The sequence below is a fragment of the Thermobia domestica genome, chromosome 6 (genome assembly GCF_964235325.1).
Source record: "Thermobia domestica chromosome 6, izTheDome1.hap1.1, whole genome shotgun sequence".
In the NCBI taxonomy this organism is placed as follows: Eukaryota; Metazoa; Arthropoda; class Insecta; order Zygentoma; family Lepismatidae; genus Thermobia; species Thermobia domestica.
This window is the reverse complement of record NC_137459.1, coordinates 263,051,758-263,195,936: the sequence shown is the minus strand read 5'-3', so window position 1 is coordinate 263,195,936 and position 144,179 is coordinate 263,051,758.

Genomic DNA, 144,179 nt, shown 5'->3' with positions numbered 1-144,179 from the left:
TCTTACAATCTGGAAAAGAGTACTGTCGGGATACATATCAAAAATGCTAGAAAAGGATCGATATTAGTATCGAATCCATAGTTTCGTGGTCGCTTAGGTAAACAGTTCTACTTTCAATTCAAGTCCAATTAAGCTCCCATTAGCACCCAGGGTGGTTACGTAGCGACAAAAAATATCGAAATCAACCGATATTAGAGCCGAAGCGTAAGTTTTCAGTGCCGCATTTCCCATTAGTCCAACTAGGCCCGTGCCTAGAGGACAACATATTTGAAGAGCGCAAAGTTTAAAATTTTAATTTTTTTCGTATGAAAAAGTTTTAAAAATCGAGAGCAAATACACTATTTCATGAGCAATCCTCTTTTACTATTCTAATATATTTAATGATAGCGTAAGATATCTGAAAATAATTCAGAACATGTTTCCCATTTATTTTTTGTTACGTAGTTGTAGCTGTAGCATCTAGTGAGTGGTATTTAATTGCACTAAATTCACTAATTAAGCATATTCGAATTAAGTTTTATTTGTAAGTTAGGGATCAAGGGGCGGAGAGATATGTAGTTATTGGGGGTGCCGAGAGCAAAAGTGCGTAGGGACGCCGAGCTTCTAATTGCAGCACTGTTCGCTAAATTAATTGGTAGAAATTTTAATGCCATTTAAGACCAAATTTAGTCCTTGCGGTGGCAGTATCCGTTTGCTGTCCTAGGACGAATGAAAGGGGCTGACATCAAAATTATAAAAATAGACCTACATTAGTGTCGAATCTATAATTTTGGGGGTCTCTTAGATAAAGAGTGGCACTTCCGATGCCATGTAAGTTAAGCCCTCATTAACACAATGAAGGAGTGTGTGAAATTTGTGACATGTAGAAATAATTGAAAATGACCAATGCTAGTATACAACCCATATCTTTCGTGGTCCCCAAATTCATTGGGAGCAGTTCTGATGACCTTTAAGTTCAACTTCCAGTAGGAGTAAGATTCCCCAGCACATCTAATAAGGATAGTCGAAGGGATTAACATATACAATGATTCAAAACGACTGATATTAGTGTAGAGTTCATGGTTTCGTTATCATCGAGATAAATAGCAACACTTCTGAACGAACATGTCAGCCTGATTTTGAATTTACAACGGCAGCATCGAAGGCATTGCTCGCACAGCTCTATGTATTTTATTGTTCCTGTATAAATGAATATTCCAGCGTATTTCTGGAATGTCTGGGACAACCTTTACCAAACTTGGGGGACATATTACTTTCAATCTAAGAAGAAAATATTGTAGTAGTATGAAGTTACGGAAGTTGGGAGGTGAGACATGTAAAAAAAATGTAAAATGACTGATCTTAGTGTTTTATCCATAATTTTCTCGGTCGTTGAGATGGATAGTGATACACCCAATGGAGGTTACACCCAAATTCATCCCCATCTTCACAGGATGATGGCCTGGGAGAGCTAAAAATAAAATCTCAAAAAAATACATATATATTTGTCGAATTCATAGTTTTTGGGGTGAGGAAGCGTTTCTAATAGCTTTGGAAGGTAATTTGTACCCACTTCAAGATGGGCTTTTTAATAATATCAATTTCTCACCTTAAGAAGAAATTACATTACAACTATAATACTAAGCCAACCTTCGCAATCGATGAAAAAATTATGTGGATGCATGTTTCGTCTTTTAAATTAAACAAGACATGTTAAAATCAAAGATGGAGTGGGTCAGCGGGTCGGTTGGTAAGTGGGTGAAATGGGTCAAGATTTGTGAGTGGGTCAGTGGATCGTGGGTCAAAAGGACGTGACCTACTGCGAAACACCACTCACCGTGACTCACACTGGCCCACCGGGTGTCCACCCTTTTAGTTCAAAGATATTTCGTCCAAAGAACATTTCGTCCAGAGACATTTAATCCAAAGACGTTTGGTCCAAAGGACATTTCGTCCAAAAGACAATTGGTCCAAAGGACATTTCGTCCAGGGATGTTTAGTTCAAAGCACATTTCGTCCAAAGAACATTTGGTCCGGTAACGCTTGGGAGTCAAGGGTTTGTTTCTATTAGAAGAGTAAAAGTGATACATATAACATTATGACTCAGTAGCTTCTTATTTCTAAAGGAAATTTGAAATAGATATTTATTCCTTAATTTTCATTTCGACAGAACAAATAATGCTGAGATATTCAGAAAAGCGTAAACGCCTGAAAACAAAATGGCCGAACAACAGAAGTGAGGGAAAGGTTGCAGTGTGAAGTATGTTGCTGTAATAACTGCTAACATGACATCTAAAATTTTCATGTTGTGAATGAAATAGTTCTGAAATAAGTACCGGTAACTAAAATTAATGGAGTTTAAATTTGAGTAAGTTAAATATTAGGTATTCAAACCCTTGTGTTAGAAAAGTGAAAAATTATGTGTCAAGTATATTTGAAGAAATACTGAGAATAGAAAAATACACATGTGTGAAATATATTCTTAGTCCAAAGATAATACTCTTAAACAGTCACATTCTTGGCTGCAACATTGTGAAAAGTGATTGACAAATATAAGATGAAAGTTAGAACATTTCGTGTAGAATATACGTATCTTTTCAGGTTAACCACAAGTCTGGTTCCTATTCGTAGACTATTGATAGTGTGTAACTTCGGCAGACGTTTCTACATAATTACGAGTTGTATGACAAACCAGAATTGTTAACTTGTCTTGCATTTTTATTTCAGTGTTACTCCTTATGCAAATATAGTATATAGTTTTGCTTTCATATTAATTTTCTCGGTACAGCACAGTACATTTAAGATATCCATTGCAAAGTCTCAAACCAAATACAAGATTCACATGACCATGCGGAGGCAATGTTGTCCGCAAATGAAGAGGGAGTATGCTCTTCAAAGGGTTGTTTATCGTTTTGGGAGGTGAATTCCTTAACCAACGAAGCTACAACTGTATTTCTGCGAAGCTAAAACTGTATTTTTGTAAAATTATTAATGAAAGCAAAGAAAGGTGGCCATTTAGTTTTCAGGCGTTTACATCTTTTCTGAATATCTCAGAATATATTTGTTTTATCGAAAAGAAAATTGCGGAATAAATCTCTATTGCAAAATTTCCTTTAGAAATAAGAAGCTACAAAAGTAACACTTCCCAAGTGTTACACTCCAATTTTGATAAAAAAAAAGTTGGCAGGCAGATACTACACATAAAATAAATAAATACTTTTTTTTATTTTCTGCGGAAAAACGGTTTTAGGGGGCAAAAGCCCCCACCCAAAATTTTGAAAGTTGTCGCTCGAAAGGCAAGAAGAAGTTGACCGAAATGAATGAAATCGTGCACAAATATTGTAGACGAAAAATGAGGGAATACGAGTTTCGTGTTTTTCTAGAAAGAATGGTTGGGTGAGGCGCGGACCCCTCCAAACCTTTGCTCATGAAATATCAAAAGTGCTAGTAAAAGTATGTCAGAAGTGCCTAAATTTACATGAATAATTGCAACGAAACTTTGTGTATGGACAATACGCAAAAATAAATGAACACGGGTTTTTTATTTTCTGCGAAAAAAGGGTTATAGGGTGCAAAAACTCCCACCCAAACTTTTGAAAGTTGACGCCGAAAGCCAAGAAGAAGTAGACCGAAGTGAATGAAATTGTGCACAGATATTGTATTTTCCTGAAAACAAAAAACTGTTGAGCAGACCGAGGCGTTGAGTGGCGGAGGTGTGGACCGAAGCGAATGAAATTGTATATATATATTGGATACGTAAAATAAGGTCTTTCGTGTTTCACAAGTGTCTCCATCTGATTTCTTCAAATTTGACAGATCAACGTCACAAACAGTATAGTGTATTTTATAACATTTCAGGAGGCACGTTTAACCCTTACAATGATTTTCCATATAAACAAAAACACGTGTCGATTAATTTCCTGTTTGCTGTTGATGTGCCAAATTTGAAGCAAAGCGGATAGGGACACTTCAGAAACACGAAAGATCTAATTTTACATAGGGTCTCTAAAATGTCTACCCACAATTTCATTTGCTTTGGTCCACTACTTCCTGCGCTATTACGGTAATATTTACTTTTTCTCGGAGGAGGCGGAGGCTCCAACACTGTTTTTCCGCACAAATTAAAACACGTTTCGTTTATTGTTTTGCGAATTGTCCCTATACGAGGTTTCGTTGCAATTCTCCATACTCTTTAAGAACCTCTGACGTATAATTATTTGCACTTTTGACATTTCGTAATCAATAGTTTAAAAGGTCCGTGATAAACGCAACCGCTTTTTTTTAAAGGAAAATACGAAACCCAATTACCTCAATTTACGTTTACAATATATGTGCACAGTTTCATTCAATTCTGTACATTTCTTCTTGCCTTTTAGGTCTCAAATTTCAAAATTTTGGGTGGGGGATTTTGTCCCTTAAAACCGTTTTTCCTCAGAAAATAAACTCGCATTTGTTTATTTTTTGCGTATTGTCCCTACACAATGCGTCGTTCCAATTCTTCATGTCCTTTAAGCACTTCTGACATACTGTTATTAGCACTTTTGATATTTCACGATCAAAGGTTTGTAGAGGTCTGTGTCCCACCCAAACCTTTTTCTTTTTTTCAGAAAAATACGAAACCAGTATTCTCTCATTTTATGTCTACAATATCTGTGCACAATTTCATTCACTTTGGTTCATTTCTTGTGACCTTTCGGGCCTCAAGTTTCAAACTTTTGGATGGGGGCTTTTGCCCCTAAAACCGTTCTTCCTCAGAAAATAAAAAAAAACGTGTTCATTTATTTTTTGCGTATTGTCCCTACTCAAAGTTTCGTTGCAATTCTTCATGTTCTTTACTCACATCGGACATACTGTTAAAAGTACTTTTGATATTTCGTGATCAAAGGTTTGAAGTGGGTCTGTGCCCCATGTAACCATTTTTCCAGGAAAATACGAAACACCTTTCCCTCATTTTACGTCTGCAATATCTGTGCACAATTTCGTTCACTTCGGTCCACTTCTTCTTGCCTTTCTGGCGTCAACTTTCAAAATTTTGAATAGGGGCTTTTTTCCCCCTAAAACCACTTTTCCGCAGAAAAACACGTATTCGTTTATTTTATGTGTAGTATCTACCTGCCTAATTTTTTTCAAAATTGGAGTGTTACACTTGGGAGGTATTACTTGTGAGTCATAATGTTATATGCATCACTTTTACTCTTCTAATAGAAGCAAACCTTTGACCCTCTAGCGTTACCGGACCAAATGTTCTTTGGACGAAATGTGCTTTGAACTAAACATCCCTGGACGAAATGTCCCTTGGACCAATTTTCTTTTGGATGAAATGTCCTTTGGACCAATTGTCTCTTGGAAATTAAGCCAATTTCAAGATTACATTTTACGATAACTTCTGCTTTTGTTAAACCTGATTTCATGAAGCAACTTTTATTTTTGAAAGTGTAAGAACTACTATTGTTGGTATTGACTGAAACTGATGAAGAGAAAGATAATGTAAATGTAAAAGTTGAAAAGAAATCGCTCGCTTCTTTAACACACAGCACAAGTAGTGGTGATAAAACGTTATTTTGTAAAGAAGAAATAAAATATATAATTCTAGCCCAAAATGTCTTTTGGGCATTAACTAGGAAAAAAAAATAAAATTAAAACTATTTTTTCTAAAAACGAAATAAAATATTTAACTTTAGCTCCAGAGGTCTCTTGGACATTATTTGGGATGAAAATAAAATCAAAGTTGAATTTGATGAAGAAAACGTAAGACATTTAATCCAGCTTCAAATGTCTTTTAGGTTAATTGAGAACAAAAATGAAATGTATAAGTTCTTTACCATTGAACAAAAGAAGAAAAGATAAATAAAAGGCAAATATTTGGAAATGAAAGAATCTAGTCACCTTCTGCTTCTATAACGTCACCCAAACGATTAGGTATACTAGCTACAAGAATCGAGAATATAGTTGGATGTTGATGGAAATTATTCCAGAGTTCTATTACATGTGCCTCAAGAATTCTTTTGTTACGGTCTTGTCGACGTTCTTTCCATTCTTGAACCATTAACGCCCAAAGATGTTCTATGGGGTAAGGTCTGGCGATCGAGAGGCCATTCTATACATATTAGCTCTGGATGATCTTCCAACCATGCTTGAGTTTGCCTCGAGGTATGAACACCACTGTTGTCTTGCATAAACACGAATTCCTCTTGTTCTGGAAATTTTTCGTGTAGAGACGGAAGCACTGTATCCTCCAGTACTTGGATATAAGTCGCACTAGTCATTCGTCCAGGAACAGGAACGATCTCGCTCGAACCTTCAGCTGTCATATAGCCCCAAAAATGAGCTGAAATTCGTCTTGAATGTTCGGTGCGAATGACATGTTGTGGAAGACATGTGTCCCGCGTGGCCTGTATATTATCATTCTCCCTTGCACATCAGAGAGGAACACCTTCTTATCAGACCAGATGACGAGATCCCAATAGGCTTGTGGAAGACTCACGTTTTTCTTAGCCCATTCTGAACGCCTTTCCTTGTGGTAATCTGTCAAAATAGTTCTCATAGCTGGTTGTGAGTGATGGAGTCCAGCCGCAGTAAACCGTTGCCTTACTGTCTTGTGTGAACATCCTGTGTTCAACAGCTTTGTCTCTCAACACAGACCGATGACGCAAAGGATGGTAACGTACTTCTTCAACGAGAGCTTCATCTTGGGTCTCTGATGTTGCCCGCGGTCTTCCACTTCTGGGTCTTGACTTAGTTCATTCTCTGTTTCCCTGCTCCCTATGACGATCCAGTCACTTTCTCACGGTTCTAGGATCACACCCAAAATCTTTAGCAATGAGAGACAATTTCTCACCAATAGCAGCACGGCCAATAATCTCGCCTTTTTGAGCGGCAGTTAACTCCAAAGCGCCTTTAGTACTAGGCATGTTTGCTGACACTAGAATCACAAACGAAATACTCCACAGGATGTATGAATATGAAGGCGTGTGTTAAGAATCAGAATAATATTATGTGTTGATTTACTTATTGATGCATGTTCTCTGTGGGTATTATTAATTTTATTTTTGTAAAGAAGCAAGTTACTACCCGCAAATAAAAATATAATTCTAGCTATACTCTTTTTCTATTTTTGACAAAATAATATGACGAGTGTGGATCGTTTTATTTGTTTTTGGGTGTGAGACTGTTGACCAGGGTGAAAACATGATTTTTTTAAAATATTTTTTTGTTGATTTTTTTACTTAAATCGATTTTTTTTATTTAAATCAAAACTTTCTTCTCGTATGATACAAGTCGCGAACTGCAGAAAAGACATTAGGAATTAGTATTAAATGTTAATTATGTCATTTAGGTGGAAGTATTGGGATTTAATTTTGAATTAATCCCCAGTCGTTTACCTATTTCAATCCCAAACAATGTGTCTCAAGCATTAAGGAAAAAACTTACAGCAACGTTTATCAATATGACACTTTTCTTTTCGCGAAAGTTACTGATGTTTGGCAGGGGCATATTTTTTTTAATCGAAACTAGCTACCCGCACGAAATACATATAAAGTCCATAAATTTCGCCTAAAATTAACTAACTCTATGGCGTATGGAACCCGGAGGATCAATTTCACATTCACAAAAGCTTTCCCTGACTTCTATCCTTAGCCAACTGGATCCAATTTCTACTTTGTATTCTTATATCTGCGAAATCCATCTAAAAATTGTCCTCCAATCTGCGCCTAGGTCTTCCTAATGGTCGTTTTCCGATTGGTCTTCCAGTTAAGACTTTGAAAGCGATCCTACTTTTTTCCATCCTGGCTACATGACCTGCCCACCAGAGTCTCCTAGACTTGATGACCCTAACAATGTTTGGTAAACCGTATAAATTATGTAGTTCCTCGTTATGAAGTTTCCGCCATTCCCGTTCCTTTTGGGTCCGAATATTCGCCTGAAGATCTTGTTCTCAAATACTTTCAGTCTATGCTCTTCCCTCATAACAAGCGACCATGTTTTGCAACCATACAGAACAACAGGCATGATTATCGTTTTGCATATTTTAAGCTTCAAATTTCTCGACAGAATTTGCGACGACAAGAGATTTTGAACTTAATAATAACACGAATTCCCTGCTTTTAGTCGACATTTTATTTCTTCGTCAATATCGTTTTCGTCTGTTAATATTGATCTTAGATATTTGAAAGTATTCACTTTATGAAAAGTATTATTCAATATTTTAACGCATCCAAAATTTGCCGTATTAGATCCCAAATAACTTCTATGTATTTAGTACATAAGTTTCGACTGAAGTTTTAAAATCTATTTTTTTTTCGCAGAGGGGATCGAGCTTTCCTAAATACGACCCTATTACCTGAAAATAAACAAATAGACGTGGACACATAAGAACTTTCGTCTTAAATTTTCATGATGATTTCAACGTTGGAATAGTTTTAACGATTTAAAAACCCTGTGTTACAAAGAGAAGAAAGCAGGATTCAGCCGTTACCCTTTCAAAACGGGATTTTCTCTAATCATCCTGTGCATGATACTCGTTTTCATATTGTGCTTACATAATTTGAGTCTCATTGTATTTTATTATTATCTTCCATAATCGAAATAACAGAACAGAAACGGGATTTTACTTATATTCACTTTAAATTAATTTATTTGGGATTTTGATTTAAGCCAACGACTTTTTTTCAAAACATCAAGTGATTTAAATCTTGATTAAAAACGTGATTTAAATCAGACTGATTTAAATCAATCAACCATGCTGTTGACCCAATGAAATTTCCTTCAGTAGTAAGCAACCACTTATTCAGTGAGTCATCACTAAACGCTATAGGCAAAGAAAGGCAAAGCAATATCGCCTGAAGGTCGTTTGAAATACGTGTCTTGTCTTTGGTTTACCTGTGAAGTGAAGGCACTTTGTTTCTTCTACTAAGTTCTGACACATTTTGTCAATGAAATATTGGTCTGTCTGTGAAAACAGAGAGAGGAAAGAAAAAAAAATATGAGCTATCCGCGTCAGTCTATTAGATCTTTAAGCATGTTGGAAAAATAAACCATGTCCTGTATTTAACCAAAATATGGTTAATAAACTAGCGTTATTATCATTAAAGGCCGTATGTGTCCTGGAACCTTGTATTATACCTGGAAAAGTTCGTGTTAGATCCAGAGGAAATGTAACATTTTATGATTATGCAACGATAAATGAAAAAATGGAAGTACACTCTGTCTTAGTGTTCGGTGCGGAAGACCTGGGTTCGATTTCCAGTGTGAGTTTATCTGGTTTGGGACAACACGTTAGGCTGTAGGCCCATGTCTCATATAGTCTCGGTGCTGCAAATTAAGTTAAACTTCTAACCATCCAACCCATCAGTCTTAGAGTTCATAAGATTATGAGAAAGTGATTGGTGTGATGCGTTGCAATTAAAAAAGCCACAATGAGAAACACAATGCTGGATATAAAAGTTGATCTCTCGCTGAAGCATCGTGACTTATAATTAAATTTCAGATTTTTATCTTCTAAAAATTGGGCCTATGGGTTCCTAATATAAGCTTGGCAAAGTAGTTAAATATATTCTAAAACTCATGAAATACAATCAACAATTAATTTAAAATTATTGACTGAGTATAACTGTAAACCCAGGGTTTAAAAAGAAATATGTAAAAATAATTAGACACATATTTGCATTCGTCTGGATTTTCAAAGCACGTTTTCACTGTTCACATCAATTTAAAAATTATCAACCAACTAATTACAATTTCCATTCTCCACACGAGAAGAATAAGCGTACGAAAATGTTATTTGGGAAGTATTTAAGCCCCTTTCCTCCCCCCAGAAAAACAGCGAACGATAAAAGCTATCCCAGTCAATCCACGTGTTAACTACGTATGTTCAAAATTCATTGTAAACAGTAAAATTACTTCCTTGCTTTGACCATTTAATTAGGATCTTGTAGCAATTACCCCCGTTCCCCACCCCATACATTCTACACGACAAATTTTATTGAAAAAAAAACGTGTTATGAACGATTTAAAAAAAAATAGAAAAATTTCCTTCGGCCAGGTTTGAACTCACGCCAAACGCAATTCTTGATACCAGCCTACAACGCTAGCGCGCACGACCACGGAGACCGATAGCAATAAGTGTACGATTTCTGTTATATACTTAGGTATAGGCTACGTAGCAAGATACCGATAACGCCAACCAGAATCGTGTATTTAGTTACTACTTCCGGGAGTACTCTCCCGAGCAAGATCTCAACAACCTAGTCCAAGCTAGAGGTTAACTATGTCAATAAAATTCATTTCAAACGGTTCACCCATTTTTTGTTATGATAGACAACGCATTTTTTCATTTATATACTATGTAGATATACGTTAATAGTATTCTTACTGTCTTTTTTATTTAATTTATTTATTGATATAAAATGATGTATTAACTTTAATATTTAACAGTATCATACAAATTCATCGTGCGTATGACGACGTGTCGTCGTCTGCAGGTATGTTCCGGTCATGCCGGGACACGAGTGTGATTGCTTCCAGATCACGAAATTCGTAACCAATTATCACTGCTTCAAAATACCAGTATAATAATAGGGTATGTTCTAACCCCAACGGGTAGGAACTGACTGTGGTTATTTTTTTTCCTAAAAAAGGATCTCGATTTTCAGTAGAAGCCTATAGTTTCGGATCCCATTTTAAGCTGTAAGTCCATGTCTCATAGCCTCGCAGCTGAATGGGATGCTAAAGTAGAAGCAACTACTACAAGTAATAAGACATTCTACAAAGAGCTCTGCAGACTATTTTCTTCATAATAAATATTTTTTTTCATATCAAACAGAGCAACCATAAATGTATAATTACAAGCATTCTATTAAAATCTTCAGAAGTATTCTGAAACCTAAGAAAACAAAAAACAAACAAACAAACAAAAACGATTTGATGTATGAACTTCTACTAAACATACTAAGTTCTAGCAAGCGAAGTAGGCTATTTTTAGCATTATTCAATTTGATCAGTTGCTACATTTGCTAATAAAAAGTTGACGTTTAATTTTCTCCCTGAAATATACGCAAAGGAGAAAATACTTTTTGATCAAAGATCCGGCTTTAGACTAGTTGATGTATACAAAAAGAGTGAGTTTGTAACGACATATTACAACCATGGGATTCAAACTTGTGTTGCGTTATTCAATGTTTAAAGTTCTTAACATATTTCAGATTCTACCGGGAATCAAATTCAATGTGTATATTTCAAGGTGAAGTGTCCATATCTGTTCAAGAAACTTGTATTTCAGAATCTACTGGCAATATTATCGCTAACTTCTAATACCCTGCATTTCATTCACTTTATTGTATTATAAAACATTGCTTAGTTCCATTATAAAATTGTTCATAATATTTGTCATATTATTTTTGATATTTTTAGGTATATATATATATATATATATATATATATATATATATATATATAGTTTCATTTCATTATATAATGAAATGTAATCCCATAGTGATAATTTGAACAATAATCTCTGTTTTGTTAAGGACTAAAAAATGAAAATTATATATAAAAACGAAAAAACAAAATTAGTGATATTTAGTTCCAGAAATAGTGATGATGGAAGTCAATGTGCTGATCACACACAAAACAGCTGAAATCCATTTCCTTGATCATATTCAATTTATTTTTATCTGTAATCTTATTCATAGTTTTTATTAACAGTCAAATCTAGAGTTTTACCCTTGTAAAATTCTACTTCATTTTTTCGCTTGACAACAAAAAAATAAATAAATACTTGCAGAATACCTGATCAATAATTAAATAAAAAGAAAAAATAGCGACACGCAGATTCGAACACGGGTCGCAGAAATGGGAAGTCTGCACGGATCCAATGAGCTACGGAATAAGGTGTACGAAACATCTACGCTATAAATATATGGCGATAATCGTAAGCTTCACGCTGTGAAAGAACTTTTTTTCCTTTTAAGTTTTACGATATTTCTATAGTGTCTTGGGTGAACTGCAAAGAGATAGATCATGCAGTTATCGATTTGGTTAGGGATTCAACTTTAAAAACTTTTCAAACATTTAATTAAATCGCGATATGGTAGCAAGGAATGTGTAGCGATTACATTCTAATAGTAAAGGGGAAAAGATAGTATCCCACGGAAAACAAATATTTTCTTATGTGACAGAGAATACATCACTTGGTAGCAGGGGCGTAGCCAGGATTTGATTTCAGGAGGACAGCTGGCTAAATGTTCGTTTGGGATGTGTCCAGGGGTTCACCCCGAGAAAGTTTAAATAAAACCGCAATCTTAGGCCTTATATTAACTACTTCTACAAATGTCGGGCGTTCCAAACCTCCTGGCTACGCCACTGCTTGGTAGCATGATCATAATCAGTCTGTTTACTTCCAGTTTCAGCTATAATTTTATTCTTCCAAGCCAAGAAGAATGCCTTCGTTCTACGCATTTGGCGCTCTTAAAAATAAAATTATGGTATAATTAAACGTGTGATTTTGCCATTTGAATGTAAATGTATGTCCCTTACTGATCAAAACAAATCTTGTGGGCGCAATCTGCTTCCTAAGCCCCGTGTGTGTGCTTCTCCCTGTTCCCAATAGAAAAATTAGTTTAGGTATTTTCTGCAAAACTATTCGCGAGATATAGAATTTCATACTCAGTACTTCTGTTTACTTGGTACGGGAATTCATAGAATTGGAAATAATTCGTTTGTATAAGTATAATTATGCAGAACATCGATGAATAAATGTTTTGTGTTGCTAAAAGTGTATGCAAATTTTTAGGAAATTTTCTATATAGGTGGAAAATATTCTTCTCAGGCTGGGACAACAGTAATTAAGTTAGTGCCAAGGAAAGAAAAACTAGAGACGGAGAATTTCTCTAGCTTCCCCTTACAAATAAATCACTGGTCATAACGTACCCTTTTTCCTGACGTATGACTGTCTGTCATCATGTGTGTCTGCGTGGATGAGTGAGCTAAGGCGTGGGTTAATAATCAAGGGGTTGAGGGTTCGAGTCCTGTCGGGGAAAGTTCGTATTTATTTCCATTGTTCGTTCCCCATACCTTAAGATGTTTCTCTCCCTCCCTAATCATCTGATGCTCTCAACTGAGTTCTCCACTTGAATTCAACAATTGATAATGGGATGCTCTCAGGTTGGGGGAGCTTTTACATGTCTACTTACAAAATCAAAATTTGCGACAAAATATGGATGCTATCCGATCATTTTGTCTCCAATTCTGAATTTGCACATGTGAGTGTTTTTCTCCTTCATCATATTTGCATCTCCCGTTCTCCTATGTTGTCAGTTATGACAAAAGATGACTTGGGAGCAAGATTTCAAATAATAAAAGCGCTATTCCAATGGACTCACTCTCGCTAAGCATTTGATTAAAAGTATATGTTATCATACTGTAGGAGGGGAGCATTCGCTCTTCCTACCCCCCCTGAAGTGACAGAGTATTTATTCAGGTTCTGCAAAGTCATTTCAGATCAAACGACTTAAAGAGAGTTCATTCCAACAGCAACAGGATTGGACTTTCATTTTTTGTTTCAATTTGTCGTCTCAAATAGGACAAATATCAAGTAATATGTTTGCCTTAAGAACTACACGTCTAAGATTTATTTCATTTTATAGAAATGATACTGTAGATAGTAGTGGGAATTTCGCCCAAGTGTACGGGAATTTTCAGCTCCTGACGATTATGCCACCCGCCTTCCTTTACAGCTAATTTGGTTGCATACTCCCCAGCAAATGCTTCGGACTCAGTTGGTGGAGCACCTTAGCCGTAAATCTCCATATGGCTGTACCATCCAGAAGTGTCTCCCGCTGTAGATGTCTATGCAATATTAATGACCGCAAAGTTTTCATGAAAGACATTAAATCCTGTGATTTTCTTTTTGTCAGATATGATTCATAATTGTGGATAAAGAAAATGAAATGAAATTTTTGAGTTTTACGTCCCACGTTTATGCCGGTTAGGCTAAAGGAGACGGTGATAATCAGCGATGAATGAAATGGTGGAATGAAGAAAGTGGGAGGAAACGGGAGAACCCCGAGAAAACCCACGCACACGGTGTTGGTCCACCACAAAGTTCACTTGGCGGGAGCGGGGTTTGAATCCGAGACCCCTAGCACCAGAGGTGAACACTCTACCACTGAGCCACCGCGGCCCTGGATAAAGAAAGATAAACTAAATTTTAAATGTAAACAAAATTCGAGGGTGAGCTGATAAGTTCTCGGCCCAGCCCAGGAGGACTTGAGCTGCAGGCATGAAAGTGTGCGGCTATTCATCATAGTCCCCTCGAAGGTCAACACACTTAGCATTTCGATGATGCAACTTCTCCAACCCCTCCAAAAAAAAAAAAAAAAAAAAAAAAAGATTGCTCAAGGTTTGGAAAAAACTGTTCCGCAGCTGTTATCACCTCTTCATCACTGTGAAATTTCTATCCTTTCAGTGCTGGTTTGAGTTTTGGAAACATACAATAATCAGAAGGGCAAGATCTGGTAAGTAAGGTGGATGGTCAATGCACTGAAACCCTAGGTCCCTCAGAAAATCCATTGTTTTGCCAGCATTGTGGACGGGAGCATTGTCCTGCAAGAGCAAGACACCTCGTGTCAAGTTTCCCCGGCGTTTTTCTTTAATAGCGTCCTTTACCTTAGCCAGCAGATTGCAGTAATAGTCTGCAGTTATGGTTTATTCCTTTGGAAGGTAGTCTGAGAGCAAAACACCATCCTTATCCCAGATTATTGAGGCAAATACCTTCCATGCGGACTTTTGTGTTTTGATTTTTTTAGGATTTGGAGATCCTGAGTGGCGCCACTCGCATGATTGCTGTTTGGTTTCTGGATCAAAGTAATGCAACCACGTTTCATCCTGGGTAACAAGCCGATTCAAAAAGTCGTCCTTGGATTTCGCAAAATGCCGTAAAATCACCTGCGATGATCTCACACGTTCGCGTTTCTGATCCGTGTTCAAACATTTCGGAATGCATTTCGCAGAAAGCTTGTGCATGTCCAACTGATCAAGGATTATTGACTAAACACGTTTCTTGGATATTTGCACTTTGTCAGCTATCTCCTGAAGCGAAATCCGTCTGTTGCTCAAAATCAGGTCATGAATCTGGTCCACTTTTTCCGGAGTTGAAACTGACACTGGCCTGCCACACCTGTCACCATCTTCTGTTGAAAATTCACCACGCTTGAAGTTCACACACCATTTCTTCACAGTGGAGTATGAATGGCACTGTCCACCCAATGTGTCTAACATGCAACCATGGTTTTCCTTGGGCGACTTCTGCTGCAGGAAGAAGAACTTCATTACACATCGCAACTCCTCTGTGCTGAATTTGACATCTGGCTCCGCCATGGTTCATTCAATTACCTGCAAAATAAAACCGTTCATGCTAGAATCGTGAAATTTGGTACTTAAACATATAAAAGATAAACATTTCACATGACATCAATTGCATCAGGGTAGTACATTCGGAAGGGAGTCGGGCCGAGAACTTATCAGCTGACCCTCGTAACATGTAGACTTTTAGTATCTCGAATTGTAAAATTTTTGATAAAAGGAGGAAATCTAAATACTGAAATTAAAATGTTTTAATTTGCATGGAATGAAAGTGCTATATTACGCTATTGACAGGCACTCTTTTGATGTCAACTAATTAAAAACAAAACTTAATTTATTTTCTAGAAGTGGATTCAGTGTATTGTTTTAAATTGCATGAAACAGTTATGTTTATAAAGTTATTCACAAAGGACTTGGTAACCTAATGAATTTATTTGAATTGATATGCTAATAAGAGCTTACGGAAGAATCTGCAGTAATGTCGAAATAAAAGCATTTATCGTATAGGGCTTAAAAGCTAATTAGTGATTAGAAATATCAAGTACTCTCGCAAGCAGTCATTTTTCGTGTTAGAGGTACGTCAATAAGACGGAACAGACATTATATTCTGTCCCGAAGAATACGTATTAGCTAGCAACCATAAAGTAGGCTAAGCAAAGCCGGATCCAATGTATCATTCTGATCCTCTAAACAATAGAGAGATCAGAAGTCTATGCGCATAGGTCACGCTAATAACCACAACCTACGGCGATATACATGTACTACTGTTGCAACATAAGGAAAACAATGGAAAATAGACTCATTTGTCTAAGAATTCTTTTAAAAGACGTCTTTGCATTTAATATAAATATTTGAGTATTAATTGCCTTCTATGTATGCGTGCCTATATTTATTGTTTATCTGTATATTTCTGTCTTGGTACATTTTCATATTCGCTATATGTGTGTCTATTTTACGCATAGTTAAATAACAACACTACTCGCATTGATATATGTATGTATGACGTATTCTTATTGTTTATGTTAAGTTTCATATATGGTGTAATAATCTCCCAGTCACAGTTATGAGTATAAATGATTGGAAGTCAGCCATAGGCTTACTTATTTTCATTAGGTCAGTCCATTTTTCTTTCAAAATTTCTCACTAAATCTCCAATCGAAGTCATGACTTATTTCACCTTGTTTCACGTATTCTAGATTACTCCACTAATTTTCTAAATTTAACTCCACCTAAATCGGATGTATCTAAACTCAGATTCCATAAAACTATACCATTCTTAAATTCAAAATTTTTGAAAATGTCATTAATCACAATGTATCAGCTGATCAACGTTAACAATATATTTATCATTCTATATCAAGTGAATAAGTATTGTTCAATGAGAGGTTGTGAATTAACCATTTGTGTATTATACAGTATTATGAAGGCTCATTATGTTAGGATGAAGAATTATAAATTTCACATATGACTGGTCATGGAAAACAATTCCATTACTTTGTTTATGTATGTCAGACTATGTATAATAATTCATTCAAGCTATAGGACAAGAAAGAAAACGAAAATGTAATTTACTTAATTTGATTTTGGTGCTAAGGCCTTATGCCTTATTTCTCATCTTTGTTATCATAAATTACAGATTCAGTGCTAATTTTCGTCATGCTTGATTTTTCTAAAACTTTTTTTTTTCTCATTAAAGCTTTTGTTATATTGTTAAAACAAATTCGTAAGCTTTTTCTTTTATGAACAAATTGTATCCCTAACCTCAAGAATAACATTTGTTTTTCAAGGGTTTGTTAGGCTAAACTAATAAGGCAATGCAGGGAATTTTCCAATTCTATCTACTATGGAGAAAATTGAACTGATTTTCATGACTTTAAATCAAAATTTTAAATTCAAGATATTTGTTTATTTCTTGCAACATTATTATTTTCATTATTATTATTATTATTATTATTATTATTATTATTATTATTATTATTATTATTATTATTATTATTATTATTATTATTATTATTATTATTATTCTCCAACTGTCAATGAAAGTGAAAATCAGTCTAGTTCGTCCCTACAAACCAGAAATTAGAGCAAGATTCTTTTTCAGCAGTGCAGCATGTGAATACACGGATACAGATGCGAATAAAATAAATTTTCGTTTGCTCTCACGGTTTAGGGGGATCTTGGTTTCTTAAAGCCCTGGAATACCGTGAAATCAGTCTCCATTACCATTACCGTGAATCAATCTTCATTATATTTTTAAGCAGAGCATTTTTTGAAGGTCGTCGCTTCGAAACCCAAACAGGTCGCGGTACCCTTCGAAGTCCGATACTTCTATGCCAAACTTATTTTTTGACGTCATATCCAGATCGGAAACAGTGACGTATCGAGTCATGAACCTTTTTAGTTGAAAGAACAGAGACTTCAATGGTGGTGCACATAATATAAATTGTGGCAGCCGGAACAGGAACTCAACACCCACTCCTTTTTCAACCTTTACAAAATTTGGCGCTCCAAACAAACATTCTACATCTCTATTTTAAACTTTTACAAATTTAGCAGCCCAAACAGAAACTTCTATATTTTTAACTTTTACACATCTCTACCGAACCTACCATATATATATATATATATATATATATATATATATATATATATATATATATATATATATATATATATATATATATATATATATATATATATCTGAGACGCTAAACCGATTATTTCTATTTTGTACCGTTTCAACATTTTTAACAATCAATGTTAAAACCTTGGCTCTACGTAGATACATATTGAAACCAGAAGTTGTAGTGAATTTCTACCACTTTGGGTTTTAAAAGAGACTTTAGGACGTTTAATTGATTGCAGAATACAGCTTCTTTCTACCTATTACCGTTTTATCTTTATAGCGATCACAGTTAAAACGAAAAGGGGCATATTTCTGCCACTTACGGTTTTAGTAGACATATTAGAGTAGAGAGGAAATATATCTTTCGAACTCTTAATTGATTACAGAAAACAGCTTCTTGCTATCAGTTACAGTTTTCGCTACATAATGATCAACCTTAAAACCGGAAATCGTTGACTTCTATCTAATATTAGAGGTTCTAATTGAGAAATTAGAATGGCATCCGAAGTTTTAGGACTCGTAATTCATTACAGAAAACCACTTCTCGCTAACTACTAGGTTTTTAATTTATCACGGTAAACACTAAAACTGGAAGTGGTTGACTTCTGCCACTTTCACTTTTATTACGAAGGTTGGATTGGGGATAGAATATATACTTGGGAGCTTAATTGATCTAAGAAAAAAAAAATATCTGTTACTCTATAACGGTCAACGTTAAAACCGAAAGTGTTTGATTTCTACCATTCCTGTTCTCGTAGACAGATTATAGTAGAGATGGAATATATTTTTGGGATGTTTCACTGATTACATAAAACCACACTTTGCTATCTACTTCGGTTTTTGTTCTTGGCAATCAATGTTAAAATTAGGAATATATGGTTGTACCACTTCCGGTTTGAATAGGGTGTTAAGAGAAAATATGGTGCTTATTCTTAGAACCAGTATCGGATCTAGAAATTTCCGGCCCCTCACAAGAAAATTTGAAAGGGCCCCCTCTATATTCAGTACTTTTTAATAGCACATTTTAATGAAATATTCCTAATGTTCTATTTGCTATGGAATAGAGATTAAAATACTTACGTTTTACAAGAAGTCCCTCCTCCTCGACTTCATTTCCGCAAACTCCAGTTTAAGATCTCTCTTTCCAATGGTCGAAGCTCTCTCATGGTTCATTGGTAACATTCCCAAGTCAGTCTCCTGTGTCACTGAATACCTTAAATATCTCTTGATTCTGTTTAAACTTGAGGATGATCTTTCAGCGGAAGCCACGGTCACGGGTAAAGCAAGGGTAGGAATAAAGCAAGAGTAGTCAAAACTTCAATACAATTTGAGGCAATAGTATTAAACTGGACGTATAGTAATACTACCAATTCAAGAACAGTGTTGATCTTTGAAATATGGTGTTTAAGTCCAGTGCGAAGTGAAATTAATTCCAATGGTAGTGACGGGTCAATATTTTGATGGTACTTCTTTTGTAGTTTCTCAGACTTAACTATAATTTCTTCGTCTGAAAGGTTCAAGGGTACTTTCGGGAATCTGATTGAAAATTCACTAAGAATTGTCTGTAACGATATAAAACAATTTTCTATTTCATTATATGCGATATCTAAAAGTCTGTTGTAAACATTAACCCTGAAGCAATCCTTTGTGTCTAAACACCGATGATGATCTACCACTTCATCGAAGTTTTTTTTTCCACTTCGGGTTGCCTTTTTCCTAAGAACACAGAGTTGTTTTTCCACTTCTCAGAAACCGCTATGGCCTCTTGTTTTATTTCATAGTATTCTTCTCTCATTTTCTTCAATTCCTCTCGACTCTCTTCAAGAGTGTGTAAAGCTTTCTCAAGGTCAATTTGTTTAGTTTGGAGAAGCTGTGATACGATGTTCAGTTGTCAAAATGTTTTTTGACAGCACCAGAGTCAGAAACATGCAATCGAAGGAATCCATTACTTCCGCCAATCGCTGTGCTTCTGATACCTCGTTAGCCTTCTTATTCGTCAGTGAAAATTTTCAGGGAGTTTTCATTACATCAGCATACTTCAACCTGATAGCTGCAATGGACTGTTACCGTGAGGTGCATCTGATTGGATTGAGCTTTTCAAAGTGACATCTGATTCTCCTGTCAATGATGACAGAATATACCACCTATTTATACTTTGGCCAAAAAATATATACAAATCCTGGAACGTTGTGCAATCTTATACATCTTTGATATCATCATTAATGACAAGGTTTAGGTTACGCACCGCGTAGTATCAGGTTGTGAAGAAAGTTCTTGTGGTTTTTGTTACTTCTATTTTCAATGATGTATTTTCAACCCAAGTGTCGTTATAATATTGTACCTATATATATAAAATTATAGCGCGTTTTTCGCTCTTTCTATTCGTTGTATTGGTTTTGTATTAAAATACTTTTTTCTACTATTTTCAGGACTTCAAAGATAGCACGGTCAAGAGGCAAATTCTCACGATTTTCTTATTCCAGTTCAAGCTTGGCCGAAAAGCTGCCCAGACAGCTCGTGATATCAACGATGCGTTTGGCCCAGGAACCACTAGCGAACGTAAGGCAGAATGGTGGTTCAAGAAATTCCCTACCAGTAACGAGAGCCTGGAAGATGACGAGCGCAGTGGTCGGCCATCCGCTATTGACAGCGACCAACTGAGAGTCTTAGTCGAATCTAATCCACGCTCAACTGTTTGAGAGCTTGCTGAAGACTTGGGTGTGATACCTATGACAATTTCCAACCACCTGCAAGAGATTGGGAAATCAAAAAACACGATAAATGGGTGTCGTAGGAATTGACATAAAATAATCGAAATCGTCGTTTTGAGGCGTCGTCTTCTCTTCTTCTGCGGAACAAGAACGACCCTTTCTCGACAAGATTGTGACGTGTGATGAGACGTGAATCCTTTACGACAATCGGCGACTTTCGGCGCAGTGATTGGACGTAAGTGAAGCTCCTCATCAATTCCCGAAGCCAAAACTCCACCCACAAAAGATCATGGTGACTGTTTGGTGGTCTGGAGCCGGTCTCATCCATCACAGCTTCCTGAATTTGGGCGAAATGATTACGGCGGAGAAGTACTGAAAATAAATCGATGAAATGCACCAGAAGCTTCGACGTATGTGCCCGGCATTGGTCGACAGAATGGAACCAATCATGCTCCATGACAACGCTCGTCCGCATGTTGCACAACAGACGATGCAAAAGTTGAACGCATTGGGCTACCAAATTCTGCCTCATCCACCATACTCTCCGAACCTCTCGCCCATCGACTGCCACTTTTTCAAGCATCTCGAAAACTTCCTTCGCGAGAAATTCTTCAAAAGCCGAGATGATGCCGAAGCGGCCTTTAACTACTTCGCCGGGTGCAGAACTCCAGAATTTTATGCCACCGGAATTAACACACTTGTTTCTCTTTGGCAAAAGTATAGTGATTGTCATGGTTTTTATTTCGATTAATAAAGGTTTGTTTGAACTGAGATATGCTCTTTTAAAATTGAATGTTGAAAACCGCAAAACTTCCTTTACAACCTGTAGCACGCTCATCAATTTCTTGAAGTCTCTTCTGAACACTTGAATAAGCATCACTCATCACAACACCGATATCCCTGCCTTCTGCATTTTTTCACAGACAATAACAATTTCTCCAAATGACTTAACACTAGAGTCGCAAGTCTGGATGCAGTTGGATTTTTTATATGTAAAAATCCTAAAAAAAACACTTCTTCAATCTCGACCCATCTACCTAGGTAGAAACTTCATTATCTAAGCTATCGTTTACTTCTGTAAAATTTACATAGCGAATAATGAAACACATTTGTACCTTCTTTGATAAATTTTGAATAGTATCAATAATTAATGAGAAAAATGGCACTCTTTTAATTTCTTCAACAAATTAGCTTTAAAGTTTGAAGACAGACAAAGGATGATTTGGATTTGAATATCATGGCTGAGATACTTAATCTGTCCTTAGGGTAGACTGATTATCCGCGCCATTCTAGGATTATATTTAGCTAACATGTTCATAAATAAGGCAATGAGACAAAAAATGCTCTGTTGCAACTCTTGCAAGGGGCACAATGTGCGAGTAAGCTTATTTTTAAACTTCTCGAAAGTACGAGACATATAATGTGTCGTTGTCAGTCCTGGTAGCTCATTACTTGGTTCAAGTAATTAAACTATTGTGAAAAAGTCATTCTTTTTGAAGTGTTTAAAAAAAATATTATCTACACGCAAGGTACAGAGGGATCTTTGAAAGTCCTTGGGCGCCTTAGGATCAGCCACTCCCCCTGAACTGCTGGATCTTGCGGTTTACAGGTCCGGCACTGCTTAGAACGCTAAATCAATTAAAAAAAGAACACCTACTCACTACCTGTTATCGTTTTCGTTCTATGTAGATCAATATTAAAACCGGAAGTTTTAGTGAATTTCAATCACTTCCGGTTTTAGTAGAGTTAAGGGTGGAGATGTAGTGTAGTTTTGTGACGCTTAATCGATTACATAAAAGCGCATTTCTCTATTATCGTTTGTGTTCTATAGCGATCAACGCTAAAGCTGTAAATGGTCAATTTCTACCATGTTAGGATCAAATATCGAATTGGTTTTCTAGCGTTTTATCATATTTCCTTTGACCAAATTTTGTTGCGATTGATCCAGTAATTCTCGAGATTTCTTTTTTGTCTCCCAGACGCACGGACATGGTAAACATATAAATGAATTTTGATAAATCTCACTCCTTAAAAAGCATTAGACCCTTTAAGTGGTTTGATATATTTCTTAATTTTCGATTATTTCTACTTGTCACACTCACTTTATACACCCAACATTGACTTAGATGCCGATGAAAGGTAAATCTGAACTTAATATGAATTGAGAGGGTTTCTATTCACTTCAGCGACTACATGAACTATCAATTAGACACGAATATTGGTGCTTTCCGATTATTTTTATATGCCAGTTATTTACCATCTTAACCTCACACCCCATGTCGTTGGGCGACGAATTTGGAGTTAAAGGACATCGAATAGATCACTATTCATCTGTGATGCCGAAAATGATGATTTAGATGCTAATATCGTTTTCGAAGACTTTTACATATCACATTGTTTTCCCACAACCCCCTCATCCACATACCAATAATGTGATTAACAAATACCTAACTTAGGTCATGGTCCACTGACCTACTAAAATAATCAAAATCGGCCCAGAAATCTAGAAGGAGTTAATGCGACTGGAGGTAAGGCGAAGCTCGGTTGTTGGTGTGGGTATATCCAATATACTACGTGGTTGTGGCAGTTCAGATACACCGTGAACTTGCATAAGAACAGGGTGAACATGGGACCTTAACAGAGAGTCATAAGGGAGTGTATGTATGCTGTACTAGATCAAACTGGGGTCAAACGCCGCTGCAACGGGGCGGAAGATACACCAGGCCTTTGGTGAGGGTGCGGTGACTACGCTTATAGTACAGCGGTGGTTTAACAAGTTTAAGGACGGTGACGAAAAACTCGAAGACGTACCACGTGCCGGAAGACCAACACATGTACAAATGATGTTCTTCAGGCAGCAATTGAGGCGAACAGTGGCCAGATATGTAAGTAACTGCGACTACAATTCACTGTGAGTGGAATAAAGCATTCAGCAGCACCTCCATCAGTTTGGAAAGCACTACAAGTTGGGTGCATGTCCCACATGATTTGACTCCGGGCCGGAAGGCAACGCGAGCAGGCACCTGCGTTTCTTTACTGTCTCGTCTGAGGAAGGAGCCATTTCTGGAGAGGTGTTGACATGTGATGAGATCTGAGTCCTGTACGAAGCTCCACGGCGCCGTCAACATTGGTTAGCATCCCATGAACCGGTTCCAAAACAGCCAAAACCAGCACTGCGCCAGAAGAAGGTCCTCGTGTGTGTTTGGTGGACTGCTCGCGGCAATGTGCATCGGGAACTGCTATCAGCTCGTTGGAGCATCAATACAACTGTGTGCTGTCAGCAGTTGAGCCATGTTCAAGCAAAACGCAAAACTCTGGAGCCAGCAAAGGGGTTCTCCTGTTACAAAACAACGCTAAGTCCCACGTGGGTAGGACGACACGACACCATTCTACGCCTTGGATGGGAAACACTATTGCATCCACCATACTCCCTGGACATTGTACTGTCCGATTATCAACTGTTCCATTTCTTAGTCGATCACTTTGAGGACGCCAATTCAAATCCCTAGTAGAGGTGCAAAATGCACTTGATAGCTTCATCGCTTCACGGCCCACCAAGTTCTAACTTGATGGAATCAGTGGCCTTTCAGAACGTTGGCAGAAGGTCATCGATGCTGATGTAGTGATATCAACCGGCTCGGCTCGAGCCCTGAACCATCGGAGCAGATCGAGCTCAAGCTCTGGCTCGACTCGGCTCGATTCAACTGAGCTATCGACTCCAGTCGGCTCCGTTGCGATGAGCCATCGGCTCGAGCCTGGTCGGTTTCGATGAGCCATCGGTTCGGTTCGGTTCGGCCCAACTGAGCCGAGCACTCAAGCCGGCTCGGTTGATTGATTGATTGATTTTGAGTTTTACGTCCCGTTCAGCAGCGAGGCTATATGAGACGTGGACCTACTGATTAACGTGGAATCCGAACCACATGAGCTCCCGCCGGGAATCGAACCCGGGTCTCCCGCGCCAAAGGCTCATACGCTAACCGCTTAGCCACGGAGGAGTTCCCGGCTCGGTTGAGTGTGCTGTTGTCTCGTCTCGGCTCAGTGATGACTGAGCTGCGAGCCAAGACGCTCGAGCCGTTGACGACACTATTTGTCTATTGAATGTGATCTAATCTCGGAATTTAAATAGCTCAATCTTTCCTTACCGGGGTTACAATAAGAATTCCTAGATGTTAGTAATACCTTTATAAACAGACGAAAAATACAGAGGTTTTATGTCTTAAATGCATAATTTTTGAATTATGTTGTCTGTTTCAGCTATGGGAATAGACGGGGGGTTAGGAGAATGCAAGTTCTTAAACAAGAAGTGATAATCGGAATCGTTTGAAATAACCCAACTGAGGAAAGAATGATGGCTTTCGTATTGCATTCCCTATTATTGTTAAGGTCGCATAACAGCGTCTACGTAATTTTCTAAAGGCGTCCTTTGTGTTTATCTAGAGATTTGTTTTGTTTTATTACTTCCACCTATTTATCAATAACTGAAAAAAAATGTTTCTAAGCGAACTTGTATTTTTTCTTTGTTGTTAATCAGGACAATGTTAAGCCCAACCGGCTCGGCTTGAGCCCCGAGCCACCGGCTCAGCTCGAGCTCCGGCTCGACTCGGTTCGGTTCACCCGAGTCTTCGGCTCGAGCCGGCTCGGTTGCGGTAAGCCATCGGCTCAGTTCAGCTCGGCTAGGTTCGGCTCGGTTTAAGTAAGTCATCGGCTGGAGCGGGCTCGGTTGCGATGAGCCATCGGCTCGGTTCGGCTCTGCCCAATTTTATCTAGGGCTCAAGCCGGCTCGGCTGGGTGAACTGTTGGTTCGACTCACTTTTCTGCTCGGCTCGGTGGTGGCTGAGCCGTGAGCCGAGCCGATTGAACCGTTGACAACACCATGCTGATGGGGACTATTTTTGATCTTCCAGGCACGCCTTAGGTGACATATCGATGTTCGAAGGTGGTGGATGAAAAAGCGACAGAACTTTCTTAGTTACTTTATAGTAGATGAATTTCTCGTTTTTTGCACGGGGAGAAGAGGGTTAAGGAAAGCACTGAAACCCTTTTCCCCTTTGGATAAACATTTCAACGAAAGGTTAATGATAGAAATTCGTAATGTCGACCCATCTTAAACGGCATTGAGAGAGTCATAATGTATCCCAGAGACTTCGAGAACTATGAATTGCACACTAATATCGGTCATTTTTGATTATTTTTACATGTCACTTCTTCCCAACCCACCGTACCCCTCACCGCTTCTCGCTCTCATACCTATAATGATAAAAAACCTGACATACCCCTTGGCCCACTCATGTACCAAAAATCATCAAATTTGGTATACCGGAGGAGTCTTCGCATAATTCCTACCTTTGCAGTTGAAGCCAATCAAATGTCAGGACTCGTTTAATTCACCTCCGTCCTTCCGAAGATTTAAATAAAATTCTATGATAACTTTCGCAGAAACACAATTTTGCCTATTATGGCCCATTTTTCTGAGAATTTCCATTCGTTTCAATTGGTTGCAGTTTAAATGAGCTAATGATAAAGGAGAGTGTTCTCAATTTTGTATAATATATTTTCCTGAATAGTTGTTAACTCGTCCTGAATAGTCCTTTTTTTTCTTTTCAAGATGGCGTCAAGCTCGAAGTCGATGCAAAGTGGTGCTCTTATTGTTTATCTTTTTCTCGTGGTTGTGTGTAGTGTTTATGTGCGTGCTCTACTGTCTTCATGTGGTAACGGTGCTGTGACTTTCCCAAATGAAGCCAATAAAACATGGACTGAAGTGTAGTGGAAGATCATTTAATTTTATTGCTGCTGCCTTCATACCAAGAGGACCGCCATGTGCTCTCTCTGGTACTGCTAACAGTGACGGAGGAACTACCAGTGATTTTGTGACAAGGTATGAGTCAAAAGCAAAAAAACAGTGCCTCATTCTCGTTTGTTTTCTCCTCCTTTGTGGTGATATTCACGTAAACCCTGGCCCACCCTGTCCATATTACACTAATGCTTTCAATATATATTATCAAAATGTTCGTAGCATTAAAAACAAATTACTTGAGTGCTCATTGAACCTAGGTGAGATAAGGGAACTGGATTGTTTCGCAGTGACCGAATCGTGGCTGAATGAATCAGTGAACGACAGTGAAATTAGCTTTTCTAATAATTTCACCATTTATCGTAAAGACCGCATAACTCGTGGAGGTGGAGTGATGATTTGTGTAAATAATAAGTGGAAGAGCAAGAGAAGACTGGATCTGGAACGGGATTGTGAACTTATATGGGTGGAAGTATTTATTCCAAAGCGTCGTTCTGTGTTTATTGGATGCTTCTATAGGCCGCACAAGAACACCCCCCAGCACATCTTAGAAGCTTGCCATGACTCACTGTTACATGCGTTGTCACACGGTGACGTCATCCTATTGGGTGATTTCAACCTTTCCATCACGTGGCAGGACAGCAAGCATGGAGTCGCTAAAGATGGAAACGACAGTTATTTCATGGACAATTTTATTCATGGACTTGGTCTAGGCCAACATAATATGCATAATACCCGCAATAATAGCAATCTTGACTACATTCTTTCTAACTTAGAACCTCGTTGTGTTGTCCCATGCAGAAATCTTTTTCCCTCGGATCACGATTCCTTGGATGTTTCTTTCTATTTCCTCCCCTCCACTACTACAAACCAGCCCCTCAAAAGTAGGTCACAACTTCTATGGAAGAAAGCCCCCTGGGGTGACATCTGCCGGGCTATTGAACTGTTTCCTTGGTGTTTGTTAGAGGTAGGAACTGTTGACGACGCTGTGGACTTATTTACATCCGTTGTTCACTCAGCCATAAAGGACTTTGTGCCGGTGAAAGCATCAAAATCGAACAGGTTTCCGGTCTGGTACGACAATGAACTTCGTGACCTTCTTAAAAACAAAAAGCTTGCCTGGACTCTATGGAAATCACATCCGAGTGACTACACATATAAAAACTTTGCTAGAATTAGAAGTCTTGCCAAGAAGGTACAGCGACGTAAATATTTTGAATACATGGACTCAATTGGTGATTTTACTGTTAGTAACCCTAAAGTCTTTTGGTCTGTAATTAAATCTAGAACAAAATCTCCGGGCATACCGGCAACAATTCAAGATGAAAATACTGAAGCGAGTGATGATCAAAGACCAGACCTCTTCAATAACTACTTCTGCAAAACATTTACTTCCCTTCCCTCTACAACCCATCTCCCCCCTCTCCAACCCATCTGTTCGGACACCTTATCCATTCTCTCTACCACCCCGGGCGAAGTTCTGGCTCTCTTGCTATCGTTATCTCCACATAGATCACTTGGACCTGATAAAATTAGTCCTCTCTTTCTCAACAAAACTGCTTCAGTTATTGCGGTTCCTCTATCTATCTTATTCAATAGATGCTTCAAGGAAGGGTATTATCCCACCAGTTGGAAACTGGCTCACGTGACCCCAATATATAAATCAGGACTGAAAGATCATGTATCCTCCTATAGACCAATATCTCTTCTTTCTGTAATATCAATTATCTGCGAAAAAATAATTAAAGACAGGCTACTTAAATTCACCTCACCTTACATCCATAGTTCTCAGCACGGCTTTCTACCGAAAAGCTCAAGTCTCTCAAACTTAAGTACTCTTCTTTCCTGTGCAGTCAAATGTATGAATAACAATACTCAATTAGATGTTATCTACTTTGATCTCTCGAAGGCCTTTGATTCTGTCAGTCACATTCATCTTCTTCATAAACTCTCCAATAGATTTAATGTACATGGCAAATTTCTCTCTCTAATCACAAGCTACTTGAAGGACCGTAAACAGAGAGTTGTTCTTTCAGGGGCGACTTCTAACCCCCAACCCGTGATCTCAGGGGTGCCTCAGGGGAGTGTACTTGGGCCTCTACTGTTTGTCCTGTATATGGATGATCTCTACACGCACTTATCAGCTCAATCTAGTGGCCTTCTGCTTTTTGCTGACGATTGTAAGTTATACAGAGAAATATCGTGTCTCCATGACACAATTGCTCTACAGGAAGACATAAATTACCTTACAGGCTGGTGTGAAATGTGGCACTTGAAACTCAACAGTAAGAAATGTGACAGCATTACTATTACTTTGAAAAAGTCTCCTGTTCCCTCCACATACCATATCAACGATTCCCCTATCACACATTCTGCTAGTCATAACGATCTTGGTGTCATCTTTGATTCAAAACTCACCTTCTCTGACCACATCTCCTCAATACTAAAGAATTCAATGCGCATGTTGGGACTTCTTTATCGATTCACCGAACTACGCACTGTTTCTTCATTAGCAACTTTTTATAAGACTTTAATAGCGCCCAAGATCGAATACTGCTCTCCCATATGGGCCATGGCAGCACCTACACATCTCTCCAGACTTAATTCTGTTCTCAATTTCTTCATTGCTATAGTCCGATTCCGTGTTCCTGCACTTCGAATATTATCTAAGAAGGAGCTCTTGCGACATCTTAATATTCAGACTCCTGAAGTACGCAGAATTATCTCTGACCTGAAATATCTACATAAAATAGTTAATGGAACCTTAAGATCGGAAATATTACTTCAGGAACTATCCTTACGTGTCCCTTCCCGCATCACTCGGAATACCCACCTATTCCATCTTGCCCGTCCTAGGTTGGCTGTTATACAGAGGTCTCTTTTTTATAGAATACCAAACAGTTATAATCAAGTAACAACTGATGTGGACATTTTTTCGAGCTACCCAGTGTTTGAAAGAGCAATTAAACGAGCTTTGACGGATTAGTTTTACTTTTACACTCTTTTTTTCTATGTTGTTGTTATTGTTGTCTTGTTTTTTTCTTTCTTTTGTTAGCATGTCCCTGTGTAAAATGGCAAAGTTATGCTGTATCTGGGAAATTGTTCAATAAATAAATAAATAAATAAAACACACAGATTCTTTTAGAAAACTAAGTGGGTTTTGTCGAATATTAGAAACTTCTTTGTGTAGTTTGTGTTTGAAATTAGTGAAAAAGGAGGATCGCAATGCACATCATCACTAGTTATGGTACAAACCTTTGCCAAACTATCAATCTAACAGCGTCTATATGCACAAACGTACATCATGCTGCAAGTTTGCCCTTTATTCTTGATGGATTGCAACCCCAAACAATAAGATTATTTTTTGCAAGTAGGAGAAAAGTTCATACCAAGTTCATTAAATTTGGATAAATTTTACGGGAGTTCCTTGGAACAGACGGAAGTACAGTTGAATAGACACACAATGCCAATCGATTCGAGTGGCAGAAGCTTCAGTAATTTCCGTGAGAGTTCAACCATTAAAAGGACTCTTCATGTTCTTATATGTTGAAGGGTATTTATATAAATATTGCGGAACTCTTTAGTAAGTGTATTGGAAATAGTGCCATGTGGGCAGTGGCATAGATAAAGGGGTGTTCCGAGTTTTAACTCCTTTCAATAAGATATTATTGAAATATAAACATGAACTAATTAAGATACACATACGAAAAAGTCTGAAGCGATATGAACTTAGGATCTTGAATCCATAGGTTGAAATTCTGTGAGCGCCACTCTATGTTGACCACATTTTTTTTAATAAGACTATATTCTGTGCAATAGTTTTCTAATTTCTTTTATACTTCCACCCACAATAGAACAGTTGTAAATAACTTTTTTATATAGTCTCTACCCTGTAGTGTTCATATATTTTGTATGTATAAACGGTCCATTCAAAAGAAAATAAAAATAAAAATAAATAAATATAAAAAATAAAAAGAATCACAACAGCAAAGGAAAAACGTGAGGCTTTTGTAAAAATGAAAAAGAAACAGTTGGTAACAGAACATTTACCACGTCAGCACTGCAAAGCGAATTCAAGATCACTGAATGAGATGAAACTAACGAACGAAGGACTATCGATTCTAGATCCCAAGCCCATTCGCGTATTTTTCGTTACAGATAGAGTCGTAGAAGTTATATTGAAAGACGTTCTGAACCTTGTGCGTGACACATTGCTTCACAAGATACCGATAGAAATGATGAGTGAAGATAATTTTGTTCCTGTACACGAACAGACGTGCAGTGACTAAAATCAGGAAAAGAGCTAGTCTTCTTTTTTATCGCTTGTTTTTTTTCAATCTTTTGTCGACAGTAACTTCTTTCTGTGAAAGAAAATCTCCAATTTAACATCACAAGGATTGGTATTGTAGACTAACGAAACCAATGGGAATCTCAAATTCATTGAAGTAATTTCTAAAATGTGATATGGATTGAGACGGTAACATTCATAAATAAAACGCATGCACAATATAAGCTACAAGTTCACGCTTTGCAAACCGGAGAAGAAATGTATGTTCTACGCTGTAGGAATAAACGACGCATCACTTTAAAAAGTGTACATTTTTCCTGCAGCAGTGAATTTAAAATAGTTATTTGTTTAACCTCCACGTTATGTAATTTTTGTATATTTACATAATATAAACATTTTATTAAGTGTAACATATTTGTTTTGTACTTTAAAAATTTTTCTGTTTAGATTCCAGTACTTCTATACTGCATCTCTCCTCGGCAAGTTATTACGAACCGATATTTTTGCTTACCCCTACGCAATATATATATATATATATATATATAATAGCCATATCAGTTAAAATGACGCATTATGGGCTTTCAATTTATATACAAAAATATACAGTAAATGAAAAAAAAGAATATATATTATCAATCAAAGTGAAGTATACGCCATGAATGATCTTAATCGACAATTCAGAAGCGTCTTGAAAATAAATATATAAAAGAATGGAGTATTGTGAACACATTTTTAATTATTTAATTAGCAAAGAAGCTGGTAGATGTAATCAATTACACTCCATTAACAAATAACAATAACAGTTACATGGGCAACCGCAGTGGCTCAGCAATAGAGCGCTCATTTCTTTTGTGTGGCGTCTTTGGCTCAACCCTAGCTCGGTCCAAGTGGAGTTTCTGGTGGACAAACACCGTGTGCGTAGTTTTTCGTGGGATCCTTCCGTTTCCTCTCGCTTTCTTCATTATCATCGAAACCTCGGAGCATAATCATGGAACATTAGGCTAACAAAAAATACAGAAGAGAGAGAGAGAGAGAGAGAGAGAGAGAGAACAAGGAAGTCTAAATAGGGTTATATTTGGAGGAGTAGATTCAGCATTCGCCTAATGGAACTATGGAGAACAATCTATGGAAACGTGCCAGCGGGTTTAAACCCATAACTTTCCGATAGAAAGCTGCTTCTGAATGGTGTAAAACGAACATGAAAAAGGCCGAAATTAAAACCTATGTCATGTGACTCCTAGAACAAAGATAACAAAAATACAAAATTGTGTCTTTTCTCAGTGAACTTTCCAAAAATAGAGATAAATGCTCAACGCATGTTCGCTAAGAAGTTCGAATATTTACTATGAACGATAAGTAAATAGACTAATCTACAATTGTATCTGGATTAGCACTATATGATTCTTCATTTATTTTATTCTTACTATCATAACTTTATCCGCAACGAACTGTACTCTCATTTTTCTCTTTCAGGCGCTTGTCAAGAATTCTTCACACAGTACTAGTACCACTTAAATAATTAGCAGAGTCAAACTTTATGTTTTTGCTCTTGTCTCAGTCGTCGTCCTCGTTATACAGCTTGCACAATATGGGTATTTACAGATGTTTGTGATAGTATAGTAGCGTCCTTCGTTTGTAACACTGAATATTAAATGTGGTATTATAAGTTTTTTATTTAGCATGTAGATTTAAAAGACGTAATAACCTGACATAGTTCCATTTAAAAAAGGAAACTCTACATAAGATTGGAAACACTGTTAATTTTGTGTATTGTAGACTACATAAAACATTGTCCCCTTGTTGATATTTGCATGTTATGAAACTTCATCGATTTTATCAATTAGTTTAGAAGTCAGAATGGCATTCCAGGGTAAATGATTCACCCTGTATCAGAGATGTTAACCCTCGCGAGGGTGGCCCTCTCGAGGGCATCCTCACCCACAAGTTCCCTCGTCCACAGTGACGAGAGGGCGAGGACAAGTTTTGGCCGCGAGGGAGAGGGTGCGCGAGGACGAGGACAAGCTTCGATGGCGAGGGTGAGGGTGCGCGAGGGCGAGGAAAAGCTTCGACGAAGAGGGTGAGGGTGCGCGAGGGCGAGGACAAGTTTCGGCAGCGAGGGCGAGGGTGAGGGTGCGCGAGGACGAGGAAAAGCTTTGACGAAGAGAGCGAGGGTGCGCGAGGGCGAGGACAAGTTTCGGCAGCGAGGGCGAGGGTGCGCGAGGGCGAGGACAAGCTTCGATGGCGAGGGTGAGGGTGCGCGAGGGCGAGGAAAAGCTTCGACGAAGAGGGCGAGGGTGCGCGAGGGCGAGGGTGAACGAGGGTGAGAGCCAAGTGTTACTGCGGGAGCGAGGGTGCACGATGGCTAGAGGCAACTTCCTTCAGGAGAACGAGGGCACGCGAGGGAGGAGGACAAGCTTCCTTAAAATAAATTGTTTTGGAATTTGCTGTTTGACCTCTTTTGGAGAGAGGCAAAATTTAAAATATTATCTGCCATGTCCCCTAGATGAAAAGTTAGTGTCATAGCAAGGTTATACATTAATCGTATTTTTCCTTTCAATTAATTGCAGTAGACAATTTCTCGTGTGTACGCACATAATTATTAAAAATAATACTGCAAATAAGAATAATATTTGATTTTTCCCATGAAAGTTTCCGGGTAGAAATAGCGCTACATTAAGAAGAAAGTGTGCCTCATTGTTGCCCTCCCTGTTTTGGAGACGTTTTAGATAAGAAGTGTGTACTACACTGTCATGTTTAAAGAGTGTTGGTAGACAGACAGACAGTCACTCACGTCATTCAGCAGTAAATGACAAGAGCGCTGATATCTGAACAAACACAATCAATGAGAGAACCATCAGAATGCAGTAGATCAGATGGAGAAAGACTTAATGGAGTGACTTTAGTTCATAGATGGCCATTTTGCTCTGGACTCTCTCGGACTCGGGCTCATTTTTTTCAACTGGGCTCTCGCTCATATATTCCTTTGGGAATCGTGCTCGGGCTCACTTCCCTCAGTTGGACTCGCGCTGACTTGGTTCATTGGCGCTCCGGGCAGCGCTTAATTATTGAACCCGAGAACGGTTGAGCGTGAATGCCGAGCTAGTGAGCGTTGGGCTCGTGAGTTTGGATGCCCATGAAATGGGCTGATTAATAGCATACATCCTCCTCCAATGTCCACCACTGATGAAGTTGTTACAATTAATCGGAATTTTTAACTTTTCATAGTTTTGTGACAGCCCAAACTATTATCTGAATCGATATTTGTTAAAATAATGTCAGTCACTATTGTATCGATTTTCATTGTTTCTGCTTTTATAATCTACGTGGGTAGAGCTATCGTTTAGTTACAAAATAAATAATATGTTTTTTCTTGTCCTTAAATAGAAATATCTGACACGTTAATACTGAAATTTTGTTAAAAGAGCTGCTTTAACAAAATAAATTTAATAAGTTCCACAAGACAGAAATTATTTATGCAGCCGAAATTTGCAACTGTTGACTGATTGCCGTTTAGCGTCCTCTTTCGTCGGCGAGGTTATACGAGAAGTGGACCTATAGGTTTAATGCGGAATTCGATCCACTGTCGTTCAATGTTCTCCCACTCGGAATTGTCACCAGGACCTCTTGCACCAAAGGTTCGCGTGCAAGCCAGTGAGATAGGGTTTGTATGTTGTGTTTTTCAATGATTTTTATTAGGAATAACATACGTTACAGGATGATATACAGATTGTAAATATTATAGTGCACGTATTGAACGATTGTGTGGTAAAAGGAGAAATATAAATTTGGACAAATTAAAACAAAGGCCTGAAAAAACTGTAGGATATATGAAACATATAAAACTTAGGAAAAGCCACTTCAGCAAAACGAGCAGGATTTTGTTGAGGGTAAAAAGTTTAATCATATTATTATTAATTTCGCACAAATTTGCCACACATCATAGCATGGGCGGCGATTAGGGGGGGCAAAGGGGGACAGTTACCCCCGACTCTTTTGAAATGACCCATTAATGTCGCTATATAGTTTCATTTGGAAATATAAAGTTTTTGTATGTATTAAGGTTCATAGAATGAAAATGAGTGTTCTGAAGTATTTTATTTGTTTGCTGACGGAGTTTCAAAATTAAGCTCTTTAGATCTTTCCCTTTGAATTTGTTCAAATTCTTTAGTTACGCTACACACATCAGGGATGGCCAACGTGTAGTGTAACTAAAGCCACTGACGATAAGGAAATAATTCAACAAATAGGTTGAATAATTGATGCTCTGATCCTCACGAAGGATGCCCTCTCGAAGCCTCCTCACCCTCAATTACCCTCGCCCTCAATGATATGAGGGCGAGGGAAAGTTTTGAGCACGAAGGCGAGGGCGAGCGAGGATAATGGACAACTCCTATCGCGAGGGCGAGGGTGCGCGAAGGCGAGGACAAGCTTCGATGGCAAGGGCGAGGGTGTGCGAGGGCGAGGAGAAGCTTCGACAGCGAGGGTGAGGGTGCGCGAGGGCGAGGAAAAGCTTCGATGGCGAGGGTGAGGGTGCGCGAGGGCGAGGAAAAGCTTCGACGAAGAGAGCGAGGGTGCGCGAGGGCGAGGACAAGTTTCGGCAGCAAGGGCAAAGGTGCGCGAGGACGAGGACAAGCTTCGATGGCGAGGGTGAGGGTGCGCGAGGGCGAGGACAAGCTTCGATGGCGAGGGTGAGGGTGCGCGAGGGCGAGGACAAGTTTTGGCCGCGAGGGCGAGGGTGCGCGAGGGCGAGGACAAGCTTCGACGGCAATGCGAGGATGCGCGAGGGGGAGGACAAGTTCCGACAGCGAGGGTGAGGGCGCCCGAGGGCGATGGACAATTCCATTCGCGAGGGCGAGGGTGAACGAGGGCGAGGGCCAACTGCTACTGCGAGGGCGAGGGTAAGTGAGGTCGAAGTAAAATGAACATCTATGCCCTGTATATTTATTTATCTTCTCGCTGGAAGAAAGGACCTACCGATTTTGCTATTATATTTAAAGTTGTTTCCTGAGATATACTTTGGTTTCGTAGAAGAGTCCAAAGTCACAAAGGAACACCACATGAGATTGAGACGCCAGCTCAGAATTGAAGTTAGGTATCAAGTGTTTTGATCTTCAGTTTTTCAACGGACTGGAGCATGGCTGTCACCCGATGAGGATTTCTGCTAGTCTTCCACTGTTATCTTTCACTCTCCTTCAAATAGTGTAAAAGTCTGAGAAACTTAAACCTACAGTCATCGTCAAAAGTCTGAGCACATTATTGATTTTCAGAATTTTCCAAATCAAATACACTATGTTCATTCAAAATCATATTTATTGGGCTCATTTTGAAAACTTTGTTCGTATAAAGATACGAAAGTTCATGGTCTTGTAGACATAGAAACAAGTTTATTGAGGGAAACTGCTTGGAATAAACATAACTAATGAATATACAACTAACTGCATGCTTTATTCGATAATGCATCGTTTGTACGACACATAGTGTGTGTGTATAACTATTGTCAGTGGTTGTCTCTTTTCTTCAACCAACAACTGTGTATGCGCTATTCAATCGTGTCGTAATATGGGAAAAATTGGATGCAAATCTGTGATATTTAATCTTACTGTTTTTATTTGCTTGAACCAGTTGAATCGTATTAAGAACATGCAAATGCTATAAAATGCAGAAGAGAAACTGTTAACTAAGAGTCGAATCAAGTGGTTATTTTCAGAGAAAAGAGTCATTCTCTTAAAAAAAAACCGCTCAGTGATAGTGCGGAGCAGTGGGCCGGACTGTTGCAAAATAGTTACAAAGTGTTGCAAATATTACACAGGAACGTACTGATCGTACAAAAATAACAATTATCTTAAGGACAGGTTCAGTGGAAAAACAAACAAAGAGAATAGACGTTAATTACTTTGGAAGAACCAATATAACTATGCAAGAGCCATTTCCAATTGGTATCAAACAGGACGGTGGCTCAGCACCTTCAGTTCTGTAGTCTTTAGGTAGGATTACGATAAGGAAACTATTGCTTCAAGCAGGAAACATTATAAAAATGCTTCTGGGCCAAATAAATAAATAAATAAATACATAAATAAATAAAACAAAGACTGGAACGATGAACAATGGAAGAGAGCACTATAGACCAGCGAATCTAAATTCCAACTTCTCGCCTTCCAATACTAGAATTTTTTGAGTTGTTGTTCCAAGGAACGCTTTAATCCCGACCGTGTAATACCTTCACCAAGGCATGGAAAAGATTGCGTAACTGTTTAGACATGCTTTGCAGACTACCAAATTCATAACATATTTCGAATTAATAGAATAATGGACAAAATTTGTTTTAAAACATTTAAGTGAGACATTGAACTTCGTTTCTGAAAAATCTAAAATCTCACTAATGTGCGTAGAATTTGACAATGATTGTACTTCTTGATTGTTGTTGTTAACACCTAACTTGGTTGGCTAACGCATTTAGAGTTTTGCGTAGAATCTAAGCGAGCTCCTTGCGTAAGGAGGGAATCGAGCACTTTTTCAATTTTGAAATAGGATTACCTTCTGGGATTTTTGACTTACACTACTCTCCGTTTTTGATGACAAATATAGCTGTGGCGCTCACTTGAATGTTTAGATTCTTAGGTGGTTCTCAATAATACAACACAACCACTTAAAGATGATAATAATAATAATAATAATAATAATAATAATAATAATAATAATAATAATAATAATAATAATAATAATAATAATAATAATAATAATAATAATATAATAAGCTCCAAAGTTCTATTGCCAGAAGCACCGACACGTTTACTATTTACTGTCAACGAAAAGTTTAACTTGTACCTTTTCTATTGAAATTATTTTTATATTAATAGCAAAGGTGCGAGCAAACTTACCAGCGTTTGAGTTCTTTTCAGGTTGAGGAGGAAGTAATTCTGCTCTGTTTCTCCTTCAGAGATGATATATAATACATTCATATATTATCAAATTACTTCCAACACTTAACTGAATTTCCTAGTATATGTATTGTTCATGTTATGGATATTTATGACTACACTGTATATATTGTAGGTTCATCACAAGACCCTCTTGCATGGGCTTTCTGACAATGAAATCATCGTTATTGAAGATAACAATATATTCTGTACCATTTTAGTAGATAGTGACATAATATGCTCTTATCGCTATTACTGTATTTTAAGTTATACTAGGAACAATTACCCGATTCGCTGGGTTAAATTAAGAAAATAATAATATGTTCCGTTAGTCAGTCATTTTTCACTATTACTAATGCGCTCTTCGATATCGCTCATTTTCGATGACTTTTATCTATCCCCCTCCCCTCCTCATGCTGCGGGGCACGGCACCGAAATTATCATTGTTCATCTCAGCGATCTCGAAAACTATGAATTCGACACTAATATAGATTATTTTCGATCATTTTTAAACGTCTCTTCCCTCCCCAAGCCTTTAAGTTACACCATCAAAGTGATATGACAAAAAACATCTCAGGTTTAAACTTCATCTAGGTTGAAAATTTGATTAAGATCGGTCGGACGGTTTAAGCGTGATGAAATCACAAAGACAGTCACTTTTAGTTTTATTTTTTATCTCCCCCTCCTCTATGTTGCACCGTAAAAGTGAAATGTCGAAAACATCCCAGGTCCGAACATTATCTATGTTGAAAGTTTGACCGAGATCGGTCGGGTGATTCAAGGGTTAGTAAGTTTTATTTATTTTTATATATTTCAGCTCCTTCCCTTAAGATCTACCGTCAAAGTGAAATGACAATAAACTTCCCAGGTTCGAATGTCATCTATGTTGAAAACTTGATTGAGATCGATCGGGTGGTTCAAGTTTTATTAACTATTAACTCAGGAATATAGCCACTTTACACACACACACACACACACACACACACACACACACATATATATATATATATATATATATATATATATATATATATATATATATATATATATATATATATTAGTATACTTTCCCCTCCTTCTCCACCCATACATTTCTCCGTCAAAGTGAAGTGATAAGAAACATCCCAGGCCCGAACCTTACCTATGTTGAAACTTTGATCAAGATCGGTGGTTTGGTTCAAGAGTTATTAAAGTTTATTTATTTTTTATGATTCCCCCTCCTCTCCCTTCCATAAGTCTTACCGTCAAATTGAATTGCTAAACAGACTCCTAGGCCAGAACCGCATCTACATCAAAAATTAGATCGAGATTGGTCGGGCAGTTCAAGAGATTAAGAGTCACAAACTTAGTCACTTTCAATTTTATAATGTAGATTATATTAAATTTGTATATTAACATTATTATTTATTAAACCAAAACACAGTATAGTAATAGTGATAAGCATATATCATGTCAGTATTATATCAATGTGGTATATATGACTATCTTCGATAAAGTAGATTTCATTCTTATGAAGACCATGATAGAGGGTCTCGTGATGACCCCTAAATATATCCAGTGTACTCACACCTAACCTTAGATAATAAGTCATATTAAATAAAATAAATTGAAGACAATTACCAAACAGAAAATTTCTGTTTCTTTTAATTTTAGTTGTACATTTTTATTGTTGTAGTCCAGCTCCCATTGAATACACATTTCTTTATATTTTGTGTTTTACAAAGTGTTTTATGGTAGCTCACTATGTGGAAAAGGCAATACTAATCTGTAACCTTCGTAAATTCTTATCGAAATAAAAACATTTTTTGTCAGTGATACAATGCGGAATCTCATCCTTTACCTTTCTTTCTTCGATTTTTTTAAAATGAAAGATGCTTGAATGAGAATTAATATTTTTAATTGACTGTTATAGTTACGTTCTCACATCTTCTATTTAATTCATCAGATGGCAAAGAGCAATTTTAATGAAATTAATCATTGTAATAGAGTGTATGACGTACACACTTGCCTAGTGAAAGAGCAACAAAATCTTGAATTTTGATTTACTGTATTCATTTACAGACAATTTCCCTACACACACGAAGGATAACTTCTTTGAAAAGCTCCTAAAATATAACTTTTTTTATAGTTTTACAAAGATTATTATACATCATGTTACTTTTGTCAAATAATTAAATGCCATCCCATATTATAAAGTTAACCAAGAAAGCTCTGTCACTTTTTCACCCACCACTTTTGAACATCGGTGTGTCACCTAAGACTTACCTGGAAGATTAAAAATACTCCTTATCAGCATTGACGACCTTCTGTCAACGTTCTGGAAGGTCATGGATTCTATCGCGGTAGAACTTTCTAGGTTATGAAGCGAAGAAGCTATCAAGTGCATTTTGCACATCTACTAGAGATTTGAACTGGCGTCCTCTAAGGTTATTATCTAGGGAATGGAACAGGTAACAATCGGACAGTGCAATGCCCGGGGAATATGGCGGATGCAATAGTGTTTCCCATCCAAGATGTAGGATGGTGTCCCAGTCATTCTAGCCACGTGGGGCTTAGCGTTGTCCTGTATCATGATAATCCATTTGCGATTCACCAGTGCTGGCTCCAGAGTTTTGAGGTTTTCTTTGAAAGAGCTAAACTGCTGACAGTTCATAGTTACATTGATGCTCTGACCAGTTGGTAGCTGTTCCCGATGCACGATTCCGCGAGCAGTCCAACAAACACATAGTAGGACCTTCTTCTGGTGCAGTGCTGGTTTCGGCTGTTTTAGAACCGGTTCATGAGATGCTAACTAATGACGATGGCGCCATGGAGCTTTGTACAGGACACATTTCTCATCACACGTCAACACTTTATCCGGAAATGGCGTCTTCCTCAGACGAGACAGCAATGAAACACATATGTCTGCTTGCCTTGCCTTCTGGCCCGGAGTCAAATCATGGGGACCCATTGACCCAACTTGTAGTGCTCCCCAAGTTGTTGGATGTGCTGCCGAATGGTTTCTTCACTCACACTGAGTTGTAGTCCGAGTTCCTCACATGTCTGGCCACTGTTTGCCTCAATTCTGCCTGATGATCTTCATTTTGTACATGTGTTGGTTTTCCGGCACGTGGTGCGTCTTCGAGTGTTACGTCACCATCCTTAAACTTGTTAAACTACCGTTGCACCGCTCACGTAGTTACGGCACCCTCACCAAAGACCTGGCATATCTTCCACCCCGCTTCACGGCGTTTGACCCCAGTTCGAACTCCTACAGCATATATTTCCTTATGACACTCTGTGGAGATCCCATGTTCATCCTATCCTTACGCAAGTTCAAGTAGTAACTGAACTGCCACAACCAGGTACTATTGTTGGATATACCCACGCCAACAACTGACCTTCGGCTTATCTCCATTCGCATTCAACTCACGGTGTGAGAGCCAATTGAACATAGACCTTCACAAAAAGCGACTGAACTTTCGTGGTTACCTCTATAATTAACTATATGTCCGAAAACTTAAAATAATTTAAAATGTTCTCTCATCTGAAAATCTTTGGGATTTTTATTTATTTATTTATTTTTTTTAAATTTTCAGGAAAATCATTACATAAAGTTTCACTTCATGCAATTCAGAGTTCTGAGCTATTTTTACAAGTAAACAATGTGACATTGCTGCAGAAATTAAAAGGACGGAAGGAAACCATAAAACAGATTTTCAATACCTGGAAACATTAATGTTGCTTTCATCTTACAGCTACATATTTCAAAATTACATTAGAATTTTTATATTCTTTTTACATCTTCAGTTTTGATAATCATAATCGGGCTATTTTCGTTTTTTTTTCTAATTAAAATTTGCCCATTGCCATTTTTACCCAACAATATTTATTCTGTGTATTTCTTGCAGCAGTTCTAGCCTTCCACAATAATTGCTTATTTTTAGAAGTTAAATATATGTTCATTCACAACAAAATCTGTTATTGTTACTTCCAGATACTAAATTATTACTAACTAAACCCGCATTCCTTCTATTCAATCACCTATTTCTCACCGTGTGCGTTGTAAATTGTACAATTATTGCTTTTGGTTTATTTTTAGCATTTGATAATCGGTGAACAACACCAATATCCTCCTCCCCATATTTTATTCATAATTTCTGAGCCATGTCAATTACAACTTCCTTTAAATTTTCACCAGTGATTTCATGCTATACCATGCATTTCAATATTTGTATTACGTCCATACTGGTTAAGATTATTTATTTCTACATCATGTACTTTTAATTGCTTTTTCAATTCTACGTTTTCTGTTTTTAGTTTGGCTCTATCTTTATCCCGTTGAATATTACATTTAATCTCTAGTTCAAATTTCTTCAACAATTCATCGTGTTGACTAGACATAAATTGTACACTAGCCGTTAACTGAGCTATCTGGACACAGAATTCCTCAAGCTTCGTTCCGATATCAGAAGCATTGCAGATTTGTCATTCAATTTTGAGGGTGTACTTTTATTAATTAGCATCGACTCAGTTGCCCTCAGTGGTACAGTTTTTTGTAATTAATACCTCCCTCGGACTAAAACCACTATATTCCCTACATACCCATTTTTTTATGATGCCCGTTTGTTTCATATCCTTGTAACATACTATATGAAATAATTTATTGCAATTCCTTTTTGAACACTGTAGTGCGTCATCACAACGACTAACTTTTGAGTCGTATTACAAATAGAACAGGAAGACATTGTGATCGTAATACTGTATTAAATATACCTATGTATATCGGGATTCAAAATGACGTTTCTGCTTATCAAATAATTTTGGCACTGGCACACTGATATTGATAACCAAATAAAATGCATATAACAGTATTTTATGCTATGCTCTGTTCACATGTTTGTTTACAGCTGTAACTGAATGGCTAAATTGATAAATGTTCACTTCTATCACTTGCAAGTGGTACTATCACAAACACTAACTATTCATATTCACATCAATATCTTCAAATAAATTGAAAACATCAGTAGAACTTTTTAAATTATGTTATTTTTAGACAGCACAAATTCAACACATCCACATTGCACCATAGTTGCCAATACTTTTTTGCCAGTATTTTGATGTTTAAAATTAATTTTCTTTTTCTATTTGGCATAATCTATGCTTTCTCGGTGATCATATTTAAAATTGTTGCAGTTTTGTTTTGATCTACTGGAAACAACATGGCCAAATCTACCAGAAGCATATGCATTTTTTATAAAAATAAAATAGATGATATTATGATATAAAACCAACAAAATGGACAGTACATTCATACAAACAATGTAAAAATTTAAGACCTCTTAGGTAATACTTTATTGTGAAAAAAGAAATACCGCATTCGCAAAATTGACCATCTATAGTACTTCTAGGCTTAACTCTAAATTTTGCTGAGAATATTAAACAACGAAACAACGAAAATAGTTTCTTAAAGAAGTATGTTATAATAATGCGAATATTGGGGTGGTAAATTAGCTTTCAATACAAGTCTTAACAAGCTTCTATCCAAACTTACTCTTAAAGTATATGCATTACAATATTGAAGAATCTTGAGCAAGGATTGCTTGCTGCCAGATTCAAACTCAACGCCACATGTTAAACAAGAACTTTGTTCGTCCATTTCTTCTGGCTGTTCTTTAAAATCTAATGTCTATTTTTTTCTCCTCAAGACTGTTTAACACTTGGAGTTAGTTGACGTGAAATCCGAATGTGACATAATCCACAGGAAATCGAACCTACAACTGTTACATTAAACACTAAACTAACCTCAAAGATTAAGGGAGTTCATTCCATTTATTTTCCCTCTCTTTTTCAAGCTTAACTATACTGATATGTTAACTTGAATATAAATGCCTATAGACGATGAACTTCTTTCGACAATTTAGCGTTATGTTTCATATATCCATCATATATCCTTCCTAGAATTTACAAAGCCTTCAAATGGGAGTTGAATAAAGCTGGTGTTGTGACTGGCGTTTAACACCTGTGTTAGATTAACTATTCACTTACTTCTATTCGCAATATCTCGTTGATAAGCGCTACTAGTAAGCGTTCATTGGGTCAATTTAATATGCTGATGCACACCAGAGGAACACTCAAGCCAATCAAACCAATGCTAAAGGAAATATAATTCATAAAAACCATAATTCTTCCTGGTAATAACCAAAATTCAACAATCTATATCTCTGAGCTAAAAATACAAAAGACAACAAAATTAAAGCCAAACTAACCTCATAAGATTTGATTGATTTGTACAGATATTCTTTACCGTTAGTGTGGATACTTAGAACGTCATCTACTCCTAAGGTCGGCGAGATATTGATCTGAGGCAGGACAGCCAGGCTGAGGCAGAGGGAGGCAATAGAGAATACGAAGAGAGAGTCCTGAGTGCATTTACCGTATGCTCCAATCCCAACTTTGGAGAGGCTTTTGTTTAGCACATGCTCGAGTGAGTATGCGTTGAGTTGATTTTGGGTTGAGTTGATATAGCCAATTCCTTTCAGTAGCGGGGGTATGTGAGACGGGACCTACTGATTAACGTGGAATCTGAACCACATGAACTCCCGCCGGAAATAGAACCCGGATCTCCCACGCCAAAGACGCTTACACTAAACCCGTCGCCACGAAGGAGCTCGAGTGAGTATGCGGTTTTTGTTGCATTATTGACATTACTCTATCTCGGTTCCGCTGTTCTATCCTCTGGCCTATCTGTAGGCGGCCTTAAATTCGGATCTGAACCAGTGTAGTACGTTCGACAATCTCCCTCAGGGAATCGGATACAGGACCCTGTGCACCAAAGACACGTGTACTTGCCACTAGGTAAGCGAGGAGCGCACAATCAATATAAAATCAAGCGTTCAGCGTTTCACAAAATTTTACTTTTTCAGTCTCTCACGATTCATTCTGACAGTTTGCCAAAGCGAAATTACACATAGAAACCGGCCCTCTTGTGTAAATTCAGTTGACCCTTCGCTTACGCCTTGTCTTCAAGATAACCAGTATCAAGAAGTCTCTATACTCCCTTAAAATAAAAAAAAATAATAAAAATAAAAGTAATATTCTATATCTTTCGTTCAGTATTTTGAACAGAATAAGGAAGCATTAATTTCTGCTGTATGTGCATAATTTGCAGTAAAATTTGTGATCAACTGCGATGCATATTGACCGAATTTAAGTTTTTTTCGTAATTTAGGTTCCATGGAAACTGAAATTTTGAAAGTCAAATTGTGCCTATATAAACAATCTCAACATTTTTCATATTTCATTCGTTACATTTTATATGAAAATGAACAAAGTAAAGGAAAAAAGATACAAAAGCGAATATTCTACAATATCCATCAGTTCTGCTACAAGATCAATATTCGTTTCAATCTTCAATTCCGAGCTATATCAAAACAATTCAAGTTCAGGTATTTCACAAGCATTGTTATAGTTTTGTCATGTTGAAATGCTATTAGACCCACTAACTATAGAGTGGTTTGCTGCTAATGAATCAAGTTTGAAGTTTGAATAGTTATTTTTTATTATTATTTTTTTGAGATAACTTTTAATCAACTACGAGAGAGGGTATCAAATTATCATACCTTTATATCGATGATGACGAGTTTCAAAAAAATACAAAACAAATTAATTCGATTTACAGTTACATGGAACTGGATAAAATTTCAATGACCAAAGAATAATGAAAGAAACTAGTTGCATTTTTCAACGACAGAAAACGTATACAATAAACAGATGCACACAGCTTGAATGAAATTCCATTTACGTGATGGCGTGCGTCGGCATGGAAATGTGTCTAGTCTGAGCACTGTTCTATTTTATAGTGTTCAATAACCTTTTGAAAATATCTTGAGGAGGTCTCAGTTGTATGACCGCATATAAAATACCAAACTCTACACCAAACAGGTTTATCGAGCCAATCTGTCGCGTAACAGGGTAATGGAAATCCACCAATAAGACATGTCATTCGCAATCCCCCATCGGCTCGTGCAATTTTCCGAGCGACTGAAATTGAAAGAGAGGATTCCGTAGCTCCGGCGGTTTGTTCAAGTGGCTAGGTTACTCAATAAGCCGACTTTATGCTTTCATTCAGCCTGAGAGCTCTCGCATGATGACTGAGCCAATAATTTTAGGCTGTTTCAACAAATACTGATTAATGATTTTATACTGGAACAATATGTTTCTCATATGAACGTAACACATATGAAAAGAAGTAAAAGCATGACTAAACTGAAAATATTTTATACTTTGTACGGCAGTGTCAGTATAATCAATGAATTTCAAAGTTCTACTAAACTTACGGCAAACATTTCTATGCCAGTTATCGCAGTAAACATTTTGTACTCCAACTTTTTCATGCGTCCCTCTTTCTGCGTCTTTTACTTTGGAATAGCGCGAAATGAATGACAAATTTTGTCAAACGTTGAAGAAAAAAGAGACATTTCATTAACAAATTATATATCTTTTATCCAAAGGTTTAAGAAAAAGAAAGAGTAACAGTAAAATTTCCTTCTTTCTCCACTCGTTTGATTAAACTTCGAAAATATGTGCAACTTTTTGAGCTGTTTTATCTTGTCCAACGTAAGGGCATCATATATCAAATTCTATGACTATATCCTAGTGTTCATAAGAAACATATACGAAGGACATGAGGAAATACGATGGTAACGAATATTGAATTTATTGATATTCTCCCATGCCCTCTATATATTTAAAATTTTTAGTTTTAACTTCAGGTCAAATATTTGGGGTAAAATAAAATATTCTTACATCATGGTATTATATATATATATATATATATATATATATATATATATATATATATATATATATATATATATATATAGGGGAGAGTTCCCGATATCGCACCGGGTTCTAAATCGCACTACCCCTAGTTTAAAAAGAACTGTAATACTAACATGCCATCTGGTACATAAATTAAATACCTAAGCATACTCCCGTAACTGCGCACTAAAGTGGCGACGTTCAGTAAGTTATATGATGGTGCAGTTGCAATACAATGAAATTAAAGTTATTCCTTACTAATTTTGGGTGTATTTCACAGTGGAATAGGAATTAAGATAAGAGAATTAGCTTATGTTTCAATAAATAGTAGTAAACAAAATACTTTTAATATTATAGTGACAATCTAAGCTTATTATTATTATTTTTTTTAAATTTGTGATGTATGTAAAAATTCATTTTTTATTTAAATAGCATAGTTTCCCAAATCGCACTACTACCGTGTCCGAAATCGCACCAAGTGCAGTTTTGACCCCCGTGGTGTAATTGTTTTTTCAGGTTTCTTTCTCGGTGCAATTCACACAAGATGGGTACATGCCAATATGAACAATGGTCTCCGTAGTCTCCGGAGTGCTTTGAAAGAGTATAGAGAAAATAAAATGAAATAGAGAGTATGTATTTTATTCCAAAGAAAACATTTTAGCGAAATTACCGTGGTGAGGTTTCATGTGGAACCGAAAAAAATGGAAAATCACCAAAGCTACTAAAATTGGTTCATGAAATCATTATGATGCCCAGTCCAATAACAGGAGGAAATAGGCCTACCAACAGACAAGCACAGAGAACAAACGTTTTCCCGCCAAATCTTTACAAAAAACATCTCGAAGAACGACAAAGACAACCAAGAGTATCCACACGTGTGGAGAGACCTAATCTCTCTGAAAGATGAGCTAGGTCTGTATGTGTTTCAGGAAACCTTAACACCAAAAAGTGTACCCGAGAAGTAGATACATCCAAATCACGATGCTCGAGCTACATATTCACAGTGTTTGAAATGTGGCTATTGAAGAAGATTGGTTTTGCATTCTTTGTCCAAAAATTTAGTCGAAGATATTGTACAGTGTGTTTAGTGTAAAGTTTGGATACATGCGTCTTGTGCGGATGTTTGAGGAGATGAACGTACATTTCAATGTGCACATAAGGTCTAGCTGTCCGTGTTTCCTATAAATACAGATACATTTACGTTTCATAGGACTATGAGCAACATTACTCATGACTTATTGCTTATTGAATCAAAATATGGATATTTTCCCTTTAATGATATATTCTTCCTCGTATTAATAGCATTCAGATAAAAGAATGTGATATATCTTACAAACATTAATTTGTTTTAATTATAGGTTGGATTTCTACTTAATTAGCTTATTTCTAAGGTGTTATTTCTGTGGTCGGTTATTTACATTGCAGAATTTTTTCTCTGTAAATATGTATTATTCCTCATCTTAATAAAACATGAATAAAATAACGTGATATTAAGTGGAAATGATAATTTGTTTTATCCACATACTTTACTGTAAAATTTGTATGTATTCAAATGGCGGTGCGATTTTGGCTTCACATAATGCGAATTGGGAAACCTGTTGCGTAAATCGCACCAATCGCAGAATTCTAAAATATCGTAATTTTTATCATGATAATGATAAGATATCGTTATGAAGTCACTGTGAGAGGATCGGTACAATCCGATCAAAAAATATTTTGAATTTCTTTCAAAGTTTCAAATTAAAACCATTTATGTAAAAGGTGGTGCGATTTTGGAGGTCCAGGTTGGTATCAGGACTAGGATTTTTGTATCAGAGCACCCGTTCCAGTTATTTTTCTCGGCTCGTTGTGCACGTGGACACTTCAAACTAAAATTGAATTACCAAATGGTATTCTACGGTTTGACATCTAAATATGTTATTTGCTGTTGAATTGCTACTATTAGACCACTCGTCCCAGGCATTTTTGTCGGCTTGTAGTGCACGTAGACCCTTCAAGCAAACAGATCTAGTGCAAGAGAGACTGTCACAGCGAAAGAAAGGAATGAAATTGCGTGTTGAACGTAAAGTTAGAAGATTCGAAAATTCTTTTCCTGATATGTATGAAAATGAGCTGAAATGCCATGTGAAATAGTTCGCTGATCGTTGAATGCCATTATCACGGAAAGAATACCTTAAGCTAGTTTGACTTAGCCGAAGAACTGAAAATGAATTACAGGTTCAATAAAGATAAACAGAGTACTGTGAAAGATGTTTACTACGAGTTTATGAAGTGATATCCAGATTTGTTTCTTAGAAATCCTATGTCTACAAGTATATTGAGAACAGCATCTTTCAATAAGGGAAAAGTTGAAAAGTTCTATACAAGCCAGTGCATACTAATGGAGAAATATTCTTTTCCAACATAACGGATATTGAACGCCGATGAGACTGGTGTATCGTGTGTTCATGTTAATCCCAAAGTGGCACGTGAAAAAGGGAAACGAATTGTGAGCAAGTTGACGTTGTGTGAAAGAGACCGGAATATAACATTGATGTTCTGTATGAGTGCTACTGGTCACTTTGTACGGCCCGTCTTCATATTTCCGCATCAGAGAATGAGTGAGAGACAGATGGCTGATGCTCCGCCCGAGAGTATTGCTGTAGCACAAAGTACTAGATGGATAACGTGTGATTCTTTTTTTAACTTGTGAAATTCTGTCATCCTTTCCTCCAAAACTCAGTTCTGTTAATTGTTGATGGACATCACAGCCATAAGAAACTGAAAGTGATTTAATATGCGAGGGATTAAAGTGTTCACTGCTCAGTACTCCTTCACATACCACTCATAAGATTCAACTCATTGACATGTGTTTTATGAAACGGTTTAAAGGCGCACACAATGAACCTTGTTGACTGTGGATGCGCAAGAGTGCTGAAATAAAAATAACCGAATACGATGTAGCGCAACTTGTTTCAGAAGCATACCGATAGAAGTGTCGCAAGGACATTGCTCTAAATTGATTTTGTTTTACCAGAATATATTCACTGAACCCTCAGATATTCACAGACACGGACTATCTATTCGCAAACGTGATTCGTGTTCCAAGATGTTACACTATGCCTACCAGTGAAGACCTACAACCTTCAACTTTGGCAGCGACTGGGAAAAAGAGGCTACTTCCTGTTCGTCGTCTGCAGCGTACCAACGTTTCCCACATATAAATATGACAGAGGAATCAGAATCTTCTGGTCCATCAAGTATTATAGAGGTCTCCATCAGTGAACAGTTGTTATCTAGGGATGCGCTCGAGTCGAGACATGTCTCGAATCTCGACTCGACTCGACTCGAATTCGAGTCGAGACACACTTTGTAAAATTCGAGACGAGTCGAGACAAACGTATTTCTCGACTCGAATTTTCGAGTCGAGACACGAGTCGAGTCTAGACGGCTCTTAAAAATCTCGACTCGACTCGAATGTCTCGAAAATCTTTCTATAATTTTTAATATTATTTTGAAGAAAGTATTCACTCAGAAACAGCCTTGAAACCAATTCCAGCTTTTATTCCTTCAGAAAGGTACAGAACGCATAAAATTAATAGTTAATTTTTAAAGGTGAAGATTTAATTTTCAGCTCAATTCAGTTAATTAGAACTAATAGTTAATGTCGTTGTATTTGGTTGTACTGCAAATATAATGTTAATAATAATAATAATTGATTATCTAGTTTGTATAAAACTATTATCCGTAGTCTAAATCTAGTTTGTATAAAACTATTGTGATAAAGTGAACTTCATAAATTCTCCGAATGAGCAGTTGGTAGTGTATAGTAATTTAGCATAGTTATAATTATTGTGTTTTCGTTCCCATGAACGCAATAGGGTTACGTAACTTCTGGATTATTCGCTTGCCCAACTATTCTGAGGCTTTAGTATGTTGCAGCATATCACGAGCTACGGATAATATACAATGTAACATTTGTTGTAAATCACATATTATGATACGAGACTATTTTACATAGTATATCTTATCTAATATAAATAAAATAAAGAGTTTGTTTGTGTGTTTGTCTGTCTGTCTGTGTGCGACCTGGTGACCAGACGAGTGGACCGAGAGTTCCCAGAATTTGGTCACGGGTACCTTAGTCCAGGCCCCAGATCAAGACGAAGCGTTTTTTTTAATTTCGAACCAGGGGGACGTTTACTGGGACCGACCTGGGGACCAGACAAGTTGACCGAGAGTTACCAAATTTTGGTCACGGATACCTTGGTCCAGGTCCCAGTCTAAGGCGAAGCGTTTTTGTCAAAATTGGAACCAGGGGGTCTCAGAGGGCGTTTAGCGAGACATGTAGTAAAAGTAATCCAAATTGATCGACATTAGTGTCAAATCCATAGTTTTCACCTTCGCTGAGATCAATGGTGACACTTCCATCAGCGATGACTTGCAAATTCAGCTACTACTGCCGTGTGGCCGGGCCGGGTGTCAGCGGATGAGGAATACCGAGACATGTATAAATAGCCCATATTGATTGATACTAGTGTCAAATCCATAGTTTTCGCGGTCACTGAAATGAATGGTGATACCTCCACAGTTGTTGACTTCCAAATACAACCCCCATGCGAAGAATGGGTATATTAAGCTAGTATTACAATAAATGGACTGCTTGGATGCCAAGAACTAGTACAGATAAGTACCATTCACTTCTATGAATAGGTATTTTTTAAAGGGATTTTTGTAAACACTAAGTTATAAAACAATGAACTACATACAGTAGTTATGGTTTTGGTTCCCAACATAAAAGAAATATGGATTGTTCATGAGATATTGAACTTCAACTTTCACTCCTGGAAAATTTCAATTTTGGAGTTAGGCCACTTGGCATCAAAGTGTAAGATAAATACATTCCGCACATTAGTAACATAGTTGTTCAGGGGCCTTCGATTTCCATCCTGTCAAATGAAAGCTGAACGATTGCTTGATACATGCTGACTATATAGGAGAAATAGTGTATTAAGTTTTCGAGCTTTGGTGCGTATCCGTATTTACACTCTGATATAACTTTAAGTTCACACTCAAATCGAGCTAATTGTTTAATGCATTTCGAAAGCTTTTGTTTTTATGCAGCTCATTAAGGAAAATCTATTTCATAATCGTAACATTTATGTACTAAGAAACTATGAACGTAAAGTGGACTCGACCTAGCCCCAAGGCCGCTGTGACTCAGTGGCACAGCTCTCACCCTTGGTGTGTGAGGACTCTGATTCTGTGTGTGTGTGTGAACTCCGCGGCTAGTGTACGCGTCTTTGCCGTAGAAGACTCGGCTTCAATTCCCGGCGCGAGCTCATGTAGTTCGGATTCCACGTTAATCAGTAGGTCTACATTTCATATATCCTCGCTGCTGAAAGAGACGGTAAAGTCAAAATCAACTCAACAATATATATGTGTGTGTGCTTATGTGAATTTCTTCGTGGCTGTATGGTTAACACATACGCCTTGATCGCGGGAGACTCTGGTTCGATTTACGGTGGAAGCTTATGAAGCTGTTACCGGTATCCCACTTTAAACTGTAGATCCATGCCTCATGTAACCATAGATATAATATATATGCCTTTGATACACTTATTTTCCGACTTAGAAGCCATCGAAAATTTCCGGACACAGAGTCCCATAGACCGAAAATGAGAAACATGGGTACAGAGTAAAACAGCCATAGAAATTTAAGCTTTTTAGGCTAACTTAATCCTTACATATAATGCAACTAGCTTGGCCAAGTTATAATGGAGGAAATGCTATCATTGCAACACTCTGAGAATAGAAAATGTTCGTCAGGTATTACTATCCCCCCTCTCCTGCAGAATGAAAACCCTGACTAAAACTCAATATATATATATATATATATATATATATATATATATATATATATATATATATATATATATATATATATATATATATATATATATATATAACTATTTTGTGTAATGTAACAAACAGTGGCGGATAGTATTCATGTTTCCTTGCAGAAGTCCTTACGAGGGTTCGCTTCCATCTTCCTCTCCCCAAGAACTAACACAAAAAAATTGCTATTACTTGCTAATCTTGTACAAAGGACGCAATTAAAGTCCCAGTGTAACACCCCTTCACATTTAGATTTTTCCCCTGGAAGAAAACCAGTTATTATTGTTTCAAACATACGAATAGAATTACAGGATAGGACATGTTTAGAGTGCCTGCACGTGACATCTAACTATATTTCTCATCAAATGTGTCACAGATGAAAATTTCCGTTTGTACTGCTTCTATTTTCTGGTACATATGTTTCATTTATGTTAAGTTGCTAAAATTCGTTAGGAAACAAGTACAGACTGCGCCTGTGTGCCTGACAAAACGTAAATGTACTGGATAATTATTTCTTCACTTTCTTAAAAAAAAGTAACTCATCTCATGTCGGCTAACAAAAGGAGGTAGCGGACCAAATATAGCCGTTGTTTACCTAAGGTCGTTACACAGCAGGGGTTTCATTCAGTCAGAGGGAACAGAGAAAATAATTTAAGGTTTCTACATTTGTTTTGAACTGCAATGTACTTCTTCCTTTTATTTTAAGAACCATTTCCTTCTCATTTGTCTGCATCAGAAAACAAATGAAAAAAAATCACTAGAGTGTGCCTATTTACCCAAAGTACGAACTAGATCACTAGTTCAATAGTAAAATCACTAAATCTAGTACGAAATCATAAATGTGGCATCCCTGGGTTGGAGCGAAAGTAATGGTTGGAGTAAAAACTAGTCCGTATTTCTACTGCGTTCTGTTGTTGAATTCACAGAAATGTTCAAAAATAAATTCAAGAAGTAAAACACGATCCTACAAAAGACTGTTTACTTGCTCACTGGTTTTCTTATTGTGAACTGAAACTCAAGTGCGCAGTCATGTTGAATACTTCTGTCCCTTTCTTCTTTACTACTTGAGGTGGGATGAGGGTCAGAATAGATCTAGTGATATACCGCTAAAGGAAGTGCTTCAGTACATAGTCGGAAGCGGTATGTATTGTTTATACTACTTACAACTTACCCCCCACATAAAATATAAATTCACCCTTTCTCCCTTCCCTTTTTCGAATACAATGAACCGACTCTTTTGCTGAAGAAAGATGCTAAAAGAAAATTGAAACATCTGTGTCTAAACTTTCTTTGAAGCGCAGTCTTTTGTATTTGTAAGATTTTGCGAGTGTTTTCGAGATAGCCAAATCCTTTACCATGGACTCCTGCTGCGAACTAACTGTGAGTAAACACCCGATCTCGCTGTGCTCAATTTCTCTCGCACACGTGAAATGGGTTTGTTGTTTCCAAAACAAATAGGAAGTTACCTTGTGCTTTTGCATTTCTGCACGCACACAGGTACCATTGTTGTTTTAATGATCAGAAGAAATATCAAAACCATCCGATATATATGATTCAAAACAGCTAACAGAGGGAGGCAAAGATAAAAGTAGGCCTATACCAAGTTTTCCGCGTGGTACCATTATGGAGAATAATTATTTGATAAAGTCACGTAGATGCGCTTAAACCTACTCCATCTGTCCTTATAACTTTTCTGGTCTCATCAATTTCTCAGGAGAATACGTACAACATATGTCCAAATTCACGTATGGCAAGATAGCCCCCCCACTTTACAAACTTGAAACAATGACTAGGTCATTCGTTTGTACTACGTTTGTACCGTTTGTACCGAAAATATTTTCGTTTGTACCAATTTCCTTATAGGGTTACTTGAGAGGTCAACTGGGGGGCTATCTTGGCGTATCACAGCACAAAAAATTGGAATACACCATTCGAAAGCAAATCGTTTGTACCGTTTGTACCGTTTGTACCGAAAAAAGTTTTGTTTTACCTTGATAGTTTTCGAGAAACAAGGGATGATATTTGGGGGTTATCTTGGCGCCAAGATAGCCCCCCGTATCACAGCACAAAAATTTGAAATACACCATTCGAAAGCAAATCGTTTATACCGTTTGTACCGAAAAAAGTTTTGTTTGTACTCTGACAGTTTTCAAAAAACAGGGGATGATATTTTGGGCGGGGGGCTATCTTGGCGCCAAGATAGCCCCCCCGTATCACAACACAAAAAATGAAATACACCATTCGAAAGCAAATCGTTTGTACCGTTTGTACCGAAAAAAGTTTTGTTTGTACCCTGATAGTTTTCGAGAAACAGGGGATGATATTTTGGGCGGTGGGCTATCTTGGAGCCGAGATAGCCCCCAATATCACAGCACAAAAAGTTGGAATATACCATTCGAAAGCAAATCGTTTGTACCGTTTGTACCGAAAAAAAATTTTTTGTTTGTACCCTGATAATTTTCAATAATGCACAACCAGAATTCTAAATACACATCAATTCACATGGATAAACATATAATACTTATTAATGGACATGGAAAAGTACACATTAGGGGCCTATCTTACGTACAAAATAGCCCCCAAATCTCATCGCCTGTTTCTCGAAAACTATCAGGGTACATAGAAACTTTTTCTCGGTACAAACGGTAATAACGATTAGTTTTAGAATGGTGCATTTCAAATTTTGTGCTGTGATACCTGGGAGGCTATCTTGGCGCCAAGATAGCCTCCCTCCCCAACATATCATCCCCTGTTTCTCGGAAACTGCCAGGATACAAACAAAACTTTTTTCGGTACAAACGATTTGCTTTCGAATGATATATTCCAATTTTTTGAGCTGTGATACGGGGGGCTATCTTGGCACCAAGATAACCCCCCGCACCAAATATCATCCCCTGTTTCTCGAAAATTATCAGGGTACAAACAAAACTTTTTCGGTACAAAAGGTACAAACGATTTGATTTCGAATGATGTATTCCAATTTTTTGTGCTGTGATACGGGGGACTATCTTGGCGTCAAGATAGCCCCCGCACCAAATATCATCCCCCGTTTCTCGAAAACTATCAGGGTACAAACAAAATTTTTGTCGGTACAAACGTTACAAACGATTTGCTTTCGAATGGTGTATTTCAAATTTTTGTGCTATGATACGGGGTGGCTATCTTGGCGCCAAGATAGCCCCCCGCCCAAACTATCATCCCCTGTTTCTGGAAAACTATCAGGGTACAAACAAAACTTTTTTCGTACAAACGGTACAAACGATTTGCTTTGGAATGGTGTATTCCAATTTTTTGTGCTGTGATACGGGGGGTTACCTTGGCGCCAAGATAGCCCCCCAAATGTCATCCCCTGTTTCTCGAAAACTAACAGGGTACAAACAAAGCTTTTTTCCGGAACAAACGGTACAAACGATTTGCTTTCGAATGGTGTATTTCAAATTTTTGTGCTGTGATACGGGGGGCTATCTTGGCGCCAAGATAGCCCCCAAATATCATCCCTTGTTTCTCGAAAACTATCAAGGTAAAACAAAACTTTTTTCGGTCCAAACGGTACAAATGATTTGCTTTCGAATGGTGTATTTCAAATTTTTGTGCTATGATACGGGGGAACTATCTTGGCGCCAAGATAGCCCCCCGCCCCAAATATCATCCCCTGTTTCTCGAAAACTATCAGGGTACAAACAAAATTTTTTTCGGTACAAACGGTACAAACGATTTGATTTCGAATGATGTATTCCAATTTTTTTGTGCTGTGATACGGGGGGCTATCTTGGCGCCAAGATATCCCCCCGCACCAAATATCATCCCCTGTTTCTCGAAAACTATCAGGGTACAAACAAAACTATTTTCGGTACAAACGGTACAAACGATTTGCTTTCGAATGGTGTATTTCAAATTTTTGTGCTATGATACGGAGGGCTATCTTGGCGTTAAGATAGCCCCCCGCCCCAGATATCATCCCCTGTTTCTCGAAAACTATCAGGGTACAAACAAAACTTTTTTCGGTACAAACGGTACAAACGATTTGCTTTCAAATGGTGTATTCCAATTTTTTTGTGCTGTGATACGGGGGGTTACCTTGGCGCCAAGATAGCCCCCCAAATGTCATCCCCTGTTTCTCGAAAACTATCAGGGTACAAACAAAACTTTTTTCGGTACAAACGGTACAAACGATTTGCTTTCGAATGGTGTATTTCAAATTTTTGTGCTATGATACGGGGGAACTATCTTGGCGCCAAGATAGCCCCCCGCCCCAGATATCATCCCCTGTTTCTCGAAAACTATCAGGGTACAAACAAAACTTTTTTCGGTACAAACGGTACAAACGATTTGCTTTCGAATGGTGTATTCCAATTTTTTTTGTGCTGTGATACGGGGGGTTACCTTGGCGCCAAGATAGCCCCCCAAATGTCATCCCCTGTTTCTCGAAAACTATCAGGGTACAAACAAAACTTTTTTCTGTACAAACGGTACAAACGATTTGCTTTCGAATGGTGTATTTCAAATTTTTGTGCTATGATACGGGGGAACTATCTTGGCGCCAAGATAGCCCCCCGCCCCAAATATCATCCCCTGTTTCTCGAAAACTATCAGGGTACAAACAAAACTTTTTTCGGTACAAACGGTACAAACGATTTGCTTTCGAACGGTGGATTCCAATTTTTCGTGCTGTGATAAGGGGGGCTATCTTGACGCCAAGATAGCCCCCCAAATATCATCCCCTGTTTTTCGAAAACTATCAGGGTACAAACAAAACTTTTTTCGGTACAAACGGTACAAACAATTTGCTTTCGAATGGTGTATTTCAAATTTTTGTGCTGTGATACGGGGGGACTATCTTGGCGCCAAGATAGCCCCCCAAATGTCATCCCCTGTTTCTCGAAAACTATCAGGGTACAAACAAAACTTTTTTCGGTACAAACGGTACAAACGATTTGCTTTCGAATGGTGTATTTCAAATTTTTGTGCTGTGATACGGGGGCTACCTTGGCGCCTAGATAGCCCCCCCAGTCGACCTCTCAAGTAACCCTATAAGGAAAATGGTACAATCGAAAATTTTTTCGGTACAAACGGTACAAACGTAGTACAAACGAATGACCTAGTCATTGTTTCAATTTTCGAAAGTTGGGGGGGGGACTATCTTGCCATACGTCCAAATTCCATATATACTCTTTCTAAACTAATGAGTAAACTCATTAAGAACACCAACTGATATCAATAAACAGGAAAGAAAATACTTTATACTTCTATCATTTGGTACGCATCTCTATGAAGCACAGCTTGTTTCTTTTCGAAATAGTTCCTTCGTGTCACAGCTGTGGTTAGTTTTGTTTTGTGTTAGGATGAAAGAGAGAAATGCAACATTTGCTTCGCGGTGAAGTTATATATATTATTAAGATGAGCGGTGATAAGCGAGGTTTAACAAAGAGTGCCTTTCGGATGCACAATTTAACGGGTAGTTATAGTCCGTGTTGAGAATCGAACCAAAGCTATGTAAGACATGTTATGACAAATCCAAAAGGTGTGTTGTATGGGTGCAGTACCAGTTTTTTACGTTTTTCAAAATGTTCCAAAACCCAAAGAATAATCTTTAATTTCTGATATTTTAGTAGTCACAAATTACAATTTTATAATGTAGTCAATGTTTATAATTACTGGGCAGTTGGGCGTTTAAACTAATAACATCATAATAAAGTCAAAACCATAATTTTGAGTTGAATTGATTCTGGGTTTATCGTCCCGTTCAGCAGCGAGGCTATGTGAGACGTGGACCTACTGATTAACGTGGAATCCGAACCACATGAACTCCCACCGGGAATCAAGCCCAGGTTTCCCACGCCAAAGGCAAGTATGCTAACCGTTAGCCACGAAGGAGCTCCACCATAATTTTAGTGGGCGATAAGAAATATCTCGCCAGTGCTTTTACAATAAATAAAATTTTATAAGTATTAAAGAATAGTGGTAAGAGATTTTATAATAGCTCTTTTATTTATGAGATATGAGTATTTTGAAAAAAAAAACAACTAAAGAATAGGTTGGCGGAACCACAAAAGACTCGTAAAATAAACTTTCTTATAAATACATACGCACCTTATTCACCTTTTATAATTGCCATGCTTACGTTCTCCATAAAAACAGAAATTCTCTTTTAGTGATACTTTACACAAGATCATGAAGTGGGTTCAAATTTAATTAAAGGCAAAATACAATACAATAATCCACAAATATTGCCTCAAGTGAGTTTAAAGATTTCTAAACACTAGTGCGAAACCGGTCTCTGCCGTTGCGATCGATTTACAGGTCTTGAGACGAAAGTAAGAAGGGACTTACGCACACAGTAAGTAAAAACAATTAATATGCCTGTAACTTTCCCCCAAATGGGTGTATCTTAAAACTAAGCTCACCATTATTTTTCTAATTAAATTCTAGCCCGAAATTATGTATCATATTACCCTATTCCCATTTTGAAAACTTGACCTTAATTCAAAATGGCGGATTTCGAGATGGCTGCCATCAAGGTCATATCTACCATACGACTTCCCCCCAGGACTTATATGTATCCACATGGTTTTTCTTCACTTTTCTTCATTAACGCTCCATTTACAAAGGGTAGTAAGGGACTTCTGTAGTAATCTCTAATAACCACATCACAACTCTTAAAAGTTACTAAAAAAAAAAAAATAGAAAACATGCACCATGGCAAAAATTTGTCATCTCAAGTAATGATGCATACATGCCTTCTATCAGCAAAAAAAGTTTCATTGAAATTGGAGCCGGACATTTGAGTGATGTCCCTTGTGAGATGTGATTGAACGTGACGTCAGAACACATCGTCCCCCTTCCCGGAATTTACGGGAATTAGGTGACCTGAGTGAGCACATGTGGTGCCAGCTCTCTCCAGTGACCTATCAAGGATCATTGCGTGTATGCCAAGACGTGTCGCCGTTTTTATCCATGCCAAAAGTCGACATACTGACAATTAGGTAGGTAGTCATGATGGTCTGGCTGATGGGTGCGTATATTTTAACTCGTACATTTTGTCTCGACTCGAATTCGAGTCGACACACGAGTCGAGACAGAAACATATTTTCGAGTCGAGACAACATTTTCTCGAGACGAGTCGAGACAGGCTTAAATCTCGACTCGACTCGACTCGAATGCATCCCTATTGTTATCATTGTCGGAAAATCGCAAAAGACGTTTAGCGTCACGAACCAAAAGAACTGGAGGAAGGGCGATATTGACATCTTCATCATATAAAACGCAAGTTAAAAGAAAAGTGACTCCAGCACACTAACAACCAAAGGAAAGTCACAAGAAACTAATGAACCACCACACCAACAAAGATAAAATAGAACCAGATGAACAGGAAAGCACCACTGAATGCATAATTTGTGGTGAAACGTTCAATGAAGGCTGGGTGTTTTGAGAAACCTGCGATGGCTAGGCTCATGAAACTGTACCCCTATTGAATCAACATATATCCGTTACACATGCGATCACTGTCAGCTTCTTGAGTAGGTGTTATTATTGTTATTTCTAAGTGTAGAATATGATATTTTTCAAATATCTTACGTGTCCTGTGGTATCCATCAATATTCGAAATATGTGAAATGTAGCGATTTGTATTGTCAATTTTTATTTCATTATTTTTGCATTTATGTCAATATCTTCGGTTTGTTTAGAAAGTTCACCTTCCAAACAAGAATTTCAGGCTTATCTTGGAAGAATTTTAGTCTTATTACCAAGAGACAGCTCAATGTGTTAAAATGTCCGGGGCTACTCCTTTTCCGCTAATCATGTGAACTAATATTCGCATGTTTAACTTGCTAGGCTTACATTCGGAAAATGCTTTGGACTCTTCAGTTAAATACTAATTTGTTCCAGATAAAATATTGAGCGTATGAAATTAGCTGAGACAATTCCCGCGTACATCCTTCTTCGTAGGGATGCACTCGAGTCGAGATTTAAACCTGTCTCGACTCGTGTCTTGACTCGAAAATATGTTTGTCTCGACTCGTGTCTGGACTCGACAGTTTCTGTCTCGACTCGATTCGAATTCGAGACGAGATGTCTCGAAATTCAAGTCGAGACAAAATATACGCACATATCAGCCAGACCATTATGACTACTTACATAAGTGTCAGTATGTCCACATTTGGCACGGATAACAACGATGATGCGTCTTGGCATTTACGGAATGATCCCTGGTAGGTTGCTGGAGAGAGTTAGCACCACATGTGTACACACAGGTCACCTAATTCCCGTTAATTACTGGGAAGGGGACGATGCGCCCTGACGTCACTTTCAATCACATCCCAAATGTGTTCGATTGGATTCAGATCCGGCGAGTTGGGGGCCAGCACATCACTTGGAACTCGCCCCTGTGTTCCTCGAACCACTTCACCACACTCCTGGCCTTATGACATGGTGCATTATCTTGTCGAAAAATGCTATTACCGTTGGGAAACATGCTCGCCATGAAGGGGTGTACGTAGTCTGCAAGCAGTGTGCGATAGGCCTCGGCCATCATGATGCCTTGCTCGAGCTCCACTATACACATGCATGCTCACGTGAATGTTCCCCAGATAATAATTAAGCCCCCGCCAGCTTGTTTCCGTCCCGCAGTACAGGTGCCAAAGAGATGTTCCCTTGGAAAATGACGGATTCATACTCTCCCATCGTCATGATGAAGAAGGTATCGGAATTCATCAGACAACACAACGACCTGTCATTGCGCCAAGGTCCAGTGGCGATGTTAACGTGTTCACTTCAGTCGTAGTTGCCGATGTCGTGGTGTTAACATTCGTACATGGATGGGTCGTCGGAGGCCCATCGTTAGGAGTGTTCAGTGCACTGTGTGTTCAGACTAGTGTTGTGAAGGAATGAAAAAGAAAACGGAAATTTTGGGTAAAAAACAGTTTTTTTACGGTTTTTCCCTAGGTAGGAAAAAACTGAAAATTTGGAAAAAGTGAAATTTTCGAATATTTTATTATATTATGCTTTCAAAATGAAAACTATTTTATATTTACTAGTTTAGAGTTGGGATAATTGAGTACTTATGTTTATTGTATTAGAATAGGGAAATTTTATGCACAAATCATTCAAACACGTCAAAGTGAGCACCGTAATAAAACAGATGTGTGGCTACAAAAGAAAGTAAAATATAATCCTAGTTAGCTTAATTAGTATAGACGTATTAAAATTATCGTGGGCAAACATATGAAGTTCCTCCTTGATTGGAGGGAAGTGTTAATAAATTACGGGTCCAGAATCATTTTAATTACTATGTTAAATCAAACATGTATTTTGTAGATATATCTTCCTTGTGCTATGTTAAATTTCCTGAAATTTTGAATCCATTAGAAAAAATCATTTGTTCGGAAATACTGTATTAGCAAAACGTGGAAACTATGATTAAAAAAAAAACAAAAACTATTTCTTCGTCTGATGCTAGTAATCTTACTTGCTGTAACATGTTTGCAGCATATATACAATGTATATTGCTAACAGGAAAAATACTTAAAGCAACAGGTTTTAATTTTACTTATTAGTTTTCTGGTTTCTGGTAAGATCCTTCTTTATTATTTATACGTTTTTCGAATAACTCAAAAATACATATGATCTTATTTACACATATACGACACAAGTAAGTAAATTTGAGCAGCGAGAAATATATTAAAGGTTTGAATATGTGAAACTTCCGTTCGTTATTATTACAGACTAGCAGGTTACCTTGCACGAGGAGAATACGTTTCATTTTTTACATAAAGGGAACCAAAACTGTCACCAATAAACTTTTGAAGCCCCAAAACTATGAATTCGACACCAATACCGGTAATTTTCAATTACCTTTACATGTTCTCCTCCGCTCTTAGGAGTAGAAATGTGGCTTATCTTCTGTTCATCTCAGCGACCCCTTAAAAAGTCTGGATTCGACGGCCATTTTCGGTCATATATACAGGGTGCGTATATACTGTATATATATATATATATATATATACCAGATTGTCATAAAGCAGCGTTTCCCAACCTTTCTCAACTTGCGGCATACTATGTGTGTAACTTGAATTCTCGCGGCACACTCATAGATATTATTATTTGTAAATATAAAATACCGTGGTATTTTTTCTGATTAATGATCTTCTCACAGAGATGAAAGCTCGATCGCTGGTTTTCCCCCGTGGTTAATCATTATGCTTACTTTTCATTCTAATTTAAAATAGAAAACAATTCAATGAAATATTGGACTCTGGTTTTAGAAACTACGCATTCTTTTTCGAACACTGTATCCAACCTTTCGCTAAGAAGATAGATCACTAAATAACGAACGGAAAAACAAATCTCTTTTACTTTTAAAACATAAATGTAGGTAATTTGTATGCATGGTTGTTTTGTCGAAAGTATTGAATGATATTTTAAAATTTCAAGTTACGAAATAGTCTGCAACAATAAAGGAGCAACAATACTCACAACAATGATAACAAATACTTTTTTCAACATTAAAATTGTACACAAGAGCAACACGGTATGAAACTTAAAATTGTAGATTCATAGTAGAGGTTCATAGTAACGTGAAATACAAATATACATTGTCCCTTATGTGTTGCAATTTGATTTTTATAGAATTAGTAATTTTGTTTCGATTTCTCCGCGGCACACCAGCGGCCCATTCACGGCACACCAGTGTGCCGCGGCACACTAGTTGGGAAACGCTGTCATAAAGTAAGTATAACCACTTCACAGAATGCAACCAAACTTGGTAGGAGTATATTTGGGATCACGCAGAAGCGATTGGTGTAGGAAATAAAATTAGTTACAATTCTTGCCTCCAGAGGTAATTATGGAGCTGTACTACACCAAGTAAGTGCAGTGTGGAAGAAAAACAAAATTATTCATGCTAACTGGTAAGAAAGGCTGTAATTACCTCTCCTGTTGGTCTCGTGCCATTGATAACCAATGCAATTAAACCCCCTGGTCAGTGGCGAATTTACGGGGGAGGAGGCTTTGGAGCTGAAGCGTCCCTTTAAAATCCTTGGATATCTTACAAAAACGAAGTTACATATTAGCCTTTCTTGAGCTCATAAACTGCAAGCTCCCCAAAAATTCCAGGAAAAGATTAGTGTCAAATCTCGCATCCAGAGGCTATTGTGTTTCTGTTCACTGTTAAGTACGATAAGTGCGGTACGGAAGACAAATCACATTATTGATATTCAATGAAATAAAGGCCTCATTATCCCCTCCCCCACCTGCGACGCATGGCATTGATTTGTATTCCTATTAATAACCCTGTGGTGTAGTGATGTGATTATGGGCGATGATGGTAATGAGGGTTTCTGCCCGAAGGGAAGTCTTTCATGTGAAGGTTCCTGGGCAAGGGGATCCCATGGTGACTAGTAGCATATGAGATTATTAGACGTTCAAATGATGGGACCTTCGGGTTAACATGGGATACGACTCACGTGTGTCTTCACCGGAAATCGAACTCGGGACCCCTTGATCACAAGGGAAAGAGTGTGAGAAGAAAAAGAGGAGCAAACATCAGATCACCATCAATTCACTTCTGGTAGATAGTGGCGCCCAAACCTGTATCACTGAAAAACGTGCAGGAGTGAGTAAGCACCTGCAGATGTAATTACAGCCTTTCTTATCATTTAGCATCACTAGTGTTGTTTTTCTTCCACTTGCATTTACTTGGTGTTGTATAGCGCCATAATTGCCTCTGGTGGCAAAAAATGGAACTAATGTTAGTTTCTACACGAACCACTTCTGCATATTCCCAAATATACTCCTACCAAGTTTGGTTGCATTCTGTCAAGTGGTTATATCTCCAGAGTTCTCTAAAAACCTGAACAGCGATACTTATTTTATGATAACCTGGTATATATATATATATATATATATATATATATATATATATATATATATATATATATATATATATATATATATATATATATATATATATATATATATATACATCGGGTGTTGCAAAATAAGTGGTACAACTCTTGGGAGGTGACTCCTGCCACTGAGACAAGAAAAAAGGTTCTGTTGAACTTTCGGCTATCGGACATAGTTACGGATCTATAAGGTGCCGAAAGCATGGGAAAATGACTTTCGGACGCCAATAGTTCGGAAACTATCCAAAATAAAGAGGGCGGGTAAAACCTTCACTGAAGAAGTCATACCTGCTGTATTGAATTTTGCATGTTTCACAATCCTACCATGCACGCGCAAGGGATACCCCAAAAGAACGTAGGGAGTCCTGGATAATCTGCCAAATGAAAATTGGTCTAAAGGGATATGAATTGATAGGGTTTCTACCAGGTAACAATAATTCGTTTGCATTAAGTCGATATCGGGAACAAATAAAAAATGGCGGACACCTTCATGCCCGTTGTGTGTGGTTGCATAATCGCCAGATACAGATGCTGGCCAACAGTGACGTTCTGAGTATTAAGTGTAGCGAATTTGTACTCAAATGCTCTAGAAAGACATCTGGAGTGTCGGTAGAGCATAGGAGAAGAAGCAGGGTGATTCACATATGTGGAAACACGTAACGAAAAATGCCTAGAAATGCACTCATACTAAGTAAACGTGAGTTCAAAGCATCGGAAATGTAAGATATAGCGACAAGAACATGAAAGCCATTTTCAATTCATCAATAATATTCCATCAATCAGATGCAATATGATGTGAACGGTTGCATACCAATAAGGATGCAACAACTGAGGCCAAGTTGAAATTGTACAAGGGGATTCACTAAGAAACTGGGTAAACTAAAGGAATATCACTAGTGGGATCGCATTATCGATACTGAAATGTGGCCAATGTGTGTGTTGATACCAACATGTAGCTAATGAACAAATATCAACATGTCCCACTACTGCTAGGACACCGTCTTACGTGCAATTTTTATAGCTAGGATTACGGTTAGAAAGGGCCGTTAATATGCCTGCGTTATAAGATCGGACATTTTCATAATAAATAACTAAACAATATAATACTAATCCTAATCCATCCCATCCAAGGAGGATTCTAATTAAATTAGGAGAAATAATTAGCAAGACCATTGAAAGAACATATATTAGTACAAATATAATAAATCGATTAATTTCTAGTCCCTGATTACCATTAACTGGCTACAAGAAGGAACAAAGATTCACAGCTCTTTCTCTAGACACAAAAGGGAAAACGAAAAAAACTCTGATTTTCTATGAACCTATACATTTACTATTTGTTTTTTTATTAAGTTTCTTCTCAACCCATTTATAAGACAGAAAAGGAAATATTCCGTTCTCTTTAAAAGGATGCCGGTACGCCATACTGTTGCGTACAGCCAGAAAAAAAATCACTACACACACACACACACACACACACACACACACACACATATATATATATATATATATATATATATATATATATATATATATATATATATATATATATATATATATATATATATATATCCTCCCGCTTCCCCCAACTTGCGGGGCTGAATTTTGATTTAAATGGCCGGAATTGTCACTGTTCATCTCCGAGACCCCGAAAACTATCGATTCGACATTAATATGTCTTTTCCCCCTCTCTTCTTCCCTCAAGTTGCATCTTCACAGTGAAATGATAAAAACCATCCCGAACCTCATCGATGTTGAAAATTTTATCGAAGTCGGTCTAATGATTCAAGTATTATTAAGTTACAAATATAGTCACTTTCATTTTGATATGTAATAGATATTATGTCGCACTAGAAAACATGTATTTGTTTACATACAGGATTTTGTGCATAAAGTTTATATGAGTGTCTATATTAAAATATTAAACAATAGTAATTATATGTTTTAGTGCATGAGTGTTATTGAAATTTGCCTACTGCTCTTTCTCTTAAGAAGTAATTTGGTTAAAATTAACAAAACTTTAGCAGATCAAAGAGCATATTAAGAAATCAGCTTCATTCAAGAGACCTATTTGTTGCAACGGATACACTTCATGATGGTAAGATTGTACGTAAGTGTAAAAGTTCTGTAATTAATGCATATCTACGAATAAACGACATAACAGAAACGAGTGCAGACTATCAATTTTCAACTAGCTGAATTCTCTAAACAGCGCATCATTTATATATGAGCGTGAATCTCCTTGACATTCATCATATCTGTACATGTCCCTTTACAGATACAAGTGAAGAACGCCTTCATAAAAATCATCAAGGGCTATCATAAAGGGGAAACTTTTTTCGATTATTTATTTTCAATATCTCGCACCGTTTGCAAGATATGAGCTCACTTCTGGTTGGAATTTCTAATTCGTATAAGACCAGTGTTTTCTTTCTTTTTGTATACAGTATGTAATAAGTAAATAAATTGCACACACAATTAATTATGTCTGTGATATACGGTGTTCATTGGGCGAAACACTCCAAACAACGAAGATTCATCCTAGACTGGAGAAATGGTTACACTTCATTTTTCATTATCATTTGGCCATGAAACAAACACCTGAGAGATGTACAACCCCTATACACAACTATGTGAAGTTGGAATATATAACTCGTAGGGTGTGATTTAAAATAAAAAAAAAAAAAAATCAGTACTTCCAGTGTACCCCTAAAGATGTAGAAAAAAACTTATGACCATGCTTTTATATATTCAATAAGAACTGAACAATTTAAACAAAATTTGGAATCGATAAGTGAAAACGGCACGTTTCTAGCTCTTGCGGGTTTGGAGATCTCATTGTCGAAAAGATTGGAGAAACTTTTCTGTAGGGACAAACATATAAACCTAGCATTTTAATATGTAGATAATAATTGGAATACTTTAATTTTCGAGTGCTTTTCAGTGTCAGTTCTATACATTTCTTAAGTGTAAGCAAACAATATTTCTGGGCCCCACCTAAACGATAATATAAGAGTAGAGAATATTAATGTGCAAAAATTCTTCAAATAATTGTTACAATTGCAAATTTTTTTAATATCTGTAATCTTCCTGTGAATATTAACGAAAAGTGGCGAATTTATAACTAATTGACTGTGGATGAATACTGAACAAAGTTCCAATTCTAATAATTAATAACACGATTTATTAAACAAGTACAAGACACAACTAAGACATATACCAAATGCCAATTGTGTGTGTTTTAATCGAAATTTAACTTGTCTTCGATTTTAATTGAAGTCCAGAGGCAGAATTCAAAATCAGGTTCCCCCTGAAAAAAAAGCTGCCCCGCGAAAATTATTTTCAGGGCCCCTTAGGCCTATAAAACAATTCAGTTCTTTCATGTCTCTTTCCAACATAGATATTCGAAATCATTCAATGGGTAACACAAGCAGCGGTACACCCAAGATTTCAATTATTGGTCAAAAATATTTCGGTGTAAGCTACGAAATGCAAATAATGTTGTGTACCTGTGCCCTGAAATTGTGCTAATTTTATGAAAAAAATAAAAGTTCTGGGTGATCGAGACTCTCGGACCACCTCCGTCGGTGCATTCTGAGCACAATTAACTAATAATCAAAACTCTACTTTGGATTAAAACTATTACCAAATTGTTAGAAACATCGTTCCATGTAAATTTTATACGAGAAAATGAATCGATAATGATTGTTACACTGTTATAATACAACGCGCATACGTATACTCTGCTCTGATTAACAATAAGAGTTCTAAAAAAAATGTGTTACTTATAATCCTAATAACCTTCCAGTTACAGTTTCGATATCGATTACAGCTACCCTTTTGAGTTAAATACACATATACTGCGTGAAAAAAAATGGTATTCAAACAAATTTTGAAATATATTAAATTTAACTCAGACCCGTAACTGAAGAGGCCGAATTCATTCCAGTTTAATATAGAAATTAAATTACTGTAATCAAGTAAAATAAACTTACAGTTTAAAAAGTTTGTTAACTTGCAGATACTTCGTTAACAGTAACTGGTATTGACAACTCTGTCACCTCAACATTTCACAGTGGTCCAGAAACCCCCCAAACCTGGCCAAAAACCAACTTTTTAAAAATAGCAAACAACCAAATATGTTTGAAAGTCAATGACCTGGGGTATTCAAACCTACCTGGGTCTTAAAGAAATTGTCACCCTTTAGTCAGAAATTGACTTCCGAAGTGAGAGGTTGTCCTTGTGCATTAATTACTGGAGATTTCTAAGTTAGCGTCAACAAAGTGTGAGAATGTTTTCTACCTAGTCTTCCTGTAGCCAATTGGAATTAAGTACTTTTGTCACATCTATAAAGATTATTATTTATGATGATGAGTTTAAATTAGTGTGTAGCTATTAAATTTATCGATTTACAGGGGATGAAATGCAAGTAAGTTGGAGCAAGAAATGTTATGCGTATTTTTTTGTTCTCGTAGAGTTATCTTTTGACTTCCACGTACTTCCACTTTGGTATCGCACTCTGGATGTAGCTCAACTTTTCCTCTGTCAGAAACCGTAAACCAAACTTGCTCATTTTTGCTCGTCTGTGAAATATTTTTGTTGTACATAAGACTCATTGTACAATGTGCAAAATTATTTTTTACTGTATTGTTTCTTCTATTTTTCAGCCATCTCTTATCAAACATCAAGAAGACAGCTATTGGAGGTCCTTCGGAGGGCAAAATGAGAAAGAGCTGTGAAAAAGAATCATGCACCTGTTCACGTACCTCAAAGATAAAGCATCTGCTGAATGGTCGAAGGAAGCCAAGCAGAGTGTGCACGTGTTTTGCTCGAAATTGTTTCACATGCTTGACAAGTGCAACAGGAATTACCAAAAATTGGAAGAGGAGAACGCGGATTGGGTGGACGGTGAGTTATTAATGATGACTGAACCTGTCAGTGAAGACGACTGGGGGCTATCGACTTCAGCAGGTGTAGCTGGACCTCGACGACCAGAGGTGGCTTTCTCTGTGAGCAGCGAGCGCTCGAAGAGGAGAAAAACAGAAACATTGCGCTCCTCATTCAGCGGTACTACTCTTGCTTATGCTACTCAAATGAAATATAGAGAGGAGAGAATTTTGGAAAAAACGAAACTTCTTCAGGAAATGGAAGAATCGCCTACCAGTGCTGGGAAGATTCGAAAGTCATGGGCATATACCCAAAAATAGAATCCCAAATGTTACAACCCAGAGGAGGCTTTAGCATTGATACTCGAGTGGGATCTGACACGTCACCAGTACCAGCTGGTAAGAAACGGGGCGAAGGATTTGGATCACAATATATATCCTGCTTACAACCATGTTCTGGACACAAAGAAAGATTGCTATCCTGAAGTCATTAACGTCACAGAATCTGTACCTGAAGTAGCTCTACAATCTCTCCTCGACCATACAACTGCAAGAATTCTGCAAGTACAGGAACCTGTGCTCGAAACCATCCCAGAAAAGTATCAGAAATCTCTGCAGCTGATTACCAAATGGGGATCCGACGGAACCTCTGGGCAAGCTCAATATAAACAGACAGCACGGGAGGAGGGATTTCAAGACAACGACATTTTTTTCACGTCATCTGTGCCTCTGCAACTTTATTATGAGAAAAGAGGGGTTAGAGTTGTAGTGTGACAAAATCAACGTCCCTCATCCACAAGATATTGTCGGCCGATAAAGTTACAATTCAGGAAAGAAACTGAAGACTTGCAAGGCAAGAAGCCAGCCTAATGGGAAAGCAAATTAAGTGCCTGACTCCAAGCTGCGTCAGTATTCCGATGTTACGAGATCGCAGTATAGAAACAACTGAATTCGAGGTTACACACAACCTGCAGTTCACAATGGTGGATGGCAAAATATGTAACGCCGTGACACAAACAAGATGGGTACAAACTTGCTACGTATGCGGTGCTAATCCAAAAGAAATGAATTCCTTCTTGAAGGGATCCAGAGCTGAAAAACCGGGAACTTTCTGATTCGGATTGTCCACGCTACATGCCTGGATTAGATTTATGGAGTGGTTGCTGCATGTGGCATACCGTTTGGATATTAAGATATGGCAGGTGCGGAAAGGCGACCAACCGACCATGATGAAGAAGAAAAAAAAGAGATCCAAGAGGCCATGAAAGCTGAGTTAGGCCTCAATACTGACGAACAAAGGCAAGACGGCAGTGGTACTTCCAACGACGGCAATACAGCCAGACGATTCTTTGGAAACTATCAACAAGTTGCAGCAATAACAGGTCTGAATGAAAAAGCTTGTAGAGCAGTGTGGCGTCTTGCTGCAGGCCTTGTCTTGCGGACTGGGTATCGATCCAAACAAATTTGAAGCTTGGGCAAACGTAATCAGGGATCTCTTAAGCATTATTCGTGGTTCTACATGCTCGCCTCCATTCACAAAATTCTCGCTCATGGGTCCTCAATAATCTCGCACGGCCTATTACCCATTGGGCAGATGTCGGAGGAGGGCCAAGAAGCCCGACATAAGCATATTAAACATTATCGGGAGAATCATTCCCGAAAGTGCTCACGCAAAGAAACAATGAAGGTTGTGTTGTTGTGGCTCCTCGTAACAAGCGACCCAAAGATATCCACGCTTCGGAATCCCATGGCACAGAAGCACAAGAAAAAAAAACTTATCTTCAGCCGTACTGAACATTTTGAAAGAGATGGAGACTCCAGAGCAGCTGTCATCTGAGGATGAATCAGAATAGGCTTAGTGTGTAAAAATCATAAACTCTTCAGTTATTCTTTATTTCACGTTCAAAAATATTATTCTCATTGTGCAAATATGTGCAAATATATCATTAAAATTGTTAGTAAAACATTTTTTCTTCTTGTTTCGCATTCATTAACAGCTGTCATCTGAGGATGTATCAGAATAGCCTTTATGTTAAAAAATCATAAGCTGTTGATATGCTTTATTTTTGTGGAAAATATTATTCTCGTTGTACAAATATGTGCAAATACATTATTATAGATGTTCTTCCATCATTTTGTTTTATTTTTAGTATAACATAACATCTCTGCAACGAAAGACAAGATTTCAAGTTTTAGCACGAAAAGGTAATTTTGGCCAGGTTTTGAGAGTTTCTGGACCACTGTGCATTTGTGTGATTATCACTTTCGAGATTTTGTCCAGAAGTCGAAAGAAACTTTGCCTTCGCTTGTCTTTCATTTTCTTTCAAGTTTTGTAGCTCTTTTTCCGATAAAATACTCCATTTGCTTTTTCCGTCTGTCGTTATTATAACATGTAAAAAAGTACTATTGAAAAGTAAAACCACACTCATTTATACTGTATATATTGCGAGCCAGTGATATTAAGAACTTAAAATTACCTTCAGAAATGATCAAAAATTCCATTTTCACCGCCCGTCTTTTCTTAGTATTTGTCCCTTCTGGACAACAGAAGCCTAGTAGGTTGAACTTCGATAATATGAATTTCACTTTTCTCAACCCTTAACTATGGTCATTGAACCGAAGTACTATACGGGGACATTGTTTATGACAAAGCGGAGCACCCTTGAAGACATTTCTTTCTACTTTAGTAATGCACCCAATCCATAAGCAATATGTTCAGTTGACTTCCGTTTGTTCGCTGATCCATTCTCGTTTCAAATACATTTTTGGCAATGATATTCTTTAGCAGGGTCGCGGAAGGGTGGTTGGGAGACGAATGAAGAGTTTCTTACATTTGTATTTTGTACATATGGTAGTGTTATGGGAAGAATGCCAGTGTCTTTAGTTGTAATGCCTTAGTGCTTAACATAACATCTATTGAAAAGCTAATTTTCCCTACATTTTATCTCATATTCGTAAAATCTCCCTTTTTTCCTCTTTAAAAATATTTTTTAAATCTCTCTGCGGCGCGAGAAATTTTCCTCAAATTAGCATCACTTGTGGTGCTCAGTGGTAGAGCGTTCACCTCTGGTGCTTGGGGTCCCGGGTTCGATCCCAGCCCACGCCAAGCGAACTTTCTGGTGGATAAACACCGTGCTCGTGGGTTTTCTCGGGGTTCTCCCGTTTCCTCCCACTTTCTTCATTCCACCATTTCTCTCATCATCACCGTCTCCTTTAGCCTATCTGGCATAACCGTGGGACGTAAAACTTAAAGATTTCATTTCATTTTTTATTCTAGTCACTGAATCAGGCCATTTCCTAATCGTGATGGGCTAGGCCATAGCTAATAGAACAGCCCATAAAATATAGATCAAATCAAATTAAGGAGCAACTTCCTTTTCTTGCTCTTGATGAGCTTTTTTTCTTTCTTTAAAAATACGTTTCTCTGTGACCGTACCACTCCAGTTAGAATTAAGAATTGTAGTAGAGATAAAGTTCCAAATTGCAATTAATGTGTCAAAATCAATGTATTAATGTACTGTATGTGTATACAAAATACCATATGGAGCTTCGAGCAGTAACACGTGTCTTTATAATTAGTAATTCACTACTATTAACTTTGCATAGGTTGTATAAGGAGTTATATCATTCATGTAAACACATAGGCGGATCCAGGGGGAGGGCGAAAAGTCGTTCGCCCCTACCCCCATTAACAGTGTACTTTATTAGTAATTTGTGGCAATTTCAGATCATCTAAGTAATTTTTCACTGCTAGCATCCCCAACCGCCCCCTAAGAATCCATCCCGCCCTCGGGGAGTCCGCTTTGGATTCGCCCCTGCGCAAACATAATATACAACTCATTCAAGAGTACATTTTGGTGGCTTTTTAAAATTTTTATTTTAAAGGATTGTCATTTCTCGTGGCTACTTATGCAATTTTGTCCACAGGCATACATGCAATTTCCAGTCATTATGCAAATGCATTTATATACTGAATAGCCCTCGGCTAGTTGGGGGCTTCGCCACTAGACCCCCGTTACTAGGGCCTCGCAACACAAAAGCCTCTAATCATAATCAATTTAAAAAGAAATGTCTGGGGATTTGCCCTTAGACCCTCTGATATCTCATTTGATCGGCCTTTGACCTCGTAAACCTACAACCATACCGAATCTCAGTTCAAATATCAAGTTGTATGTAATAACATTCCGGTATCCCGAGATATACCGAATTTCAGTGCGAGTACATGGGGGCTTTCCCCCCCAGCCCACACATTTGCTCGGTCTACGGCCTCGCACATCATACGCCTGCAAACATAACGAATTTTTTAGGGTGTGCGGTGGCTCAGTGGTAGAGCGTTCACCTCCGGTGCTTGGGGTCCCTGGTTCGATCCCAGCTCGCGCCGTGTGGGCTATGTGGTGGACAAACACCGTGCTCGTGGGTTTTCTCGGGGCTTTCCCGTTTCCTCCCACTTTCTTCATTTCATTTATTTCTCATAATCACCGTCTCCTTTAGCCTAACCGGCATAAACGTAGGACGTAAAATTCAAGGATTTCATTTCATAACGAATTTTTTTTTTCAAATAACAAGTTTCATTTCTCTTACGTTCCAGGATTCCGAGGTATAAAAGTCTTTTCTCCCCGCCCCTTTCCTTCCCTTCTAAGACATACATCAAAAAACGCTTAAATATCATACATACCTAATTATTTCAAATGTAAAGTGCAATTACCAAATTCTATGCTCCTAACCTTCAGAGGTTCCCAGATATCGACATGTTATTATAATTATTACAATCCCCACCCTCTTTCCTTTCCATCTCTTTTCTTTTCCTTTTTACTAAAACGTCAAAAAACACTGAAACTCATGACAAATTATTTTCAATGAGAAATGCAAATACCAAATTTCAAGTCTCTAACCTTAAAGGATTGAACATATTAATACAATAATTGTAATCCCCACTTAATTTTCTTCTCGCCCTTTTTCTTCCCTTCTGGGCCACATATAAAAAAAACGTTGAAATACGTATCTAATTATTTTAAGTGAGAAGTCCAATTTTCTAAGATATAGGCATATTATTATACTAATTGCAATAATTGCAATTACCACCCCTTCTTTTACTTTCTACATCTTTCTTGCCCCTTCTAATTTAAATATCAAAAAACACTTAAAGAAGTATCAAATTATTTTCAATGAGAAACCCAAATATCAAATTTGAAGTATCTAACGTCAAGAATCATCAATATTTTGCACCCCATTTCCCCCCTTTCTCGTCGAATTTCCCAAAGTCCTTCCTTTGTGGTATCCTACGTCACAAAGCCTATAAACTGTCCAAACTTCAAGTTTGTAGCTTAAGGGATTTGGCCTGTACGGTGATCTCTCACTCACTCACTCAGTCACTCAGGACTTTGCCCTTTTTATATAGAGAGATTTAAGATTTTATGGGAAAGCCATGGATTTTGTTCGAAGGCCGCCAGTGTCTTAGAAATGTAATAGCTTTGCTATAAACTTTAAACAATCAACTGACTGATCTGCGTCTATATGTATTATGTAAAATACCGCTTATGATATTTATTTTGTTTGTAATAAAAAAAAATAAATAAAAAATAGAAATGATGATGAAAATTCAAAGACATCCATGATTTTAGCGTAATGCTGCAGGAGTTCAGATCATTTGATTAATCATAAGAGCCGACTGTATAAGATAGACTACATTAATTTCCAATGTGGCACAAAGAAAATATGCAGCATTACTATGCAGTTTTTCAACGTTATAACTCATTCTGAAAATATTATCATAGGTCTCACAAACAATCGAATTTTAATCCTAACTCGATTAATATATAACAAAAGGCAGATTTATACAACTTCCGGTACTGACTTGAGATGAAACTGGCATACTTGTAGTACGTTTAAATATATACTAAAGACTAAATGATGGAGTGTGCGTAACAGTGGTCTAACCCCGAAAAATGTGAAAATGATATTTTGATGTAATCTTTTGTCATTTAAATTGAATTGTCTTCCCACTGAGTTAGATAAAATTCACCTAGTAAATTTTATACATATGGATATTTTAGTTCTCGGTCTCAATCTAAGGCCTAAAATATTCAAAGCAGGAGTCCGAATCTGAACTTCGAAATTTCGGGTGTGGATCCAGGAACCGGATATCCGGATCCGGATCCAAGATCCGAAATTTCGGACCCGGATGCGAGATCCGGATCTTATAGGATCCGGATCCGTATGGCCATCCCTACCTTCAAGAATAATGGAGATGTTAAGATACACAGCGCTCACTACTGTTCCAGCGAGAATCCTTACTGGGAACATGAAGTTGCCAATCAACATATCTGGAGTCTAAATGTCTGGTGTTTTATAGTGGGAGGCCAAATAATATTGGTTCCCATTTCTTCGTAAGTACATGCACAGGACTAGGGCACGCAATTTTTTTTAGATGTTCTTGGTGAGTTCTGGAAGACGTCCTACTAACGACTCGTGAAATGATGTGGCTACAACAAGACGGTTACCCTTCTCATTTTTCGAAAGTTGCTAGACGAACTGTTGGCCGTTGATCGGAAGAGGAGGACAGTTTCCTGGCCAGCTCGTTCTCTGGGCCTGCCTTCACTCGATTTTTCCTTTTGAGGACGTGTCAAGTGCTGGTTTACCAAGAGAGTCCTACTATAAGGGAGGGCATGATAGGGAGGATCCGTAATGTTTGACATGGACTAAGCGCAAATGAAGTGTTAAGACCTTGACTAAGTGTTAAGTGTATCACAGGTGCTGGACGATCCTTTGAACATTTATTGAGAGTTTTCTTTGGGTCCAAGTGCGATATACGGATAAGAATGTTCAGAACTTGCAGTTCATGTTATATGTCTTATTTATTATTTTCAGTTTATGTATTTGTACTATTCTTGAGCAATTATTTGTTCAATGAGTTCTGAAAAGTAATTTCTATTAAAATGTTTACGTAAGTTAAGAAGCCCGAGAGAGTGGCAGTGATTTCATAAGATTGGAATTCTAGTTTCTCTTTGATGTTCTTTTGCAGGGATTTACATGCAAAATTGCAATTCAGCAACAAGTAACATACATAGATGCCAAACCGTAGAATTCAACGAAAACTGTTTCCTTTAAAAGTTGTTTCTTTTTCAATAATTGTTCCAAAGAAATCGAAATTCATACCACCTTCAGTTTGAAATTTTGGAGTTGACCCCTCGTAGAGACATTTCCGCTACGCCACTGGATATGGAAACATCATCATTTGATTCTTCACACACGATTTGATAATTCCGTTTGTTTGGAGTGTCTACGTGCATTACGAGTCGGGAAAAATGCGTGGGACAGCTGGTCTGATAGTAGCAATTCAATAACAAATAACAGACGTAGATGTCAAACAATAAAATTTAAACGAAAATGGGTTCTTGTAAAAGTTGTTTCTTTTTCAATAGTGCTTCCAAAGAAATCGAAATCGTTACCACTTTCCATTTGTAATTTTGGAGTTGACCCCCTAGAGATATTCACGCTACGTCACTGGATGTGGTAAGTATACTATTTGATTCTTCACATACGATTTGATACTTGAAATTTTTGCTTGAAGTGTCTACGTGCACTACGAGCAGAGAAAAATGTCTGATACACCCTTCATATATATCTGGTGTTCTAAAAAAGGCGTCCACGGACCACAGAGCACTATTCTAAAGGATAAAGTAAAGCGAAAATGTTATATGATGGTATGCCCTCCGGGGCCTCATTCAGCAGCTATCGGGAATTAAAATTTCAAAGTGTGGGAACCTCGCACATTAACTTGGAGCTACTAGCATTACTCTACGAATACAACAGGCAGTTGAATCGATTGCTACACTAATAAGTGATGCTAGTGTCAATCAATATCGACTCTAGGTGCCATCTGGAAAGAATCGATAGAACTATTTCATAGATTGGTAGGTCTAATGTATGGTTGTTTATTTGCGACGTTGCCACATAGTGCAATTTGTGTCTCGAGATGAGAACTCGAAAGGTATAGGAAAATACATATTTTTGCTTTATTTTGACCTGTAGAATAATGTTCTGTGGTCCGTGGGCGCAACATTTTTAGAACACCTGCTATATATATTGTAGATACATGGAAAATAATATCAAATTATTATAAGTTATTTATTGGTGAGTGGCATAATTGTAATTTAAATGAAGTCAAGTTTTGGGTTAAGAAACTACAAAGAAAGATGTGAAATTGTGATATGTTGGAATGGCACGTGTTATTGTTATTGCCATTGTTTGTTTATGTAATCGAGTAACGCATGGTTGTGTTTTTTTGTTCATGAAATACTGTCGAAACGCTAGCTCGCAGTATGGTGTAAATGGAAATTAGGAAAATTTATGTAAGTCTGAGTTTAAGAAAGATGTAATGAAAAATACTTTGTTAGCACAAACACAATTTGGATATGGCATAATATTCAGATTCGCAAAGATTGACTGTCTGGGAATTTGGTCATGATGTGACAAGGTCTGCAACGAAAGTTTGACCAATAGTTGAGGTAACCAACTTCGAGACATGAAACGACGAATTCCATTGTCTGGAAAAGAAGAATAAAACCGAAATCTACATTGGATCGAGGTCTGTGTTCTACATCAGAGTTTTAGATGAGAGCTTGAAGAATTAGGATTCGATGGTTACAGAATATTAGTACCTAGCATCTTACGATGGTTGGCTTCTAGTCGGCTATTCGTTATAAAGCCGAACTGTCAGTATAAGTATTAGTAGTCTATATCTTCGGTCGACGTGAGAACGATATTTCTTCCATGGTCATCACTGAGAGCTAAGACCTGCGACTGTCAAACGAAGAGGAATCCAGGATTGGAATATTCGTCGCTCCAGGGACCAGCCAGAACATCCTAAGGTATGTGTACCTCAACTATAGTGTTGACTGTGGTCAAATCTCCAGACACTCGAGTACTGTGACCTGAATTTATTAGGTCATATCCGTAACAACAATACACTGCATATTACACTTTCTAATTGGTTATAATACATGAGATTTTACAGATGAAATGGAGTGCTTTCGATTTACTAAATTATCCTCTCGCTAGTGGAATAGATTTATTGAAATCTGCCCATTTCAGATAATGGGTAGAAGCAACTTCTCCGCGCCACAACGCATTTGTCCCCGAAAATTATAGGCACGACACGAGGAGGTTGTCAATATATGTATATATAACAGTTATATAAAATATTTAATACTTTTAAAACCGAAGATGTAACTCACGTTTTTTAATCTTGGGAAGGTTGCAAAAATAGGGTAATAATATTTTACAAGAAGTCTCAATTACAATTTGAACTTTCTTCTCAAAATAATGCAACTCTGCACCTAAGAAAAGGCAAGATACTACTACCATTGTGAAGTTTCAATCTATAAACGTTGCAACACTAATAAGGAATGGTGGGAGAATATTCAAACTCACATGGTTTGTACACTTTTGGTCACAAAAATCTAGACTGCCTCCCAGTGACAAAAAAAAAAAAAAAAAAAAACTAGATCCTCACGTCCCTTGGATATTGCTTACAACGAGGAAATATATTTTCCCATCATTCTGCCACAGAGTAACACGAGTAAATATCTAGAGCAGCCTACAAGAGAAATAGACCACCTGGACATGGTGACAAGGAAATATCAAATTTGCACATCGGTGGAACAAGAGGGGGTCAGGGAGGGCCGGCTCCCTCCCGAATTTTTCTACTGGACGAAAATAATGTTATTAATTTACCTCAATTTATCCATAACAATTTTAGTAATGCTTGCATTCGACATATTTAATAGTGTCTATACTTGTCCGCCATTTGATTTCTTTTTAAAAACATGGTCTGGTGCCTGAATGTAATAAAATCCCTGAACTGATGTGATAGTGGACAGTATAGCGACCTCTCGATTTGCGCTGTATGCGATTTTTTTTATTTGATAGCTTCATTAATGTTAATTATGTTTGTATTGTTTTAAGTAATTAACTTATTGAGGTAGTAATTTTTTCTTGTTTATATATGTATGATAAATCAGTCTTATTGTTATTGTTTTATTTAAAGCATAGTATTGTTTGAATAGTTAAGATTCTCAGAGCAAATTATTAAAGTGCACTAAAAACTACAGAAAGGACAGAAAGAAAGAAGAAGCCGAATTCTCGAGCTGCTAAACTCAAGCGATTGTTACCCATTCAAAAGTCTCTATTCAAAATCGTGTATTGCTTTTCCTTATTATAATAATTATTATTGTCCAACTCTAGTAAGAGTCTTTAAAGACAATGTCATTGGTTCCCTTTGTTTTTCTACTTTCTGTTACATCTACAGGGTGGCCCAAAAGTAGGTGTACACCCCTGCATTGATCAAGTAACATTCTAACTTATAGGTTTATTTGCTTTGGCTGTTCCGAGCTTAAGATATAAGTAGAAAGACGTTAAGAACAAATAATAAAGAAACTAAAAAAATGAAATGAAATTTTAAAGTTTTTACATTCTACGGTAATGCCGGTTAGGCTAAAGGAGACGGTGATGATGAGAGATGAATGAAAAAAGTGGGAGGAAACGGGTAAACCCCGGGAGAACCCACGAGCACGGTGTTTGTCCACCACTATAAAGAAACTAAGTCTACCCGATGGATAACAATAAGATATGATATAACAAGTAATGACTTAAATCAGTACGGGACTGTATACCTACTTTTGGGTCACCCTATATATCTGTACAATAGATTGTTACATTAACAAAGCGAATGTATAAATGTTAAGAAGAACAAAGTGTTATTGTAATCTTTATGGAATCTTTGGGGATTTTCGAAACATTCGGAGTAAGTATGAACTGAAGTTTATGCTTACATTCATAGAGTATAAATTGTAACCAGGCGCACACCCAGAAAGTTTTGTGCAGGATGTCGAAATTTGGAAGGGGTACAATATTGCAAGATGAAGACAAGGGGTTATTCTGCGTTCAAGTAAACGATAAAAAAAATCCAAGTAGCGGAAGTTGTGCAACACAGGAACACTTTTATATTTTGCTTTCGAAAAGGGAGTATGTTTGTGCTATGCTAAAGAAAAAAATAATGTTCCTGATAACCTGATAATTTAGTTTCATATTGTAAATGTCACATGGGTATCGCAGCAATAACAAAAGCCAGAAAAAAAAATAACCGAGGAGATCACCTCGTCTCGTGGTACGGGAGGGGCATTACCTAGGGACTTAAATTATTGTACCTAGGCACTAAATCTGAGGATAATAGATTGTTGACAACTAATTTGTTTGTTATATTAAACAATTTATAAGTACAATACAGAAACCATAGCTTGCTTCCACATTCTCAATAGAACAGGAATTTTTGCATTGTTAAGTAATTTTCTAAATACAAGGGATATAATATCATATAAAACAAATAATATTGCAGTTTGATCACATTGCTTGGTGAAATAGCATACAATCAGTATTTAACTAGGCATATTGTTTTTTTTTAAATACAAATTTATAAGTTTATTCGGGCTACAACAAATAGCTATTATTATATGTAAAGTATTGTCCCTTGGTACATGAAAATTCGTGTTCCTTGGTACCCGGATCGCCCTATTTATAAATTAAAGTAAATTTAACGAAAGTAGTGCATAATAGATTAAAATGATCAGAATGTAGAAGCAATACATAGGTATCTTAAATATGCTGGAACATTTACTTATTACTTCCACTTATGCGCGAGCAAGAGAAACTCTCCAAATGTCAGCAATAAAAGAAGAAATACTTTGATATACGAAAAACATATATTGCCTCCCAGTTCACTTGTTTCTCTCTATATGCAATCACTTTATGTTAGCCAAATAAAGTATAGAAAACTGAATTCAGTGATAGGAATGCAAAATTGGTACGAAATTCAGGAGAGTTGTAAGTACTATGTCCCCTGGTATATATAGATTGTGTCCCTGGAATGCACGACTTCCCCTACTTTGCCTATATTCACAGAAAAAAATAAAGAAGTAGAATCTTTTTATAAGAAAGAAAAGAATACAGATATAGTGTAAGTTCAAATCTTTGTCATATTAAATGTTCATTGTTAAAGAAAGTGTAGTTTTACTAAGAAAATATACAAGTGTCTGTCAAGTTACTAAGGTTGCATGCGGTCCATGTCGGATAGACTTTCCGTGAGTGCGCCCTCGTACAGAAAAAACACAATCATTTCAAAACAATAAGATTTTTTTGAGAATCAGGTAGACCCCTCAATGGATGCCTCCTGGCTGTAACCATATTTTCCGACTTCCCCTACTTTATAACTATCTAACTATTAACGATGCTAACGATGATGCAACTACAACAACACGCTAAGATGCTTATGTGTAATTCCGGAATATACAAGAGTTGTCTTATATATGCTGCAAAACGTTGAATATACTGCTTGTAAAATCACAAAAATGTATAGCTAACTGCAATTTAAGCAATTAGGCTATAATAATATTTAAAAATATTGCAGTGTATGAATGCGTAGCTTAGATTTTATATAGTTAATTATTACTTTTTTTATATTTTGAGTTTGTAGGCAACACCCACTTAGAATCTTTAAAAGAACTAATATTAATTTTGACTTTATTTATATAAGACATGTAAATTTTTAGTGTATTCAAACTTAACTATAATTACTACCAATCTTAGAGATGTTGTATTGGATAAACGTGATGTTTTCACAACAAATTTAATTTGATTGATATTGTTGTCCCTCAAGTCCGTCTACAAATCTTCTCCTCCCTTACTGTTGACCTCCTTCTCTTCTAATTGCATTTTTAAAATATTTAAGTTGTGCGAGAAGTTAGCCAATTATATTTCTCCGATTCGATACTTTTCATGTCAGTATTATTATTATTATTATTATTATTATTATTATTATTATTATTATTTTTATTATTATTATTATTATTATTATTATTATTATTATTATTATTATTATTATTATTATTATTATTATTATTTTAGATAAATGTTTTGTGTATAAAAATGATTGTATGTCTTTGTTTGCAATGGTTTGTGTGCCTAGGTAATCAAACTGCAACTCTAGTAAACGACAACGATTTATTGTAAAACGTAAAATGAAAAGATTTTACACTTTACTTTAAATATAGAAATGAGTAATATTAGCCCATGACTGATTTTTAAAAAGTTATAATTTTAAATTATGTCATTGCTTATATTTATTTATGTTTCTATTAGATGTAAGGGTAAATTGACAAGGAAGGGACATGGCCCTTTTATCCGAACTTCCGAAACAAAACTAGTCCATTCGATAACCATAACAAAGATATATTCATGCACAGAAAATTAGGTGCCATGAACAACGCAGTAAGTCCCTGTTGCCTATTAACTCTGTTAGTATAAAGAAAATCGTAGACTCACAGTGAAATAGCTACTGAATCACCATTGTTCATTGGAAACTCATGATTTATAGTTCTTTCTTTTCAGCATGAAAGAAGCTTTCATGTGGTGCTATGCATTGTGGTCCATAACGTACTTGTACGGGAAAGATTTGGACAATGTGAAGAAAATTTCCTAAAGAAATCCCTCCCATCAATTTTGGATCCCTCTGGAGTGGTCCCGGGTAAAAGCATTCAATCCAAATGTATCTTGAAAAAATACTATAGAGTATAAGGAATGAATGTACCAAGTTTTGTATTGACAGACAGAATAGGTATGAGGGGAAGTGTGTATTCGTATACAAGCTTTTTACTTATATCTATCCTGTCTATCAATATAAAACTTGGTACAGTCATTTCTTATTCCGTATAATATTTTTCAAGGTATAATTCGACAGGGAGAGTTCTTAAACATCTCCCGTTTTTCATTTTCAAATTCTCCTACCTTTCGAAACATTAAAAATAACAAACATTGCGAAATCATTTGTTTGCACAAGGTAAGCTTCAATGACATTTGGAGTGGGATTGACTTCTATTTTAATCACAGGCACATTTATTTGTTTTTCATTGAGATTTTGCGGGCTTGCTAAAACATTTTTGAAATATTTACCTTCGAACGGGAGAGCTCGAACACTGCTTCTCCAAGCGAAATGCTTCTTTCGGACACAAAACTGGAAATACCAGAATTACATAGTTGCAGTTCATTTCAAGGAAACAAGTTTTTAATTGTTTTTCCAGTGGTACCAGTCCTATAAACATCATTTCTGAAATCTAGCACTTTTTGTGTAATAAATCTTATATCTAGAGCTTCATGGTCAGCCTTTGGTATAGAACTAACTAACTCTATGGCCTATGGAACTTGGAAGTTCAACGCCGCCTTCACAAAGCTCTCCACTGACTTCTATCCTTAGCCAACTAGATTCAGTTTCTATTTTGTATTCCTATTTCTGCGAGATCCATCTTAATATTGTCCTCCCTTCTGCGGCTAGGTCTTCCTAATGGTCGTTTTCCGGTTGGTCTTCCAGTTAAGACTTTGAAAACGTTTCTACTTTCTTCCATCCTGGCTACATGAGCTGCCCACCTGAGCATCCTAGACTTAAGGACCCTAACAATGTCTGGTAAACCTATAACTTATGTAGTTCCTCGTTGGAAGTTTCCGCCATTCCCCATTCCCGTTTCTCTTGGGTCCGATTCGTCTCAAGATCTTGTTCTCAAATACTTTCAATCTATGTTATTCCTTCCGAGTAAGCGTCCATGTTTCGCGACCATACAGAACAACAGGCATTATTATCGTTTTACATATTTTAAGCTTCAAATTCTTTGACAGAATTCGCGACGACAAGAGATTTTGAACTGAATAGTAACACGAATTCCCTACTTTTAGTCGACATTTAATTTGTTCGTGAATATGATTTTCTTCTGTTAATATTGATCCTAGATATTTGAAAGTATCCCTTTATAAAAAGTATTATTAGATATTTTAACGCATGCATAATTTGCCTCATTATGATCCCGACGAACTTCCTTGTATTTAGTTTTCTCTGCATTCACTTCTAAACCTATGTCCCTGCAAGCGTTTAATAAGACTTTTGAATTTCTTTGTATTGTTCTCCTATTATCGCGTATTAAATTTACATCATCAGCATATGTCATAACCTGGTGAACCCAATTCAACTCTTGGCTCTGTTTGCTATGTTTGATTTTCCTTATAGCATATTCCAGAATAAAAGTTGAATAATAATGGCTTCAATGCATCTCCTTGTTTTAGGGCATTCTCGACGTAAAAGCTCCTGAAAAAAAATACCCGGACCTTATTTTGGGATTCATTTAAAAATATCTTAGTTAATATTATTAGCTGTTTCGGTTAATCCAAATTCTGTAAGAAAGCTGTACAATGCTTCTCTCTTAACCGAGACGTAAGCCTTTCCAAAATCAATAAATAGATGTTGTACCGGGGTATTGCATTCCCACTTCTTTTCGAGTATTTGTAGAATGTTAAATATTTGGTAGATAGTTGATCGATTTCGTCTAAATCCCGCTGATCTCCAACAATTTAATCTGCGTATGTGGTTAATGTTGCTAATAGAATGTTTGAGAGGATTTTATAGGACGTTGACAGAAGAGAAATGCCTCGATAATTATTACAGTCAGTTTTGTCGCCTTTCGTGTGAATTGGAACAATGACTGATTCTTCCCACTCTTGTTACAATTATTCTTTGTTCCAGATAAGCGGAATGAGTTTGTGTATCTTGTTCCACAATTTTTCGCCTCCAGCTAAAATTAACTAAGCTGGAATTTCGTCTACGCCCGAATCTTTGTGCTTCTTTAATTTCTTTATAGCGATTTCTACTTTTATTCGGTTGGGTTCTGGAATATATGGTTCTGCGTTGTGTATTTCTCTTTGTCCACGCACATTAGTTTTTGGCTGCATGTTAAGCAATTTCAAAGAAATCCTTCCATTTATTTAAGATGCTATCTGTGTCAGTGAGAACTGTTCCGTTAGATTTCTTTAATGTAAGCACGAGTTGGATATATAAACAGTTACAAAACTACCAATGTCAATGTCACTTAATAATCTCTGTGTACGAGTTACTATTTTCTCTGCCACTCGTTTTACTCTTCTGTGTGCTTAGTTTCTCTCTGAACATATACAATCTTCCTTCTTACAAATGGAGCACATAATTATGTTTACTTACAGCGAGTTCTTCTTACTTTTCATCGTCTACCTCGTATTGTGTGTTGTGTTGTAATTTTGAAGTATTGGATATATGGTAGGTAGGTTCATTGTCACTTCAACGTGCAGAACTGGGTGGCACCGAGCCAACTGATACAGTACGTTTCAAACTTGAATATTGCACAGGCGTGTTAACTTACATTGGTTGTCGAGGTGGGAACCGTAAGAGGAAAGAACGCCATTTTATATGGTCATTGGAGTACAGAACATTGTGTTACCTTAGTTCCTAGTAATTACGAAACTAAGTCCGTGTCAGAAGTGCAACGTTTATTAGACATGGTCAAAATGGTAAGGTTCCTCTCTGAATGTCATATTGACGTGGGTGAAGAAATTTGGAGAGACTGATAGTGTGTTGTATGTAAAACATGGAGCTCCAAGAACAGTGCAAACTCCTGAAATCATGAAGAGATCAACACTGAAGTTTCGTCTAATAAAACGTTGCATTTCTGTCTCGGACTTAGTTACGTAATAACTACGAACTGAAGTAACACGATGTTCTGTGCTCCAATGCTCCATTGCTACTAACCATATAACGTGGCGTTCTTTCCTCTTTTGGTTTCCACCCCGCCAACCAATATGTTATTACGGCTGCGCAATGTTCAAGCTTGAAATTTATTCGTCGACTGGGCGCTACCCTGTATCAAGATCATAGAGGTTCCGCTGTCAAGTAGGAAAGAGATACATCTGATACTGGTTGGTTTATGATAATTGTTACAGTATGCGCAACAGAAAAGTGATTGAAACACGAACAGCACCCAGTATCGCTTCTAGTGCTCACAGTTTTGTGTAATAGTAAAATCCTAATCTGAATCATCAGAATAAATTAGTTCGATTTCATTTTTATTGTCGGAATTTACTCAATGGTCGGAAGATGCTTCATCTTTTACAGCTTAAATTTCATTACCTTGTGTAACTGTATACACAGATATATCTAACTCGATTGGTGGAAGATCTGTCGTATGCTTCACAGCTTTCATCTGAATTTTCCATTGCAATAATAATCCAAATGAAGTATTCTGTCTCTCTTGTGGCCAGTTCCTTTTTTTTTATCTTAACATCCTTGTGTACGACCTTAACTCCACGTTTCTATTTTTTACTTGTTTCTCCACATTTGTCAACTGTTTCGAATTAACTTTATCTCGTCCTCATTTTTACTAGTACCTCCTTCTTGATAAATGATAAAAGAAAAAAGTTTTCAAGATGAAGTTTCTTAAAAGTTGTCTTTTTCGAAAAGAAACAGGAAATTTTCGCTTTTTGACTTTTTATGATTTTCCTTTTAGAGCACCACTTTCATTTACCTGTAGTTAATTCTACAATTGTGGATCTATGTGCAATAGTGGTCTAATCCAGTGGTCCCCAGCGTGGGAGTTCTCGTATTTAAAGGGGGCAATGGAACAAAAATGGGCAATTAGGAGGTGTTTAAGATTTCATGAGCTGTAATTTTTTATTGTTGTACGAAAGCAATTCTACAAAAGTATAGGAATTATCAAAAGTATAGACTCTTTTATTATTATTATTATTATTATTATTAGGTTGATTATAATATGCATTTAGATTCCTTTAAAAGAGTCGTTCCAAGAAACGCTCGCGTTGGTCTCTCTTCCTTTGGTAAGTGAGGATGGAAAGCGTATATTTAAAAAAAAAATAAATATATAAAAACAAGAATTTTATGTTTACTGCGCTCTGTACATACAGTCTGTCACAAAAATAGCCCCACTTTGAAAAAAAAAACAGTTATATTGTTAATTCCAGTCCTATTTTGCACACTTCGTTGGTCACACACTGTTCAACTGATCTATTAATAGTTCTCTAATGTTTATGTTGTGCTACTGTAGTACGTAAACATTATATGAAAACACTGAGTTTTATACATTATAGACTTTATAATTCAGAAATTAAACTTAATGCCTATATTTTATTGTCACACTCTTGTGCAAAGTTTACAGCTAAACGGTAGGAAAGTTATTGAAAGTAAATAAAAAATAAAAATTGTTTATACCACAATACTTATGAAACTTCAGTCTTTTGTTATACCGTCATGGGCAGCTCTTAGTGCTGCAAACCAACGGGATATGATGTTCACAAGTGTTTCACTTAATGCAATATTCAGTTCGAGGTGCCAGATGCGAAACAGTTCCTCAGTGATTTTTCTGCTAGGCTGACTTATCTTCCCACGTACTTTTTGTGACATAATATGCCACAAGTTATATATAGGATTCATATCCGGAGAATTTGGTGGCTGCAATAATCTTTGAAAGTTCATACTTTGAAACCAGTCCGTTAGACTCAGTGCTTTGTGACACGGTGCATTGTCGTCTTAGAAAATAAATCAACTCAAATTAGAACCTGAGAAATAGTCAACAGATGGTCATAGTAGCTTTCGGTTCAAAATGTCAATGTAATATGCCGCAATAACTTGTTTATTCCAGATTTTAATTCATCCCACTGCATTTGAAGTAATGCATCCCCACAACATGACACTTTCAACAAATCTCCTTCTTTCGGAAACAGACTTTGGATTCATATTTTCTCCTTTTTTTCTTCCAAAATTTCATTCCATTGTCATTTCCAACAATCATAAACTTCTTCTCATCCAAGAAAATTGCGTGCCACCACTGCTCATCACACCTTGCACCGTGTCTACACACGAACTCTCTTCTAGCGTTTGCATGTTTATGGGTTCTGTCTTAGAGTTTTCTTATGTAACACTTTTTCATTAAATTTTCTCACAACAGTCATCCGGCTTATGCTATAACCTGATTTAGAATAATTAGTCGCTGCATTTTATACCCTTGAAAGCTCTGTCTGATACAGCCAAGCAAGAAACCTCTTGATCCAATCTCGCAGTTGTTTTCATTTTCTGACACACCGTTCTCATTCAGAAGACATGCCATGCTCTTCTTGCTTCTGTATCATTCTACCAAAGATAGTATGATTTATACCTAGAAATTTGTCGATTTGTCTATTTGAGTAGCCCTCACTTCCCAGTGTCAGAATTCGTCTTTACTTACAAAGGCTTTTCTCATATTTCACACACACACACACACACACACTTTTCTCATATTTCGAGATTCTAGGGAATAATGAGATTCTTCAACGTCTTAAAATGTACTTGAAGCACTTCCGTTTACAATGTAAACAAAAGAAACATTCAATAAGATGTAATTTGTATTAAAATTTCACTTTACACTGATCCAGAAAAGCAAACAAAATGAGCATTTTAAGTCTCAATCACACTCATATTGAGTACAGAGACACCAAGCGGAGAGCATCTGAACTACTGTAACGCAAAATACTGCTCTAAAGGTTGTTGGAAACACCAAGTAGATACCAGTATGTCACGGAATGTATTATTTAAATACTAAATATAGTGAAACTCTTGCGTTTACTCTGAGTGATCCTACTTTTTTTTTTCAGACTCTATATACGCAATATAGCATTTATTTTGATACAATCTTGTAATATTTAAACTAAAGGAGAAAAAGTGCTTAAATTTTGTACAAAATAAATATATGTAGGGGTAATTGTTTGGCGTACTTTGTAATACTACAAGGTTCATAGCGTTACTAACCCAACATTTTGAAATAACATTACATCAGGTTACTATGTATGTTTCACATCTACACGTAAAATTAAACCTTACAGTACCGCACTTGTTATGCAAACTTACAAACAAAGGGCGCTACAGTAACACAAACTTCGAAAAACAACCAAATTTTGAAGGGTTCTATAACAGCAATAACCCTAGTGATACAGACTGGGTAAGACTCATCTAAAGTACGTTGATGTAGAATACTACCGTTATCTACTTATGACGTACCGTAAGACTGGGTTACTTTACACAAAATATGAAAAGAGTTTCACAGTCCTCTGTCGATAAAACCATGAACAGTAAAGAGGAAGTTTCAACTGCCACCGTAAGATAGAACATCTAACGGCAGTTTTGCTATAATGTTGACGGTTATCATCAGTTCTAATTACCTGGAGAGTTCGTTATTGTACACGTATGGAAAGCAGTCACTATAAAGGCCGCCAAAATTTGAAAGGTATCACGTACAAAATTTCCATCAAAGTTAAGTCAGTTTCGTAGAATACTACTGTGTATAATGAGACTTTGAAGCAATAGTTGGAATTGAAATGTGAAACGTATTAAAGCCATAAAAAAGTAAAACTGGGAGAAGGCGGTTTCAGCCTCTACTCGGGGTTACTTTGCACCGGTCCAAAATACCGCTTAGATAGGAAATTATTATCTAAATTTAGGTAAATTTCCTGTTTAGATAGATGCCGAAATGAATTTCTTGTTGGAAAATAAATTATGACCAGTGGCGTACCCAGAAAAGTAGTTTGAGAGGGGCTATACTAACAAAGTCTTCGTTTCTTTTAGAAATCACTAGATTTTTTGGGGGGAGGGGGATTACTGCTTATACGCATAGGAATGACTAACATTGGATTTTTTAAAAGAAAAAAATGCGCAATTTGGGTGGGTTTCAGCCTAAAAGTCCTAAAACCCGTAAATTTTCCACTGATTACGGTTGGGATGATATTCTTGGACATAAGGAATAACCAAGGCGAATCAGTTCGCGGGATTTTTTTTTCTGTTCTGAGTTGGCATTTTTGTGGGACATATGCTAAACTATTAGAATGTGATTCCTGTGCCGGTACTAGAAAATACATAATTTTCTTTACAAATATTGGTAATTCATACTAAGTATCGATACTGGTACCCTCATTCTAACATCAATATTTGTAGACTGTATGCCGTTTTGTGTAGAAAGTAAAATGTATAAATAGTGAAGCGAAAACATTGCACAGAAACGTTATGTTCGTATGTTGTTCATACTTTTTTGTATGTTGTGCAAAGTAACCCCACATATGGGGTTACTTTGCACCGAAGTTTATACTTCAATAACTATGGTCATACTGAATGTTTACTAATGAACTTACACTAATGTTTTCCTTGTATCTCTAGCTATTATATGTTTAAAATACAGTATTCTAAATCATTACGTTTGTAAGCTACGTGAGATTTTCTTTAAAATTGCTTGAATCTTGTGCAAAGTAACTCCGTCTTACGGTACTTCAAATAAGTAGAAACAAATTTACGAGGGATGGAAAATCTTACTTTTTCAAAGGATTTTATTTCAAGAATGTGTTTGATAATTATCACATCCAATTATATACATGGTTTTCAACAGATATAAAAATCGTAATCTGGTTTACAGCAATTTGATGTCCTAGACCATTTGGGAGATATATGTAAAAAAACGTTAAATTTGATATCTATTGCTTAAAATGCCTTATTTGTGTTTATTTTAAAAATAATTTTTGACTTACTTTGCTTCTATAACATTACAACAATACTTTTTGGTAGATCTAAATATAGAAAGTTCTCGGAACTACATAATTTTAAGCAGTGTTGCAAACTTTAACATTTTAAACCGTATCTCCAGAACAGTCTAACGTATGTAAGCGGCAGGTAGAGCTGTTGTTACTGCAATTTGGAAACAAAACAGGTTTTCATATATGCAAAAAGTGCTAGTAAAAATGTTAGGATTGGAAAAGAAAACTAATTGAGATAGTGAGCGAAATAGAGTTCTCTAGTGTGTCGGACAGTGGTACGGTACCTTGAAGTAAATGAGATTTGTAATAGAAGCTCGGATGACAAAAATATATAATGACGACAATTTTATTATGTTCTTTCCGTGGTCGTGTCCTCGATCCCGCCCCAAATCTTCTCTGTCAGGTTATTTTTGATAGTTCAGTGGAAACCATAACTGCTTCTCTAATATTACTCAATGACCAAATGTTTTAGTTTCCCAACATTGGTAAGGACCTACCCAAAAAAAAAAAAAAAAAAAAAAAAAAAAAAAAAAAAAAACTAGTGCAACAGTGAGGTATATGGAGTTGAGCATTGGCTTTTTAGGTATCGGTCGATGTTTTCTATAAACGCTGATTTCATCCCCATTTTCCAGTCTCGAAGATTCTGAGAAATCGCCACACCTCAGCGTACATGAAGATTGACGCATAAAAAAAGGAGACAAGACAAGAGATTACATTACGAAAACGAAATTCCAAGTATCTGCCGAGTACTTTAATCGTGACGTAAGAGGCTCTGGCTTCGTAGATTTCTTCCTTGTTTTCAATAAAACTAAACGGGATAAAGGGCAAAGAAACAATCATTGCTCTTGACATGAACGAAAGTACGTTTAAATGATATATCAGGATTTAATTGAAGTCAAGGATATTACTTTAATTGAAAAGCAAAGAAAATAAAGGAATGCTCCATGTAGGAAAAATACGGTTGTTGGTAAATGGACTTTTACCATCTACACTCTTTAATAAGAGCAAAACTTGAGAAATACAAATGTGCTTCATCGTGAAGTTAAAAGAGACAATGGATTTCTTTTTTTAAAAAATGCCACATCTTCTTGGTGAAAGGCCGGAGGCAATTCGAAGCGTGTATTCTCCAGGGACCAAATCCAAGACGTTGGAGCCAGGCTCTCTGGATATTATTAATTACCATACAACATCCTACAACAATAAACAAAAAATCAAATTGCAAAATAAATCTCACTTTTTAGTAATAATCTACAGCACATTGTATAAATTGAGAGTCCTATTGTTATAGCTGCCAAATGTAAGCTGTATAAAATAATTTTCAGAAAGAAATTGGGAACTTTAATCCCGTGTTTGTCATTTTTAAAATATTGTTGGTATACCATTGTTGTACCCAGATCCACAATTAAAGAAGTGTCTTTACAGCATCCACTACATTTCAGTCATATGTTCAATCCAGGACTTTTGTCCAGTTATTGGCTTTCGAACTGATATTTCATTGGTGCCCAGCAAGTAAAGGTTGTGCGACCCAACATACCACGAGAGGAATTTTGATAGCCCAACCACCTTATGAAGTCCCTGAATCTTGTCATATATGTTGTATGAGTTCCTTAAATTCAAACTGGCAGAGAAGAAAGAAATCGCAAATAGATGCGATCCTATTTTTGTTTTGTATAAAATTTTGCTAACATCTTGTTTCTTGTTCGGAAAACACTTTATTGCAAGCTTTAGATATTCGATTATAACCTAATATAAATTTAGTTTACAAAATTAAAACCAATTTTAGCGTTACATCGTGTCAAGTTTCTGAAATAAGGAACTTGAGCGCAGTGTTTTTAACTTTGTTCACCTCAAATTTCAATGGTCTCAATAAATGATGCGCGGTAATGCATAGATAGATACATATTTTCCGTGGAAACTCCTAAACAAAATGCATCTTTAGCTCTAAAAATATTACTAACTAAATTTTTAGTTTTTGCATAAATTATAAATGATAATTTTATTCCACTAGGTCTAATTACTCTACATTTTTAAAATTGTTATTAAATTTCTGTCATTGAACATTACTAGCTCTACAAACAATTCGTTCGAAATATAAAACTCATTGCGCGGCCATTCCATTCTTACGGACGGGACATTTTAGCTGACGATTGTAACAAAAAAACAAAATTCTATAAAATATATAGGATTGTTTATATATCTTAAGATTGGTAGCTGGGCTCCTTTTATCTAACCTTATTTTTTAATAACAGAAATCGATTTTACCGTCTTTATGATGATCAGTAACTAAACTTACGGACGGGACATTTTTTGGACACATGTTGTTGTAGACGTCAACTTGAGCGTCATTTTCTGCGAATTGCAAAATTTTAGCAAGCTTATTTTTTTCCTGTTGGGTTTAAACTATTTACCTACACGTTTCCTCACGTTTCATCTGAGAAAATTTATATTTCACTCAATAAAAAAAAGAGTTAGTAATCTTACGGACGGGACCAAGAATTATCTTACGGACGGGACAAAAAAATAATTGCTAAAAAGGACTTCTTGGAACACTCTTTACTGTCTGAACTTAGTTATTACCCACAAAAGAACTAAAACTAGACATAATGTTTACAGATTCGAGAAACAGAAAGGAATTATGCACTTGAACTCTTTTAAAAATTAACACAACTACATGTAACAAGTACATAGCATATTACTCTTTTAAATTTGCAATATTACTAGAAAACTACAAATATTCCGTCTGGCCTATGATATTAATACAAGGAGATTGGATGAGACTTGTAACTTCACAGATTTTTTCACTTGGATGTAAACAGTTGAATTCACATTTTAAAATATTTAGCAAACTCGGAGTCACGTACAAAATTTCAATAACACCATTCTTCTCAACACCACCTTAAGTGACAACAATTGTTTGTGTGTATGTTAAATTTTTCCGAACACTTTAACCAATTTGGCTACTTTTAATGTTACTCTGCTTTACTTATTGGGGGTTATCACATTATTATCCGGAATCCGAGTAAATATCACTGAATTTCACCCGCACTCCTTTCGGACGGTCTTCAATCTCTTCATTTGGATGTAAATCTGAAGATTCTAGCTCAGCGTGCTTCCACACTTCATAACAACTTGTCTCACATTGAACAGTTCTTCCGGTTTCAATCTGACGCTCATCAACAGGGCGAAAGTAATGTCGAGACTAAACTTGCGGCATAGAACAAACGCGGGTCCACCTTTTCTCGAGAATATCCCTGTGCTCACTCACAATTTTTTCACCAACGAAGAATAACTGAATTCCGTCGGGCTTACAAAGCTCAGTGCAGCATTTGAAAAATTCCCTTGCTGTAGAAACCTCCATCTGTCGAGACTTAACCCTTTCCCATACCATTCTCTTGAGTGTGCCTCCTACACCGTCCACGGCTCCTTTCTCGTGAGAAGCTGCAAAAAAGTTCCATCTGAGAAAACATTCATATGCTCAATTTTGTGTTTTGCCTTTAAGTCAGTAATTAAAGTTTTCAAGAAGACCTACACACAGGACTTGCCGTGGCTCGTATTGTTACTAATAATCGCATAGCACTGCTTTGAATTCTTCATCCAGGCCACACCAGGAAAGATAGTGACTTGAGTTTCATTCCAGTGTGCACTCTGTATTTCGTCTTGTACCACACAGGAATAATTTTCTGCAAAATTTACTTGCAGAACAACTTCACCACACTTCAAGTTCTCTTTTTTCATTTGAAAGTAAGATTCTTGGGTCAACTTAACAAAGCAGTGAGTCTTAAATTTTAACAAGCTTTCTCGTATCACATTTACTGCATCTGGAACAGTCCTATTTACAGTACAACGAGTTGGGTGTCCGTTCACATCAACCCACTGCTTCCAAAAAATTTCTTCACTTAAATCACAATCACTACCAATGAAAGCTGAAAGATCTGTTGTACAAAGCTGGCAGTTTCCATTCATGCAATTTTCGTTGGACACATCACAGCAAAGGCCTTTAAGATCTTTGGCGGTTTTAGGAAAACCATGTATTGCCTTCACCAGTTTACTCACAAAGAAATTGAAGTTCGCGTGAAGCTTACAGACACAAACATTATGTGACATTTTAAAGCTAAGCATAATGTGTGTTGGTCTCAATTCGTAGAACTTACTTTTCTTTACTTTAATTTCAGGATACTCTGTACGAAACAAAGCCAGTGTTTCTTTTACTGTCATTAAAAGATATCGCTTTTGTATTTTTTTTAATTTTTCCATTATCAGTTTTAACGCTCTTGAAATCGCGCTTTCCAGGAGCTTGCCTACTTATGTCGTCACGGCTGTAGAAATCTTGAACCTTTTGTATAGTTTCATTACTGAGGATTGTAGCCCCCCTTTCAGTTATGACAACAAATAGTAACTGTATTGAGTACTTCTTACGGACGGGACACATTTTCTTAATTCGTTTATTTGTTAAATATGAATCACTGGTTGATCATACTTTGAAATTAAATTGAAATTACATTTCTTCCTTTACATATGTGTTTTCAGAACGTTATTATTACTCTACAGAACATAAAAAGAACTTCTTTACCTTTTTTCTTACGGACGGGACATCCGAAACACTTTTAAGTGCTGAGCAATTTCTAGGAGAATCAGAAGTGATAATCCACTGCCGAACACTGCATCATACACACAACAGACAATGACTTTTTCCCTCCAAGCGTTGCTTTCTCAAAGTCAGTAACATGGATAAATAAGTGTTGCCAACAAACGCCTGAAATATTTCCCAGCAATCCACAGGCAGTTCAGTAAATTCAAACTGCCAAAATTGGACAAAACAAATTTTAATTGCGTTTATTTTTTTTTTCAGTCAATGATACACATTCTTCGCTAACTTAAGGCATATTTTCAGTTAAATACCAACAACGTGAAAATTTCACTACAAGGTTTACTTTAGCATGGAATGGCCGTGCGCCCAAAAATTTGCCTTTTTCTTTCATATCGAGTGATCGATAATATCCTTGATCACTGGACTTATTATGCATTTTCTCTTCAGAATGTAGTAGTTAAATGTTTCTTCCTGTTATAATGGGAAAATAAAGGCGAAACATATGGGCATTTCTTCATCTAAGTTGAAATGTTAAAAAAAGCACAAAATATTACAAGGAAAATTTCTGTGGAGAAAAATTCATTCTTTTTTTCTTCGAAAAAGCCATTTTTTCTTGATCCCTTGCACCTCTACTCTTGATACTGCTCACTCACGTTGTATCTAAACGAACTGTTTTTGAAGAAAAATATAACTTGAAATGATTGTAAAGAAAGAAAAAGAAAAAAGAAAACGCAAGTCAACGATTGTATTGTTCTTTACAAAATTGTTGCGTCAGAGAACAGCTTTAGAAATTACTAAATGTGACATTTCTTTGCAATCCATTCTCACCAATGACAAATCCATTGTGTATACTAGTGACAGTTACACACGGTAACCAATGTATGATTTTAACAAGTTAGTTTCATTTCAAAGCGTGAAATTACGGTAGACTTCCAAATTATACAAATTTAATACTCAAACTTGAAGTAGTAGAGTCATAACTACTTGAATTGTGCAATGTTAAACTAGAAAAATCATCTAATTTCATAACTACTTGAATAGAGTAATAAGGTCAAAGGTAGAACCTTTTCCTCGGACGCTCAATTCATATCAAAAAGCAATTACTTGTTACTTGTCAAAAAGCAGTCATCACTTCGGGTTTGGACAGATAGACAAAACTCGTTCTTGGGACGCCAAATCTGTTTCTTAAAATCACTTTTCGATATCTTTTACTGTGTATGCTCTGAAAAAAAAATAAATATTAAAACTGGAAGTACTGGTAAATTTCAACCATTTCCAGTTTTGGTAGACTGCTGCAGGTGGCGATGAAATGTTCTCTTGAGATCTGAATCGACTGAAGAAAAAACGCATCTCGCTATCTATTTCTGAAAATGAAATGAAATCTTTGAGTTTTACGTCCCACGGTTATGCCGGTTAGTCTAAAAAAGACGGTGATAATGAGTAATGAATGTAATGGTGGAATGAAGAAAGTGGGAGGAAACGGGAGAACCCCGAGAAAACCCACGCATACGGTGTTTGTCCACCACAAAGTCCATTTGGCGGGGGATTGAACCCGGGACCCCAAGCACCAGAGGTGAACGCTCTACCACTGAGCCACCGCGGCCCCACTATCTATTTCTGGTTTTGTTCTATTAACACCAACGTTGAAACAAGAAACAGATGATTTCTTCTTCTTCCCTTTTAACAGTTAACGAAGGAGAGGTAGCCTATTCTTGGGACACTGAATCTATCGCAAAAATAGAATGCTTCTCATATCTTTTACCGTTTTCCCTCTGTGGAAATCAGTATTGAAACAGGAAGTATACTTGTAAATATCATCCTCTTTCAGTTTCCATAGAATATTAAGGGTGCTAATAGAATGTTCTCCTGAGATTCTGCATGGATTGCTATCTGTTACTATTTTCACTATATGGCGATCAATGTTGAAACCGGAAATGGTTAATTTTAACTACTTATGGTTTGATTGGAGGGTTAACGTAGGAGATGGAACTCATTCTTCAAACTCTGGATCGATTGCAAGAAACGCTTCTCGATAACTCTTACAGTTTTTGCTGTATGAAAATCAGTATTGAAACCTGAAGTACTTATAAATCTCAACCACTTTCAATTTTCGTAGATCATTGTGTATACTGCTCACTCACGCACTTCGTAGAATATTACAGTAGTATATTGTCTTGAGACGCTGAATCGATTGCAAGAAGACTCTTCTGGTTGTCTCTTACTGCTTTTGTTCTATGGCGACAAGCGTTGAAACAAAAATGGTTAATTCAAACCCAATACGGTTTGAATAGAGAGTTAACGGAAGAGGTAGAACCCACTATTAAAATACTGTATCAATCATTTAAAAACTTCCTGGTATGTTTTACAATTCTTGTTCTATGGAAATCGGTATTGAAACCAGAAGTAACAGTAAATTTGAACCATTTTCGGTTTTTATGGTGTGTTGCGGATAGTCATGTTATCTTGAGACGCTGAATACATTGCAAAACAACTATTTTTCGCTATCCTTTTTGTTCTGTAGCGACAAACGTTGAAACCGAAAGTGGTTGACCTAAACGACTTCCAGGTGGAACCGAGAGTTGTCGTAGAAAATAGAATATTTTCTTGGGATGCTGAATCCATTGTAAAGGACCTCTTCTCGATATTTCTTTTCGTTTTGGCTCTGATATTTATCGACATATGGACGTACGGGTGGATGTACAAAGCCGCTCTATAAGACTTCTGACACTTGTGGATAGCATAGTTTGGAAGTAAAACAGAAATATAATACATCTTTACGATAGCAATAGTAAGGCACAGGTAGGCGTATAATGTATACGTTGATAAATTCTGGTCTGACGTACAAGTGTATACACCACTCTCTGTCACTTACGTTCACTCCATCTGTAATATTACAGTAGGTATTACTTAGGCCAAATTTATCTATCTATCTATCTATATACGTAGAGATACGTACAAATATATATACAGATACAATCAATAACATATAGTTACGCCGGTTTGTCAAGTGAAATAATTTCACGTTGTATTGTAAACTATTCTACCAAATATATCGAATTTTTAAGATTTGACGCTTACGCTTCCTTTTCACAAAGATAACGATATCTTACAATTTTCCTTAGAAGTGGTTCAAACTATGGCTCTATGCTTCCTCTAAATTCGTTATATTACGTTCAAACATCAACACGAGCACGACTAATCGTTACTACTATGACACTGAGACTATTTACAAAAGTCCATAGAATTTTTAAGTACACCAAGCAACAACGTTTAAATGTAGAGAATTCAAGATAAAAAAAAGACAGAACACAAGCAAAAGGTACCTACAAATAGAAATGTACATGCAGTAATGTAATTATAATATAGATATACCATATGAGGGGAAAGGGAAAAACAAGGAATGTCACAAAACTACATTTTCGAGAAAACGGCTTTTTAATATTGAAAACCGTGTACAAAATGAATACTGTTGAATTACAAGAACGATCGCTTAATAAAGTTAAAAGTTATTGTTCATTCGTTATTGCACAGAGTGAAATAGTACCAAGAGTCAGCAACAGATAGACCAAAACACTCGTTAAAACACACACATGAATATTCCTTTTTTTTTTTTTTTTTTTGCTTTTACCCTTCATATGCAAATGCTATTAAACATAGTAATACATCGTATTCTGAATCAGTACGCTATCTAGCACCATATTTATATTTTAAGCTGGCTACTGTATAAGAAAGTGTTTACTTAATATACAAAATGGGTTTGACAATGTGGTTGTTTGTGAATTTAATTAATTGTTATAATGTATGGTTAATAATATGGTTCCTCTTAACAGGAATTATTAAGTAGGGAGATATTTCAAATTAAATATGCAGTTGCTTACGCTACCACAATATATATATATATATATATATATATATATATATATATATATATATATATATATATATATATATATAATCATTAAATAGTACAATAACTGTATACGTTGAATTTGTAATCATGCTATATAATGTTAGTGGTTACGATATGCATGCAATACACTCTGTAAAGAAAAAATAGCGACACTTGGTCGGGTATGGTTTTCGCAACATACTTTAATCAATATGATTTTTTACATTAATTCCTGATAATATTACAATGCATATTCCTAATGAGCAGTTCATTCTTAATACTTACGCCAGAGTTTCAGCCTTTTGACATGAATTTTATGAATTTATATGCATATATAAATAGCTATGTGTGTTTTGAGCAAAATTCTTTATATGAAGAGCTATGCATAAAACTGAAAAAGATCAACAACAATAGCAGAAAACAAGAAATGGAATTTCTTAAGGGTAAGACATATTGTGTGCAAACATCGGGAAGTGCCATACACCAAACTAGTATTTTGTATGTGCACCATGGGCTTTCTGCAGTGCAGCAAGTCATTGGAGTCCTTTGGTAACAAGGCTATTGCAAAATGCAACCTCTATTTCACGGAATAATACCCGGATTATCTGTTCCTTGAATTCCATTCTATTTGAGATAGTTGTCTATTGAATCTTCTGTTCATATTGATCCACAAATTTTCAACTGGATTCATGTCAGGTGAGTTTGTAGGCCACATGAGTCTCTAAATAGTCATATTCTCGAACCACGTATTAACGAGTTTCGCTCGGAGACATGAAACATTATCGTCCTGCAAGAGGAAGTAGTCCAAATTTTCTTCAGAAAAGTCATCTTTAGCTGTTGTAAGAACTTTACGGACCAGAATTTGAAGATATTTTCGTGCATCAAACGATCCTTCACATATACCCGTCGTTCTGGCGTCTTTAACGGTGAACCAAGCCCATACCATCACTCAGTAACTGAATATTTGCATCTCTCAAGCAAAATTCTTGTCAAGTTCCTTGCTTGTTCGTATCCACAACTTCGCACCACCATCGTTTCTCACTATTCTAAACTTCTTTTCAACGAAGAAAACGACGTGCTTGCAGTTGTCATAAGTCCAAGTTGCATATCGACTCACAAAACTACATGTTGAAGTCCTCTGTTTTTTGTCAGTTTTGACTTTCTACGCGGTTTCTTCTTTGTAATATCCTCTTCATACAGTCGAGACAATACAGTTGTACGCGTAACTGCAATTCCAAGAACATGTCAAATTACAGAAGGGATTTTTGGGGAAATCACTCCTTAAATCTGCAGTGCTATTGATTTCATTTAGCAATCTGCTCTGGGTGACGCTTTTTTTCTTTCACACTGTTGACGAAGGGACGATTTGTTATGCTGTTTCCATTTGTGAATTATTCTTCCTGCCATAGAATGATGGATTTTCAGTATTCCATCTATTCCCTTAAAGATTTGCCTTAGCTGCGCAAAGCAAGAATTACGTGTTGTTAACATGGCAACAAGTCACATTTCTTACCCATCTTATTTGTTTACAGTCCACATGTAGCAACAATATCACACACAAACAACGCTGCACAACAACAATTTTGCCACTTGACACTGTCTATACAATGAGAAAGCAAAGAACAATCATAAAATGCTATTTACCTCTGCTTACACCTCACAAATGCAATGCAGAATAGGGATGGCCACATTTTTTCGAAAAATACTTTCTCGAAAAATGGATTTTTCGAAAACGAAAAACGAAAAACGAAAAATTTTTCGAAAAACGAAAAACGAAAAATTTTTCGAAAAACGAAAAACGAAAATTTTTTCGGAAAACGAAAAACGAAAAATTTTTCGAAAAACGAAAAACGAAAAATTTTTCGAAAAACGAAAAACGAAAAATTTTTCGAAAAACGAAAAACGAAAAATTTTTCGAAAAACGAAAAACGAAAAATTTTTCGGAAAACGAAAAACGAAAAATTTTTCGGAAAACGAAAAACGAAAAATTTTTCGGAAAACGAAAAACGAAAAAAATCGAAACAGAAGGAGATGGAACACGAAGGGACGAAACGAAACTGATGAGAAATTTGAAGTTGCGAAAGAGCAACATTTCCTTCCCTGCCTGGTTTGATTGAAGTTATAAACAAAAGAAAAGAAACGCATCATTACATACAGATAAGCTTTACTCCCTGACTGAAATTGAATAGTATCTTATTTCGCTGATGCGGCGTGTTCTAATCGTAATAGCTATTTGAGACTGCTTTTAGCTAGCTATCTCGTACTCGCCTTTGTTGATACGGTACGTGGTTTCGTATTCGCTGTGACTGAATATTTTGGTAACAATAAAAGATTGTTGTTTAAAGAAAGGACACGTGTCCTACGATATCAACACTTCTGATATGTTTATTGGCCTAGTGGGAGAAGCATTAGTTCGTTATGAGGAATACCCAACTGAGTTCATTATATCAGTTACCAACGCAGAGCTTGTTTCGAACTATATAAGATAACTGCAAGAGATATTTTCGGGAAGTATTTACAATGGGAAAGTCGAATATATGGGAACATTTCACTCGTGAAAATGATGGTGTTTCTTCAAAATGCAATTACTGTCGAAGTATTATCCACAATCGAAATTCAACGACTGGCTTGTGGTACCATTTAAGATCACGACACGTTGGTGTTATACAGGAAACATCAAGATAGCAGTCACTGGAAGAGATTATTGAGGCCGAGGGTGATCCAGAGATGGAGCCACAAAAGAAACAGAGGTAAGTGATTGTACATTGGTGTCATTTGAATCTTCTAGCCCCCTCCCCGAGTGGGGTAGATAAGATTTATTTAGAGGATACTCGTGTTTGACACTCTTAGAGTAAAAATAAAAAAAATAACGTGACACGAACACACTTAGTGGACTATTTATCTTTACACTCTTGTAACTTTTAGAATAATATAAAAAAAGGCTGAAATTTTGTTACAAACTAAGGATGCTACAGTATCACAAACATCCACAAAGATCCAGGCCCGTGCTGGCTTACTAATGAGGGCGGTGGACAAGTCTACCAAGAGGGCGCTCATACAAACGTGATTACGTTTTATATATATATATATATATATATATATATATATATATATATATATATATGTGTGTGTGTGTGTGTGTCTGTGTCTTTTGGAAGATTTAATTCCTGTCTCCAAGATAAAAAGAAAAGTATAGACCAACCTGGGTGTAGAAATGCCTCGGAGCGATGACCATCCGAAAATTTTCGGAAAAATGCAAAAACAGACATACTCCAGAACAAAATGTCGGATTGAAATTGGGCAAAAGTGAATGTCCATTATTTTTAGTCATAGATTCCATTAGTGTACAATCGGATAAAGTGCAGTGGCGGTGCAAGGGTGGCTCCCAAAGAAACTGGGGGAGCACAGTTGTCTTCAATATTGGGAGACGGGCAGATTTAAGGCTTTTTTTGGTGGCGAAGGGGCAGATGAGACTCAGATGAATCTGCTTTCTGAGGTGAACATGTATATTATATATCAGGCGATGTAGATGAAATAGTGGTAAATATCAGTATTACAAATCAGTGCCATGAACTTATTCTGAAATCTGAATACATGCATATTTGTAATTGGTATGCTTCTACTTAGACCGCATTAAATTTTAGGACACTTATTTTATAATAACTTAAATAATGACTTTCCCAAAACTATGAAGAAAGAAAATAAATTATGTATGACGCAAGAATACTATTATTTGAGAAAAATGATGATGATCTCAATAGCATTATAGGAATCGTTACAGGAATTAAATAAATAGACTAACAATAATTAAAGACGAATTTAATGTATTGAAATTGGGGGGCAGGCTCCCCATTTCCTCGGGATTTATGCCCTATCTACAGCTGATACAATTTTCCAGCATGAGGAGAGGCACATATCCTTTTCTGACACTTATTGCAATTTGTGTCCAAGTAACGGGAGCTGAATTAATACAGATTGGTGTGACGTAAATACGCCAGGATACGAAGTTCAGTTTGAAATATGAAAGAATACGATTCTTTTTTTTAAAATGAAACAAGCCAAGAGACATCAATTTCATCTCACTTTCCTTTGTGGCAGTCGGACACAAATCATCACATTTCTCCCCCAAAAACACATTTCAAATCGAATTATTGAGGGGACAGTCCCCCGTAGTTCCAAGGTTGGGGACATGTCCCCCTCATCCTCTCGGGATTTGCGCCAATGACTATATGAATTTACTATATAGAACTGATATACAGAAGGACAATTAAAACCACTTCCCTCTAACGTGGTGTTTCGCAGGGTGCTGTATGCGCGGGACGCACTGCACCCTTCACGGGTTCTTCACCCACAGTAACAGCATGTATTCATTTTATAGAACTAAGCCATACAGAAAAATAAATAAAACCGTTTATCTTTGATGTTGTTTTGCAAGGGTGCCTTGACGGGTTCTTTTCCAACGATAACAGTATGTATATTGTATAGAACTGTGCCATACAGAAGCACTAGCGGATCCAGAGGTATCGTTTGGAGGTGCGGTTCGCTTTCTGGAAGATGAGATAGCCTAAAAGTGACCAGAATTTTAATTTGCAAAAATGGGACACATATGAATCCGGGGCTGGAGAGGAGGGGGGGCGTAAACCTGATTCTCAGATTATATTTTGTGACCCGATTTTTTATTATTATTATTTTTATGAAAGTATATTCTTTCTCTAGAGTTAAATTAAATACGAACTTCCGTTTCGGAGGCGTGGCGGTATCATAATTCACTTCACACTTAGTCACCACAATATATCAGATGCACTGTCTTGCACAGTACTTACACAAAGTACTATATTGACGATTGCATTTATATGTCACCTGTTATCTGTCACGAGCCTCTCCCATATCTCCTCTGTGTATATAAATATAGCTTCCCTTTGTTTCACTAAAGTGATCGCAAGAAAACATGAAGTTTGATATAACTATCAATTTCATTATCCAATAGAATGCCTTGACGTTCGTCGACCCCTATCCATGACATTTTTTTTTCACTGTCCCTCTGATCGGATCTTTGATCTATGGCGCTATGGAAAGAACATTTCCTGAGGGCAAGATGTTGGATTTCCGTTACGTTTCGTTTTGCTAAACTCAATATTTCACCATGATTTCAGTTTATCAATATTATTGACATTTTCTTAAGTGCGTGTTAAGATTGCGGCTACATAAGTCGTACCAAAATCTTCTGATGTATCAAAGATGAAGAAAACATTTCTATGATTGGTATAGAACCCAGGATTCACGAGGAGTTGGGGAGTCATTGATAAGCCTTGACGTTATGTGTGCATGGAATAGTTCATTTCTCAAGAAAAGCTCCCAACTATACTCAATTGATGCATTTAAAGATGAATGTGTAAGGAATTCAATTTCTGGTACATTCAGGAATTTTTAACTTAAGCAGGAGAGAGCAAGAAGACAAATATAGGATACTATTACAAAAGTGTAGACCTCTATACATAGGGTATTTTGATTTGTTGCTTGAGCTTAACGTTCCATGGTAGTGACATGACGGCTAAAGGAGACGTGCACTTATTGATTGTAATGGAATCCGAACCACATTTTTCGTTGAAATGTACCCTCAACGGGAATCAAACTGGGGACTTTAAACACCGTATAGGGTATTTTGTCCGAATACTCTGCTTTTGCAGTGGTATAATTATGTAAAAAAAAAAAAAAAGACCAGACGAGGAAGAGGGTGTTGGAAATTGGCTCTATTAATTAATTTCTTAAAAGCAGCATTTAGAAACAGGTATGCCTACAACAACAATAAAATTATATTATAGTAGCCTTTACCTAGGTGGGATTTCGCTCCCAGACCCCCAATTTGTTCGGAATACGGCCCTGTACAATGTAGAAAATGCTTCTACGTGTATTGTGGCACAATATTTTGCGTTTTCCCTTCTGTGTCTTTCATATACATATAATTGAATCGAGCTAAAACGCTGTCACGAAATTCAAACACCTCGCAAGGCATTTTAGTCAACCCTCACCTTTTTTTTTTTTTTTTTTTTTTTGCCTTTCTACTGTACGTTAAGTGGCAAAAAATGCTCAAATACATGTTTCATTATTTTAAATGAATAATCAAATTAGCAACTTTCATGTCTCTAGCCGTAAGGAATCCCGAAATATAGGCATCTTATAATAATAATAATAATAATAATAATAATAATAATAATAATAATAATACAAAACGCTGAAATATATATTGAATTGTTTTAAGTGAGAAGTCCATATATCTAATTCCATGTTTCTAACCTTCAAAGATTCTTAGATATTGATATCTTATTATGATAATTGCAATCCCCGCCCCATTTTCTTTACACCTCTTTTCCCCATTTTACTGAAGTATCAAAAAATGTTGAAACGCATTATTTTAAATGAGAAATCAAAATCAAAATTTCAGTTTTCTAACCTTAAGGGATTCGGAGAGATGATCATCTTATTAAAATAATTCCCACCCCATTCCCCCTTCCTTTCTTTGAATTTCCCAAAAATCCTTCCTTAGTGATACCTTAGATCGAAAATCTTATCTACTGTCCGAATTTCAAGTTTCTAGCTTAAGCGGTTTGGCCTGTGCGAAGATCAGGACGACTTCTTTATATATGATTACAATAACAGCTTGTAGCTTGTATTATTTCCTAAGAAAAGATGAAATGCCATTAAAAGTCACAATGAATGTTTCCGTGTTGAACCCCAAAAGTCACAGTTCTTTGTTGATGTAGTAGCTAGCGGACATACCTTTGATAATTGATGCATGAGGTTCTGTGGTTTGATACAAGGTAAGTGAACATAGAACGCACTGCAGTGGTTCAGATCCAACTTTAAACTCTAGTTCTCGTTCTGTAAAGCATCGCTTTTGACAAACGACATAAATACATATCAATCAATCAACCAACCGAAAAGTCTCCTTTTAGATTCAGAGAGCTTTTCGGTAAGGAGCGCTGAATATTCTATATTTCTCTTTATTCAAAGTAAACGTAATTGAAGATTCGGGTTTTGAATCACACATCATTTTTTTCTAGGATATAGTTTCAAATTTTCATTTTTAGTTCAAAGAGTGATCCATCTTTCCTTCTTCCTACAGCTGTTTGTTCAACGAATAAATCATTCTCGCTCGTTTGCGGCTTATGGTGACAGTCTCAAGGAACTAGGGACAGAAGTATTCACAATTCAAATATGTCTGTATTAAGTACCATACATTTTGATTAGACTCTGCTAGGCTTGTCACACAGATTGGATCGGCCAGATTGAAAAGACAATATTTTTATTTCCGAAAGTAAACTGGAAGTAAAATACCTTTGGGGGAGCGGTCGCCCCCTCTGCCCCCACGTGGTCGTGGATCCACCAATATACAGAAGAATAAATTAAACTTTTATCTTTGATGTTGTTTTGCAAGGGTGCCTTACGTAAAAGGCGCACTGTACTCTTCACGGTTTCTTTACCCACAGTAACAGTAAGTATTTATTGTATAGAACTGTGTCATACCGCAGAATAAATTAAACCGTTTATCTTTGATTTGGTTTCACAAGAGCGCCTTACATAAAGGCGCATTGTACCTTTCACGGGTTCTTTACCAACAGTAATAGTATGCATTCATTGTACAGAACTATGCCATACAGAAGAATAAATAAAACCGTTTATCTTTGGTGAGGTTCCGCAAGGGCGCCTTATATAGAGGGCGCACTGTAACCTTCATGGGGTTTTTTTACCAACAGTAACAGTATGTATTCATTGTACAAAATTGTGCCATGCAGAAGAATAAATAAAACTGTTTATTTTTGATGTAGTTCGCGAGGGCGTCTTATGTAAAGAACGCGCTGTATTCACCACCAGTTCTTTAGCAATAATAAATGTAAGAATTTATTAGATCTATATATATAAAAAAGTTGTACCTTTATTTATAATGAGATGTTTGGGAGGGCGCACCGGGACATGTCCCGGTGTCCCGGTGGGCCAGCACGGGCCTTCAAAGATCCAAATGTTTTAGGCTTCTATAATAGTAATAAATAATAACTTGGACGGGGCATGCACATCCACAGCACATTAGCACATTACATACTATGATCATGATATGATTTATTTCAAATAAATAGGTACAAAGTTGTCATCATAGGTATTCTGCCATTATTGGCAAGTCACTTGCCGCAACTGAGAAGCTTCCATGCTCCTTAGTCTTCACGTAAGGGATTGAAAATTTGACTTTTTTTCCAGAAAGATTTTATTTCGATAACTGCTTGGATGAGTATCATATCCAACAACATAGAAGGTTTTCAACGGACGTAAAGATCATAATGCAGTTTACAGCAATTTGATATCTCAAACTGATCTGGAGATGTGATACACATTGGTAAAGTTTGCAACACTGGTTAAAATTATGTAATTGCAAGAATTTATTGTAATTACAAGTACCAAAATCTGTTTCTGTAATGTTATAAAAGCAAAAAGAATCAAGATACATTACGAACAATCCCCAAATACGTCATTTTTAGGAGTATCACTATCAGTATTCACGTTTTTCATATCTCCTGAACGATTTGAGATATCAAATTGCTGTAACGGCTCCGAGAAGTTTACGTCTTTTGAGAATCACTTACGTGATTAGACGTTCTGTTTATGTAAGAAATTTTTCGAAAAAAGTCTAATTTTTAATTTCTTGTATTCATTCGAAATAAGCCATGGTCATAGTATTCGACACTAAGGTATTTCGGGTTTGCATTTCACTGTCCGTCTCACTTCTATTCATAGACAGATCCAGGGGGGGGGGAAAGGTTATTCACCTCCCTGAGTTTCACAATCACCAGTGCTGCAAAAGTCGGTGAGAGAGAAAACAGAATCTTTCACTACCTTCTTTCCTCACCGTTGAATTCGTCCTGAATCCGCCTCTGCTTTTATTAATACTATTATCAGGTTTCTAAAGTTTAGATGCTTGTCATATTGCAGCGTCCTTAATTTGCAACACTGAATAACAAATTTGTGTTGTAAGGTTTCGTTTAATATTTAGATTTGAGATATGTAATAACATGGCATAGTGGCGTTAAAAATATAACTTTATATTATGTTGGCAACACTATTAATTTGTTGGTACTGCAGAGTTTATTAGACAGAGTTCCCTTGTTGTTATTTGCATCTTACAAAATTCCAGCCATTTTTGTCAATTAGTTTCAAAATTACATGGGCGTATCAAGATAAATGGCCCATCTCAAATTTTTATACTATAAAGTGGAGAAGTTCCATATAATATAAGCCTAATTAATCATTTTTTTCTTTCTTTAAATGTAAAATCTCAAATGATTGTTGTGTTTTCTTCTTTTAAAGAGACTCAAAATATTTTTCAAGTGAAAAGAAAACATATAAATAGAAGATTCGCAATCTAGTTTTTATTTTAAGCTCAACACCTTGCAAATGAGTTCCGATGATGATGAGGATATTGGTTTTAGTTTAGCGTCCTACTCAGCTATAGAGACGTGAACTCAGCGTAACATGAGATACAAACCACTTAAGCTCCAGGCTGGAATCGAACCCGGTCTCCCGAACCGAAAACGCATACGCTAAACATATAGTCACGAGGGACCTCGAATGGGGCTGCGTAACTAAGGGAGATGCTGATGAGCAAAATAATGGATGAAATGGTGCAACGCTATGAAATAAGGAAACGGGAGAACCCCGAGAAAACCCACGAGCACGGTGTTTGTCCACCACAAGGTCCACACGGTGCGAGCTGGGATCGAACCAGGGACCCCAAGCACCGGAGGTGAACGCTCTACCACTGAGCCACCGCGCCCCCATAGGAAATTGTTCAAGGTTATGTACATACAAAGCTCAAGCGACTGAGACATTTTCTCAGGTCAACATGTTCTCTCAAATTATGAAGTATTGACTGTATCCTATCGTCAACTTTCATATACATGGCTTTTCCGTTCTTTTGAGTAATGCTCAGCATTTCCATTCTTCTGAAAACATGATTACATATAGAATCTTCCCTCAATAGTCTTCACAAGATTGGAAATGTGCAGGGGTTCTGGATAATATTTTGTTTAAGCATTTGTGTCAGTCTTCTACTGCTTTATTTGTTCGATTCCTGTGACTGCTACAATTCCAACTTTCCGGAGAAAAATTTCGATTTTCCAGCCATTGCTCCTAATCATTGAAGACTTCGACTCTTCGTCTAATCGGACAGCCTCCATGTTGATCAACAAACCATCAGAAATATACTCTACGGGTACTAGTGCCAGTGTTGGACACATCCGGACGTGACTGCGAATCTCTTTAATCTTGAGATTAAGGATGGCCACATTTTTTCGAAAAATACTTTTTCGAAAACTAAAAACGAAAAACGAAATTTTATTCGAAAAACGAAAATTTTTTCGAAAAACGAAAAATTTTTCGAAAAACGAAAAACGAAAAACGAAAAATTTTTCGAAAAAACGAAAAACGAAAAATTTTTCGAAAAAACGAAAAACGAAAAATTTTTCGAAAAAGCGAAAAACGAAAAAACGAAAAATGAAATTTCCGAAAATCGAAAAACAGATTTTTCGAAAAAGGCCATCCCTAATGCAGAATTCTCACTACAATAATTTACGAGACGCACTCAGTGCCATCTAGCGAAAATATTACTGATACACAAACAATTGGCAAGCGATATCGTAAACCACAGGTGTCACAGATAATGCAAATGAACTATCCCATTCTTCATTTCCTTCTGTTCCTCTTCTAACGCGCTGCAACTATGGTTTTCTGTGAATGTTAGCTTGAGAATTGAGGTGTCGCTATTTTTTCTTTACAGAGTGTATATTACATTTATATTTATAGATGCAAATTAATGGCTGTATCTCTTCTTGTCTTTAGTGAATGGTGGGTCCAACTATATAAGCACTAATACAGTGGTTGTGGACTCATATTTCAGGTTGTTACAAAGAAGGTGAGTAAAAATCGGACTCTTCCCACCCATGATAGTCATAAAATGTACCAGTGTTCATTAAAGTCAGTATATCGTATAAAGTTCAAGATTTAAACGTTACATCTATGCAAGCGGTAGTAGCAGAACTATTAGGTAAATTCGAAGGAGGGCCAGTCAGAACCAAGACTAGGATAAGTACATCATGAGCAAAACTTTGAATGGAATAGCAAGAAGTTGTAACAATTAATTTCTGATTCTCATGCAAAATAAGAGAAAGCACACATCTTTGTTGCTTTTTATCTTCATTTTCTTATATCTTACTACAAGTACACAGTGACACAACACTGAATTATGATCAATTTAAGAACTAATTCGGCGAGTGTTTATGTTTGCAAATTGATGTACAATTTTTCATGGATCCTGCAGAAGTTTCCAACTTAACTCTCCTCCGATGGATATTATATCTAGGTTGGACGTTGACATTGTGAACCTCAAGTATTGTTTTATACATTGCATTACAGAAAACCTACAACTAAAACTATATCTAATGTTTCAAAAATTTTCCAATAAAGAATAAAAGGCAACACTTACATATTATAAACTTTAAAATAATATATAAATATTAACTTTAATTACTTCTATCATTCAAAAAACTGGGAAGGGTTATACTTGCCCGGCCCCAGGCTAGATCCGCTGATGGTAAGATGCATATGAAACATGTAAAGAACCTTTGAAACAAAGCTTGGTTGTTGATATTCTGCCAGTTTAGAAGCTTTTTTTGAACTTGCAACATTTCAGTATGAGGCGCTTCATGAACCATTCTACTTTTTGTTTTCGTGTAGTGTGGTTTATGGAGCACCCCATAGAAGAATTGTTGTTGGAACTTCGAAAAACTATCTAAACTGGCAGAATGCCAACAACAGTGTTTTGTTTCCGGGATTTTTATGTGACTTGTTACAATATTTTTCATGTGTATCTTACGGAGTTGTAACGTTTAATGCTTTGTGAAAAAGTTTGTAGCAATTATTCCTTTGTTCTTTCCCGTCTGCAGTCCCATTCCCGTACAATGATGTTAGCGTAGGTTCTCTATGTGGTTGAAGTCCTGGGCAGTTCAACACTGAAATATCAGGGTGTTCATTTAACCACTTCCTTGTAACTCGTGCCTTATGAACGCTGCTGTTGTCATAAACAACGTTATTCGATAGACCAAGCAGGATAGACCAAGCACACTGATGGCAACACACAGTCCTCCAAAATTTGAACATACTCGTCAGCGTTCATCCTAGATGATATGCCAACTAGATAGCCAACCCCATCTGCACTCATCCATGCCCAAATGCAGAGCCATGCCCTTGTCTATGTGTTGGCTGAACGTTCTGCGGAAGACATCTTGTGTTATCCTGCCGTAATACATAAAGGTTTTCTCCTTCGTCTGAACTAAACACTTTCTCGTCACTCCAGATTACATGGCTCCAGAAGTCTTGCGGCTTATCCATGTGCAAACTCTAAGCGAGCATGTGTACGAGCATCTGTTTTGACCTGCAAAGCACAACAAATAATATGAGTACAGTATAACAATATGAATACATGTATTATTCTACTTGTGAATTTCGTAGAAGGGAGACATGGAAATTAATTAGAGGAGGAAGATCAACTAAGCCGCCCATATCAGATGGTGACTATTTTTATGAATGTATTAATCACACACACACACACACACACACACACACACACACACACACACACACACACACACACAGACACAGACACACACACACACACACACATATATATCTATATATATAAAAGAGAACGTACAAATCCTTTGTTAGCTCATCACGCTAATACGGCTGAACCAATTTCTTTCATTTTTGGGGGGTTATTAAGATTTGGACCCTAGATGGTTTTTATCATATCACTTTAATTTTCAATTACCAGTGTCTTGAGATAATTGACCATTCAAGTGTCCATAACGTAGAAATCCTTTGTTAGCTCATCATAGCTAAATCTAACCGTATTTATATGCAACCCACATGACCGTGTCACTCGGCGGGTTAACATAAATGACAGGCGATATAATGTTAACATTTACTGCAATCTTCTATGGTTTTTATCATATCACTTGAAAGCGAAAAAGTAAAAATTATCTAAGTAACAAAGTTTATTGCGTTCCGGGGTGACCCCAGCGAAGCGGGGTGAACGCTGCTAGTATATATATATATATATGATGAATAAGAATATCATGATAAATAAAAAGATAGATAAATCAGAATATAATATATATTCTGATATTTATTATTATTATTATTATTATTATTATTATTATTATTATTATTATTATTATTATTATTATTATTATTAATATTATTATTATTATTATTATTATTATTATTACTACTACTACTATGTTGCTTATACTATATTAGTTGAGATATAAGTGATACTGATAACGTCTATGAGAATTGTTGGGAAGATGTCGGAGGGGTAGAAACATTCTTCCCAGCCTTCAAATGCAGTAATTAAATTTGTGCCAGGGAAGGAACGTGAGAGCGACAAATTTCCCTGGCTTCCGTTCTACAAAAAATCGCTGGTTACATGTAAAATGAAGTGAAATGTTTGAGTTTTCGTCCCACGTTATGTCGACTAAGGTAAAGGAGACGGTGATGTTGAGAAATGAATGAATTGGTTGAATGAAGAAAGTGGGAGGAAACGGAAGAACCCCGAGGAAACCAAACGCACACGGTGTTGGTCCACCACAAGGTTCCCTTGGCGCGATCTGGGATCAAACCAGGGTCCCCATGCACCAGACGTGAACGCTCTACCATTGAGTCACCGCGGCCTCCGCTTCAGCAGCGTTTGACCCCAGTTTGAACTCGTACAGCATACACGCCCTTATGACGTTCTTTGGAGATCCCATGTTCACTCTGTTCTTACGCAAGTTCACCTTGTAACTGAACTGCCACAATCACGTAATATTTGGATATACCCAAACCAACAACTGACCTTCGCATTATCTTCATTCGCATTCAACTCACAGTGTGAAGGGCCAATTGAACATAGACATCCAAAAGAAGCGACAGGATTTTCTTGGTTACCTTTATACTACCATAAAAGAATGGTTCTAACTAATTAATACGTACATTATATTTTTTATATGCCATAAGTAGTGTTTAAAAAAAAAATGTCAAAGGGAAAATTTGGTAAAAAACAACGTTCTTGTCCAGTTTTCAGTTGGGATTTCATTCACTCTTTTTAATGCTACTTGGTGTAAAATAGGAAGTGGGATATAACTGTTAAGAAAATAATTCTGTTTTTAGTCACGAATATTAAAAAAAATATTTTTGTCAGGAAATCTTAAAGAAATTAAGAGCAATTTGAAAGAAAATCAGTCTTATGTATAAAGCTAAACAATATTTTTTTTGAGGTCTGAATTCCATTGGCCCTTACACCATGAGTTGAATGCGAATGAAGATAAGGCGAAGGTCACTTGTTGGTGTGGATATAACCAACATACTACCTGGTTGCGGCAGTTCAGTCATATCGTGAACTTGCGTAAGGACAGAGTGAACATGGAACCTCCACAGGGCATCATATGGGTGTATATGCTGTACGAGTTCAAACTGGGGTCAAACGCCGCTGCAGCGGGGCGGAGTATATCCGAGGCCTTTTGCAAGGGTGGCATGTCTACGCGGATAGTGCAGCGGTAGTTTAACAACTTTAAGGACGGTGACAAAACACTAGAAGACGCACCACGTGCCAGACACACGTACAAAGTAAATATCTTCAGACAGCAATTGAGGCGAACAGTGACCAGATATGTGAGAAACTAGAACTACAATTCAGTGTGAGTGGAGAAACTATTCGGCAGCACCTCCATCAACTGGGGAAATACTACAATTTGGGTCGATGTATCAGACATGATTTGACTCCGGGCCAGAAGACAATGCGAGCAGACACGTGTTTCTTTGCTGTCTCGTATGAGGAAGGATGAACTTCTGGACAGGGTGTTGACATATGATAAGAAGTGGGTCCTGTACAAAGCTCCACGGCACCGTCATAATTGGTTAGCATCCCATGAACCGGTACAAAACAGCCGATACCAGCATTGCACCAGAGGAATGTCCTCCTGTGTTTTGGTGGACTACTCGCGGCATCGTGCATCAGGATCTGCTACCAGCTCGTCAGATCATCAATACAACTGTGTACTGTCAGCGGTTGAGCCGTGTTCAAGAAAAAACTAAAAACTCTGTAGGCAGCACTGCTGTTACAGGACAACGCTAAGCCCCACGTAGCTAGTAAGACCCGGGACACAATTCTACACCTTGGATGGGAAACACTATTGCATCCGTCATACTTCCCGGACATTGCATCTTTCGATTATCACCTGTTCCATTCTTTGGACAATCATCCTAGAGGACGCCGGTTCAAAGCCCTAGTATAGGTGCAAAATTCACTTGATATCTTCTTTGCTTCATGGCACCTAATCCATGGAATCCCAGAACGTTGGAAGAAGATAATCGACTGATGGGGACTATTTTTATCTTCAAGGTATGTCTTAGCCTCAGGTAACATGTCGATGTTCGAAGTTGGTGAGAAAGCGATCTAACTTCCTTGGTTACCTTCATAGATAGGTTCTGTGTACAAGGTCTTAAATTGAAATAGTTATGCACAAAGTTATAATGTTTGGTCCGGGACGGTAGTTCTTGGCTAAAAATGATAAAAGCTACCTGGAATATAATTTATGGAGAAAACAAAAAAATAAATAAATAAAAAATAAAAATAATAAATAAAATAATAAGCTTAAAAGAATAATTTTAATTTTTTGGAAGGAAACCACAATTTTCCGGTTTTTGAGAGCTTCAAAACACTAACTGCAATACTACATTTGTTTTTAGTTTTGGAAGAACACCAATAATATGTTTGGAAATGAAATAAAACATCTAGTTTAATGTCCCACGTGTACGCACAGGAACTAAGGGAGACGTTGATGATGAGAAATGAATGAAATGGTGGAATGAAGAAAACAAGAGGAAGTATTAAACCCCGAGAAAGCACCACACACGGTGTGTGCCCACCAAAAAAAGCTCACATGACGCAAGCTGGGATAGAACCAGGGACCCCACGCACCAGAGGTGAACGCTCTACCACTGAGGCGGTACTTGCGCAAGAGTCTTGGTCTCGGTTTTGGTCCTGCAGGTATGGTCTTGTCTTGCATGCGAGACTCTTGCACAAACTGCAAGAACAAGACTCTTGTGCCCATCACTACTAGTAATCAAATTTTCAAAATTACTTGAAATTTTGATAACACTAGAAACTTTCAAATACAAGGAAACCGTTAATATTCGAACTTTTGATAATACTCAAAACTCCGATAATATTCGAAAGGAGTTTCCCCGCAGATCCTTATTTAAAATTGGATTTCGGTGGAATTGCTTGAAACCGTGATATGTTGTAGATATTGTGTTCCTGAGAAAAAGTCTTAATGAGCAAGACCACCAATCACTGACCATTTGGCTACTAGAGATCCACTTTTTTAAAGCCGAAAATAACGATATTCTGGATTTTGGTGAAAATGACTGAAATCATGACATGTTAGATATTGTAATCCTAAGTAAAAACCTTAAAGGAAACAACCACCAATCACTGACCGTTTAGCCACTACAAGGCAACTTTTTTGACAACAGCGGAAGGCAACAGTATTGTGGATTTCGGTGGAATTGCTTGAAACCCTGATACGTTGTAGATATTGTGTTCCTGAGAAAAAGTCTCAACGGGCAGAACCACCAATGCTGACCGTTTGGCCACTACAGTGCCACTTTTTTACAACAGCAGAAGGTAACGATATTCCGAATTTCAGCGGAATTGCTTGAAACCATGATACAAAGTATGTTGTAGATATTCTGATCGATGGAAAAAGTCTCAATCTACACAATCACCCCTGTGAGATTTTGGTGAAATTTTATGAAACCCTGGAAAGGCTTAGATCTTCTCATCCTATAACACAACCTGGAAAGGGGATGGGGAGAGTAGCGGCCAACACCATTTAAGCATAGATAACGTCCCAATGTTCATCTTGCGGGACAAAGGGAAGCGCTGGAAAACCCTAAACAGGATGACCCGCTCGCGCTGAATCTCCCGAATGTGAACAAATTATTTACCATCAGACCTATCGTTAATTTATTACCACAAGTTACCAATCTTTTCTAAGAATTACGACATCTACAACATATTACAGTTTTATTCATTTGCACCGAAATCCAAAATATCCGTTATACCCAGCTGTTTTCAAATATCTAAACCTGCAGTGGCCAAACGGTCAATTATTGATGATTATTTCCATTAGAACTTTTTTTTTTTTTTTTTTTTTTACGACGAGAAGATCTACAACATATTACAGTTTAATTCATTTTCACCGAAATCCAGAATATGGTTATACTCGGCTGTTTAAAAAAAAAGTGACCTTGTAGTGACCAAACATCAGTGATTGGTGGTTATGTCCATTCAGACTATTTCTCAGTATCACAATATCTACAACATTTCCCGGTTTTTCAGTGTTTTTCATCGAAATCCAGAATATTGGTATCTCCGTCTGTTTTCAAAAAAATGACCCTGTAGTGGCCAAACTGTCAGTGATTGATGGTTGTGCCCATTGAAACTTTTTCTCAGGAAGACAATATCTACAACATATCAGGGTTTCAAGAAATTCCACAAAAATCCAATTTCCATAAGGATTGTACTGGGTCTTTTCGATAATACCCGAAACTTCGGTAATACCTGAAACTTCGATATTACTCAGAATTTTGATAATACCCGAAATTTCGATAATACCTGAAACTTCGATAATTTCAAATGCTCGAACGGTTTCGAGTAACCGATGACAACTCGATAAATTTTCACTCACGAAATTCGATAGGTCTTCAGTCTTATCGAAGACCCCTATGTGAAGCCCCGTTTTAAGTAATATTTTCTCGTGCAGCCCTTAGTGTGTTTAATTCTATTTGTCTATCTTCTGATTTTCTAAACATCTATTATGTCTGTTATGAATTAAACATGAATGTAGTTTTCATTCTTTATCTTCACTAGAAACACTATTGAAAAAATGAAAACCATAATATTTTTTTTATTTATTACTGAATTCCACATTATTAGAAATAATAATAATAATTTAGTAAAACTATTAATAACAATAGTATATAAGAGAAACTACTTTTGTGTATTGATAGCTAAGGAGTTATTTACAAACTTTCCTTGTTTCTTCTTTGTGATTCTACTTTTTTTGTTTTTGATTGAAAGTGTGCAACTACAACAAAGTTATATGCTTTAGCCAAGGTATTATTTTGTTGTGAAAGTGGCATTCCATTAAATAACAAAATAGGGGTTGAATATTTCAGACAGCGAATAGTGCATTAGAAGCGATTCACTACTCCGACTCTTTCTTCGATGAATGCGTTGTTGCCCAAATGTCCTATTTTAAGGAACTTAGAAAATTCACGAATGCGGTTATATTTTGGAAGAGTGTACTTACATCTGTCACGTGTTCCGAATTTCTGTAGATTTTTAAGGTTAATTAGGTCATATTATTTGATTCCTAAATTGTGTCGGGTAGACCGTGAAGCGACATTTATTGGCTGAAGAGACAAACCGAGAATAATGACGCGAAGATAACTTTTGTTTTATGAGTGAAAGTTATTATTTATAACTTTAAACGGGTAACATTTCTCACCAGAGAAGCGGATTATCAAAAAGTGTTAGCTTGTTGTAGATCCTCACACAAACACGTTAACATTTCTATCTTTATTACAAAAGGGAGACATTGTAGAATTTTACAGACACATTAATATTTGTATCTTTATTACATAATATTCTTTCTCGTGTGATATCAGCAACCGAGTGAGCATGAGAATCTCTCGCTTGACAATGAAGACGCTGAGCAACTTTTATCACTGTTGACTGAACTATAAGCTGGCTGATTCAGCCATTTGTTTTGCAGATATCCCCTGCCAACACGCGACCACTGCCGCATAAACCTGATAAGAAAGACTTGTCATTTGGCAAAGGCACATTCTTTCTCAAACCTTGCACATCATCTTCTGCATGAGTGGCTTTTTCAACATCGTTTGCAACTTCTTTTGTTTCTTTTACTGTTGTAAGCTTCTCTTAGAAATGGCTGTTCGCTCGTTTTCAGAAGTTGCACTTGTGCTGTCTAATTAAAAGGTTTGTTCTTCTCCACACTAAAGAATCTGGATAATTGGTGGTCCCTTCAAAGCGAAGCGTTGAAACAACGGTGCAGATAAAATACATACATATACGAAAAGAGAAAGAACTCCAGGGAAATTATGTTGCCATAGTAACACGACGACGTGCTTCATCTGTCAAATCCCACATCATATAATAACAAATGTGTAATATTCAACAGAAAGAAAGAATAATTGTTCGCTTTGTATGTTACGTGAAACAAGGCTTTTTTGAGATTTTTGTAACTAATCTTCTTTTGAAATCATGTTTCTTTATGTATGACAGGCTTTCACTTTTTTCTTTTTTACTTGGTTAATTAAGGTACTGAGTTTAAAGTATTTGTATTGGAAGAAAAGCTACTATTTCATTTAATTTATAATGATAGCAATCTACTTTTGTTCATAGGAATCATTTTACCTATCGAACTGTCTTGTAAATCTCCTCTAGATTTTAATGATAACGTCAGTTGTCTGTTTTCTCTGAACGACAGTAGGATAAAAAGTGATAATAATTTTAGCATTTCTAGTTATAGAGTTGACTAGTTATAGAGTAAGAAAAGTAACATGACACGTACTGGTATTGAACTTCTGTCTCTGAAAATTACTATCAATTTGATATCAATATTGATAAATGTAATTGGTAGTACAAATAGACTTTAAATGCAGATGTGACAAGAGTTGACTAGATCTGAAGCTCTATGAATAAGAAACTAAATATATCATATAAATTCAAGCCTTTTTAATTTACTCAAGAGGAGACCTTTTCTGGTGTCAAACGAAATGTGGAACGATAATATGGTCAATCGATTTGTGTTAGTGAACACGAAAATCCATAGGCGGGACAAACCCTCGATCACAACCGTTCCGGAAGAGTAGGGGCACTTCCAACACAACACGTTGTGGATAATGAGACGAAATATGGCGCGAGTTCGACGAAAATATGCCTAGAAGCACAGTTAAACACATACTACAATCTGACATTACATTCGACAATACTCTGACAAGTGAAGGCAGAGACGTAGCACATAACGAAAGAAGAGGGGCGGATAAGCGCAAGTAAAAATGATCATATAATTGAGAAAAACGAAGAAGCAAGACGTCAGGGGAATTGTACAGAAATAATACGTGATCAAGTAATCAATCACAAACTACAGACAACTTGTAGACGTTATCATAAGGCAAAAATGGAAGAAAGAGAGCTATGGAGGGGACTGACCATAGAGTCCGGACCCCCTCTCCTCGTAACGTCCGATGTGTATAGACTGTTGTAGTAGGAAGAGCAGCACTTTGTCTCACCCTTGGTCACTGGGCCAATGTCTCAGGACTCGTGGTCCCTGCCCGGGTCAATGACCTAGGGATACAGGGCCACCCCCTGTAGATTTTGGCAGGGGTACCTTGGCCAACCCGCTAAATTTTCAAAGGGGTGCACCAATGTACCTATATCTTATGAAAGGTAATGGACCCTGTGCATGCCCATACAATCATATAGGGTAATAAGACCTCATCAAAGGGAATAAATTATGTCAAAAACCTCCGAAATTGAAATTTTTGGCATTTTTTAATTATCAAAGGGAGTGAGATGGACCCCCAAAACTTATAGAGGTACATACCCTGGTCCTAGGTTATCATACCCAATTTTTAAATTTGGCAATTTTCAAATTTTAAGGGGGTGATCCTACATACCCTCCCAAAATTTAGGGAGAGGGCCAAGGTACCCATTCCAAAATCTACAGGGTGTGACCCTAAGTACCACTATGTCATTGACCTTGGGTCAGGGACCATGGGTCTTAAGGTAGGGACCCAGGGGCCAAAAGTGAGACCAAATGCTACCCTTAGTACTACAACAGTCTATACACATCCGACGTTACGAGGAGAGGGGGTCCGGATTCTATGGTCAATCACCTCCATACCTCTCTCTCTTCCATTTCTGCCTTATGTTGAAGCCTACAGGCTGTCCGTAGTTTGTGATTGATTACTTGAACACGTATTATTACAGTAAAATTTCTCTGACGTCTTGCTTCTTCGTTTTCCTCAATTATATGATCATTTTTACTTGCGCTTATCTGCCCCTCTTCTGTCGTTATGTGCTACGTCTCTGCTTGTCAGAGTATTGTCGAATGTAATGTCAGATTTTAGTATATCTGTGCTTCTATGCGTATTTTCGTCGAACTCGCGCCATATTTCGTCTCATAATCCGCAGCGTGTTGTGTTGGCAGTGTCTTTATTCTTCCACCCATAAGTACGGAACGGTTGCGATCGAGGGTTTCTCCTGCCTATGGATTTTCGTGTTCACTAACACAAATCGATTGACTATAGTCTCGTTCCACATTTTGTGTGACAGAAAAAATTTCCTCGTCAGTATTGTTTCTTAATCTAAAAATTACACTATATATATCACTTATAACCAGAAGAAAAGAAAAACATATCTAAGGAGTTCTTATCTTCCAAACGGACAAGGATAAAAATTAGGAATAAAATGTGCCAACATACTTTTATTTAGGAACTTTTAGGCAAACATTATTTATTCCTGGCTTTAAGGATATTAAAGTATAATGTACTCTACCGATGAAAAGTTTGGACACTAAATTGCAAGAAGAAACAATTACACTTTCGGAAACAAATTCTTAAATATATCATTCAGAATCAAAACACACGAATACAAAAATAAATTATCGGCAACTTCCTTCCACAAACAATGACAGTGTTTTTTTTTTTGTTGTTGTTGTTGTCTTTTAAGTAACGCATGCGCTTTTTGAACACACAGTCCTGCGTTATATTCCCGCGAGAGTGTTAAGCTTCGGCTAAAATTTAAAGCTGGATCGGATCCCAACTTAAGGGCTAGGTTCCGTCTAACATACCTCGGTGTTAAAAATGACATTATCTCAAAAGATAAATAATCGTAAATACACTCCATTTGTAAGTAACTAATTTTTCAGTTTCAAACGTCTTACGGGTAAGCGTAGCAACTCTTACAGGTCGACTCTGTTCATCAATTTGTCTGTTTGGCGAACGGTATCAGTTCAAAAATTCCAAGATATTGCGGGAAAATTACAGAAGGTTGGTCGATTTATAAAGGTAACCAAGAAAGTTATGTCACTTTTTGTGGAGCTCTGTGTGGCTCTTACATTGTGAGTTGAATGCTAATTGAGATAAGGCGAAGATCAGTTGTTGCTGTGGGTATATCTAACATACTCTCTGGCGTGAACTTGGGTAAGGACAGAATGAACGTGGGACCTCCGTCATAAGTTCGTGTATTCTGTATGAGTTCAAACTGGGGTCAAACGCTACTGTAGCGGGGCAGAATATATGTCAGGCCTTTGGTGAGCTTGTCGTGACTACGCGGAGAGTAAAGCGGTGGTTAAATAAGTTTAAAGACGGTGACGAAACATTCGAAGACACACCACGTGCTGGAAGACCAACACATGCACAACATGAAGATATTCAAACAGCAATTGAGGCGAACAATGGATGATCTGCTCTCCTGCTGTCCCACCATTGAAGTACTTTCAGGAGATTTGAACTTATCTGGTTAAGACATTAAAGAACATTTCCAAAAAGGGATTACATAACTTTTCCCGGATTACCTTCAGGTCTCAAAATTTAAATGAGTATCAAGGATTGGGAGGTTCGGATGTCTCGTCTTGAAATCCTCACGGACATCCAGATGATTGGTCAGACCACGACACACAAAAATAACCTTCATACAAGCAACAACAACACATTAAATCAACAATACAATCAACAACACATTCAATAAATAAGCATAATACTATGCTTATTTATTGAATGCACTATGTGTAAAAAATGTAGAAAAAAAAAACAGTCACAACACTAAACACTGATATGGATGGTGATACTTAACTATTTCCACAAACAAAATTACGCTTCACATTTCGCGATATAATAGCTCTTTGTATCAAGTATATTGGTGAATGAAAGATTATATTTGGGGGTTCACCGCAAACACTTTGCTCACACTACTAACTAGCGCACATGGGAGATTAGCACTGTGGGTAACACTAAAGGTAATCGCACAACGTAAGTTTTTGTCTGTTGTCAGAAGAATCCGTAAAAAGTTGATAGTATACAGCAGAACAAATACAAGCAGTCACAATGTATAATTAAGACATTAGGACATAATTAGGCTGGTTTACTAATTATACGCACAGGGTCAGCGGACCCGGGACTTCACTAAATGGGGGGTTAGCCGTTGTACAAGTCCTTGGTCGGCTATGAGACGTATGCCCCTTTACTTAATTCATAGCGAATTTAACGAACGTGTTAGCTACATCAACTAGCGGATAAAACTCCTAGGGCTGAGCTGCTCCAGGTGTGACCTGGGTTGACCGACTGGTCAATGTTGGCAGTTCATTTTAAAATGTAATCAGGTTAAGCCACCTGTATGGATATGTAAAATTAAATGCAAAAAAATATTTGCGATAATTCATAGTTCACTGGCCACAATATATAAGGAGAGGGGAGTAGTTCGAACATGAGAACGTGAATATAAAATCATAGTGAGCGATATGGTTGGCACCGGTCAGTCGCTCAAACATTTGGTCTGCTCTAGCCTGCAAGTATTTCCATTAAAAAAATTGAAGAAAGCACTTAATTTTGTTCCAAGTAACTATAAAATGTAGTCTTTGCATGTTAATAAGTAAGGAAGAAACACTGAGGATTCAAGTAATAGAAATACGATTTTTATACGTGTAGTTCAGATAATGAATGTGGTCTTTGTTATTCATTAAAATCTTCTCACCGTGAAAAAACGTTTCACATATATGCGGGTAAACGATAAAAGAATCTTTTGTTTCAATTCGTGGGAAAGAAATCAGTTCCATGGCACCGTTATCATTGGTTAGCATCCCATGATCCGGTTCCAAAACATTCGAAATCAGCACTGCGCCATAAGAAGTTACTCCTGTACGTTCGGTGGACTACTCGCGGCATAGTGCACCGGGAAGTACTACAGTCACGAAAGAAAGTATTTTTCAGTTGACAAAATTTCTTTCCCTAATAACTCAACAATAAATTAATATATTAGATTACCGATTTTGGCAAGTTATCAAATTATCACTATTCTATAGATAACAACAAAAAGGTCGAAATTAATTCACTTGTTCCTGATTATTGTCAACTCTCAAATACTTTCTTTTCTGTGTGTACAAGCTGGTCAGAGCATCAATGCCACTGTGTACTGTCAGCAATTGAGCCGTGTGCAAGAAAAACTCAAAACTTTGGAGCCATCACTTCTGAATCGCAAAGGGGTCCTCCTGCCACAGGATAACGCTAAGCCCCACATGGCTAAGATGACCCAGGAAACCATTTTACTCCTTGGATGGGAAACACAATTGCATCCGCCATACACCCCGGACATTATACCTGCCCGATTATCACCTGTTTCATCCTTGGACAATCACCTTAGAGGACGCCAGTTCAAATCTCTAGTAAAGCTGCAAAATGCACTTGATACTTTCTCCGCTTTACGGTCCACCAAATACTACTGCGATGGAATCCATGGCTTTCGAGAACGTTGGCAGAAGGTCGTCGATGGCGATGGGGCTATTTTTGATCTTTCAGGCACGCCTTAGGTGGCATAGGTGTTCAAGGGTAGTAGGTGAGAAAGCAACATAACTTTCTTGGTTACCTTTATATATTGGACCAAAGCAACACTACTGCCATCAGGGCAATGATACAAGAACGACATGTCTGTTATCGTAAGCAATGGTGAGTCTAACTTTGTAGGTATGTGAGTAACGTGCGTGAATGTTGTCAAATGCCATCTAAATCAAACCATTACTGGGAAAGTTATAACATGACTTTTTCCAATGGTCATTTTTCGTAATAAGCAGAGTAAAACAGTGCCAGAAATATGGGTTTACAGTCAGAGTGACTACAGAGACTGCTATTGTAGCCCGTTACACAAACCAGAAATCCGTGGTGAAATAATCGCCCACCATAAGCACCAGGTAGTGGGCTCCGAAGATGACGTGTTCAGTGTCGCAGAAGATTTGCTGGTTGGTGTGCTAGGAAAACCCACTGAGCCAGCATGCGAGCTCTCAGCAGTTCAATTTCGCAACGTCATCTATGAACATAGCCATTCGAAATCAGCTCCATCTGATGTGCATCCGTAACGTCCGCGAACATCATCTGCTCCCGCTCAACGTTACGTAATTAAACTGTAAGAAATTGTATGAAAATCACCTGCCAGGGTCCAAATGGCAGGCAGTCGTCACCGTGAAATATATCTGTTTCACCTGGATGTCATATTTGGGCACTAACATACCACAGCATGCCAAGAACACTTCAACTTTGTTCGCAACTGCCGGGAAAGAATTTTCACTTATATCAAAAGTATTTATATCGGGGATTCCTTCCAGAAAACATATTTTTGCATCAACGGCCAAGTTTGGTATAACTGCGCCATAACACCATACAATTTCTTTAAAGGAAACATTAAACGTATCATTTCTTTCTTTGATTAATCGATTCACAAAGTGAGTTTTACCAGAACGGGAAGGACCGGCTATGAGAATAGTGCACGGATGTTCAAAACTTAACATCTTCGTTGCAAATGACACAATGTGATAGAAACTCTGCTTTTTATTCCCCCAAAAAAACGAGTCTCTGGCCAATCATTTGAGATCTATAGCCATACGGAACAGTAACAGTTTTTGGTACGTCAGTCACAATGTCAGCGTCTATTCGTCTGCGTTTACTGGTCACCATTCGATGTGTCTTTAGTTCTCTTCGAGAAAAGATGCGCAAATCTGGTTTCCGAACAATTTTGGATGGCATTTCGATTACAGTTGCCTCCCGATTCCCCGTCACTAACTCATAAAAACTATCAAAATTAATTTTATCACTTGTTCTGTGATTTAATGTTATTCCACGAATTTTATAGACATATTTCATTTCCCCACTAGCATTGCGTAAAGCGTAGGCGTAATTCTTTGCACCTAAGGCTATTACTTTACGTATTTCCCAACCTTCGGGAACTTCATTTGTTAACCCACCCAAATACGAACTTAATTTTAATGGGAGTTGCTCATCTTTTCTTTGTATAAACATGATACTGTCCGTATCGCAATAGATTACATTCTGTTCTCCAACACATGTTAGTAGATCATACAGCCACAGTCGTGCCCATGATGTTATAAACGCTGCAAGCACAACATTTGAAAATGCTAATGGGATATTTTCACTCTCACAGTCTTTATATTGAACAATTAAATGAGTTTCACCAATTGATGTTACAGCTTGAATTTCGTATTTAGGATCTGTTAAAATTTTAAAAAAATCCTCTGCTGTATCAACCATTGTGCATTGTGAAAGGTCTGTTCTTTGTCCCCATTTCCCGTACAGCGAATTCAAAAACAGTTTCGCTGTACTGCGCAGGCCTGGATTATATTCTATGTTCTCATAATTTAACTGTATTCCCTCATGCCTGAAATATTCTTCAATGTACTTTTCCTGCTCTTCTTTTGTAGTGCATTCTGCAGGAAAGCCTGAAGCTTCTTGTTTCATTTGTAAAAAGGATTTTACATATGACCCAAATAATCCTTCACAAACATCTTTTTCCGGGACTAATAAATCAAACTCCCATATTTCATGAATTTCAATTAGCTCATACCCATTGTCTAATGCTTTGTGCAGTTCGGGGGTAGAGAACGTACCGGTAATGATACGTTCAAGATCTATGTGCGTACATTCATCATCATTTTGTTCATCCATGCACGATTTACATAATCCAAAGATTAATCTTCCCCCCGTAACATAAGGGAGGATTGGAAAATATAAATCGGAGGATGGAAGAAGAAGGAGGATGCATTTTACAAGTCTATGAATGTTTCGCACATTGGGGAAATTGGGGCCATTGTGTACTTTAGGTACATTCACAGGCATGCCTCGTTTACACATTGTTGCGGGGTAAAGCGAAGTGACATCTACTTAAACCACGTATTCGTCCTCTGCACAGTCTACATACAACTTAAAATTTTCTGTTCTACCTCCTTGATAGGCAGATTTCGGAATGAGAGGATCACGAATATGTTTGCACCGTTGTTCGAGGATATTCTGTATACGTTTATCACGTTTTACCATTGCATCCCATTCACATTCCCAAATTTCTATTAAATTATAACATAATTTTTTCAAATAGTTGCGGCAGTGCACTGTTTGTTCGTATCTCTTTTCACAAGTGTTGTACGCACCATATTCTTTGCGTAAAATGCTATTTCTATTATCTTTGTAGCAGCTTTTACAACCGTGCCAGAAACATCCCATGAACTGGTATATAGTGTTTGTTTTAGCGTCAAAACCATCGACTTTGTATCTGCTATTCCGTTCCTCCAACGCATTATTCGAAGTAACGAAAGATCTCTTTGCTACGTGTTCCATATACTTCAACTATTTTAATGCTTTAATACTCTGTTGTTGAGTAAGTTGGAACCCGTTTATAGGAATAATTGGAATTGTGTTTTCAATCAGGTGATGACACCGGTACGGCAACATTGCTAGACTAGCGATTGTTGTGCTGGAAATAAAACATTGAATACCATTTGTTTTCTCTTCAATCATGAAGGTAAATTTAATTACTGCCTCCGCCAATATACGCACATCGTTCCGGCAGTACTCCATCAATTCTTTCTGAAACTCAAAAATATCACCATTCCGTACTCGCTCTTCATGCCACAGCATAAGTTCTGCCCGGTCTGCCGTACTACGTGAGTCCGGGTCATAATAATGTAATGCCGGCCATTCTCCAACATAATTTTGATGTTCCTCTGTATTAAAGAGATATGGAAAATCTCCCTTTTTCAATTCAACATTCAATCCTAAGGTTTTCGGTAACTTGGATAATTTTACACCAAGATAAAGAAAAATATCCCGAAAATAAAAACGATTACTAATACTAATTTGAAATATCTTTTGACCGTGCATAAGAACATGTGGAGTTATTTTTTGTTTCTCAATAAGTATCCGAACACAAAATAGGCCATCATATCGCAAATTATTGTGAGCAAGTGCCACAATGATCTGATACTCTGGCCTTTCCATAAGCACATGTTCAATAAATGCCTCCATGGTTGTAAAAGAAAACATATTATCACATGATTAAATGTTCCCGGTTATTTTATCTCCTCACTTAAAACACAAACTATCTACTCCTGTATTATGCAGTGGAAACATACATTCAAACAACAACACAAATTTACGGCATGCTCCCGTTCACCTTTCTCATTTGGTGCTAATAGCATGGTTTCCACATCAAATATAATATACAAAGACCGTTCAGTGCGTTTTAGTTTACACTTTTGAACGAAACATCGATGGCCAAAAGTTACGTGCACTTTACAAAGACTACAATAATAGTCGCCGCATACATGAGCTGATTTTCTTTTTCTCACATCGTAAATTACACCACATGCGTTACACAATTTCACGTAATCACATGTGGATTGTTTTTACTTTATTTAGTGTTAAATGGTTATTAAAGCAAGTGCCTTCAGTAAAGTTTCTATACATTGTGTACAATGTACTAGTTTCGCGTTAGTTTCTTTACTATGAAAATGTTCACAGTACGAACATCTTATCTGACATTGGTTAGCCGCCCGTGTTTCATAAAATCCTTCCAAGCACGACAAACATAAATTCCTCTTACCCATAAATGAATTAATATTCTTAATGGACTGGAAATGACCCACAGTATCCCCTCTCTGATACAAAAAAATATCTCTTTTTCCGCATTTATTCCTGGGTAGCGTACCACAGGTGTTCTGGAATCTTCCGGTAGTTCGTATACTACAATTTGATAATTCTTTTTCACTAAATAATTTTGAAAAGCAACTACATCTTCCAAATCAAATCCCTGTTCCCGTTCAACGTACATTTTCGCATCGTTACACAATTTTTGTGCTTTATTTTCACAAGTTTTGCGTGTAGGCAAGGTCATAGTGTATAGTGCATCCTTACTCTCTTCATGTTTTGTAATCCAATATACTATGGATTTTGGCAGACAAAGAAAATCACTAGCCTTTGTGGCCACCACATGATCCTTGAGAAAAATACTCATTTCTGCATATTTTCTTACCGCTGCGCGTTTAGGTATACCCTGCCCGTGTAATCCATCAAAAATGTCAAACCGGAATTCTAATTGATTCCCTAAAAGAAATGATTCGTTGCTATTTAGTACGTTCTCCACCGTTCTAGGAACCACATCGGTATTCAAATTTTGACGTTTTCGCCATGGAACAAACGCTTCTTCATTCAGGAAATCTCTGTCGGAATTTATTCTTAAACCAACAAAATCGTGGGGACGTGTATCCCTCAGAACGGAAGAAAGCGCATAATCCATCATGGATGTAATATAATCCATGGGATTTGTAATTACATGTTGCACCGTTGGTTCTACAATAATTTCCACCCCTTTCATATTGAAACGCGGGTACTCTCTCACATTTCTCCCCACTATTTCAAACATATTACACTCTATTTTATTCCCTCCATACCCTCGCAATGGAGGGTGCTGAGAAGTTGTGGGCCGCATATCTTGTGAATAATGTGCATTATTCAGACGATCAACACGCGCATTTTCTTCCTCAATTTCTTGCAATTTTTGCCACAACATCTCTGTAAAGTCAGTTTCGGAATTTTGAACTTCTAATGGTTCATCCAAATTAATTTCATTTAATAGTGCCCAATCAGTATGTAATGAGTCATAATCATCATTATGTTCTGATTGAGCATTTTCACGATTTCCCGTAAATGCAAAGAACGCGGATACACTTTTATCACTCACTCGCTCTAACTGCCCCTTCTCAGAGGCCATAAAATTTAAATATGACATAAATGCCGCATCATACAATTGATCTTCACGGAAAAATCCGTGGTCAAAAAGCTCTATAATGTCCGCTGCTGAGCGAACATTATTCAGTATGATATATTGATTATTTTTAAAATATAAGTACAAAAGCGATAGTAGATCACTTACAATTTCAGACGATCCAATGCTTGCAGGTCCACTACCTGCTGCCACGTATGTAAAACGCCATCAGCACTATCCAAGCCTCTCAATGTTCCCTGGAAAATGGTTTCATCAATAACGTTAAATTCTTCGAAGTAAAACTCCATTTTTTCTGTAAAATACAAGATAAAAAAGTGCAATCAATATATGTATACAATGAATAAAAAAAACTTGAAAACAAACAAAATTTTGAAAATAATAATAATAATACCGAATATTAGTTTATCTCTGTTCCAATTGGTCCAATGATCCACGTCTTTCGTGCCCTCTGTTTTTTCTCGCTTCTATCACTTATTTGCTTCAGCACCTAAAACAGAAAAGAAAAAAAACTGTACTTAGTTACCGTATTACGACTTATCAAATTACAAAATATAATATTCAACGTAGCACTAACGTTTTCAACTATATTGGCTTTGCATATAAGAGGGCCACGGTTCGATTCGCGGTGCAGATCCTGTTAACTACCTATCCAATATAAGTTTGTTCATACACAGTAAAAATATACCATTTATAACTGAGGAAAGTCTACAGTGCAAGCAAGCGTGCGGTTCTCCACGTGGGGCAACCCTGGTTCGAGTTCCGGCAGTGTCATGGCTCCCTACTCAATATAATTTCCTTCTTACCATTTACTTTCTAAATACCAGTTATTCGTCTTAAACAATTCATAGCTACATATAAGTAACGATACCTGCTAAGCAAAAGGTTTATCATACGGTTTCTCACGTGGAAAAGCCTTGGTTCGATTCCCGATGCGAATTCTGTTGACTTCCTGTTATGTCATACACAATTCATAGCTATATATAAGTAATAAGTTCACACTTCAAGCGTAAAATTTAGCGTACGGTTCTCCACCTGGGAGAATACTCATTCGATTCCCGGTGTAATCATTAATGTTGATTCCCTCTACACTACATATTACATTATACTATATCTTAGTCAAGTTATAATTCCATAAAAGTACACCGAGTCATATCATTTTCAATGCCGGAAAATCCGCAATCAATTTCCGATAAAACCAAACAGTTCCGTCCCCTTATACTCCAAACAATTACAATATGTCCCTTTCCCATATAAAAATTAACAAATATAATACAAGAAAACTACAACGTTAGTACTTACCAATCTTCCAGTCTCTCCTAGTAATAAAATATCTTCTTCGCAAACTTAACACTAGATGTTCCTGCTGTCTTCTTTCTAAATGTACACATCATGCAAATGCATCAGTATTTATATGCCCCTCAATCTTTCCAGAAGTTTCGAGTGTGTTCTTTCCCCTATTACAACAATATTAAATTTAAAAAAAAGATCTCGATGTTTCCAGTGCTTTCTTTCACTCATTCCAACGATCACAATTCCAGAATATTCTCCAACAGCAGCTGTCGCGTTACATGTGCTGCATATTAATGAATCCAACTTTATATTAAATAGTCCTACGTGTGTGATCTGCATATTTTATTTCCAAAAGGTTTTTTTCTGTATTCTGCTTGTCCAATTAACATTTCTTTATCACCAGAAACATTTATTATATGTCATGTTCTCTATACAACCTCCGGCCGCACTTGCATACATTATGTGTCATTAGTATGCGGAAAAAAGGTGTATCCATTCTTCAAACTGTCAACCGACTGTGTATTACCAACTGCTACAATGTCAAAATTATCGACACTCATGAATATTCATGAGTGACGAAAGAATGCCAACAAACTACTAATGAGACTCATATTACGGTAGATGAATCTGGTTTTTGAGCTGAACCTGTATATTATATATCAGGCGAAGTGGATGAAGTAGTGACAGGCTCGTATTTAGGTAAGTGCTATTCTGTGCAGGACAGGGCGGCAAAATTTTGATTTTTTTAAAATTCACAATAAAGTAATATTTAACCCGGAGAGCCCCGCACAAGCGCGAGAAAATATGCTAATGTGTTTAATTCGCTCTAATTACAGTAGTTACTAATTAGCTAGCATATCTGATTATATATCAAAAAGTCATCCTTTCCCACCCCCACCTCAAGGAGTGAGGACGAACTTAAACATCATGAAAATTGATACCGGTAAACTCAGGGACCTCGAAAACCATGAATTCAATACTAATATCTGTCATTTTCGATCACTTTTAAAATGTTACCCCATCCCTGGGGAGTGGAGTATGACTTTGAAGTTGAATGGGTTAAAACTGTCACTATTCATCTCAGCGAAAATAGACTAGTTGAAAATAGACTAACGATTAATGACAAAATTAAAGTAATGAAGTTTGAAACCCTTACATCATAAAGGTGCAATTTAAAAGCCAAGGGAAATCAATTTCATCTCACTTTCTTTTGTGGCAGTCGGACACAAATCATCACACTTAACCCCAAAAAGCACTTTTCAAATCAGATTATTGGGGGGAACTGTCCCCCCAGTTTCAAGATTGAGGGGGAAATATCCCCCTCATCCCCCCGGGATTTGCGCCAGTGGTAGTATATGGAAATAAAGCGCCTCAATGAGCTTTCGATATGACACACCTCATATTATTATTAGAAAATAAGATAACTAGCGAAAAGAGAACTTCAGCAGTAACCCCCTTTCTCTACCCTTCACTTGTTTGAAACTTCGGTAAGTAAGTCATATATGACATATTTAAATACTTATTTCATAGTATTCAAAAAATGTTATTTTGCTACATCAACTTGCTTCTCATTAAAATGGCGAAAGACAATGTTAGGTTTACAACTCTAAACAGAAAGAAGTATGAAAAGAATCCGGACAGTATTTAGCTACAATATGAGTTACGAAACTAACATTTGTGGGAAATTAATCTACTGATTTTTTTTGGTCATAAAAATGAAAGTTAATTTTGTACATTCCATAACGCTAATTTTTCGTTTCCCAATAGCTTTCCGGATTCAGCACTATTTTAGAAAATTCGTTAAGATGCATTCAAAACCAGCTGCCATCTTAGGCAATGAGTAGAATCACAAAGTTAATACTTACAAAATATTATTGACATTTTGACATTATTATTTGTCTAGTTTGCCTTCCACATTCGTATTTGTTGTGTACAAAGTTGTTTATTATCATCTTTTGACGTTCACGTTGAACAGTAATATGTTAAATAAATAATGAAATAAATAACATATAATTAGGACATATATGTTGAAACGTATTCGAAAATTATGTTCCAAAGGGAAAAAGAAGCACATTTATAAAATACTCAAAGTGTTCTTTGTTTAATCAGATTTGATTAAGTCGGAGATCTTATATTCGCTACATAAAGTCGTAAGTAAAAAAATAAGGAAATATGTATTTCAGCGCTTCTGATAGTTTCACTCTAAAAGGAAGAAATAGGACAATTTCAATCATATTGAAATTTCCCTTTTTTACTTCCGAGCGATAAAAGGAGAGAAGGTACGGTAGTAGTGAGGAAAAATCAATTTCGAGATTTCAACGGATGTACACGTTTCATGTCTCACAGACATCTATTTTTTTGGCATCTTTCTGTCAGTTCGTCCCTTCATCGTGATGTATTATGTGTCACAAAATCAAATGCATGGTTTTCGCGGTATGGTATATTTTGCCGATTGAAGCGATGGGAGATGTGAGAAAATCGGTTTGCTTTAATAATCTAGTTTATCATATTAAAACTTTAAATGTTGTGGATGCTGGTAAAATAATAAAATATGTTAGTTTACAAATGCAGTTTACACAATACATAACACAATAGTGTAATAAACAGAGGCAACAGAAAAAAAAACTAGTACATGGTTAAGTTTCACACAACAGAAACATAAAAATCACTTGCACGTTTAAAGTTCATGGTAGCAGCAATGCAACACGTGGGCATGTAGTGCAGTGGGTATGTTCTTAACTACCAATCAGCTGACCCATGTTCAAATCTTCATCACGTACTTTTTTTTGTATTTTCTTCTAAGAACGAAATGTATTAGAGTTTGAGTTATGCTTCCATTTAGTTAGACTTTTTTTTTGTTTTTTCCTAAGGTAATAATATAAGGCTACAGAAATGATTCTAGATCAAAAGTAAGGGTGTTCTAGATTTTTCTATTTTAACATACACAAATAAGCTTAAATTTGACACTGAATATACACGTTGAACGAAAGTAGCAAATGGCTACAAACTGACACAAACAGCATTTATGTCTCTGTCCGCCAGTCTCTATGTTTCACCATAACTCTCGTAAAAGTATTCAATTTTAATTAAACTTGACATATCTCTTCCCCCATTCTTTGAACATAACCTTATTGTTTGATGTTGAAAGAAACTACCAAAAATAAAGTAGTAAAGGGAATAAAATCCTTCCGTGCTACAACTTTACAGTTGTAGAAAACCATTTTTTTGTAGGAACTACAGAAATGTGATTTGAATTCGATAAAACATAGTGAATATTATTTGTAAGGTATCCCAATCATTCTTAATGGTTGCGTTCGAAATCGATGAACGATAAGTTGGCAAAAGATGTAAGTTTCCAAAACTTTGCAGTTTCATTATTGAAATCATATGATGCTAAGAAAATAGTTTTCTTTGATAATTTTACAACAATGATTCATGCAATATGGTGTATACTTTCTCTTAGGCCTCCCAGTTATCACACTGCAGGAGGTTGAAATCTATCAAGAATGTAAGGGTTAATCTCCAATGAAATGTATCTATATATTTGATTTTGTAGCAACATAGCGCATATTTCCTTTGAGGTTTTCAAAGATTTCCCCTGGATAAGACAAAGTCAGTAGAAATAGGGAATGGAATAATTTTACTGACAAAAATATTTGCATCATAAAAGTCGTAAACAAATATTTGGTTTTTGTGTAATACGGGGTACTGTATCTGAGGCTTTCCAGTCATCTCACCACTCTTGAGTATAGATTCAGTCCAGAATGGAGGAATAAATTCCGTCTTGCGGATTAGAAGATGCCTTACCATGTCTTTTGTAAAAATAATTAGATTTTCATCATACAGGCGTATTCGAAAAGTATGGGACATTTGGTTGGGAAAAATGCATTTATTGATGTGGAAATCCAAAACACTAATCCTCTTCAGATTAGTCTCCTTCGTAATGCACGAACTTCTCCCAGCACTCCTGCCATTATTGGAAACACTTTTGGAACGCAGTTTTTGGAATGGTTAGCAATCATGTCGTCGCATTTCTCATGTCTTCTCTTGACTCAAATCGGGTACCTTTTAGTGGCATTTTCATCTAGGGAAATAACAGAAGTCACACGGAGCTATGTCGGGTTAGTAGGGATGATAGCCTTGGTGATGATAGCCTGAATCAAATTTCGCGGACGTTCTCCTCATGCTCAAATTCTCGTTCAAAATTGAATACACCGATCCGATTGAATGGTTTCCGTTTGGGTATCGACAATCTTTTGGAAAAAGTTGATGCAATATCACTCCACACGTTTTTCTGTCATTTTACAAAAAAAATTGAAATCCGACGACCGCTCACTACACGTTTTCATCGTTGGCAGGCTGCCAGCGACTGACGCTTTCTGCGGGCGGGAAAGGATCATGACTATACATGAATCACGACTATGTCTCCTCTATGTCTACGCTGAAGAAAGTCCCCCGCACTTCATTGGTTTGCGAGGGAAAAAATAAAGTTTGATGCTTTTTGAACAGACCTTGTATATCTCAAATGGGCATAAATCCTACTGAAAATGGACGTCTCACGGCTTTGTCTTTGAAGAAATATCATTGACGTAAAGAATGTCTCTGTACTTCTTGAACCAGAATTTGATTTTAGGCTGCTGATGATACCTATAGTCTTCTACTCCTAGTTCATTCTCTGTCCCTCTCCTCCGCGTGACATCCAGCCGCTTATTCACAGTTGCAGGATCACACCCAAAATCCCTAGCAATGTGAGGCAACTCCTCACTTTTAGCAGACGATCAATAATATCAACTTTCTGAGCATCAGGCAAATCTAAAGAACCGCAGATAACCAGACCTCCCATTTTAACCATTGTCCTGTTTTTTTATTCTCAAATGGCGCGCCTAAATGTCCCGTTTTAAAAACAACAATGAACAAACATAGTGTTCCGTAAGAGGTTTTCAAAATGTAAATAATAAGAGCAATTCCACACTTTCTCGTTAGAATAACTGTAGTGACTAGCATATATAATCCCATGCCGTAAGCGTCTGTGGACCAGCAATGAACAACTAGCGACATCTCGCCAAAAATTGGATGTCTTGTAGTGACGATCAGCTATGGCTCCACTTCCACTTTGAAAATTATACCACCAGCGGCAGAGACGAGATGAAAGGTTAATATACCGCAAACTTACTTCCTCAAAATGTTGAATACCCTATATGCGCGATTTGTTTACATTAAAATGAGTCTAAGAAACACTAACAGAAAGTACCCCGGGATTTGCGCGGACAGCCAATCTTATGCTTACTAGCCGCGTGTTCTTCCGATTTCGCCACGGAGGCGACGAAAAAAGTTTCGCATGCAGAGATATAAATCGTTGAAGTTTCTCTTTTACTTTGGCCAATCAGAGTGCTCTTTAACCTTGTATATTAGACGATAACCGTTTGGTATCACATGAAATGGGCTCGTTATGTAATTTTAGAACAAATTGGCGCGCGCATTTACTTTATTTCATAGTTCTCCCTATTCACTTTCTAATGATCGGCGGCAGTTGCCACCTAAATTCATATAGTTATACTAATTCATTTCATTTTTTTTTCATTTCATGATGAAGAGGCACGGATTACTCTTGATCCCCGGAGCTCACTTTAGGAACAATTCGTCAGGAAAAAATAATATATAATAATAACCACAAGCACATGACTGGAGCGGTCCCTTCGCGTGTTGGTCCCATCGCGATTTTCCGCTACAAAACGAAGGAGCGCGGACCAGAATTCAGTCCTCGCTGCTACGCGGTTGTAAATTGAACACCCCGAGCCTAGATATCTGTTTCGACTCGACGAAACCCAGCCGCCACTGGCACACTTCGACGCGTCGCTATATCGACGATCGACATTTACCAGCAAGTGGCCTACTAGGTGTTGGCGACGTTTACGATATGGTTCAGTTTGGTGCACGTGGTCCATAGTTCTATTTTTGGGAGACGACAATAAAGTTAATCTTACAATCATTCATTTTCATTAATCATTCGTCTCGTCTTAACCTGAAAGGATAACATGAAACGTTAAACTAAAACGTTTCATTTCATTTTATTTTGGGTTATGCTCGAAGGATTTAAATTCTCTTGAGTGCCTGAAGCTTTTTAATGCGTTACTTGTGCATTTTGTAACTTAAAAGAATTTTGGCGCCCAGTGCACTCTGAGAGTCAGAGATTCACAGACCACTCCCCCGCGATTCATACGCGTCTCGTTTTTATAAGTTAAAAGTTTGGTCACTTTAAAAGAGCCTCTAGTTTTAGGCATCTTTGCTGACATCAATTAAACCAGAAACAAAATATCCCACTGAACGAATGAATATGAGGGCGTCAATAAAAGAGTAAAATAAGATTTCGTCTTAATTTCTTGATTATTGAGCCTATATGAGAGTCCTTGGCTCTGAATTTATTTGTATTTAATCTCTGAAGTCCGTAACTCGTTTTAATTTGATATCAAGTTTCCGATGCTTGGATGTAGAAGTTGAGAATGGTTGGTTTGTTCATGAGAATTTAGCGTACCTTGCAGCAGCGAGGTTATATAAATCGTGGTTATAAGGCTAATATGGGATCCGGAAAACATGTGCTTCTACTGGGAATCGAACCCTGGACTCCCTTCGCCAAAGACGATTACGGTAACCGTATAGAACCGAGGGAGCTCACTACAAACATATAATGGAAGTGGATATATTACGCCCTTATTCCTCCTCCTTCAAATTTGTTGATTGATTTATTGATTTGTATTTAACTCTAGATGTGAGCAGAGATGCTATAAGGAATGAGACCTACAGCTTAAGGAGGGGTTGAAGCAGTGTAGTGCATTTGCTGCTCTCCCAAGTTGTAATTGATTTTTCTCGTTGCTATATGGTTAGCTTAGCCTTGCGTGAGCGAGATCCAAGTTCAATTCTCGGCGAAAGTTCATGTGATTCAGATAATACCAAAAACCGTAGATACATGTCTCCTGTAATCTTGCTTCTAAAAGGTACACTCAACTTCAATCCAACTACCGAGAATTGAACTCAGAACCTCGTTCACCGAGAATATGTGCATTAGCATTTTTTAAATTGCTTTTCAGCAGAACCTGAAGCACTAAATGTGCTCGTCTTTTCTTTCTTCTCACTTTATGTTGAAACATGTTTTCTCTTTCATGTTTTCTCTTAATACATTCAGTTCAGTCACCATTCTTCTACTTCTTCATATTATATATATATATAGGGTGCATTTTCAACGATGGGTCAAACTTCAAGAGATGATGAAGAATGACAAAATAAGTGATTTTAGATAAGAAGTTGTAATCCGAAAATGCGTCTGTTCTGAGCTATAGCCCGCCGAAAATGTACCAAAATAGAACAAAAATGAATAGAACTAGAGAACGAATTGTTGGAGAAAGGACGGGTCAAAGGAAATTGTGCATTATTTGACCTGGAGATTCGATTAGTGTACAAATCGATGAGGAACAGTAGCGAGAAGAGAAGAATCACAGAAGTGTATTGTATTACTATCGGAGCGCTGAGAAAAGAGCCAGGAAGGATTGAAAGTGATTCAAGATGCCATAAGAAAACAGGCGATATTCGGCGTCTAGGAAGCGTTATAAAATGTGTCAGTTGTCAAGGATGTGGCAGAATGCAGGATCTCAAAGCCCGGATATCACCAAAGGGTGAGAGAGATCTTATTAAGCAGGATCCTTGGAGCAAGAAATACATACAGCATAAACGACAACGGAGTGATGTAGGATGTCGGGTGCAACAATCGTACAGTGCGTGTATTGTAATGGAGGACGATATACACTAAGGCTAGACAAAACAGAAAATTATACTGGTAGGGAAAGCGCATATACTTACATTCACATCATATGCTGAAAATGGCGTCCCCTGATTTCGATGCAGATATGGCATCGCTGTAATATGTTTTGTCTCATCCTCTCTTAGATGACAAGTTTCGTGCTAATGATATGGCTGGCAACGAGGATTCGTGCAAGGAGGGTTTCTTCTTTCTGTACAGGTGTGTCGTAGACGAGAGATTTTACATAACCCCACAAGAGGAAATCAATTCGGTTCATATCAGGGGAAAGTGCCGGGTAAAACATTGGACCTTCCCTTCTGATCAACCAATGGGGGAAGGAATAGCCAGAGCACTGACGAGCAGCTACTCCAAAGTGTGCTGGGTCTCCGTCAATCTGAGCCCATAGAGGTTGACGAACATGAAGAGGTGCATCTTCTAATAATTTAGGGAGTGTTTCTTGCACAAACAGTGCGTACACTGATGCAGTTAAGCGAGGCGGTAAGATATATGGTCCTATAAGCTTGTCACCGACGATGTCTGCCCAGACATTCACTTCAAACCTCTGTGGATGTCCATGCACAATGATACAACGGGGATTTTTGTCGGCCTACAGATGACTATTCTGGCTATTGAATAATCCTTTATCGTAAAACAGGCTTCATATGCGAAGAGTATCGCGGCATGTAACTGCGGGTCGTGCAAACAGCGCTGCACTAGCCGCTTACTAAATACCACACGGAGTGCAAAGTCTGTAGGATGCAGGTCTTGAACTTTCTGTGGATAATAGGGATGTACTTGTTGTTCACGGAGTACTCTCCAAACAGTACTGTAATCAACCCCCATTTAATGTGATAATCCTCTAGCGTTTATCGAAGGTTGCTCTGGACAGGATCAAGAAACTCTTCTTCAAGGTCTGGAGTGATGGTTGTTCGCCTTCTTCAGCGGTCGTGACGTAATGGAAGCAAGTGTACCGTTTCCCGTAAACGCCAAAATAGCCTCAGAAACATGGAGTACTTTGGATGTCGCCTGTCTGGATACCTGTAATGATACAACCTTGCAGCTGCACGACTGTTCCCAATATCTAGCCCATATACAAACACCATATCTGTAAGTTCTTCAAACGTGAACTCCATTTCACTCCCGCACTAATCCCGCTAACGACCAAGAGCACAGACAACGCACACGTAAAGATACTAAGAGACTATCCACGGAATAGAAACACGCCTTCTTGAGTTTAGTAAACGAAACACTTTGCCTGCTAAACGATGATGTCCATGAGCTCCGAGTCTTGTAATACAGCGGGCGTACAGCTACTGAGACTCTTGTTGTTTCCTCTGTTGGTGTGCAGCAAACAACGTAGGTAATGTATGATACTCAAGCAAGGACAGGTCGAATGACGTTTTTAACAAGATGAAACGTGTTTTGTTGTGTGTTACTAAATATATCTTTCAAGAAAAGATTTATGCGAGATTGCGCGTGGAGGATTTTACTTGCCACAGCGTTGCGAAAGAGGATTAAAACGCAACTTGAGGCTATTCAAAAATCAGGTCTACTGATATTTACAATAATTGGTGGAATACGGAATTAGGAGAAACCGGAGACACTAGTACAATAATGTCGTCGAACACAAAACCTTACGTGATTTGGGGTCGATTACAGGACTCCTGGATTCATATCTGAATATTTTACCACGCAACCACGATGCATCAAGAATGATATTAAGAGGCAATGTTTACATATCAACAATGTTCGAACTGTCGGGCATAGGAGCTCTCTTGTGGCTAGTGGTCGCCAAGTCTGGTAGACCACTTATGATGATGATAACTCACCTCTATTTGTATTATTTGTAGGTATCTAGTGCACCCTACTTCGATAACAGTGCAGCCATGTCTTTTCCAAACAAACATCACTGTGTACATCCTGTATTTATGTTGTTCGCTCCCGATATTTTAAACGGTTCTAAGTACGATAATTACAACACAGCTTCGACGTCGGATATTTGCCTCCAGCAGGAAGAGTGAATCCTTTCCTCTGAACATACCATTACACCGCCAGTGTTCCTCATCGATTTGTACCTGAATCGAATCTCCAGGTCCAATAATGCATTATTTCCATGACCCGACCCTTCTCCGACAATTTGTTCTCTCGTTCTCGCTCGTTCGTATTAGTCAATCGCAGCTTCGGCGGGCTACAACTCGGGATTTCTGCATTTCCGAAATAGAGATCCGTCTTTCGATTTGCTTCCTGTGTTCTTTTCCATCTTTCTGGTACGTTTTATCCAATGCCTCCGATCCCAAACAGTGCTGTCATATGAGCTCCACCCTTGCACCGCCACTGCTCCTCATCGGTTTGTGCCTCAATCGTATATCCATGTCAATTAATGCAATATTTCCTTTAATTCGATCTTTCTCCGAAAATTCGTTCTCTAGTTCTATTCAGTTTTGTTCTATTTTGGCGAGCTAAAGCTCAGAACCGAAGCATTTTCGGATAACAACATCTTATCTTAAATCACTTCTTTTGTCATTCTTCATCAACCCTTGAAGTTTGACCTATCGTTAAATATACACCCTGCATATATATGAATTATACCGACAAACTGTAAAAGTCAATTCCTCATATCAACATAAGAGAAAAAGTTCATATGGATCTATGTTGAAAAGTGCATAGTTTCAGAACTATGGCTGTCCGAAATCGCGAAAAAGCTAAATTTCAATTGGCCCTATTTTGAATTCCAGAAACTGTGGATGGTGGTTCTTATCAGCCTAAAGGAAGCCAGATATACACAATCCAAAAGTGTATATATTGTCAATTGTCAGTAGGTGTAGAGGGTATACCTTACAGGGCGTAATTCTCAGATATGTTTTCAATAGAGTTTTCAGATATACCCTGATTTCAAGAAGGGTCCCAAGTAGGCAGAAGGTAAGTAAGCCTTGACAGCAATGGAGATCCAATGCTTCGGAGGGAGGAAATGTTAGGAACCGACAACTCCATGTTTTTTGTGTGCATGTTTGGAATAATATGTGATAAAATGCATTTCGTCACGGTATATTTCACATTTTCTTCACTTATAAGCGTGAAATTAAACATTACAGCATGCATTTTTCGGAGTACAAGAAACGGTGCTGCTGACAATCCTTAACACTTCCGATACCGCTCCAAAGTATTCTCTGTTCACTGCTATTAGGTCTTATCGTTACTTTGGACCAATCATAAAGTCAGAACATATCTCAAAGTTCGGTTGATGACATGTCTGGGAATTTCACCTTGCAGGGAATAATCTGTACACCCATTGAACGTTAATGAAATATGCATTTTTGGATTGCATATGCATGACTTCCTTTACGCTGATAAGGACCAGCATCCACAGAATCTCGAATTCGAAATAGGGCCAGTTAAATTTGGCTTTTTCGCGACTTTGAACACCCCTAGATCTTAAACTATGCACTTTTTCGCATAGGTCCATATGAACTTTTCTCTTATTTTGATGTGAGGAATCATCTCTTAAAATTTGTCGGTATAGTTCATTATATACAGGGTGAATTCGAACTAAGAGACACAAACCACAAACTTGGAGCGGTGATAGTACATCCAAAAAGAAACAAAAAAGTCGTAGTGAACGTAGAAGAAATTCCATCCTGTCGAGGAGTAACACCGTGTCAAAAGCGTTGGAACATGGACTTCAAAGGCCAATAATTCTTAAACAATACACCGTAGAGAGTGCAGTTAAAATCATCAGTTAGGTAGTCATACCTACACTATTGAAAAATGCATGTTTGAAACCGCTGGAATGCATGCACAACGGATTCCACAAAGGAATGGAGGGATTCCCGGACATCCTGTGAAGGATAGATGTGTTTCACGTTGGTTAAATGAAAAGTAGTTCATAGAGAACACGGTATTCGTTAACGGTACAGCTATATCTGCACAAGTTGTAAGATGGTGGACGTTTGGAAACTAGGCTATGTGAGGTTGCATAATACACCAAGTGAAGAACAGAATTAGACGTCGTATTGGTCGTCACTCCGGCATAGTCCTGGTGAAAGTGAGGGAAACCGTGACAATTACCAGAATGGCCTAACCGAAAGTGTACAATCCAAGTATTGTGTGACATGTACATTCCGTGATGAAGATACTGGCCAGACGTCTCGAGGGATAAAGTTCCTCAGTCAGTACAACGTCCGGGGAAAAGATGGTGTCAGATAGCGGTCTGAGCTTTTGATAGGTACCCTTACCGCATTCATCGTGGAGCACACTGAACACATCGACGGAAAACCTGCGACGGAAACAACGAAAAGTAATACCTAGGAATGACCGTAAGGCGTGAGGCAACGAGGTGTGACATCAATAATAATAAGAATAAAAATTCTAATAAGAATAATAATAATGACTAAAGAAAAATACACAATGTGATCGCAACAGGCTAGGCAAATACACGAAAACACAACAGTAGAGTGTTTAAAGAAGGAAGGTTACAGGACATTTCATACAAGAAAATGACAAACAAAATCTTCAATAAAAACGCCGTAGATAGATATCATTACTATATTCACGTGTAACAGTGCGAATATCCAGGGAAAACCACAGTAGGGTGAAAAAAAATAAATCACTTCATACTAACAATTAACCAAATATTTATCGGAAATCTCTCATTACAGCATTCGTCAGGAACCATTCCATGGGCGTTCTCTGTACCCCACAGATGACGATTGTGTAGATTATTGATGCCAGTCTACCAAAAGTTGTTTCATCTGTGAAGAGAATCGACGAATGGAAATGAACAATGATGTCAGTGTGAAAAGTTCACCGACAAAACCTTTACCTGGAAGGGAAATCCCCACTCGATAATGCCTGCACACGTTGCAAGTGATAGAGATAGTAATGAAGAATATTCAGCACAATTCTTTGGCTGATATTATACTCGGACGGGAACACGTCCCTGGAGCTTACACTGGGGTTATTTGAAATGTATTTTAGCACACGTTCGTCAAGCTATGGTATACGAACATAATACAGACGTCCTCCACGTTCACCTGTTCCATCAAAGGAGCCTATTTCACACAAATGCCAAAAATGGCACCAGACGCCTTGTGCGTCGGTTGATGTCGGTGGGAGTACTTGTCCAGTTAAGTTTATGCTGCTGCCAGACCATTGTCTTCTGCTGGACCATAGGCGAATATCGTTATTGTCTGTTCTCGATATGGGTAACTGGCCATTTCGGCTGCACCACAAAACACACACGTTCACTCACGAGTCACTCTAGAACAGCGCTATTGAACAACAACGCATGATTGAAGTGCTACGTTCTGTGGCGACTCTCAGCTACTACGTCCATGCAGCACTTCGCTGCAGCAGACATGAAAACTTGAACAATTTCTGTTTTTAGTTGGAGTTTAACGTTCACCCATTAGATGCTATGACGTATAGTCAGGCTAGAACGGACAAGAATGCGAGGACAAAAGCGGCCACAGCAGTATTATGAAGTACCATCCCGGCATTAGCCTGGTGCGACTGAGAACAAAACATGAAGCCAGTTGTCACGATAGGTGGTCACTAGAGTTTGCATCTAGGCAGAACCGGCATAAGAGCTAAATGCAGTGTGTGCAAGAATGAGATTTGGCGCCCCTTATAATGAAAACGAATACAGAAGACCTTTCGAAAAATGGTATGGGTGCTCTTAACTGAAATTTGTCGGAACTTGATACCTGAAGTTGGCGATTTAAAAGGAGTAGAAACAAAAAAAAAAAAAAAAAAAAAAAAAAAAAAAAAAAAAAACTAAAAATAATAAGTAGAAATAAATTGTAAATATTAAAGTAAAATATTTAGTACCTTCCCAAGATTTTTTTAAATGACTTCTAGTGCTAGTTATTTTAATTCACTTTTTCACACTTCAATATGTGTGCTGCACTGTACTAGTGTAAAGAGCAAACTTCTTACAAATTCTTTTACTCAGTTTATTGTTTCGTCAGGTAGAAGTAACAGACACATTTTTAAACTAA